The sequence below is a fragment of the Notamacropus eugenii genome, chromosome 4 (assembly GCF_028372415.1).
Source record: "Notamacropus eugenii isolate mMacEug1 chromosome 4, mMacEug1.pri_v2, whole genome shotgun sequence".
Classification (NCBI taxonomy): domain Eukaryota; kingdom Metazoa; phylum Chordata; class Mammalia; order Diprotodontia; family Macropodidae; genus Notamacropus; species Notamacropus eugenii.
Window position 1 is genome coordinate 71,377,369 of NC_092875.1, and position 121,560 is coordinate 71,498,928.

At 45.9% G+C, this 121,560-nt stretch overlaps 6 protein-coding genes across 19 annotated transcripts; 5 read left to right on the forward strand and 1 right to left on the reverse strand.

Annotated features, from left to right (window-relative positions):
• The first annotated feature begins 1,468 nt into the window (after positions 1–1,468).
• CREB3L3 (cAMP responsive element binding protein 3 like 3) lies at positions 1,469–15,764 on the forward strand. 7 transcript variants are annotated; one of them, XM_072601803.1, is made up of 10 exons: positions 1,469–1,661; positions 2,659–2,793; positions 3,058–3,349; positions 3,770–3,882; positions 4,547–4,678; positions 5,856–5,962; positions 7,809–7,877; positions 9,556–9,667; positions 11,141–11,237; positions 15,267–15,764. In XM_072601803.1, exons 1-10 carry the CDS (start codon positions 1,554–1,556, stop codon positions 15,314–15,316), a joined length of 1,215 nt encoding a protein of 404 aa, XP_072457904.1. In that variant the 5' UTR covers positions 1,469–1,553; the 3' UTR covers positions 15,317–15,764. The 7 variants fall into 7 exon arrangements, with proteins under 7 accessions (XP_072457904.1, XP_072457900.1, XP_072457897.1 ...); XM_072601799.1 differs by lacking the exon at positions 15,267–15,764 and adding an exon at positions 12,650–13,624 and having other exon boundaries at positions 1,473–1,661; positions 3,061–3,349; XM_072601796.1 differs by lacking the exon at positions 15,267–15,764 and adding an exon at positions 12,650–13,624 and having other exon boundaries at positions 1,474–1,661.
• A 792-nt stretch (positions 15,765–16,556) lies between these two features.
• SIRT6 (sirtuin 6) lies at positions 16,557–29,272 on the reverse strand. 2 transcript variants are annotated; one of them, XM_072601807.1, is made up of 9 exons: positions 29,060–29,272; positions 23,649–23,776; positions 23,210–23,354; positions 22,351–22,533; positions 21,273–21,332; positions 19,920–20,015; positions 18,653–18,733; positions 17,332–17,455; positions 16,557–17,214 (listed from the first exon to the last, which is right to left on the reverse strand). In XM_072601807.1, the coding sequence occupies exons 3-9, from the start codon at positions 23,329–23,331 to the stop codon at positions 16,918–16,920; spliced, it is 963 nt and encodes a 320-aa protein (XP_072457908.1). In that variant the 5' UTR covers positions 23,332–23,354; positions 23,649–23,776; positions 29,060–29,272; the 3' UTR covers positions 16,557–16,917. The 2 variants fall into 2 exon arrangements, with proteins under 2 accessions (XP_072457908.1, XP_072457907.1); XM_072601806.1 differs by lacking the exon at positions 23,210–23,354.
• Positions 29,273–47,926: 18,654 nt separating this feature from the next.
• On the forward strand, positions 47,927–70,482 carry ANKRD24 (ankyrin repeat domain 24). Of its 7 annotated transcripts, none has more exons than XM_072601813.1 (20): positions 47,927–48,173; positions 48,743–48,829; positions 49,117–49,247; positions 56,949–57,037; positions 57,518–57,582; positions 57,855–57,912; positions 59,733–59,803; positions 60,023–60,129; positions 61,838–62,025; positions 62,526–62,554; positions 63,188–63,268; positions 63,429–63,536; positions 63,755–63,799; positions 64,009–64,107; positions 64,483–64,555; positions 66,171–66,289; positions 66,871–68,346; positions 69,194–69,316; positions 69,430–69,495; positions 69,947–70,482. In XM_072601813.1, exons 1-20 carry the CDS (start codon positions 48,003–48,005, stop codon positions 69,953–69,955), a joined length of 3,195 nt encoding a protein of 1,064 aa, XP_072457914.1. In that variant the 5' UTR covers positions 47,927–48,002; the 3' UTR covers positions 69,956–70,482. The 7 variants fall into 7 exon arrangements, 6 of the variants coding, with proteins under 6 accessions (XP_072457914.1, XP_072457911.1, XP_072457912.1 ...); XM_072601810.1 differs by having other exon boundaries at positions 47,928–48,173; positions 66,871–68,418; XR_011965571.1 differs by having other exon boundaries at positions 47,929–48,173; positions 66,871–68,418; positions 69,430–69,776.
• A 3,600-nt stretch (positions 70,483–74,082) lies between these two features.
• Positions 74,083–78,756, forward strand: EBI3 (Epstein-Barr virus induced 3). The gene is made up of 5 exons (XM_072601815.1): positions 74,083–74,615; positions 76,394–76,520; positions 77,540–77,718; positions 77,926–78,083; positions 78,514–78,756. Exons 1-5 carry the CDS (start codon positions 74,510–74,512, stop codon positions 78,661–78,663), a joined length of 720 nt encoding a protein of 239 aa, XP_072457916.1. The 5' UTR covers positions 74,083–74,509; the 3' UTR covers positions 78,664–78,756.
• A 3,977-nt stretch (positions 78,757–82,733) lies between these two features.
• YJU2 (YJU2 splicing factor homolog) lies at positions 82,734–94,725 on the forward strand. The gene is made up of 8 exons (XM_072601816.1): positions 82,734–82,893; positions 85,066–85,166; positions 85,509–85,653; positions 88,691–88,825; positions 89,784–89,965; positions 91,581–91,701; positions 92,718–92,877; positions 93,676–94,725. The coding sequence occupies exons 1-8, from the start codon at positions 82,870–82,872 to the stop codon at positions 93,783–93,785; spliced, it is 978 nt and encodes a 325-aa protein (XP_072457917.1). The 5' UTR covers positions 82,734–82,869; the 3' UTR covers positions 93,786–94,725.
• Positions 94,726–109,448: 14,723 nt separating this feature from the next.
• Positions 109,449–120,077, forward strand: SHD (Src homology 2 domain containing transforming protein D). The gene is made up of 6 exons (XM_072601817.1): positions 109,449–110,872; positions 112,011–112,137; positions 116,485–116,652; positions 117,109–117,274; positions 117,889–118,008; positions 118,858–120,077. The coding sequence occupies exons 1-6, from the start codon at positions 110,564–110,566 to the stop codon at positions 119,042–119,044; spliced, it is 1,077 nt and encodes a 358-aa protein (XP_072457918.1). The 5' UTR covers positions 109,449–110,563; the 3' UTR covers positions 119,045–120,077.
• The last annotated feature ends 1,483 nt before the right edge of the window (positions 120,078–121,560 follow it).

The window sequence follows — 121,560 nt, forward strand, 5'->3', positions numbered from 1 at the left end:
TATCATCATTTCTCTGATGGCATGGTCTTCTTCAGCAACGAAGGATGAACACAGACATTTGGGTGAAAGGCACCAACATACTTTCAGTGTCTTGAGTTTCTAATCTAGGTATTATTCCTTAACTCCTCACTTGCCCTCATCTTGAATTTTCCCATTTCTACCTTCACAACTTTCCTCTTATTTAATTGCTTTTCTTTATTCCCACACCTACCACCTTAGGCTTTCCTTGAGCAGTTTATTACACCCTGACTGGTCCCTTTGCCCCAAGTCTCTGCTGCTAATCAATTCCAGGGGCTTCCTATGGCCTTGAGGAGCAGATTCTCTCATCTTTCCAGTCTCCTTGGATATTATTCCCCTCCCCAAATTCTGTGATCCAGTTAAACTGACCTCTCTGTTCTCAGAGTTTTCCCTTAAGGAATTTAAGATCTACTTCTCTCAGGACCTTATTTATAAAATGAGGAAATTTGTATTAGAAGGTCTTCTAGTCCTGACAGTCTATATCTTCTCAGGTCCCTTTCAGTCAGAGGAGTCCACATTAGGCAGCTAGGTGGTGCAGTGGTTAGCACTGGACCTGAACTTCCCATGACCTGAGTTCAAGTCTGGCCTCAGATACTTCCTAGCTGTGTGATCCTCGGCAAGCCACTTAACTCTGTTTGCCTCAGTTTTCTCATCTGTAAAATGAACTAGAGAAGGAAATGACAAGCCACTCTAGTACCTCTGCCAAGAAAACATCAAATGGGGTCACAAAAAGTCCAAAACGACTGAACAACATTATTATTACAGGATTACGTTCTAATGTTCCTCAAAGCATTGACATTCTATGCTGTGAAGATCTTTAAGTTCTAACAATTTATGTCCTATAGGCCCAGCAGGGAAAGTTAAGACATGTACACAAAGAACTGCATTATGAGGCAGTGTGTTAGGATGTGTGCTTAAGAAGTGTCCAAAGTATTACAGAGGCTCTGAGAAGACAAAATGCTATGAGGTTTCTTTGTGAGATGAGAACCACAAGGGATCAGGGAAGACTTCCTGGAAGAGAAGGGCATGTGAGCTGGCTGGTGAAATATCAGTAAGATTCATACAGGCTGACACTGATGGGGGCTTTGGGGGTGGTGGTCATCCTCCAGCAATGAACAACAGGTGTCTGGAGGGAGTGGGAAGAGCTCAACTCCTGGAAGCTGGAGGTGGGGAGGGCTGAGTTTCAGGGTGCCAAGGCTATGCAATGGAAAGGAAGTATTCTTGGTAAGTAGGGAAAAGGTCATAGTAGACCTGAGGAGCTAGACTTTGAGCTTTGCCCACTCTGGACTGGAAAAGCACAAAACATTTAGATAACAGTCACCCCGCCTCCTCTAAACACACCTGGGAGGAGGGGAAAGCTTGTTTGATTGGTCCTGTCTACTGCCACTCACCCCACTGTTCCCACCCCCACCAATTGGTCCCAAGGGGTGGGATTTCAGCTCTTTCTTGGTATTTTTTTAGCCATCACTGAACTGGAAATGTTGTCATAAAGTTGAGACAGCTGGCATTTGGCAAGCAGTTTAGGGGAGGGATCAATGCCTGGTGGTTCAGGGAGTTGCGATCCAAAATTGCCCCCAGGGTGGGGAAAAGAAGAAACCGGTCCTGAACATCCCCTCCTGAATGGGGACTTAACCTCCGAAAAGGTGAGGAGGGGTGGGAGATGCAAGGGACTGGGGGAGTGGGAACACTTGAAAGTCACAACCAATCTAGGCCTCAGTCTTCACATCTGTATGAGGCAGGTAGACTAAATCATCTCTAGGGATCCTTTGGGCTTTAGAGACAATAATCTAAATTTGAATGAGAGATCTTCAGAATTTAGGGCCAGGAAGCAGCTGTCACAGTACAGGAGGCACCATGGAGGAAGGGGTCTTGAATCGGTTTTAGAGCTGGAAAGGAACTTCGGATACCAAAAAAGTTGGAGTTGGGAGGGACCTTCGAACAAAAGATATCAGAGCTGGTAGGGCATTTGAAAATCTCTTATGCTGACCTCCTTCTCATTTTATAGATGGGGAAACTCAAGCTTAGCAACTAGCCCAAAGTTGGATAGTGAGTTTCTGGCAAGGGTGAAAATAGAATGAATGTCCGTCCATCCTTCCCTTACGCCATGCCCTCCCTGGCCACCTGCTCACTCAATCTCTTATCCCCTATGGCTAAAGTCCCTCCCCTCCCTGGGAGCTCAGGACACCATGCTTGGCAAAATATGCAGTCAGGCTTGTGGAAAAGGCCAAGGAATTCCTACCCACAGTGCCTTCATTCAACAAGGAGAGAGACAAAGACAGAACAGAGAGAATCAGGACTGATATTTCTATAGCCTTCCATATACATGATCTCTGTTGAGTCTTATTAACTTCTCGTGAGAAAGGTACTAGAGGTATTAACATCCTTATTTTACGAAAGGAGACTTGCAGGATCATGCAGTTTACTAGGTACCAGAAATGGGATCTGAACACAGACCTTCCAGGCTCTAAGTTCTGTACTCTGTTCAGACTGCCTTTCTCTAATACTGTGACTGGGAACTAAAAGTGGGAGCTCAGGTTGGCAGTGGAGGCAAAGGGTTTTCTGTGCTGGGGGGTCTCCTCTCTGAGGAGAGTTGGGTCTGTACCCTGAGGGGAGGTGCATTAATGCCCCTTTCCCTCTCAGTTGCAGATGGCCTCTTCTTGCCCCATGGGGTCTGCTGATAGCCTGGAGCTTCTGGACCTTCTCTTTGACCCGCAGGATGGGGTCTTGTGGCTCATGGAGCAGGGAGACTCTGATTGCGCTCATGCTGAGGACCAAGTGAGTTCCTTTCTACACCACAAGCCTTTGGAAGGAAGACCTCCCAGTCCCCCAAGCTGAATCAGTGGCAGAGTCAGTCCTCCTGACTCCCAAACATTGATCTAGGACTAAAACTACCTTGGAGGGCTCTTCTTACTATCCTACCCAAGTCCCTTGGCAATTTTTCCATCCTGGACCAGTTCTAGGGGGGAAACTGGAGTTTCTATTTTTCACCCTCCCAGCTCCAAGCCCTCTTTACTTATGTTTTCCTTCTTCGGTCCCCAGCAGACCCAGCCAGCTCCAGAACCAGACAAGTTCCTTAGCACCATCTTAGGATGTGGAGACTCTACCCCCAGCTCCCCACTCTGGTCACCAGCTGACAGTGACAGTGGGATCTCTGAGGACCTGCCCTCTGACCCCCAGGACAGCCCACAGTGTTTTCTGGCTGGGACCAGCCCAGATGGCCATCAAAAGGCTTCTCAACCTTCCTACTGTCATCCTGGCTCCTGTCTTGGCCCCATTGGGCCTGAAGGGCCCAGAGCCCCAGTGCTAGAGTCATCCGTGTCCATAGATCTGGGTGAGTGTTGGGATTGACCTAGGCCCTTTATCCCTCTGCCTGGATGTTTCTGACTAGATTAATTGAAAAGGATTAGGAACAGGGAATGGAGGACCCTAACATTAAATTCAAGGAAATCCATATTTGCTATTGTGGGGAAACAAGGAAATAAAAGCTTAAAGGAGGAGATTTTGAGTATGTGGAGAAGGAAAGATATTTGGTTAGGAGAGAATGGTGTGAGAGTGGGCAGCTTCCAGAGGCCTAGGAACAAATCCAAAATGAAGGGGTCCCTTCGCCTTGGCATGTTAAGGGTCCAAGCACTAGAAGGGCTTGGGAGAGTGGGCTCTGAGAGGTGATCCCTAGGTCTGATCAGGGATGAAGAGACTCTGGAGCAGATAAGAGCACTGAGAGGTCTCTTTTCTTGCTCTGTTTACCCTGGAGAAGAAATGTGGAGCCCCAAAGGCATCTTCCAGGACAGGCCAGAGCTGACAGGCTCAACCCCATCCTGTACCCTCACAGTCAAGGACCTGCTCCTATCCAGTAATGCAGACATGGTGAGCTCCTTCTTCATGTTCCTGATCCATCCCCCACTTCTCCCCTACATCCTTTGTCTCCTGAGAACTTCTTTCACAGGACCCCCCAGTTCCCATCCCTGAATCTTGCTCCCAGATTGGCCTACTTGTCCTGGCTGCCACCCACAGCGATAGTAGCCCTTCAAATATTCTTGCCTACATATAGGCCTCAATGAGTCACAGACAGTTAGAGCTAGAGGGACCTTAAAGATCATGGAAAGAACTGGAAATGACGTTAGAGATTAGATGCACCCTCTCATCTGCCAGATAGGAAGTCAAGGTCCAGAGGAGGGGAGCAAGGAGCCATTGGTGGAGGAAGGCCTTAAACCCAGCATTCTTTCCACTACAACAAGGCTGCCTCTTGCTAGACGAGCCAACTGAGGCTCAGAAGCGACAGTTATACATCAGGATGTCAGTGGCAGAGATGGGACTTGAGTGGGGTCTCCTGCCTTCTAGCCAGGGCTCTATCCACCATGCTCTGCCACTCCTTTTGACCCTGAACCTTCATCCTCACTGGCATTAAGCCCATTTGCTCCCTCCCTCCGCCCCCTCCATCTCCCTTGCCAGCTCGGGCTCTGCATACGCATCTTTGGGGGATGGTCCTGCACCCTGAGGGCACTCTCTGGGAATTTGGGTCTATCTGCAGCAACAGCAGGGATCTTCAGCTGTGCAGAGGCCAAGCATTGGGCACATCCAGGAACTGGTGCTGACTGAGGATGAAAAGAAGCTCCTTGCCAAGGAGGGCATCACTCTGCCCACACAGTTGCCCCTCACCAAGGTGAGCCCCTTCCATCATTTGACTCTCTCTCAGAGGCTCCATTCTGGACACTTTTCGGAAGCTCTTCCCCTCCCCCCACCAGATCCAGGCCCATCTACCCACCAGGACCAGGGGTAACAATTCACCTATCTATATACAGCCCTTGAAAGTTTACATATGGCTTTCCTCACAAGTCTATGAGACACTTGACGTGAACATCATCGCTCCCACTGTAAACGAGGAGCCTTAGTCAGAGGTGGAGTGACTTGATCCAAGTCACATGGCTAGTGATTGTGGGGCCTGCGACTAAAATCCTGGGCTCCACATTCTCAGTCTAGTTCTCAGTCTATTTAATTCATTTTCACCACATTCCATTACATGGAGGACAACTGTACGGGTTATCTGTTATGTGGAGTCACAGGACCTGGATGGTTCTGAACTCCAGTTTTAATACTTTTTAGTATATATACATATAGGCCTCAATGAACCCTGAACAAGTTTTGTTACTGGTCACCGCTTTATTTCTTTCATCTGTAAAATAGGGACAGCACTATGAATCTCACAGGATGTCATAAAGAAAAATACGTGTAAACTTTGAGGTAGTACAGAAATGTAAGTTATTCCCTCAGTGTTATCTTGGTGTGCTCAAAGGAAAAATCAGTGTCACAAACTATGGCACACTACAGTTAGGTGCTTACTGTTACCCCTTCCAGGAATACTGTTTAACATGGGAAATAAATTGGCAAATGGTGGGATTTCAGGTGAGCCTGGGGGAGACAGTTTGATGGAGTCTTCAGTGGTCCCTCATCACATACCAGTTATTCCCTTGTACTACCAGAGAGCCAACTGTTCCTTGTAGGCAGGTGGCTAGCTCTTATCACCTTGGTTATACCCAGCCCTTTGGAGGCCAGGCAACAGGTACAGCAGGTGGGATTCCCAGACACAGCAAATCAACAAACAGACAGAAAACTAGTCTTGTACACAGTTGTTCCCAACCAGAGATAAACTAAAGGAGATAAAAAATAATTAGACCTGAAATCAAAGGGCTGGAAAACTAGGAGATTCCAGGAGCCTCCTGATAGGCATATGGGAAGCAGGGAGGCTGGGATTCTGAGCATCAGGAGAATTTGGGATAGTGGGGGCTTGGGTTGTCAGGACCACAGACTGCCCCCTTGACTCCTCCATTCCCATCTGACAGTATGAAGAACGGGTACTCAAGAAGATCCGGAGGAAAATAAGAAACAAGCAGTCAGCGCAAGAGAGCCGGAAAAAGAAGAAAGAATACATCGATGGGCTAGAGCTCTGGTAATGAACTTCCCTGACATCTGGTCTGTCTAGGAGTAAACCTATATCTCAGGGCATTTGTTCCATGCTAGGAATAAACTCATTTCTCACAACATCTCTGATGAGAGGGCATGCCAGGGATTGTTACCCCCATCTGACAGATGAGGACACTGATGCCCAGGGAAGGGAAGGGCTTGCCCATGATCATAGGACAATGAATGAGTAGCATAGCTATTTGTTCTGGGTGGGATCGCAGAATTCATCCAGTGCAACCCTTTCCTTTGCTAGAGAGGGACACTGAGATCCAGAGAAGGCAAATGCTTTGTCCAAGGCCACAAAAGGTTTTAGTGGAAGAACCAGGACTGGAACCCAGATCCTCTGACTCATAGGTTTTATTTCACCACATTAGAACCTGTCTCCATATTCCCATGACCATCTTTCATTCATCTTAATTCCCAAGGAAGTTTGAATCATGCAAGACAACAGATCCTTTGGGAGCTAGAAAGGAGCGAGAGACAGGGAGGAGAATGTTTAGCCTAACGCAGAGCAGATTTAGGAGGACATGATCATTTACCTACCAGCCCCTAACTGACCAAGAGTGTCCCTCAAGGCTCGTTCCTAGGACAGTCCTCTTCCCTCTTTTGGAAATGGCATGAGTTTTAATTATGTCTGCTCAGATGACTCTCAAATCCACAGTGAGCCCTAGTCCAGTGCCACGTCATCAAAAGTCCACCAGACATCTCGACCTATATGTTCCATAGGCATCTCAAATTCACTGCATCTAAAACAGATTTCCTCATCTGCCTTCCATGTTTCCAATCAGCTGCCATGTCTAGTTCTACCTCTACCACATCTCCTACCTCCATCCTCTTCTCTCTATTCACAGGGTCAGCCACCACTCTGCTTTAGACTCCCATTATCTGGGATCTTACCTACTGCAATGGTCTCCTAACTGGTCTCCCCATCCCAAATGTCTTGACTGTCCTCCACACTGCTACCAAAGTGATTTTCCTAAAGCACAGCTCTGACTGTATTACTTCACTACTCAAAAACTCACGTGGCTTCCTGCTATCTCTAAGAGCAAACACAACTCGCTCTTCATGGCCTGGCCCTATTTTCCAGTCTTCCATTTGATTCCCCTCCATGTACTTTAACCTCACCATGTCACCAGAAGCTTCAATGACTTCTCATTGCCACACGGATAAAATACAAACCCCTCCACTTGATAGCTAAAGCCTTTACCATTTGACTCCAGACTCCCTTTATGACATGTTATTCTTTTCCACATATCCCCACCCCTAACCTCACTGGCCTGTTTGCTGTCTCCAAAACTCAGCATTCTTCTGCCCCCATCCATGCCTTCCACTGGCTCTTCCCTATGCCTGGAAGGCACTCCCTCCTCATGTTTGTCCCTATTAAAATTCTTTGCTTCTTTCAGAGCAAAGCTAGGACTCCTACTGCTTGGCACCAAAGGTCAAGAATAGGACCAATAAGAAGATTTTGTCCTAGATGGCATGAGTTTAATTACCTTGGTTAAGTCGTTTTAAATCTCCGAGCCTCAATTTTCTCATTCATAAAATGTTCTTTATGGGCATTTTCAAGGACCTTGTAGTCTCAAAGAAGATGGGATGTCTCAGCAGTAAGGGCTTCCAAGGCTAGAAGATTCATTGAGGCTTTTGTAAAGGGACTCCCACTCAGGTGTGAGCCACAACAGTTGCCCTCACAGGTCCCTTTTGACTTGAAGTAAGGGTGGGAAAGATCTCATCTCTCTCCAGGTCTCATTACCTGGCATGTGAGCTGAGCTGTCTTGGGCTTGCCTGTTCAAGGGCTGGGGCTGAGTGATATCTTCCACTCCCTATTCTTGTAGCATGTCGGAGTGCACAGCCCAGAACCAGGAGCTCCAAAGGAAGGTCTTGCACTTGGAGAAACAAAACCTGTAAGTTTGAATACTCCCTCTTCCCCACCCCCTGCCCACACCACCAGGTGCAGGGAGGGAAGTAGGGTTAACCCAGCCCAATCAGAGTCCCCAAATGAGTAAGGCTCTTCACAGTCCCTACTCTGGTCCTGGTGTCACTTTACAGCCACATTTCCCCCTGTTCTCTAGTCTCCCTATTCTCTCTGCCCCAACCAGTTTAGACTCTTACTTGCATCCACCAAGCTCCTTCCTGTCTCCTCTCCTCAGGAATGCCCTCCTTTCCTCATTTCTCAAGGTTCAGCTCAAGTTCCATTTTCTTCAGAAAGTCTTCCCAGAACCCCTCTTCCCCAACTCTCTTCTCTAATCTTGCCTTCATTTGGCACTGAGTACACCCAACCATGATGTCTGGAACTCTTTTCTTCTATTTCTTTTAAACTTTTGGTGTATTTGTGTTTTAACTCACCAGCTAGATTGTAAGGTCTTTGAGGGCCAGGCCAGGCCTGGGTTGGCTCCTAAAACACACCCCTGGGAGAAGTGGATAGTCAGTAAAGGATCAGTGAACTAACTGCTCCCTCTCAGGCTTCAAATACAATTCAAAGAGTTGCCTGAAGCATACTACGTACTGAGGACTGTGGCAGATAAAGGGAGTTCACGGTTGGCTGGAAGCTGGCAGCTGGCCCCTGCCACCAAGGAGTTAAGAGTCTAGCTGGAGAGACAAGACTCACCCATGAAATAAGGAGAGGGCTACAGCTCACATGTATAATCTACTGGGTGTCTGCAGTCCCAGAACCAGGCTAGTGGACCTTAAAAAGGCTCTTCAGCACAAGGATGGCTACCATGTGATAAATGTCCTAGTCAGGGCAATTCATGGTGACTCATACTCTGATACAAAAGGATTGCAATCCGTGTCCATGGGAGGAACTCCCACACAAACAGAATCATAGACCTTCTGATGGCAGGTAAATTTGCCATCATGGTTTGGAAGCAAGAACCCTGGATTCTAGATCTAGCTCTGCCACCTCTTTGTCAAGGATCCCTTCCCATCTTGGGCCTTGGTTTTTCTTTCTACAAAGTAGAGGGAAGCGAAGGGTTAGACTTGATTTCTAAGAGCTCTTCAGTTCTAAAAGTCTATGAAGTATTTTGTGAGATTCAGGCCTTTGAGAGGGACTTTGCACTTTCCTTATGATAACCCAGGAAGGTAGGTAGTGCATAGATTCTTGCCTTATTTTATACAAAAAAAATTGGAGATTCAGAGAAAATGACTTGCCCAGGGTCATGCAGTTTGAAAGGGCTGTAGCCAAGACTTGAATTCAGGTCTTCTGTGTGTAATATCAATGCTCTTTTCATGGTATAACATGGTACCACAGAATTAAGCCAGAGCAGAAAGAACAGAGAGAGACAGAGAGACAGAGACAGAGAGAGACACACAGAGAAAGATAGAGACAGAGAAAGACAGAGAGAGAGACAGAGAGACAGAGAGAGAGAGCTTGAGTGGAGGGAGAGGGAGGTGACTTGGAAAGATTTCTTGGAAGAAGTAGAAATTGAACTGGGCCCTGAAAGATGGAAGTGGATTTAAAAAGATAGAGGAAGGGGGAAAATTTGGGAAAGGTGGGGAAGAAGGAAATTGATCCAAGTACAGGAGGCAGAAATAAAAATTGCCTAGGCCTGAGATGCCTAAGTCTGTGCCTGTCTTCACTAGGTTTTCCCTTAAATCCTCTCCATGCAGATCTCTCATGGAGCAGCTGAGGAAACTCCAGGCGGTCATGGTACAGTCTACCAGCAAATCAGCCCAGACAGGCACCTGTATAGTGGTATGTTCCCTCTCTCTTCCCAAACTATTTTTTTTTTTGGTTACTTCTTTCTGGGGCCCCTAATCTAAACAGTGGAAATGCCAGAAAAGCTACCCCCTAACTGATGAATGCCTGAAGAGGCAGAGGAAGAGGATACAGAGGGCACAGCCTTTCTATTTCAGACTTTAGTCCCAGCCCCAAACCAATCCAACAAACATTTGTTAACCTGCCTCCTACCAGCAGGCATTTTGCCAAGTGCTGGGGGTACAAAGGCAAAAAGAAAAACAATCCTTGACCTCAAGGTACTTATTTCTACCTGAAAGGACAGAAAAGTAATTCCCACAGAACTTTACAGGCCCATTGGAGACTCTACAGCTCAAGATGAAAAAAGTGAAGGGAAGATCTGATTAACCACTTCTGGGTTCATAAGCCAGGGATGAAGATTAGAGACCATAGAAAATAAAATGTCAGAGCTGAGAGGAACCTTAGAATATAAAATGACCAAAGCCGGAAGGCATTTTAGAACAGAAAACAGAATGTCAGAGCTGGAAAGGACCTGAGACTCCAGAACAAGGACCTCAGGGCCTAAAACAGGTAGTGCTGGAAAATGCTTGAAAAGCTCTTAGAAGACAGAATGTCAAAGCTGGGACCTTAGAGGTCATTGGTTCAACTCAACAAGCATCTATGGTTGCCTTGAATGTGCCAGGCATACTTAATATTAGGCACTGAGAATGCAAACAAAAAAATGAGCCATCCACCTTCAAGATGGCCCACTGGATGACAAGAAGTCAAGATAACCTGAGTTTAAATCCTTTCTCAAGCTGTGTGACCTTGGGCAAGTCACTGAACCTCTGTCTGTCTCAACTTCCTCATCTGGAGAATGGGGATCATAATAGCCCTTAACTTACAAGGCTGTTGGATCAGATGAGATAACGGGTAAATTGCTTTGTATGCCCCAAAGTATGGAACAAATACTAACTATTATGATTGCTTTGAAGGAGTTCACAATTGACTGGGACCTTGAGATACAGAAATGTCAGCTCTGGGGAGACCATGGAACATCGGGGCTGGATAGGTTCCTAGAACATAAAGTCTTGCCCATAGAAAACAGTGAATAAATGCTTGCTGAATTGAATTTAATGTAGTTAGAGCTAGAAGGGACCTTAGAAATCATCTAGTTGTCACATTGAAGAGGAAGAGACCCAGGCTCAGAGATGTGGGCTTACTTGCCCAAGGCCACAGAAGATATTGATGGCAGAGAACCAAATCCAGAGGTCTTTCCACTACACAGATTAGTTGGAATTAGAGACCAGGAACTGGGGACCTCCACCCTCAGCCCCGCCTGCCTCCCTGCCTTCCTGCCCAGGATCACCACTGTTATCACCCATCATCGAGAGGAGGGCTGGAGTTCCCTATCTGGTGGTCAGTTATGGAGACATGGAATGAGAGCTAGGGGAGCCATGGTGCCTGTGACCCCTGTTTTTCACACTCCAGGTCCTGTTGCTGTCCTTTGCCCTAATCATCTTCCCTTCTATCAGTCCCTTCGCTCTCAACAAAACTGAGGCACCTGGAGACTTTTTGCCAGTCAGAGGTAGGTCCTGTCCCCCACCTCACCCCTTAGAGTTCTCAGTGCATCTCCCTTTTCCCTCCCTGATTTCCCTTTGAGCACCTGGGGCCCCCTCCAACACGATCCTACAGAGGGTGAAGACTGGCAGGAGCTATTAGAGCTAAAGGGCTATATTTTTTTAAACACATAGACTGTATTTAGAGTTAGAAATGATTTTAAGATCATCTAGTTCAGCTCTCATTCGACAAATGAAGAAACCGGGAGATTAAATGACTTTCCTAATAGGAAGAGAAGGGAATAAGCATTTATAGAGCACTTAATATGTGCCAGGCACTTCACTAAGTACTTTATAAATACTCTCTCTCATTTGATCCTCACAATCATCCTGAGAGGTAGGTGCTGTTATTATTCCCATTTTCCAGTCAAAGGAAACTGAGGTTAAGTGACTTGTCCAAGGTCAAACAACTAGAAAGAGCCTGAGGCGAGATTTTAATTCAGGTCTTTATGACATTCTCTCTACTGTGCCATCTAGTTAAATTATTAAAAACTAAAAGTATTAGGGGGAAAAAAATCTTAAAAGCTTATGTCTCTATAGAACTTAATGTGTGTCAAGTATCTTGCAAAATCACACAGCAACTCTGGGAGGACAGTATTAGCCCCATTCTACAGATAAGGATACTGATGGTCATCAAGGTCAAGGTGAGAGGTCAAGGTGAGAACAGGATTCCAAAACTGAGATCTCCTGACTCAAGTGCCAATGATCTTTCTACTACCCCAAGTTGTCTAAGCAGGTAGTAAGGGGACTTGAGTAGTTGATATTTAAGCCAAGGCCCTTCAGTCCAAAGCCACTCCTCTGTTAATTTCAATGCAACAATGATCTATGTGTTCATCAAAGCAGGTACACACTCCACCAATATGTACCATATGTACCTTTCCACACCTTCCCCCAAAAAGGTCTTCAGCCCTTGGGCTGTGGGCCTCTCACCACCTGACAGTGCTGGGCATTTGATGGCATGCTGTAACTGAACCCTTGCTAGCCTGATGGCACCTGCCAAAGCTTGCCCTTCTTGTCCTAATTTTTGAGACTCTGGGTTCCCTCCCCTCCTCAGGAAGGTGCTGGAGGACTGTAATGGACAAACACAAATCCATACTGAGAGATCCCTACTGTGATGAAATGAAACAAACCAAAGCAGCAAAAGCAAGTAACAACCCCATTTACAGGCTGAGCACTTTCCTCACCCCTCATAGAGACAGGCAGGGCAGGTTTTATTAGCCTCGTGTTGCAAATGAGTAAAAAGGCTCCTAGCAGAGCCAGGATGAGCACCTAGGGCTTTGCACTGGGTCCTCTGGGGTCTTGGGGATTGAGCAGTTTCCCTTCTCTGCGTCTCACCTCTTCCAACTCTTTTCCCTGACTGCCATCTCCCTCCTCCATCCAGTATTTTCCAGATCACTGAACACTGATGCCGCCTCTCGGGTGTTCCACGAACCAGTCCCAGGTGGGGAGGAGCTAGGTTCCCAAGCTCCTAGCCACTGGAGTCAGTATCCCCAGGAGCCTAGTACCCCAGGTCCCCTGTCCGATGCTGCCACTCTGGGCAACGGTACACCAGCTGAGACACCAGAGCCTACATCAGTGGCTCTATTGGCCAGGATGGTGGCAGGCCACACCAAGGCTGGAGGAATGCCAGAGGCCGAGGAGGAGCTCTGAGAGGCCCATCCCCGAGAGATCCCGCTCCACCCAGAAAGGCTAGGCAGTACTATTCCAGTGTTGTGGGGGAGTTTTACCAGCTCCCTCAGCATTAAGTGGAGTGGTCCAACATGGGGCGGGTCCCTGTTCTTCTCTTGAAATTAAGCTACATCCTACCCCCTGGGCTGGACCCAGGCCAAATGTCATCCCCTAGCCCCTTCACCTCTCCTGTGCTTCTGCCTGAGAAGCTACTACAAAAAGACGGAAACATACACAGAATTACACAGGAAATAAAACATGGAAAGTGCCTTAAAGATCAATTTAGCCCCCTGATTCTGCCTGAGAAAATTGATGCCCAGAGGTGGGACAGGAACTTGCTTAAGGTCATCCAGAGTCTGGGACCTGGCCAGGACCAGAACCAGAACCAGGTCTCCTGATTCCCAGTCCAGAACTCCTTCATAAAGACATATATTGCTACCAACAACATATCCCCAGGAACAAATCTGTCCATATGACCAGGCAAAGGTACATGTCCTGGCATCCCAGAAAAAGATAATTCCAGAGCTCCCAAAAGTGAATAGGGGCAAATCTTGGAGGCTACCCTCATCTCCCAAGTTCTGCCTTTTAGAGGATCCCATGGGCTCTACCCCTTCCCTCCTCTCCCAATTTCCTGGAGGTAGGATTTTGTAAGTTGAAGTGACCCCTTAATAAAGTATTTTGGAAGAAAGTGCCTGGAATGTTTCTGGGTTTGAGGGGAAATGAGCAGCATGATACATGAACTGTAGAATGGGATCTCAAGGCAATGATGCTACTGGGGGAGATTTACCCTATGGATCCAAGGCAGAATCTCTCCCTTTCCTCACAACCCCAGTAAGGTTTGCTTGGCTATGGTAACACCTACTCTCTGTGGACAGGGTCTGTCTGGCCATCTTGGCACATTCTCATTCTCTTCTCCTCTGTGTAACCCACTCCCCTTACTTGCCACAGGCAATCCAAAAACAATACCTACCAAGGTTGAGTGGAGGGGAGACTGCAGGAGTTCCAGACTGAAAATACCCATGTAGAGAATGTTTCAGGACCTTGGAGAGCAACAGTGTTCTAGTTTGCAACCAGGCTCTATCAAATTGGAAGCTTAGGGTTTTCTGCTCTAATTCTAGAATTTTAAATTGATAGCCTTGAGAGGTTGGATTATTTCCCCATATCACACATCATGTTTGTGACTAAAAGGACAGATAAGCTGGGACCAGATCTAAATCCTATGGTTGTAAGTGGATGGGGGGGCGGGGTGAAGAACAGTACTGCCAGTTCAAGGGAAAGAAGGATCTCCCAGGTCTCTTCATTTTAGAGGAGAAAAAGAGGTTCAAAGAGATTAATAGTCTTTCCCAAGGTCACAGAACCTGAATTCCCTAACTCTAGTCTAATGCTGTTCACACCACAACCTTGTTGGCTCCAGTCTCTCCCTCCTCCAATCCAAACCTCCTCTCCTTTTTCGCTTAGGCTCAGAGTCATGGGAAGAATTCCAGAGGGCCAAATGTCCTCTGCCTGGTCCCTAGCCAGGGCAGTATGTTTGACCAAGGTTTAAAGGCTTCAACGTAGAGTCCTTAAACAGTCATTTCCCTATCAGGTATTCAGGCTTCCCTATTGTTGTGAAAAATCTGGAGCACTGGAAGGAGAATGTGAAGAGAGGAAAGAGATGACAAACAGAATAAAGGCAGAGGATCCTTAGAGCTTTCTGAATGGGGCCCTGTGGATCACAGTATCTGAATAGCTGGAATAGACCACAAGAGGTCATACAATATTTAGTTCAACCCCCACATTTCATGGATAAGGAAACTGAAGCCACAAGAGGAACAATGACTTTTCCAAAGCAATACAAGCAGTAGGTGACACGGAAGGATTTTAACCTGGGCCCTGTGGCTCCTTTAACATGTTCCATGATGGGGCAGGGGAACCATTCACGTAGTGAAGTGGTCCATGGCCCGCACCCTCTCCAGGACTGACTTTCCTGCTGTTTCTTACACTCAATACTCTCTCTCACCTCAGGGCCTTTTCAAAGGCTGGCTATCCCTACTGCCCTCCTCACTGCCACCTTGGAGTCCCTTCTTTTCTTCAAAATTCAGCTCAAACACCAAAGAAAGAGAAAGACAGAGAGAGAGAGAGAGAGAGAGAGAGAAAGAAAGAGAGAGAGAGACAAAGAGAGAGAAACAGAGAAAGGAAGGGGGGGAAGAGAGAGAGAAAGAATTGACTGGCTAGTGTTTTTACCCACATCCTGGCTTCTCTCTCAAACTCTCAAGGACACCACCTCTCACCTGGTTGAGGGTAAAGTACAGGTCCAACTTAACTTTCTGTTATGCTGTTTCTTTTCTCAGATCTCTCAGTCCTGGGGTTCACTGGACAGGGACTACATACAGAATGCTAGATGCAGCCCCAGTGGATGAGCCCAACCGTTTCTGCAGAAAGACCTATGAGTCAGGCTGTCCTACCTTCCCCTTCTCTGCCTTGACAAATGTCTACTTATCCAGTCCAGGACCAGGATAGACTTACTGACTCAATTACCTCTACAAACCAAATCAACTCAGGTGGATGAGATTTGGAGAAGCCTCCAAAGCAGAAGCCTTAGGCCCTGACTTAGGATAGGATGGGATAATGACTACACTGAAAGCCTCCCCACCCCCTTGGTCCATAAGCCCACCCTCAGTAGACCCTCTCACAAAAGCAAAAAGATCACAAGAAGTTCAGCTGGAAAAGACCTCAAAAACCACTTAGTCCACCCTTCTTTTTTTACAGGTGGAGAAGCAGGTCCAAGAATGGGAAAGGACTTGCCCAAGGTCACACAACTAGTATCCAATAAAGAACTGGAACCTCAATGGGGCTTTGGGACTTGTCTCTTCCTTGTCTCAGCTGCCACTGACAACTTTCTTACCAACTATGGCTATTATCCTTGTGCTGAAGGAGGTAGATGTTCATGCCCAGGTGAAAGAGAGGGAGGGAAGGCAAAAAGACCCATTTATGCCCGAGAATCAAGAATTACCAATGATTTGGCAATGGGGAAGCTGCAGCATAAGAGAAGCACCTAGAGGTAACAAAACCCTCCCCATCTGCCTGAGGGTAGCTGGTTCTCTACCTCCAGTCTCTAACATGTCTCAGAAGACAAAGTAGAGAGAGGAGATGGTAGAAAGAGATGAAAACAGAGAGGTTATCACAAAGAGAGACTCAGCAGGGGCCACTCCATGGAACACAGAATCAGCCCCAAGTCAAAGTCTGCCCAGTTCTCATTCCTTCAAACCTCAGTAGGGCCAGCAGATGTAAGAGTGCTGATGCTATTAGCACCAGATACCCCAACAGAGTCTAACTAAGAAGACGAGGGACGAAAAGCATGACAGAATCAGAAGATTTAGGGTAGAAAAGACTTCAGGTTTACAGAAAGGGAAAATGAGGTTGAGAGAGAAGGAAATCAGTCAAGGTCACACAAGGCCCCACAGACTCCAGTGACCTGCTTACTGGGCTTGATGTGGAGAGAACAGGTCCTGGCTACAGAAAGAGAGAATGGCAGAGGACTGCAGACAAAGTCTTTAGAGGGGACCAGAAGGCCTGGAAATGTTGTTTCACAAATAACATAAGGGGAATAAATTTTTATAATATATATTTAAAAAATCTAGTATGAAAAAGGAAATCAAATTTATTTAAAAGTAAAAAACCCACCCATACTTGCCCATTCCCATATAGGATCATAGTTTATGGGAACTGAAAAGATCCCTCAAGATCAGCTAGTTCAAATGTATTTTACAGATAATGAAACTATAAGGCCCAGAGGACTGCAGCAACTTTTCCAAAGTCACACAGGTTGGGATCTGAACCCAAGTCCTCTGACTCTAAGTGTAGTGCTCCTTCTATCAGGCCACACTGTCACCAGGACTGAGGGTTGGACAGGCCTGTAGATATAACTTGAATGTGTTCCCCCTTTGTACAGTGAGGGAGACTGCGGCTCAGAAAGGAGTCCACACACCATTTCAAGCCAATTCAGCTTGGCATAGGCTCCACCTTCACCCTCTTGGGCACCCGGGAGGCAGGGGGCTGCTCCCGTTTGCCACCTTGTGGTCTGTGGCGCTGGGCAGGAGGCTCTGCCTTGGGTGTTGCGGGCAGGGCTGGCAGGATAGGGGGCTCAGCCTTCACCTGTATTGGGAGGGATAGCAGGGGTGGGGCCCGTTCCACCACAAGGGGCCCCTGCCATTCAGGGATCTCCAAGCATAGGTGCTTCATGAGCTTGGCCATGACATCATCGACGTAGCCATGAATTCGAAGGTCAGCCTGGCGGTCCTGGGAGGAAAGGGGAGGCAGACCTAAGTGAAGGGCACCTGGACAGGTGAGAGCCCAGAAGGCTGCTGAGGTCAGGGACCAGACCCTCTTGTGGAATGGCTGGGGCTGAGTACTCACATGCTTGGTGGCTTGCAGATTAACTATGACCAAGCGGCCTCCTTTTCGTTTAGTGAGCAGAGGCAGGTTGCCACTGGGTCGGATCTGCAGTGATGTACCCAGAGTGATAGAGAGATCCGCATTCCTGAAAATTAAATGGGACCACCTCAATACACTCAGCTCTCTGGATCCCCTTGGATTCTTTCCTCCTTTTCCTCACAATGGTAAGACCACAGGGCTAAGGTCAGCACTACCATGTTCCCCAGGATGAAAAACAGGCCTATCGTTGCATTCTCTCTCTCCTTTCTTCCCCAAATCCAACATGGTGGAGGGAAAGAATGTCAGAACTTGGGAGTCGGAACACTGGGATTCAATGCTGACTCCCATACCAGCTAGTTTTTGTGTTTTTTCTGTTCCTTGGGTTTTTGAGCCTGAGCTACTGCATTTGTTAAATAGGAGAATAACACCGACTGGCCCTTTCAAACTCTTTTGAGGAAAGTACTCTGTGAATTTTTAATGGTCACAGAGACCTCAGTCCTGCCAATTCTAGCTCCAATCAGTCAGCTAGCATTTTTTAAGTACCTACCAAGTGCCAAGCACTGTGCTAAGTGCTACAGGTACAAAAAAAGGTAAAAGATGGTCCCTGCCCTCAGAGGAACTGAGAGTCTAACCAGGGAGACAACATGACAAACAAACTGCAGACAGGATAGATTGGAATTAATCACAGAGGGGAGCAACTAACATTGAGGGGTGCTAGGAAAGGCTCCAGGAAAGCCCAGAGGCAGGGCTGAGGACAGAGACAATTGCAGGCATGAGACACAGTCAGTGAAAATGCCTGGGAAAGGGAGGAGAGTCTAGCTCTAGAAGCAGAAAGGAGGCCAGTGTCACAGCAGTGTGTAAAAGAGGGAGGACACGGAATAAGACAACTAAAAAAGGAGGAAGGGTTCAGGTTAGAAAGGGCTCTAAAAGTCAAAAAGAGGACTCTCTATTTGATCTAGGAGGAAACAGAGTCACAAGAGTTAAATGAATAAAGTTATGTGGTCAAACTTGAATTTTAGGAAGATCCATTTGACAGCTGAGTGGAAGAATGGCTGGAGGGGGGAAACCACTCAGCAGCTATTGCAACAGTGCAGGCATGAGATGATGAGGGCCTGCCCTGGCTTGACCCTCAGAGAGAAAGGAGCCACATAGCTTATGCCTTATCCAGAAGCCTCCCAACACCTCTCTGGCTCTAGACTTTCTCCTTCTCCATTCATTCCCAAAGGTCAGAAGTACTCCCCACTACCAGTAAGTCCAGAAGAAGGAAGGACAGAGAAAGGAGATGAAAGAGGAGCAGTCAGACCTGCAGGCTTCATCAGCAAGGTTGAGGTCTCTCTCAGGCAGGGCATCTTCCCAGTCCAGAATGGTGTCCCTCAGTTCTCCCCTACAATAGACAAAGAGGAATCCCTAAGTTACTGATCACCTTAGAACAGTTGCCCATCACCCTCAAGAAAAGCCAGAATGAACTGCTTGACCTTAAGCAATCAATAGAGCATCCAGGATGAAGTCAAGTAGAACAACTGTTGGAAAGAGGGTTCTACCAACTGGACTGAGACACTTGTCCGTACAGGAGTGGCTCCGGTTAATGATAAGGCAAGCAGAATGGAAAAAATCTGAAGTCAGAAGACTTGAGTTTGGGTCTCACCTGGGCCATTTGTCCTCTGCAACTGTCGGTTGGCATGCTTTACCACTGCCTGGCTTCATGACCTTGATTAAGTCACTTCTCCTGAATCAGATGATCTTCAAAGACCCTTTCATTGCTAAACTACTATGATCCTATCCTAGGATGGCTATTCTGGCATATACAATTAGCATTATTATGTAGTTAGATCAACAAATAAGAGGGGTCTCTCCTGATATTGCTCAACAGCAGAGGTATGGAAGGGAGTATGCATTAAAAGGTAATTGGAAATGTTAACAAAATAAATAAAAATACAACATAATGTTAATTTGTGGTTTTCAAAGTCAATATGCAGCTACAGAGATCTGGTTCTATTTGAGTTTGACCAACTTATTAGAAACATACTGTAAGACTTCAGAGTATTATTCTCCTACTACAATTCTCTGAAGTGGCAAGGAGTACAAGTAGAACATAAGGTCCTGTTGCCTTTGCCTTACCAGAACCACAAATAGTGCCTGCTTAGCACATGGTAGCACTTAGTAAATGCTTGCTGATGAAATGGAGGAGACCCTGGCAGAGCTCCAGATCCAGCCCATGCTAGAAAGGCTCTGACAAGTGACCCCTGGGAGCAGACTCTGGGCCTGCCTAACAGCTGCCCTTTCCAGGCTGACCACTTCGTTACCAAACCCTCATGAGGTCAGGGAGTATAAGGACAACGAATTCTCTTTTACATATGAGGAGACTGAAACACAGAAAAGTGCTATGCCACAGCTGAGCTGACGTAAGCAGTGAATCACAGACTCAGGAGCTTAGATCTCGCACCAGAAGAACCTCAGAGGCAGCTCATCCAACCCCTCATTTTACAGATTGGAAACTGAGGAGAAGGAAGCAGAAAAGACTAGAACAGATGTTCTCTAACTTTGGTTTCCCAAGGTCACGAGTCACTCACCTGCAGGCCCGGAGACCTCGGGCCTTTGCCACGGTGCACAGGCGTCCCGTTGCCTTGAGGCCCATGCTGCCTACCACCACATCACGTACATACTGCCTAAAGAGGAGAGTCCGAGAATGAGAAAGGAGAAAGAGGAGACCAAGAGAGGGCGGGTGGATCTGGATGTGAATGTGGTGGATTTCCTTCAGATACACTCATCCCTATAGCAATAGCCCCTGACAGATCTCTCCATGATATCAAGTTTACTACCTGAGCAGCTGACACGTAAAGCCTTATCCCTCTTCCATCACTAGGTCCCACAGGGGTTGGCAGAGCTCCTCTCGCAAGGATGGCTTCAATAAATCAAATTTTATGTGATAAAACTATAGTTTCCCATTACTCTCATTAATATAATCCTTACTTTTAAAATTAACTTTATATTATAAACTTAACCACCAACAAAACTTATTTTCCTATCTTTTTGAGTAAACTGCAATCTTATCCAGAAAGTTGGGCATTTCCCCCTACAGGATGCATCCTACAACTCATCTGTGCCCTCTAAAATTATAAATAAGCCTGGTATATTGTCAAACGCCTTGAGGGTTAGGCTGAGCTCAGGAATTCTGAGTTGCACTGAGTGGTCCGTCCTGAGTGGCCCAGGACAGGAGAGCCACCAAGATGCCTAAGGAGGGGTGAACCAACTAGGTCAGAAATGACACAGGTTTAAGTGTCTGGGCCAATCAGGATTGGCATCAGGCCTATGAGTGACCTGGGCAAGATAGGGAAAGCTAGCTTCTAAATAAATAAACAGATAAAGAAATAAATAAAATAACAAATAAAACCATAAACTCCAAACTATTTGTAGAGTCTTAACCTCTCTGGGTTTCCATTTCTTTCTCTGTAAAATGAAGAAGTTGGACTGCCTGATCCCTGAGGCACCTCCTCTGATCCTACCATCTTATTTGCTGTTCTGTCTCCTTCCAACTTTTGTTAATGTGTACATTATCAGATATTAACGCTGTTATTCCTAATTCACACTGTAGAAAGTTTTATGCAGGATAGTACTGGGGCAAATTACGTTAACCAATTAAAGATGTCCCTTCACCAGGAGCTCTATTAGACACTTCCTCCTTAGGAAAATCCAATCTGCCTTACATAGCTTTAATATGTAGTCCCTTCTTTAGCTCAGAATCCTTCAGCAGGTTCCGGCTTGCCTGTGTTCATGGCTTAGGGAAGGGGTAGGCCCAACACAGCTGAGAGGCCCTTGGGCTCTGCTCATGGAACTTGACTATCCTCCTCCCCCAGAGCTTCTTCACCAATCCCTGCCCGCTCCCCATCTCCCACCTTCCATCCCCAGATATATGGAGTACTCACGTCTTACACTTGGCACATTCTTCCACAAACATGTTCCCGTGGAGCTCAGCCAGTTTGTCCCTGCAGAAAGGATGAAGGGTGGTGGATCTGACCTTAAAGATAATCCTTTCCTGGCCTTCATGGTTCAGGGTACTCTACTACTGAGAGTCCAAAGACCTTAGTTAGAGTCTGGGCCTTGCCTGTGACCTTGGGTAAGTCACTTTCCCTCAGTTTCAGTTTCCCGGTCCACAAAATAGGAGTTCTATATAACTCTTGCTCCTTCTTCTCCCAGGGATTTAGAAAATGGATATGGAAAGCTACAAGTGTTATAACAATATAAAAGCTTATTACTAGAATTATTCCAAAGGGTGGGAGGCCCCTCAGATGTACAAAAGGATTGAGAACTATTATGTTATAGGTGGTTCTAAGGAGAGAGCTCCTTCATCATACCAGCCTTTTAAGGAAGTCTGGGGCAGTTGACCCTCTCAGGCAGGCCCACTGTCCATAGAAATCATGTGACTAACTTTTAAGCTGGCTCTGACATAGTAAGAATTTTCCCCCAGATTCACTCTATTTTGCTTTTCATAGGTCTTCTCACACACCAAACACAAAGCCCTCTCCTTCCTCCATAGAAAGCTTTTAGCTATTTCAAACTCCAGTTTAACAGAAGTATAGCATTAATTCCTGTTCAATGGAAAAAGAATCCCCTCAGGCCAGACTGTGTTTGAGGAGGTTATAACTGACAGTAATAGTGCCTTAAACAAAAAAAGTGTCCCTCAAACTCCAGCCAAAAGACATGAGCTGAAAGAGGCAATCTGAAGTCCTGTCCCAGGCTGGAAGAATGATGAAGGGGTCCTTATTCTCCTAAAGGCCCCAGCATTAGAAAAGAGTGAGGCTACAAAGTGTCAGAGAGATGCCAGAGGGTCCCTGGCAAAATGAGGAAATGGAGGTAGATAGGAGAGGGATCTGGACCCTGGACTTGCCTTGGCACTGGATTCCAAAGAGAATATTCTTGTTTGCAGGGTTCAAAGATGGGATGATGTAGGGAGGATAGGTTGAAAGTATGGGGGAAATCTATGGACAGAGGAAAAAAAAGTACCTGGGGAAGCCGGAGCGCACATGCAATCCATCTACATTCTGGCTCACCAGGAACTTCAAGATACCCACTCGCTCCAGTTGTAGCAGGGCCATGTGGGTCTTAGAAGGCCGGGCACTCTCAAACGTTATGTCAAACTTGGGTGCCAGGCCCTGTTCCTCCATGGTCCACACACCCTGGGGGCCCCTGGAGTGAAAAAAAGGAAGGACAGAAGACGCTCAGCTGAGGGATCGCTTGTCACTTGCACCTTTCCTTAATTCCTGGTTGTGAATCTAGCTTCCCTGACTCCACTATGAGCTCCTAGAAGAGAGAAATTTGGCTGATCCTTCACTCCTCACATCTTATGCAAAAAACATTTCTTTAGCATTTTCTACAGGTTTTTCTTTTGTAACAAAAATTATAGTCTGGAAAAATAAATTCCTTAGTGTCCATATCCAAAAACTTTCTATAGATGTAGAATGTGAATTCCTCACAACAACCCTATGAAGTAGACAGTGCAAGAATTATTATCCACATTTTACACATTAGAAAACTAAAGCTAAGTGATTTGCCCAGTATCCCACAGACAGTGAGTGTCAGAGGAGGACTCAAATCTAGATATGCTAATGCCCAAACCAGTCCACTCCCTCCTATACGTAGCTGCCATCAAGGAGCAGTAAGTCAGAAAGCTTGAGTTTAAGTCCCAACTCTGATACTTATAGGTGTATTATCTGGAGAATCAGAAAACCACAGACATGGAAGGGAGCTAAGAAGCCATATCATCTAAATTCCCACACTGTGCAGAATTCTCCTCTTTAAGATTCCCAAATGGCCATTATACAACTTTTGCTCAAACGATTTTCAGTGATGGGCAGTTTGTTACCTTTGAAGACAGCCCAGTCTGCTATTCCTCATTAGGAAGTTTTTCCTTATATTGAAACACAATCTAGCTACTAGTCCTTGCATGGCACCTTCTGCCCAGTCTGGCCACCCTCTGCTAGACATACTTCAGCTTGTCAATGTCCTTCCTAAAATATAGTACACAGAAGCAAGCATATACTTAAGAGCAAAACAGTATTTAGACTGATTTGGGAAGAAACAAACAAAAACCAAGAAAGACTGACTTTTCAGTCTGCTGTCTCATCAGTCTCCTTCCCACCCGGAGCTCTTTGCATAGAGTCAATTCAATGATCACTCATGGAGGAACACCCAACAAGGACCACTTAGAAGGATGAATTTGGAAGGGGCAAAGGGTTCAGATCTTATCCTAGGCAGCAAGTCCCAGGTTACTGTGACCAGCTGGCAGTGCTGGCCCCCCTCACCTGAAGTCTGGGATGCCTGAGGACGTGCTGATACCTGCACCTGTGTGAAACACCACGTTGGAAGATCTCTGAATCATCTGGGCCAGCTCCCATACTTTCCTGTCTAGCTCTTCAGGGGGGTCGAAGATCTATGGACAAAAAAAGGACCAGGAAGCTATTAGAGTATCTTCAAGGGAAAAGAAATGCCAATCAATCTGCTTTCAGGAAGGGTTTCACCCACATGCCCAGATTATGGCAGGCCATTGGCTAGGAAGTATACACTTACTCAAGTGTATCTTGAGTAAGCATTGCTAAAGAACTGAATTGGGCCCAGGATTGACTAGCAGAAAGAGAGTGGACTGGATTGCATTTGTGTGGTTCCTCAATGATGCCAACATGTTCCATGTCACAAATGTCCATTTCTAAACCTAACATTTTCCCTGTGAAGCTATAAGCCTTCAGACAACATGAACCGCAACCTTGGAAAAAAATTAGGATTACAGGTGACCCCAAAGTCAATGGAAACATAGTGGGTTTAAATAAAGAGTAACACATTACCAAGAATGAATGACATTTACGAGCAGAAACAGCAGTGGGGTAGTTATTTAGAAAGACTAAGGGATGGTGAACCTGAGACATCAGTATCCACAAGATATTCAAAGAACCAGAGAAAATATCCATATAGGAAATGTGTTTTGCCTGACTACAGATGTATAACCTAGGTCAAATTGCTTTGCTTGCCTTCTTAGTTGGGGGAGGGGGGGAGGGAGAGGAGGGATGAATGGATAGAATTTGGAACTCAAAATTTAAAAAATCACGTTAAAATTGTTTTTACATGTAATTGAGGTAAAAGTAAAATATATTAAGTTTTAAAAAAAGAAAATATCCATATATCAAGCTGGACAGATCCACTATGGAGGATTTATGAAAAGACCAGGACCTATAGCCCAAAATAAAAAAGGCCCAAGGAGTTGTGAGATACACTGACAAAAGAAATATCTACATTAAGGAGATAACAGCTTTACTTCCTATCCTTTTCCTATCTCCAGAGAGGCTGACCACCTGCTCCCACCCACCACACTTCCTTTGGTAAAAGGCTCCAGCAGTTCACAATCAGGTTAGTGCAACAGCTAATCCTATGGTTTCCCCAAGGCACTTGTTTCATTTTCTGTCTTAGCTGAGCTGGTCAGGCCTTCTCCATTTTATACATACAGAGACTACTTTTGTACTTGAAGTGACTGACCCTCAAATCCAGATTTGTTTCTTTTTTCAACCTGGATTTCAGAAAGCATATCTCCTGGAATTCTCCTACCAGACTATAAGCTTCTGGAAGGCAGGAATAACAACTGATTTATTTTGTATCTTCCTCAGGGTCAAGCACAGAGCTTTGTACATAGCAAATGGTGACAGGTTAAATAAATGAATCTTTTGGGAATTTGGAAAAGGTGTGGTTTAAAGAATCGGTGATTTAAAGCTGGAACGGACCTTAAAGGCCACTGAGTCCAATCTCCTCATTTTTACAGGTAAGGAGGCTGGGGCAAAGAAAGGTTAACTAACTTGCCCAGGGTTGCACAGCAAGTGAGTGTCTGAGGCATAATTTGAACTCTGGTCTTCCTGATCCCAGATCTATTACTCCACTCTCAGATTTCATGGAATCTGTTCCATCTCTCCGGAGTCAAGCTCAGGGAGCTCCATAAATATGAGTGGAACAACGATGGCTCACATTTACATAGCAATTGATGTTTACAAAGTACTATCCCCACAAAAAGCCTATGAAACAGGTAGTACTAGAATGATCATCTCCATTTTACAGAGGAATAAACTGAGGCTGAGAGGGTTAAGGGCCTTACTTATCCCCAAACACAACTCACAAAAGTCGGTTTACCCCTTTGAGCTTGAGGTTCCTCAACTGAGGAGGAAGGCTAATAAGAGTGTGATGAAGCACACACACACACACTCCAGTCATCCTTCCACTCTACCACATTTATTCCTGAAAGAAAAGTGAAATTGGCATCCTTCTTTCAAATATTTATTAAACCCCTACCATTTGCAAGACGCTGTGCTCCACAAAGGGAACATAAACAAATGTACTTCCAGTACATTTTATTTTAATGTTTTGTGTTCAGGGTGTTTTCTCCTTTCAGTTACTACCTAGCTGGTTTGTTTCCATCCAGAAGGCTGTGATGGTGATGTCTGTGTCAGAGAGAGAGGAGCATCTTCCTTGAGGAGAAAAGTATATGAGCTCAGGACTCCAGGAGAGAGAAGACAAGAGGAGATGGAAGAGTGATTAACATCAAACTAGTGGGATCCTAACTGGAGTTCATCTAAGTCATGGAAGTAATCATTCATTAGCCTTTCTCTGCTCCCACAGGGTTGGCTGCCATCACATCTTGAATCTAGTTCCAGAGTTGACATTTTTTGTAAAGCTAGAACTTGAAGGGAAGATGAACCGCACATCTGCCTAGAATATATAGAATATACAAATAGTTCATGTGAAACAGTCCTGGGAATGTTTGGGGACTAAAAGCTCAAAAGATCTCTCCTCCCACCACCATGTACGCATCCTACGTCACAGTGTCCAAAACAAGGTAAGAGTCCCCCTGTTCCCTACCCTAGTCAAGTCACAACTAGAATATCGTGTTCACTTCTGGACATCAGATTTTAGGAAGAAAAGTAGGCTAAACAAGATCCAGTGGAGGATAACCAGAAAATGAAGGGCCTCGAGATCTTGTGATGGGAGGATCGGATGAAGTGGGATGGTTAGACTGGAGAAGACCTAACGGAGGAGGCCATGATAGCTAACTTCAAATATCTGAAGGGACTGCATGTGGAAGAGAAATTAAATTTGTTCTGCTTAAAACCATTAGACCAGTATAAGAACAAGAAATCCGAGATGCAGAAGGGCAGGTTTTAATTCTAGTTAACAACTTCTTTCTTACAGATTTTGTTTGAATCTACCCATTCCACTGGGGGGAAGTCTTCACGTACTTGGGGCAGATACTCCCCTAACTCACCAACAGTTTGAGGCCTGTCAGTTACCCTTAGCCTGGTTCAGCCCATCTGCTGGGGTGTGGCTACTAATGCTACATACAGCTCCTTGGAGCTGCAGGTCAGAGTTGAGTGAGACGTAGACACCAAAGGAAAATGAGCAGGCCTGAAAAGGGCTCAGCAAACCCTCACACCAGTGGTGTTGGTTCCCCATGAACACCCCATACAAATAAGATAAAATACTTAGCACAGTGCCTGGCACAAAGCAGACCCTTTATAAATATTAGCTATTATTATTATTAGAAGGTAGGGTTCAACTTTACCAGAAGTCTTCAATTAAAGACTAAGTGATTACTTGGTGAAGGTGTGTTTTTCAGGATTCTTAGCCACGTACAGATGGATTAGATGGCCTACAAGACCTCTTACAACTAAGAAATACTGGGATTCTGGGAAGGTAACATTTTGATAGGCACAGGATCTGAACCTGCATCTTTTCCAAACTCCTTAATTTGAAGCAAAGGAAAATAAGGTCCTGAGAGGATAAATGACTTGTTTTAGGTAGCAAAAAAGGCAGTAAAAAGCAGAACTGAGATTAAAATTCAGGTCCTTTGACTATCTAGTGGGCTCTCAAGACTATCCTAACTCCTGGGCTTTAAAAGAGAAGTAAAAATCCAGCCAGAGAATTACTGGGACACTGTCTCATTTTACACAGGAGGCCTTCTAAATTCTTTGGTTCATTCCATGTTTTAGGTTCTCTACAGCACTTACTTGCTTTACATCTCCTTTCAACTCTGACATTCTGTGTTCTAGTGTGCTGTTATCTCCAGCAAATGATGGGCACTCATATCTGTCTTGTCCCACAAAATGCCTCTCTTCGTATTCTGATGTAGATATTATAAACATATATACATTCATACACACAAATATTCACACATACACACAAAGGTGAGATATGAGATATATGTATATGTATACACACACACACACATATGTACATCTACATCTATCTCTTTAAAGGCCAACCTCAAGTTCTATTTAAGATCTTTCCAAACCAGCCAGTTCTCACTCATCAACAAATACTAAGCACCATCTTTGTACAGGGCCGCATGTGTGCTTAGTTTAGTTTAGACATGTTGTCTCTTGCCTCATTCCCCTGCCCCCAAACAGAATGTAAGATCTTTGACTGTCATGCCTGGAACATAGAAGGCACTTGATAAATGCTTACGGATTGGTTGAAATAATAATGAAACAAAGTCTGATAGAATGAGATGGCTTCCTGCTGAAGAAACACATAAAAGAGTCTAAAACCTTCAGCATTTTGTCTTAGGGAAAAGAACAAAAATACAAACATATTCCTGTTACCTCTTTCAGGTTTCCCAAATGCCCTCCTCGCAACAATGCTATAAAACAGTAGCAGTCCATTTTACCAAAGAGGAGATTAAGACTTTGAGAGATTAAGTTGGGAAACACATCTGGATAAGAGCATGCTGAACTTGGAGTGAGAAGACTTGAATTCAAATCCACCCTCAGCCTCTTCCTAACTGCATGACTAGGCAAATTACTTAACCTCTGTCTGCCTAAGCTTTGCCAGCTCCAAAAATGGGGATAATAATAGCACAGACAAATAATAGCAGCTATCTCCCAGAGTCGCTGGGAGGATAAAATAACATAGGCACAGCACTTTGCCAACTTTAAAGTGCTACACAAATGCTGGTTGTCATTGAGCGCCCTGAGCAGGGTCCTGGCTTCCCTCAAGACCCAGCTGATTCTCCAGCTTCTGGGAGAAGTCTTTCTGATCCCCGTTAAAACGAAGGCCTTCCTTCTATTGATCATCTCCAATTATACATATACATAGATATGGATATACACACATATAGCTATACACACATATATACACACATAATACATACATGCACACACATCATCTACACGTATATAGACATATATCTCCTTTCTCATTGCTTTTCCTGGCATCTCCCCTATTGCAATGGGCGCATCTTGGGAGCGGGTGGGAACAGTCTTTTGCTCTGTGCACAGCGCCTGGCACACAGCAGGCGCTTAATAAATACGTTCTGACTGACCCAGGCATCCGAGCTGGATTCAAACCAGGTTCTCCCCCGCCCCCTTCTAATTCCAGCAGTTTGGGTTTTTTAGGGGGGAGGGGGAGGGACCATTCATGCCCACCCCCCTACACACACAAAGCAATGCACGGCGAGAGAACACGGGGTGCCCCCACCCCCAGTCTCCTTCCCCCAAGGACACGGATGGAGGGGGCCTCTAGGCTGGGCAAAGGGTGGGAGCCCCGGGGTCGGTCCATCCCGAGGGCAGCAATGGGGGAAGGGCCCCAGGGCAGGAGGCCCGGCCCCAGGCGGCGCCCTGAAGGGCCGCCCCCAGCCGGTCCGCATGCCGGGGGAGGGATGGCGGGGACCCCGGCCCGGTCTCACCTCGGGGAGCCCGCACTTGCCCTTATCCGCATAAGGCGAGAGCCCGGCCGCGTAGTTCACCGACATCGTCGCCCAGGCCGCGGCCCGGCCCGGCCCGGAGGCCCCCTGCCCCCAGGCCCTGCAGGTTCAATAAAGTTTTGCTTGTTGAGGATGCTTTCTCGGGAAACTCTCCAGCTGGGGCGCAGCCGCGAGCCGGGAGAAAGGCTGGGAGAAGCGTCGGCGCCTGGAGGCGGGGGTTTTAAGTGTCCGCACCTGCGCAGTAACGGGAGTGGGAACGACCCGCCTACGGCCATCTTAACTCCTGGCAAGCCCGGCCCTTTGAGAGCTGAACTATGGGCGAGGGAGGGGGAGGGGAGCCCAAGGGAGTAGTGAGCATGCGTGGCCGAGTGCCTCTCCTTCTCCTGGGATCAGATGTCACCCTTAACTCTTAAAAGAGCACCATCTATGTAGCGCTTTAAGATCGGCAAAGCCGGCGTCCCCACTCCCTTCCCCTATTTAATTTTCCTTAGGGGACTGCTATAATGTTGCTAAATTTGGAGTCAGGAGAATCGGATTGGTCAATTTTCTGAACCTTAGTTTCCACCTCTGAAAAATGGATCTCGCACTAAAGTGGAGGTGGTTTCCATTGGATCACGTGTGCAGCTTGGGGTTCGGCTTCCTTATCTGTAAAGTAGAGAGGGTGACGGAAATGCCTGCTGTGGTGCAAGGGCAGGAACCACCGTCCTCCCTGACACACCCAGACTGGGTGCTCCTGGCCAAGTCACCTACCTCTCAGCGCATCCAGCAAGGCTCTGAGTTATACTTGTGTACAGCACCGAGTGTTATTATGAATAATGGAGCAGCTGCCCCATGGCACAGCACTTTATACATCATTTCTGACCCCCTCCTCACCCCCAAATTCAAGGCAATAAATTCCAGAAGCCAGGAGACATTTAATCTAACCCATAACTGCCTAAGAATCTATGATATTGCTAACAAGGGGTCACCTTTGTAGCAACACTTTCTGGGCAATTGCTAAAAATCAACCTCTCTGACTTCCGCCCATTTGTCAACCTTAAACAGAGGTTTGGTCTAAAATAAACAAACAGAATCAGATTGTACACATGCTATTTATTCTCTTTAAGACAAAGAACCATACCTGTGTGAGAAGTCAGAGTAATTCTGAACTCAAAGAAATGGTATTTTGAAGGGGACTTTTATGCACTCAGAGCAAGTCCCCTTTCCCTCCTGACTCAGGATGCCTGTGTCAGTTAAAATTGTATTCTCTATATGTGTCAGCCATAATGGAAAAAACAGGAATGTCTTCATAGAACCATAGGTCCATAAAGCAATAAGAGAGGTCCCGTAGGGTCAATTGAAATTATCACTCCAGGAGGAGGCCAGGATGTCTGGGTTCTTGTCATAAACAAGGAAAGACGGGTGCTGTTATTCAAGATAGTGTCTTTAACAAGGGACAGTCATAAAATAATAAGATAAAGGAAATGGCTAGTAGGCCTGGTCCTTGTTGGAAGAATGTTCCCCGGCAGCTAAATCCAGAAGGTTCACTCAGAGAGCACCCAAAGCATGTCTGTTGTGCCAACCAGAGTGACTTTTTTGATTGGTTAGTCCATGTTTTGGCCCTCTTTGTGTGGTTTGGGAAGGAGGGGGGCCTCAGATGAGCCTCACATTGTAAGTTGACTCCTACACATGAAAGCCCTTCCAACTTGAAGATAAGGAGCACCTATGTTCCACCCCTTTCCAAAGTCTCTTTCTACAGACTAACAGAAGCTCAGTTTTAAAAGGTATTCTCAAGTTATCAGAGTGGGCCCTCTATAGATAGAGTCAACATCTGCTCTCCTCTTATCCCCAATCCCTTCCTTCAGTCGGGAGATTGGATTGGAGCTGTTTCTAAACCTCAATTTCCACATCTGCAAAAAGTCTCTTCACTAAAGTCCTCAGTCTTACGTGCAGATGTAAGGACTTCATTTTAATTTCCATTAAAGGCCTCTTTATGGCATGGAGTTGTCCCTGAGCTCTCGAGTCCTGTGCCTGCATAGTCCAAGCTCTGGAAGGTTTTGATCATTGAGAAGTCTACAAGTGCAGACTGGTGACAGATGATGTGAAGAGGCTCAGAAGTAGGTCATTTTCTTTTTATCCACAACACCTCAAGACACTATTTACTGAGGCAGAGGTTCTCAAATTTGTTTTGCCCCTGGCACAGTATTATTTGCTAGGTAGAGTTGTGGCACATTAAATTTAAGTTTGTAACACTATGAAAAAGTCAGAAGACTTATACATGCATGGTCTTCTTTCAACTTAGTATTTGTTTCTTGGGGTGTTTTTGAGACTGGGTCTCCTTTTCTTGCCCAGGTTGGAAGTGCATTGGTCGCTCACGCATCTGATCCCCAAAATGATTGGTCCAGAACCTTTAACTGCCCTCTTTTTCCAATATGAGGTAGTTTGTCCTTCCTTGGGCATCCTGGTGGATCTCTGCTCCAAGGCACTCACCACACTGGTACCTGGCCTAGCATGGGCACCTGATTAACCTAAACTACTGCAGCTCAGAACTCCTGAGCTCAAGCAATCTACCAGTCTCAGCCTCCCTGGTAGCAGGAATGACAGGTGTGTTGGCACACATCTTAGTCTTTTGCAAGGTCAAAGTCTGATGTGTTTTGAGATTAGTAATAGGCAAATATTGCTTATTTTGTGAATAAACTATTCTGCTAGATAAGAATAATCTATAACAAACAAGATAATTTATTGTCTTTTATCTGCAGTAAAGTACCATTCAAACTTTCTCAGCATACCTGTACTGAGGTGTGAAGGCAGGTGAATAGTAGTGCTAAAGGATCACTGAAACCTTTTATTATTTTTAAAGATTTTATTTAATTTTATTTTTCCACTTGATAGTATTTTATTTTTTTCCAATTACATGTAAACATAGTTTTCAATATTCACTTTTTTAAGACTTTGAGTTCCAAATTTTTTCTCCGTCCTTTCACCCCTTACCCCTCCCCAAGGCAGCAAGCAGTCTGATATAAGTTCTACATGTACAATCATATCAAACATATTTTCACATCAGTCACGTTGTGAAGGAAAAATCAGAACAAAAGGGGAAAACAACAAGAAAGAAAAAACAAAAGACTGAAAATAATATGGTTTGATCTGCATTCAGTCAGACTCAACAGTTCTTTCTGTGGATGTGGATAACATTTTCCATCATGAGTCTTTTGGAATTGTCTTAGATCATTGTATTACTGAGAAGAGCTAAGTCTATCATAGTGGATCATTTCACACAATGTTGCTGTTAATGTGTACAATGTTCTCCTGGTTCTACTTACTTCACTCAGCATCAGTTCATGCTACCCAAACCTTTTAAGTCAAGGATCCTTGAGATGTTAGAGTATAAGATAAGCAACTTCCTCATGGGGACATTTCAAGAAAAGTGATTTCTAACCCACAAAGTGGTAGAGAGACTGGAAATATTAGTAATGTTATTTGCTCAGTATCCATAGCCATAGACAAGGATGAAGATAAGTGAGAGATTTTTGCTTGTACCCCAATAAGCTCATTTTTTTTTCTTTTCCCCCAGTCTAAGTTCACTGATATCACCTGGAGAAAGACATGTGGATCCCTCGTTCTATGTGAGTTCCTTCCTAGAGCTGGGAAAGGAAAGGTTCAGGTGTGATTCTATGTCATCCTTTCCATGCAGGGGCTAGAAGACTTTTGAGAGGCTAGGAACTAAGAGATTCCCACTGGAGCTTGAGCAGGTCCAGAGCAGAGGATGACTGATCTAGAACAGGGGTGGGGAACCTGAGGCCCTCTAGGTCCTCAAGTGCAGTTCTTTGACCAAATCTACACTTCACAGAACAAAAGGTTCCCCAGCCCTGATCAAAGACAAATCCTGGAAAGCTCTGGTGACTGGGGTTTGGGATCTGAAGTTGGCACCAGCAGAATGGGAGTCAACAGACAGAGGTAGGCTTAAATGAGAGGAGATGGATAGCAATGGCAGCTTCTATGAAACCTCCCAGACCCCAGGGAGACCAGCAGAATGTAGTGCCAATCTCCAATGCTTCTCCTCCTCTGTTTCTATGACTAATTCCTAAGACAAATCCAGCAGATTTCAAACCTATAATCTGATCTCTCTCCCCTTTACTTAGATCATTTCCTAGAGTCAGGAAGACTTGAGTTCAAATGTAGCCTCAGATACTACTAGCTGTGTGACCCTGGGTAAGTTATTTAATTTCTGCCTACTTCCATTTCCTCAACTGTAAAGTGGAGATAATAATAGCACCCACTTCCTATAGCTGTTGTGAAGATCAAATGAAATCATATTTGTAATGTGTTTAGCACAGAGCTTGGTATACAGCAGGTGCTTAATAAATGCTTGTTCCTTTCCCCTCCTCTTTGGCTGAGAAGTAATGGAGGTCAGGAAGGTCCGCAAGTAATCCAAGACTTTTCTGCTGAATGAGTCATATGGTCATTAAAATGTAAACTGTCTAAGTCCTGTGAATGAAGTGTATTAGTCAAGGGAGGTTTCCCTAAGGCAGAGCAGGGTCTCAGAACTAAGAGGAAAGATTCTTAACTATTGTAATTTTTCAGCATCCTCCATGTCATATAATAATAATAACAATAAATAGTAATAGATTGTTAACATTTAAATAGCACTTACTATGTGCCACACACTATGCTAAGCATTTTACAGGTATTATTTGTAAGTATTTGCAAATGGGGAAACTGAGGCAAGCAGAGGTTAAAGTGACTTTCCTATGATCCGACTGCTATTAAGTGTCTGAGACTTTTTAAACTACGCTCTTTCCCAGATCTGAGTTTGTCTGAGGCAACACCCATTCAATGATTAAGGTCTAGGTAAGAATTGAGACAAAAGATGACCTGGTTAGCCATCACAAAAGAATCAACAAAAATGGAGAAGTTCAGAATAGGGGAGGTTTTAGGTCAGAGAAAGAGAATTAATTCATTTTTTGAATTGTTGAATTTAAAATTTCTCCAGGACATCCAGTTTGAAATATCCAACCAGCAATTAATATTAATGGGAATATATAGCTCAGAGTAGAGATAGGGGCTGATTATATTGATCTGGGAGCCATAACTATCATAGAGATGATTGTTAAACCTATGGGATCTGATTAGATTACTGAGGATAGAGGAAGAATAATCTATAATCCAAGAATCCATAAGCACCATGGCTTCTAGTACTTTCCTCATCTTTCAACCAAGATGGTAAAGATGTGGCGTATTGTAGAATATTGATTATGAAAATCTGCCTGATACCTACTATTACTCACATTGAACATATCACCATGTCATGTGCAGATGAACCCCATAAAGATTTTGAAGAGATGGGAAAGCAGCCCTATAGGTCAGTAGTAGATATTCTTTTGGTCATTATTTTGTTTCTAATTTTTTTCAATTTTGAAAAGAATTGAAATTTTTCCTTTGCCTTTGACATCTTCTTTTTCACAAGCTATCACAAGATGGCTCATGGATCACTCTCTCAATGCTCTCACAATTGTTTCAGCTTCAGCTTCCTTTCCCCATCTTTGTTTGCTTTAGTCCCACTTCTAACTCTTCAATGAGCACATCTGGAACTATGATGATAGAAACCCAGTATGGCGGCTCTGTTGTCCTTGGCCGTGGAAACAGCTTGCTATAAACATCTTTGCAGCTATTTTCGATTTTCCTCAGGGATTTTTATTTCTTGCTCCCTCCATCTTCCAAATGTGCTCAGGATGACTTTGCTTACTTGAATCTTTGATATCCCCTGAGGCTTCTTTTTGCTTCATGAGACAATACTCCTAATCAGCCATCAGTCTTCATAAGATTTTTACAAACCAGAGTTGCCTTTGGCTATCCTCCCTTACCACCTGGAAAGTAAGTCAAGTGTTTGCTGACTAAAGGGCTTTTTACAATGTTTTAGTCTCCTTGTTAATGGGGATTGATTTACATGTATTAAATTTGTGTTTAAAATAATGATGATTGTTGATGAAGTCATTTCTGCAGTCCTTACCCACTTTTTCAGTTTCAGTTTCAATTGCTTCTTCAAATGTCTTAGGATTGAGTTGTTTCAATTGCTTGCCTCTCTTTTTCTCATCATTCTTCCAGATTTTGGCTTATTCTGACCCTAGGTTTGATAATGAGTGTTCTGACTATACACAGACAAATTCAGTGTTCAAATTCCACCTCAGTAATGAGTCTCTTATTCACTAACAAAATATAAACAATTTCATTTTTTTGTGATATCACTTGGATCTCAATCCATAGTTATCAACCAATTCTTTTATCAAATAAAGTGATCATGACTTAAAGGCCTGAGGCTTCTGGTCTCCAAATCTTTGGCCTCTCTTATTCCGTCTTCCTCGCCCATGCTTTCTGACATTTCTCAGTGTACTCACCTATATTCCCTGCCATGTACTACGCACTTAATAAATGCTTGTTGGTGGATTGAAATCCAGGCTCTAGAGTTACTTTTCTGTGTTTCAGAACTTTCTGCCTAGGTGAACTTGGACAAATCACTTGACTTTTTTGTGTGTGTAATGAGGTAGTTGGACACAATGATATCTCAGGCTCCCTCCAGCTCTAAATCATATGCTCCCATAATTCTCTGACATAAGTCTGGGTGATAGAAATGGAGTACAGTGACACCAGATGCCTTTCCCGCCAAAGGCCTGTCTCTGTCTCCAAGAGGAGGCACTGGACCAGAAACAGCCACATATGCCCCCCACCCCCATACACATGCCCACATCCAATCTCCTCACCAACAGGCTGGGCTGAGGCCACCTGTGTGGAGTCAGGTGTCAGACCAGGCTAAAGTAAGGAGACACTGGAGGAGAGCTGCAGCCCAGAGCTTGGTGCTGTAACAGGAGCCAGGAGGCCCTGCTCGGAGCTCAGCAGCAGAGCAGGTAGGAAAGGAAAAGAAAGAGGAGGATGGTGTGGGCATTGAGGCCCATTTCTGTTGGGACCATGGGGGTTTGGTCACCTTATCGGGCCTCAGTCTTTTATCTCCTAAATGGGGTAGACACTGGTACCTAGTTAGGTCAGATGCTCTGATGCTCACAGAATGCCCTGGGTTGGGGGTTTATGGTGGAGAGTTATTGCCTCCTGGGTTCGTGGCTTGGGACCTGGGGCGGAATTATGGAGATAGATCATATTTTTTTTTGCATTAAACACATAATGCCAAGTCATCTTGATAGATGGCTTGGGGGGAAGCCTTTAATACCTGGAAGAGGGGTGGAGTAGAAACAATGATGGACCTCAGAGACTATTTATCAGCAGGAAAGGACACCCAAGGAAGGGTCCTGCTTTGGAGCCAGGAAAAATGGGTATTCAGATCCCTTTTCTTTCTCAGATCTCTCCCCCAAAACCACAGAAACAAATACTCAGAAGCAGACAAAGACAGACAGAAGAAGATGCCTACATGCATATGCATGTATACACACACATTTGCATGTATGTGCATGTGTGTGTTCTCAGGAAACACCTGTATAGTTCACAGGACCCCCACCTTTGCTGTCCAATCCATTCCTGTCTCTAATGATAAAAAATTCAGGGCAGATGGGAGGGGGAGGTGGTCCCTTGGAAAAGAGGAGATATATTTGAGGACCTAATAGAACCCTCATGTACCTCTATGGAGGCAGCTCTTGGCTTTGCCTACAATCCCAGCTCATAGGAATATTTATCCTAAATATTGCATCTCTTCTGTTATCCACAATCTGTATTCCCATAAGTCTCATCCTTACAGGTCCCTCTGCATAGGCAGTGGTCTGTCTTACTTTGGGTATGGAGGCAAGTGTGTATGTTCAAGGCTCATGCAGTGGTAGAAGACCGAAAGTCAGTTTCAAGCATGTTTCTCCCTAGGGGGAGATCAGGTTGGACAACAATCCCATTGGGTTGCTAAGCACTGGCCTTAGCTACAAGGCTACATAATGAGCATTTCCTAGAGAAGAAGATGTCCTAATGAGAGTGACCAGGGCAGACAAGCTGGAGGTGACTCAAGCAGAGACTGGAACCTAAGAGCATGGGGCTTGGGAAGACAGAGAATGAACCTCAGACAGGGAATAAAGACACCTGGATCGTAGTCTGAGCTCTGCCCTTGACTTGCAATTTTACTCTAGCCAAGTCACTTTCCCTCTCTGGGTCTCAGTTTTCCCATCTGTTTGATGTGACTAATAGTCCTCGCCATGCCTCATTCAAATGGAGTCGGGATATGGAAGCACAGCATGCAGAACCAGAAGGGACCTTAGGGTCCAGTCTCTTCATTTTACATATAGGGACACTGAGACTCAAGAGAAGTGACTTGTCCAAGATTACACAGGGTACCCAGGTCTTCTGATTTTGAGACTTTTCCACTATGTTAGGGGAGGGATATCGCCTCTCTGAGTTCGTGTGATGGGTACCTGCTGCCAAATATATATTTACTAAAACTCAGAAATTATAAAGGTAAAAATCTAGGAATTATTTACTATTATGCTCAGCCCTCAGAGAAAGCCTGAACAATTATTAGGATTCTAACAAGATTACTCATGGGAAAAATTATGTCAGAGTGACAGAGAAAATCATGCATTTACATATGGCATATTGTACATTCCTCTTAGGCTATAAAAATTAAAGGGAAGATAGAGTCATAATCCTGGACTAACTTTGGTGCAATAAGAGTTAAAGCAATTTAGTTAAACAGAGTCATAATCTCAAACATCCCCTATAGAAACAAACCTCATCAAATAGTACGTGAGCTAAATCAGGTTACAGATTAAACTATATTTAGAGTATTCACAAAAAAAAAAAAAATGAGGAAGAGAATCTATGGGTTGCTGAGAAGTCAGACAGCTGAGATTCTTCCAAGGCTTCTTATCTAGTTGATGCAGTAGATAGAGCACCACTGCAGGAGTCAGGAGGACCTGAGTTCAAATCTCACCTCAGACAGTTGACACTTATTGACCTTAAGCAAGTCACTTAACTCCAATTGCCTCATCCTGGGTCATCTCCAGTCATCCTGATGAATATCTGGTCACTGGATTCAGATGGCTCTGGAGGAGAAGTGAGGCTGGTGACCTGCACAGCCCTCCCTCACTCAAAACAAAGTCAAGTGCAAGTCATGTCATTATTTCTCTAATGACATGGTCTTCTTCAGCAACAAAGGACAAACACACACACAAGGAATGCTTAAGGCTCTAAGTAAATTTTTGTATCCCATGGAACAGGTTTTGGTCAGATGAAGTTAATATTTACCAAAAGATGCAGGAAAAAAGAAAATTTTTAAATTCCCATAACAACTTTATGGTACAAACCTTGAAAATAATAATAGTGATTATAAATAGTGTTATAAATAACATTTATAGAGTGTTTGCTATGTGCTATATGCCAGGCACTGTGTTGAGCCCTGGGAGGTAGGTGCTATTATTACCCTCATTTTATAGAGGAGGAAACTAAGGCTTAAACTAAGAGATTAAGTGACTTGCCCAAGGTCACACAATTAGTAAGTGTCTGGGGCCAAATTTGAACTCATGTCTTCCTGATTTCAGACCCAGGGCTCTCCCATGCAGCTGCCCTTGCAAATCCTGAAAAATATAATAACAATAAGAATATATCAATCATATATTGTTTTAAGGTTTGTAAAGTGCTTTTGCATAGGTTAATGCATCTAATCAGCAGGATAGCACATTAAAGAAACACAAGAGGTTCTTCTCATTTCCAGACCACACGATGAGGCAAACATCCTCATTATGGGATCAGGAATTTCCCTAAATAGGAATTTATATTTTCCTGTCATTGTCATATATTTACAAATATTTGCATAATGGGATCCCTTACTCTCAAATAAGTTTCTGAATTGTTGAGGTATGGCAGAAAGAGTCCTGGAGGAGCAGAAGCCAGGGGACCTCCCTGTAGGTGTCTGCTCTGCGTCTGACTGGATCCTCAGCCTCCAACATATCACTTCCCCTCTCGAGGTCTCAGTTTCCCCTTTTGTAAGTGGAAGTGATTAGACTCAGTGATATCCTCAGGCAGTCCTTTCCTTTCTAGTTCTCTGACTCTATCTTTGACCAAGAGTTTGGAGTGAGAGGTGGAGGGGTATTAGGCCGAACTGAAACCCTTCACCCATTTGGAAAACAAGTTAGGATTGTTTCCTTCCTTTGTATCTCTAGTGTCTAGTAAAGTGTCTGGCATATAGTAGGTACTTAATAAATGTTTATTGATTTATTGTTTGACCAATGGGTCCAGAGTCCACCCCAGCACCTTGCCTAACTCCCCTCATACTCTCATCTCTCCCAGGTTCCCCTGGTAAAGTCAGAAGGGTCTGGCAGTAGCTATGAAGAGCCTTCGGGCCCGATTTAAGAAGACAGAGGTGAGTCCTAAGGGCTGGGATAGGAGCCCAGGAGATACTCACCAACAGCAGGTGATGCTCCTCCCCAAGGAGTCTTTTACCTGAAGCATATCTGGAATTTCATCTCTCTCTTGACCATCCTGGGTCCCTGTTCCCAGAGAAAAGAACCCTATTAAGGCTTGGGCAAGGCAGGCACCCACCAGTGTCAGGGTCCCTACTCTGGGGAATTTGCAGCCTGGTTAGGGAAACAAAACTCACATGCATGAACACAGAGAGAAAGGATGGCTTTGGAGAATTGATTGCCTAGATCAGGGTTGGGAAACCTGCAGCCTTGAGGCCACATGTGTTCTTCTAGGTCCTTGGGCACAGTCCAAGTTTCACAGAACAAATCCTTTTATTAAGGGGATTTGTTCTGTGAAGTTTGGATTCAGTCAAAGAGCCACAGTTGAGGACTTAGAGAGCCACATGTGGCCTCGAAGCTCCAGGTTTCCCATTCCTGGCCTAGACGAATGGTACAGAAAGTGGGTGGCAGAAGAACTCAGGGCAGAGACAGAGTGCTAGGCTTTGGGGGGATTTCTTGGAGAAGGGCTGGCCTCTTGGAGAAGCCAGGCCTTGATTTCCAATAGGATAAGAAGAGGAGGAGGTATGCAAGGCAGTGAAGGGCAGTGGAAAGAACACTGAATTCACTTTGGTTTCAACCCCCGTTCTGTCATTTACTAGCTGTCTCCCCCTGCCCTACTCTCAGTTTTGGTCTCCCCATTGTAAAATAAGGATACTTGCATTATTTCATGGGAGGGTCCCAAGGAAACTGCCTTATAAACCTTAACATGCAACAGAAATAGGAGGGAGTCATTACAATATTAAGGATGCAGTAAATGTCATTGCATCACAGAGAAAACAACGTGAACAAAAACATGGAAGCCTGGGGTGTTTGGAGAAGAGTAAGCAGATGAGTCTGGAGGAAGCAGAGCATCCATGTTGGGGAGAAGGCAAAGAGGTCGCTAGAGAAGCTTCTCCTGCCTGAGAACCCCCTCAATCCATGGAGGGCCCCTCTCAGCCTCTCCTGATCGCTTACAGTGGTTGTCTTTTACAAATATATACATGTACATATACATATATACACACTCACATATATAGTAGGTGTATATGCATACATACACATACTTACATGGGATGTCCCAAAAATCTTAGCTCAGACAGTTTAGGATTGCACTAAGACTTTCGGGGACAACCTGTACAATATATCTACTTATCTATGTACCTGTTATCTCCAAGTAGAAAGTAGATTCCTTGAGGGAACCATGGTCATTTTTATCTCTGCAGATCCAGTGCTCAGAACAATATGAAACCACTAGGTAGCACAGTGGGTAGAGCACTGGATTTGGAGTACAGAAGACCTGAGTTCAATCATGACTCCAGTACTTACTAGCTATATGACCCTGGGCAAATAATTTAATGTCTACCTCAGTTTTCTCAATTGTAAAGCTCCCAGGATTGATGTGAGTCTCGAATGAGATAATAATATTTGTAAAGCACTTCGCAAATCTTAAAATAGTATAGAAGAGTTAGCTATTATTATCTATTATATATAGTAGGTGCTTAATAAATGATTATTTAATGGAAAGTCAGGTTAGGGTCAGATCCTGGAGATCCTGGCATGCTGGGTTTCAGAATTTAGACTTTGCCCTAGAGACAGTGGAGAGTCACTTGACAGAACAGGAACAAGGAAGAGCTATGACTGGATATATGATAGAAGGAGATGAATCTGGTTACCTGTGCAGGCTGGGTTGAAGGAGAAGACAGAGAGGCTGCCTGACACATCACTCCCACCCCCTGTCTAAGCAGGAGATGGGGACTGGCATAGGAGAAGAATGACCAGGAAAAATCTATATGACTATGTGACTGACTGGCCTAGGCAGTGAGTAGTATTCTGGGGTTACCTGAGATTTCAGGTGCTGGAGTCATTAACAGGGAAATTAGAAGGAGAAACAGGTCGGGAGGATCAGTTCCATTTTGGATATGTTGCGTCAGAAGGGGCTGATGGGACATCCTGGAAACAGGAGCTCACCACGGAGACTGAGGTTGAGGTTGAGGTTGGAGTCACAATTTTGAAAGTCATTCACAGAGAGGTAGAGTCAGGGGTATGCTAGAAGTTCTGATTGTTAATTTGTCAGGGTGAGCATTTACATGTAGGAAATTGTCAAATGTTATAAATCAGGCATTGATTTATTGTTTTGCTGATTGTCTAGATTTAAGAAAATAATGAAGAAAATGTTAATGTATCCTGCATACATTTTTTCCCCCCAGAGGGCCAGTTAAACATTTACCAGCATGCTCCTGGTGTACGGAAGTTATGCTGTGAAAGAGGATAAGCTCTCTAAAAGGCTAGGAATGAAAAACTCCACCCCATTTCTCAGGTCAGACCTGTGGTCCATAGAGCCCAGAGTTCTCTCCCTGAGAAAGCTAGTCAATGGCAAATCTGAAATAGAGTGAGGGTAGGGGCCCATGGTGAGACAACAAGACGTAGGCAAAATATTGCTGTTCAATCGTTTTCAGTCACATCCAACTCATTGTGATTCCATTTGGGGTATTCTTGGCAAAGGTACTAAAGTGCTTTGCCATTTCCTACTCCAGATCATTTTACAGATGAGAAAACCAAGGCAAACAAGGTGAAGTGACTTGCCCAGCTAGTAAGTGTCTGAGGCCAGATTAAAACTCAGAAAGGTGAGTCTTCCTGATTCCAGGCCTGGCACTGTATCCAATGTACCACCTAGTACCTCAGACAATAGAGCATGGTATATATTAGAAAAAGCATTGAACTTCGAATCAGACAGATAGGGGCCCCTGTCCTGCCTCTTTGAATTCCTAGTTTTGCAACCTTGAGCAAGTCACTTAACATTTCTGAGCCTCGACTTCCTCAGCTGTAAAATGAGAGAGCTGCCCCAAATGTTAGCTCAGGTCCCTTCCTGCTCCGACATTCTTTTCCTATTCTATTTGACCTTTGAGTTAAGGAAACAGAAATGTGTTTAGGGAGTAGATGACCTCAGCGGGACAGAGAAGAAAAATGAGGGAGTTTAGTCAGTCCATAAACAAGCGTTTATTAGGTGTCTGCTATTTGCCAAGTACTGTGCTAAGTGCTATGGATACAAAAAAGGGCAAAAAAATTCAATAAATATTTGTTGAAAACCCATCCTGTATAGAACATTGCTCTGAGTGCCATGAGAGATACAAAATTTAGTTCCAATCCAAGTCTATTCTCATTGAGCTTGAAGTCTAGTAGAGAGCATAAGACAAGTACATATAACTGGAGTACATAATATTATGTTATAATTTAATTTAACAAGTATTTAGCCAATGCCATCTACTGGACTAGTATCCCTGGGGATACAAAGACAAAAATCAAACATTCCCTCCACTCCAGGAGTGTATATTTGACTGGGGGAAAATAACATGTAATCAAGTAAACCAATGTAAAGTACACACAAAGTTATACATGGTGCAGAGGAAAGAACACAGGATTAGGAGTCAGAGGACTTGAGTTCAAATCCTGTGTAACCTTGGGCAAGTTACCTAACCTTCCTTGGCTTCCATTTCTTTGTTAAAAAGTGAATGGGATGACTTGGACAGACTCAAAGGCCCTTCCAAAGTCTCTATCTGTGACTGGAATTGAGAATAATTTCAAAAGAGAAAGAATGCTAATTAATGGGGGAAATCAGGAAAGGTCTCACTAGGAGGGGGCACCTAAATCATGTTCTGAAGGAATTTAGGGATTCTGCGAGGCAGAGGTGAGGAGGAAATGCATTATAGATATGGGGGACCATTTGGCTGGGACATTACGTACTAAGCACAGCTAGCAGGCCGAGAAAGGGACAAATATGAAAGAGAAATGCAAATGACTGTGTGAGATCTGAGTGGGAAGATCATTCCACCTGGGAGCATCTGGGAATCCTTCCTGGAAAAAGTAGCCTTTTGAGTTGGACTTTAAAGGAAGAGTAGATATCCAATAGGTAGAGAGAGGGAGTGAGAGCATTATAGGTATAGGGACCAATAGGAGCAAAGATGGCAAACCTAGAGGGGCTTGGAAGAACTGACCAGATCCTAATGTGTGTGGAGAGAAGGAAGAGAAGAACACTTCTTACCTGTCTGTCGTCTTAGTTCTGACCTCATCACTCAACTGAAACAGCTGTCTCCAAAAGAATGATCTCCTAACTGCCCAATCTAATGACCTGTTCTCAGTCCTCATCCCCCCTGATCACTCAGCAGCCTTTGGTGGAGTTCATCATCCTCCCTCTCTTGACATTCTCTTCTCTCTAGGGTTTAGGAATGCTCTCTCTCCTGGTTCTTTTGCTACCTATCTGACCCCTCCTCAGTCTTCTTTGATGGATGCTCACCAGTCATGCTGGTTAATGGTAGATGGTTCCTAGTTCTCTGTCCTAGGCTCTCTTCTTTCTCTATACTATTTCACTTGGTGTGGTCTCATCAGCTCCCATAGATTCAATGATTATTTTTTATGCTGATGATTCTCAAACTCCTTATCCACTAGATACTACATCTCTACCAACCTCTAGTCTCACATCTCCAACTATCTAAACTAGATGTTTAAACTTAAACTCAATGTGTCCAAAACTGAACTCGTGATCTTTCCCTCAACCTTTCCCTGCCTCCACCTTCCAAACTTCCCTAGTACTGTTGAGGGCACCAGCATTTTCCCAGTCGCCCAAGAGTCATCTTTGATTCCTCACTCTCTCTCTCAGTCTGCCATCACTGACCTGTTGCCAAGGCCTATCAATTTTGTTTTCATGACATCTTTCAAGTACCTTCCTCTTCTTTCCTATGACACTGCCACCATCCTACTACCCCCATCACTTCACACCTTCAATAGCTGATCTGCCTGCCACAAGTGTCTGCCAGCTCCAATCCATCCTCCACCCAGCTGTCAAAGTGACCTTCTTAAAGAGCAAGTCTGACCATGTCTCTTCTCCTACTCAATAAACTTCAATGGCTCCCTATCACTTCCAGGGTCAAATAAAAAACCTTATGTTTGTCATTCAAAGTACTTCATGATCTGCTCCCCATTTTTCTAGTCATCTTATACCTTACTATATCCTTCCCCCTAAACATGCTCTTGCAAAGTGACCTTGGCTTGCTCACTGTTCCTTACACAATCCTCCTCTGGGCATTTTTACTAGTCATTCTTGGAATTTTCTCTCTCCTTATCTCCTCCTCCAGACTTCCCTGGTTTCCTTCAAGTCCCAGTTAAAACCCCACCTTCTATGAAATCTATTTTGATTCCTTGTAATTCTAGTGCCTTCTCTCTGTTGAATATTTCCTATTTATTCCGAGTATAGATTGCACATAGTTGTTTGCGTTCTCTTCCCCATTAAATGGTGAACTATTCAAGAACAGGAACTTTCTTTTACCCTTTTTGGTATACCTAGGGCTTAGTATGGTGCCTGATCCATAGTAGGTGCTTCATAACTTTTTATTGATTGATTGAAAGGTTGTATGGGGGAGAGCAGGGAAGAGTATGGAAAAGGGGTTAGAAGAAAAAACTAGGGCTGTGTTAGAACCAGGGAGGCTGGGTTCAGAGGCATCAGGCTTACCAGCTGGGGTGCCCTGTGCTTAAGGGGCCCAGTGGAAGGAGGCTGGCTCCTTCAGACACCACCATAGGCTGAGATCCCACCTCATCCCTACCCTCTGTGCACCTGCTCCCCTGCCTCTCTTATTTCTGTGACAAAGGGAGTCAGGTTTGCCCTGCATTAAGCATCCCAGAGGAGGGAACCAGACACCAGACAGTACGGATGACTGCAGCTGCTCGAGCGGTGAGAGCTTGGGGCAAGGGGTTTGGTGTCCTATCTCATTATCCTTATCAGACAGCGTTTATCCTACGACTAATTGCCCAGGTGCTGGGTTAGGAGCCGGCTGGTGGGCATCTCTCCCCTGGGAAGACTAGGGTCTCCTTTTCATCTGCACCAACCTGGCTTTTCCTATTATTCCCTGCATCGACTAAGTTCATCTTGTTCTTCTTGCCCTTGATCATGTCCTCTCTCTCAGTTACAGAATATCATCCCTCTTTATAATTCTGCACCACTTAATTTTTATCTTTTCATTTTTTCTGTGTATTGTTTTTCTGGTTCTGATAGCTTTGCTTTGTATCAGTTCATGTAAGTCTATCCATGCCTCTCCATTCAGCAGACTCGTCATTTCTTAAAGCAAAACAATCCATTTCATTCATGTATCACAATTCATTTAGTCATGAGGAAACACTTGTTAATAACAAACTGAGCTCCCTTCCTTGGCAACAACAATGGCCCTCAGACAAATTAGTCATTCCCTTTTCTGTGCCTTTCAGCCCTACTGACAGAATGTTCTCCCTGAAAACCAAATACTCTGCATTTTTCCTGTCCTTGCCACCATTTTCTTCCATTCTTACAAGTCCCTTCTCCCTCAGAATGACTTTACTTTCTTTGAGCTCAATGTTGAGTTAAGGATACACCATAAGAAAGACAGTGATAAAGAAGTCAGAGTCCTTGACCTTCAGTAACTCATAGTCAAGATGGAGAAACAAATGTCATATTCATAGGTCATTCTAAGTATAGATAAGTACTAAGTTTAGATGACAGAGACTTGAAGTACAATAGGAATTTGGGAGATGGATTAGACAGACTTGGGGTAACCGGGGAAGTTTCCCTGAAGGAGGTGCAGTTTGAAAGGACCCCAGATGGCTGAAGAGGATTTGGAAAGATTGGAAGGAGGGAACAGTATATTCTAGGCAAGGGGGATCACTGCTGCATGTGCAGTCCAAAGAAGACTGGGAGGAGATGGACAAGATTGAAAGAAAAAGGGCATAAGATGAAGGAGTGGGAGAGGAGAACATGACCCTTGGCTTCCGTTTCCTCATCTGTGAAATGGGGTTAATGTTACTTGCCCTGGCTCACACACTAGGTTATTGTGATGATCAAATGAGATAATGAATATACAATGATTTCTAGAAAGGCAGCAGAGAAGTAAAGAGAGAATTGACCTCCGAGTCAGGAAGAGCTGGGTCCAAGTCTTACCTCTGACACATTGGACTTAGTGCTCTAGCTTCTGAGTTACAAAGAAGGTGCTGACTTATGTTCGTGGATTCAGAAGGACAACCAGCAATGTACCTACACCACTGAAATCACGAATCTAGCCTCTGTTCCTAGAGAAATGCGACCTATAATTACCATTAAAAAAATTGCAAGTATATAATAGATGAGGAGGAACACTTTGGAGCCCTCAAATAGGCAGAAAAGTTGGGATTAAGGCCAGATATTGTCATTATCTTCAGGTATTTGAAAGGTCGACAGGTAGAGGAGAGATTAGATTTATTTTGCTTCAGTCAGAGGGCAGCGCATCTACTCTAGCAGATGGAAGGTGCAAAAAAGGAGATTTCGACTTCCTAAAAATTACAGCTCTGCAAAAGGGAAAGAGGGTATCTTGGGAGGCCCTGAGTCCCCCAGCACTGGAGGCATCAAATGAGATCATGTGTAAAGAACTCCGCATGCTCATGGCAATGACATCAGTGGTGGTGGTAACGAAGAAGGTGTGGTGAGGGCGATGGCTGGGGATGGCAGTGCTGATGAGAGTGATGCTCTTGATGAGGACAGCAATAATGATGGTTGAACGACAACAGAGGGAATTCTTATTCAAGGAGGGTTGGACTATGATCTCTGAAGCCTTTCCAGCTCTGAGATTCTGAGTTTCTGTGAACATCAGAGCTTGAAGAGCCGGAAGCGACTTTAGAAAAAAAAAAATGTCACAGCTGGGAAAAGCCTTCAGATATAGACCATTAACCCTGGAAGGGACCTCAGAGATCAGCGAGTTTAAATTTAGAGACAGGAAGACACTTGATGGTTACCAAACATTTTCTCATAAGGACATGAAACAAAACTTAGTCCAGCACACCCAACAAGCTCTGAAACATATGCTTTAGTTTTATTCTAGGGGTGAGAAAGAGGAGGTGAAAGAGGGGCAAGGGGGGAATGGAGGAGGGAGATGGCACAAAGAGAGTGGGATGGAAGGGAGGTCAGGAGGTGGTAGGCGCACGCCCTTCACCCAGGTGAAGTGTCATAAACTACTTGCCCAGTTTATGTCCAGGAACCTTCAGACTTCAAAAAAAATAAGTTGGGGGAGCTCTGCCCTGTTCTTTTCTCCTTTGAGACATTTCCCTGAGGAAAATGGGTGTTTGGGGTTCAATGGGCCCCTTCCCTGGATCCCTCTACCTTTCTCACCCCACTAGGAAGGGCCTGGCCAGGGGTAGGAGTGAGGGAGGGGTAGGGGTAAGGGCAGAGATGGGGGACAGGAGGGGAGGAAAGGGAGTGGGGGAGGCGGAGGAAAAAAGAAGCTTAAGGAGAGAAGAGGACTGACCGGGTGGAGATTAAGGGGGAGATACTGGGAAAAGGGCTGGGGGAGATACTGGGAAAGGGACTGGAGAAGAAAGGGTGGGGGACGAGGCTGGCTTGGGTATTGGGGGGAAGGGGGGAAGATGAGGCGGAGTTGTGGGAGGCTGGGAGGCTAGGGAGCTGCAGTGTGACCGGCGGGAGGCAAGGAGGGGCGGGAGAAGCAAGAGGAGGAGCAGGGACCCGCGGGTCCCGGGGGATGAGGCTGGCTGGGCTCCCGTCCCGTATTCGGGCAGCACCGCCCAGAGCCCAGAGCCCCAAGCCCCGGGCCCCAGGCTTCTCCAGCCCCAAGCCCCGAATGGCCGCAGCCCCGGAGCTCGCCTTGGACGTGATGAAGCAGATCTGTCTCTGCGCCACCGCCTCCTTCTCGGTAGGAGCGGGGCAGGGGCAGGGAAGGATGGGACAGAGGTGGCAGTGGTTGGGGGGCTGCTGGCTCCCCCCTCCTCGCCCCTGGACTTAGCCCTTACCTGGGTTCTGGCCCCGCCTGGGATCTTCTCAGACCCTTAGAATAGTTGGGGTTGTTTTCTTGTGGTTGGTGGGGGTGGGTGTCGGAGTTTGAAAGAATCTCCTCGGATGGGGGTGAAGTTTATAGGGGATAGAGTTGGGTGGGAATTTAGGGGGCAGAGGATTTCAGAGGGATAGAGTGGGTGGGCATACACTGGAGTGAGCTGAGATTGGAAGAAGGGGATTTGGGGTTGATGGGGTTTTAGGTTGTGGAAGGTTAGGGATGGAGCTGGGGAGAGGCTGCAGAACACAATGTAGGAAGTGGGGCAGGGGAAGAAGAGTTTAGAGAGATGGAATTGATGAAAATGGGTTGGGGGACTGAATTGGGGGGGATAGATTTTGAGAGATGGGCTTCAAGAGAATGTGCTGGCAGACAGGCCAGGGGCCCTGCCCCAGCCCAGGACTGCCCTTCCCAAACCCCACCCCTGCTCACAGCTATGGCTGAGCCCATCCGACCTTGGCACCTGCCCCCCCTGTGGCCGATGCCTGATCCCGAGGCCCACAGCGAGAGGTTGGCACCAGGCAAGTTGGCAGGCACAACATGATGGGTGGACAGGGAAGGGAGAGAGCTGAGCCAGCTGGGGGCTTCAGGTGCCCTGCCGAAGACTACCCTCTTCCATACCTGCCCATTAGGCAAGGACAAAAATGACGGGCAGAGGGGAAGCAACTGTGCTTTGAGTAGTGTTTGGAGATCCCAGCCTGATCTGCTTTCAAGGTCCAGGCTGAGACAGGAACCTAGCTGGGAGCTAGCTGGGGAGGAAGGGGAGCCAGTGAGCACACACTAACCCCATCTCCTGGCTGCCCAGCAGAGCCAGGACTGGGGAAGGAGTGATGAGAAGCTGATGCAGGCTGTGGAGAGTAACGACGCCACTCGAGTCTCTGCCCTGATTACCCGAAAAGGGTTGGTTCCTACAAAGTTGGATCCGGAGGGCAAGTCCTCGTAAGTGCCCCACCTAGCCCCAGGGGACCACCAATGCAGCACGCCAGGAGAGTGGGTCTTTGGTATCCTTGGGAAGGATAATGCCTTGGGATGAGGGCCCTCAGTTCCTTTGCTCACTCATTAATTCATTCAAGCATAGGGCTCCCCTTCATTCGTCCTTCAATCCAGATGGACTGGCTCCCTCGTACCCTTTAAAAAATGTTTGACACTTAAAGCTTTTCATAACCTCCTCCCATGCCAGTCTTCTTATCTATTCCACACCCTCTGTAGTCCAGCCACACTGGCCAACTCGAAATTCCTTGAAGAGGATGATTCCCCTCCCATCTTCATACCTTTGCCCTCTGTCCCCCTTGCCTGGAAGGCACTCTCTTCTCACTCCAGCCTCTCAGAAACCTTCTCTTCTATTGAGAGCTCTAGTATCCTGTTCTACACAAAACATTTCTGGATCCCTTCAACCTCCAGGGCCCGCCCCTGCCCACCTTGGATCTAGCTACTTTCTATTTATTTGCATACATTCTCTTTATACTTATTTTGTATTGATACATGTGTATGTAGATATATGTGTACTTTTATTGTCTCTCCTGTTAAAAAGTAAGGCCCTTGACATTGGGGACTATTTCATTTCTTATCTTTGTAGCTCAGTGCCCAGGGAATCTAATAATAATTGATAATAATAGCTAACATTTATGCCAGGCAGTGTGCTAAGTGCTTAATCATTATTATGTCATTTGATCCTCACAACAACCCTGCAAGGTGGATGCTATTATTATTCCCATTTTACAGATGAGGAAACTGAGGTATAAAGAGGTTAAGTGAGTTGTCCAGAATCATACAACTAGTAAGTGTCTAAGGTCAGACTTGAACTAAGATTTTCCTGACTCCAGACCCAACTCTTATCTCCTGAGGCCTCCACAAATAAATATTTGATTGACTGATTCATTCAACAACTGCATCTTAAGAGTCAACTTTGTGCAGAACAATGCACTGGGCACTGGTAAGACAAACAAAATTTGGATAAACTCCTGCCTTCCTGGAACTTGTAGCTTAGTGCACAGGAAGGTGCTGACTCTGCTAACTGTCACAAAATGTTATGTGTGTTTTAGAGAGGAGGGGAGGCCAGAGCTGTAAATTCATCAGTGTGGGAAACTCCCAGTTGGAAAATTCTTCAACCAATGGAGTTCTGGAACATCGTTTTAGTGTTTCCTGGGGCATTGAGAGGTCAAGAGACTTATTTGTGGACACGGGATATGTTGGAAACAGGCCTCAGTGCCCTAGTCCTCTTGATTCCAAGGTCAGCCTCTATCCACTATGCCATCCTGCCTCTCATAAGTTCATTAGAGAGAGACACAGTGATAATCATGATGGACATTAATGGCATGCTTTTAAGTCAGCAAAGCATTTTACAATACATTATCTCCCATGAGCCTCGAGACAACCCTGTGAGAATGGTATGGCACGGGAAGAGACTAGGCTTTGAGAGGTTAACTACCTCGTGTTGCCCATAGTCACACAGCTAGCAAGTGGCTGAGGTGGGATTTGAATCCAGATCTTTCTGACTCTAAGGTTAACATACTACCCATTATGCCATGTTGCCTCTGAAAATTAAGTGCTACATGAGATCCAAGAGGGAAGGGCTTTACTGACCAGAGAGATCAAAGAAAGCTTTCTGGAGGAAGTGGTTGACAGGGGAAAGGGAGATGGATGCCATTTTAGGTATAGGGAAAAGGATAAGGATTGGACTAGATGAACTTAAGGTCCCTTCCAATCCAGAGATTTGATGATTTTGGTTGGACAAAAGCACAGAGATAGGAAAATTCAAGGCATGTGCCAGGATGGCATATGTTTTTCAGGAGCAAAGAGTGCTTGAATTAGAACAATGGGAGATGAAGCTTGGAAAAGTGAGGGAGCACCAGATTAGGGAGGGACTCCAATACTTGGAAAAGGAAGATGAACTTCAACCACCAGGTAATAAGGAGTCAGTTTTAAAATGGCTAAAATTTATATAGAACCTACTATGTGCCAAGCACTGGGCTAAGCTCTTTACAAATATTGTCTTAGTTGAAGCCACTGAAGATTTTTTGAGCAGAGCAATAACAGGACCAGATCTATGCATAAGGAAGATTGATCCTAAAGCAGTGTGAGGGACAGACTGGAGGAGACAGAGAATGAAGCCCACTGCAATAATCTAGATTCTAGAGGACTAGGGAGGAAGGCTGGTAATAGAGTGTTAGCAATGAGAACAAGGAGGAGATAGATATGTGGGAAACACTGGAAAGGTAGAATCAAGAGGACCCAAGAGATTAGGCATTAGGTGTGAAGCTCCCCCTGATCTAAGGGACCTCAATTCAAGGTAATGAGTCCTGACTTTCCACGGTCTTTGAGTGTGCTTGACTCTCTGGGCACAGGGATCAGACCCCTAACAACCTTCCCCATCTCTTTTATGGCTGCCACCAGCTGCCTATTCATTTTCGCTGCCTCTTCTATACACTCCAAGTGATAAAAATAAAAACTAGTAGTAATATCTCATTTTATCTTCTTAACAGCTCTGGGAGGTAGGTGTTATTATCACTCCCATTTTACAGATGAGGAAACTGAGACAGAGAGATTAAGTGATTTGCTCAGGGTCACACAGCTAGGAAGAATACGAGGCAGGATGTGAACTCGGATCTTCCAGATTCCAGGTCCAGCACTTGATTCACTTTGACACCTAGCTGCCTTTAGACAAGATAGAAAGTTGTGCATTGGTAGGGACTGAGGAGAAGAAGAGCAGGTATACAATTATATATAAGGAAAAAGAAGGTGGTACATTCTAAATCAGGGGTGGGGAACCTGTAGCCTTAAGGTCACCTCTTGACTAAGCAATACCTTACTATAGAATCTTAGACAGGAAGTAACTGGCTGAACCTGTGTTTGAACTCAGTTCTGATGTCAAAGGCAGGGCTCCTTCCATTATACTTCGATATTTACTAAATTAATCTTTAACTAAAGTTCTCAAGGTCCAGCTTATTATTATTTCAAAATGCTTTCCTTAAAACAACTCCATGACGCAGGTAGTACAGTTTTTATCCCCATTTTATTGAAGATAAAAACTGAGGTTAGGAAAATTAAGAGACTTTGATCACAATTATTGAGTGTGAGAGTTAGGAAATGAACACAGGTCTTATGCCTCTGAATCTAGTGTGCTTTCCACCATCCCTCCTTGCCACTTGTGGTCCCAATTCTCCTAGGCCTTGGAGATAGGCCACTTTGCCCCATGCCCACCCAGGAATGGAGCCTCAAAGACTAGAACTGTCCCCACACCAAGTTGTGGTTCACTTCTCTGGTGCCTAGCCTGAATGAATTCATAGGATGAGAAGCCTGAGCTTGCTTTCAGTCAATCAAAAAGCCTTCTGTGCTATCACTGGTTACCTAGATATCTGCCCTCCCCCTTCCTGAGGAAGGGGGGAAAATATGCTGTAAAAGTAAAACAATAGTGCGCTGTCATGCAGAATAAGAGATTAAATTCAACTCAATACCAATTTTATTCCCAAAGTCATCCCAAAGATACCCCTTTTTCAAGGCCCAAATTTTTCTATTCTGCATCACCCAAGATGTTCATGATGGTCAAGATGGCAGCTCTAGCTTATCTGGGTTGATGCACTCCTGGGAAAGGGCTAGAAGTTCCTCCACCCTCACCCCCAACTCCCACGCAATATCTGTTCATTTTCACTGGGGGCCTTCCAGAGAACCCTCCCCTAACTTTTTAGGCTAAACCATTCATGACTCTAACGGTGGGGATTGGAGGTCCCCTGCCCTCTTCCCCCTCACCTCCAGCAGTTCAACAAACATCTCAACAGCCTAAAGTTTTGAAAAGAAATCTGAGTTTAGGTGTGGCCAACAATGCTACTTAATTCCTCCGGGATGTTATGAGGATGAAATGAGATAATCTATGTATGGCAGCACTAGTTGTCATTTTTTATTCATTCCATTGCTGAAGGCATGAGTTGGATCATAATGCAAGACTTTCTAGGGTGTAGCTAGATAAAGGTGTGTATTAGGGTGGGAGTGGACTGGGGAAGAAGGGGTAGAGTGGAGAGAGAATTCGAGAGCAAGAGGTCTGCGAAGAATCACTGGGTCTCTAGAACTGTGGTAATATAGGAAGATGTTGGGTAGTTGGGCAGTGGGCAGTTGCCAGCCAGCTTCGGTCCTGAGTTCTCCTGTCAGTAATGCTCAGTAGCTCCCCCTTCCCTACAGGATAAAATCCAGGCTCTCCATACTGGCATTCAAGTTCCCCTCCCAAACTGGCTTCAGATTCTCTCTTTCGAGTCACCTCCTCCTGGTTCAACTTTCATCGAGACAGATGGGATGACTCTTTCCTGAGAACAGCTTGTGCTCGCCTCTTTCTTGCTCTCTACTTTTCTGTTCCTTGCTCTATAGCTAGAATCCCTCCTCTCTATTACTCCACCCCTAAAGGCTTTCACTGAGCTAAGCTTGGCCCTGAGAAGAAGGAAAGATCAATATGTACAGCTCAAAGGTCAGCCGGTGCCAGGGACACATCCCTCCCATTAACTCTGTTCCCTTAGGGGTGGGTGGGGAGAGGTAGCTAAAACACAGTGCTCCTTCTCACCCCACTCCCGGGACCCCAGAATATTAAAGTCAAAAGGGACCTCAGCAGCCCTCTACTCCAACCCATACTAGAAAGGACTCCCCACTAAAATATAATTTATATTATAATATAAAGGAACCCCGACTAAAATATAATTTATAATATAAAGGATTCCCCACTAAATATAATTTATATTATAACACAAAGGAATCCCTACTATGATATAATATAAAGAAGTCCCCACCAAACAAAGTTGTCATCCAGCCTTTACTTGAAGACTTTTATCCATCTGGTGAGGGCAGAGGAGAGAGGGCACCTACCACCCCCTCAGGGCCCCAGTGCCTTCTCTCTCTTTAATAGGGGAGGGGAGGATACATCTGGGAGTGTCTCTACAATTCTAAGCCAAGTCCCGAAGCTCCTCCTAAGCAGAGTGGAGTGGTGGAGAGAGTGGGGCCTGGAGTTTAGGGGCATAGATCTGCCAGACTTGTATGATCCTGAGCCAGTCTCTCTAAACCTCAGTTTCTTCATCTGTCATAAGATCATTGAACCAAATGTTAGCACTAGAAGAGAATCTTAGAGGAGCTTATCAGTTCTAAACCCCTCTTTTTATAGATGAAGAAAGAGTGGCCCAGAGGGGTTAACCTCTCTGTTGTCAGTGACTTGTATCAGGCCACATGGGGAAATAGCAAGGGTAGTATTTGACTCCAAGTCCTGAGTCCCCAAATCCAAAGCTCTTTCCACTAGATTTGGAATGGAATCCTGTCAAAGGAGGGGATTGGACTGAATGATGGTATAATGATAAGATGTGGAGTCAGAGGAACTTGGCTTGAGTTCCAGCTCTGCTCCTTTTTTGTGTGCCTGACCACCGACAGTCATCTAGCATGCCTGGGGCTCATTTTCCTCTTCTGCAAAATGGATTCAAATTTAAGGACCTCTACATTTTCTTCTAACTCTAAATCCTCTGACCTCTCATCACTAAGTTCCTTCTAACAGTCTGTGATCCCTTGAGGATCTGCTCCAAGGTGACCTCCTCCAGAAGACTTCCATGGGCTTTTGAAGCTGAAAGCATCCCCTCCTTCCTCTTTTCCCCGTGACTCTTTGTAACTTTCCTAGGGCACCTTCATATTTTACATTGGGGCATTGTTTTCTTGATGTACTTTATGCTCCCTAAAAACTATGGACTCCCAGAGAACAGGGACTCTGGCCAGTCAGTCAGTTAATAAGGATTAACCAATGTATTATTAAGCATTTTTTCATGTGCCAGGCTATGTGGTAAGCAAAGGGGATATGAAGGTAAAACATTGGGGATGAATGATGCAAATAACTATGTAGGTACAAGGTATACCATAGTCAGAATGAAGACACTAGCACCAAGGTTTGGGGATAGGGCTTAGAAAGTCCCCTGCAGAAGGTGCAAGTCTTAAATGAAGCCAGGAAAGCCAGGAGGTAGAGGCAGAGGTGAGGAAGGCTTAGGCACTGGGTGGGGGGCACACAGAATGAGTGTCTTGTGCCAGGCACCGAAAGTAGGTCACTGGAGTCGAATCACAGAGTACATAGAAGTGGGAAAAGCCTGGAAAGGAGGGGAGGGACCAGATGGTCAAGGGTTTTAAATACTAAAGGGAGGATTAGGACTTTGCATAGAGTGTTGAAGGTGGGAGGGTTTAAGATGCCAGACTTCAGCGGTTTGCCAACATTAGGGATTTTAGGACCCGCAGGAGGGTGGGAGATATTTGGGAGGTGGCCTTTCGTAGGTACCCACTCTTTCTGCTTAGGTTTAGGGCCTCCCTCATCAGGGAGAGGCCCTGGGGAATGGGAAAGTGGGAAAGGAGCTCTTTCAGCCTTTGATATTGGTAGGTAGGGAGGGTGCCCTCAGATGTCCCTGGCTACTTCCTTACTACAGACCATCCTTACTACCCATGTAACCAGACCACGGCAATAGCACCTGGCCATTCTTCCTGCCTCTGCTGTCTCCCCTTTCATCCTTCATAGTGCTATCACACTAGTCTTTCTTAGCTGAAATCTGGCCAACCCAGTCCTCTGCTCAAAAATCTTGAGTGGCTCAACCTCTTAAGTAAAATTCAGACTTCTTGCTTTGCAGTTTAGACCCCCCCCCATAGTTTGCCAGCTCTTCCCTTTCCAACCTTGGCTCCTGTTCCTTCGGCCAAAATGCCCTCATGTTTCTTTCATTTGTTCTTCACCTTTTGAATTCCTATGTATCCTTCAAAGGTCAATTCATATTCCACTTTCTCCAGGCTGCAGTCAGTAAAGATCTTGCCTCTCAGCCCTCACACAGCCCTTTCTTTTGTTCTTCAATGATGCACTTATGTAATACCTGGCAGGATAACTGTGTCAGTGATTTATCTTCAGAGACTGTAAACTCCTTTCGGGTAGAGAATGTATTCTTTCTATGTCCTCAGCACTGGACTCTGGACCCATTAGGTACTCAATTCAACAAGCATTTATTTGGGTCCCACTGTTTGCAAAGCCCTGTGCTAGTTTCTGGGAATGCAGAGACAAACCTCTGGCATAGGAGAGCTTCCACTCTGTTGATTTGGGGGTGAGGAGAAAGAATTAATGGGGAGGGGTTCAAGGAAAAGCTTCCTGTAAAAGAGAGAATGAATTTCAGACATGGGGACTACCTGGACAAAGCAGAAAATGGAATGCTGATTTCAGCAAGTAAGCCAGTTTAGATGGAATATAGAGGATGTGGGAAAGGGAATAATGTGAAATAAGGCTGAAAAAAGGAGGTGGGAGTCAAGTGTGGAGCACCATAAATGCCATCCTGAGGAGTTCGGATTTTATCTTTGAGAAAAGCAATGTGGTTCTATGAAAACAAAGCTCCATTTGGAGTAAGAGGACCTGAGCTCAAATGGTTCAAATGACTCTTGAGCAAGTCATTTAGACTTTCTCCACCTCAGTTTCTTCATTTGTAAATGGAAGAGGTTGGGCTAGAGTCCTCAGAAGTGTCTTTCAACTCTACATCTTTGATCCTGTAAAATGGGGAATCATTGAAACTTCTGAGCAGAAAGGTGACCCCTGATTTAGGAAGATTTGGAGGCTGTGTCCAGGGTGGATGTTGCATTGTATTGTGTTTGTTGTGTTGTATCACATCCAAGGTTCCATTTGGCTGCGATGCGAGGAGCAGCGGCCTGCCTAGAGGTGATGCTGGCCCATGGTGCCAATGTCATGAGCACCGATGGCTCAGGTAAACACCCTTCTCTCATGCTGGGACTATAGTTTGAAGATTAGGAAAAAGCAAAGGGAGGGCCCAACATTGGTGGTTTTTAACCCTTGCCCTGTCATGAACCAGAGGCCAGAATGGGGACTTATGATCCCACTGATATTGAGGCAACATGGTATAGTAGATAGGTAATGAATTCAGTACTGTGCTGAGCCCTGGTGTCTGTGACTCCCTGGATGACTGGGTAAGTCCCTTCCCCTTGTGAAGCCTCCATTATTTCCTATCAAATAGAAGATTTGAACTAGAAGATCTCTAAGGTCCCTTTCCAGTTCAAACTTTCTGGTTCTGGGAGTCAGGTTTACTCAGGCCTCAGCTAATCCAGGGTGGGTAGTGGGATTGCCCTTTTTGTAACCAGATTAATTTGGGCTGGCCCATTCTAGTTTAGGAAATGTTATTCCCCAAGTGCCTCCAGGTATGTGACCCAATGGATTTTCTGTCTTTCAGGTTACAATGCCCTCCATCTTGCAGCAAAGTATGGACACCCTCAGTGTTTGAAACAACTGCTGCAGGTTCACCTTTCTTTGGGTCTCCGTTTTCCAACAGCATTAGATAGTTTCTAAGGTCCCTCTCAGCTCTCTATGTTCCAAGGTGCATTCTACTCTGACATTCTCTTGTTACAGTAGGGATTCTCCATGCTGTCCATGCTGTCCCCCAAGGAAGCAAGGAGTCTCTGGGCCTACCAGGGAATTAGGAGCACTGAGAGAAGAGGTGGGAGGGAATAACCATGAACCTATTGGCCCTTCCTGGTCTGGCCTCCCAACACTTTTCACCTCTACTTTAGGCATCCTGTGTGGTGGACACTGTGGACAGCAGCGGCTGGACAGCGCTCCATCATGCAGGTGAGTACTGAATCCTGACCTCCCTTTCCTCCTCTCAGGCACTGCATTTTTTCAGGAGGGAACTCTGGAGCCAACATTGCCTCCTTGCTTGGGACCCCCCTATTCAGCAAGTGTCATGCTTCAATCTGCACCATAATATAGTGAGAAGCCAGCCACATGAATCCTAACTCTGCCTGCTATGATATGGACATGGGGAAGTACTTCTTAGAGGCTGTTTAATAGATAATACAATAAAAACAACTTACAATATTATGTGGGGAAAGTACTTTGTAAACTATAAAGCATTATAGAAATGTATATTATTAATGGGTGACATTGAGTCCCTGAGAATGAAACTTTGAGGGCCAGGATAGTTTAGCCTTTTGGAGAAAGTCTTAGACTGATCTGGATTCTAGTTTGGCTCTGCTACTGACTTCAGCAAGTTGCTGTCCTTCTCTTGACCTCAGTTTCTCCATTTGTACTTCAGCACTTTGAAGGATACATGATAACTGTGGGTATAACCTCTACCACATACAGATTGTAGCCATCCCTCTCCTTGGTAGATAGCTTAATGCAATGCTGTGGCTAAAATTAAAAAAAAAAAATGATCCACTTGTCCACATTCTAGTAAATTGACTTAGACAAGAGACACACATGGCCTGTAGTTGAAGGCTTTTCCAAAAGATAGGAACTGCATCCTAATACTCGCTTGATTGCTATTGTGTTATTATAACCTGTCAAACTTTGCAGTCTGCTTCCATAACCTTTGAGGAGGCAACCGGACACAGTGGAGAGTTTGGAGTCAAGAGATATGAACTTGAATTCCGGTTCTGCCACATATTGCCTAAGTGACCCTGGGCAAAAGATAGCTCCCCTAAGTCTCAGCTTCCTCATTTGCAAATGGTGGGGGTGGTTGGATTGGATGGCTCTAAGGTTCCTTCTGGCCCCAGGTCAATAACTCTGTGAGAGCCCAGGCTCCACTCCATGTCACAAGACTTGTTTCATCAGAGGAGGGCTTCATTGCAGGCTGCTCATCTGCAAAATGGGCCCATTACCTACATTTCCTTCCTCATAGGGTTTGAGAAAATGGATATGAAATTGCTTTTGAAAAATCTTAAGCACATATACAAATATAAGGATAAGTAAATTTAGAGGCTGATGGTGCTAGGCACAAGATTTTAAAGAGTGAAGAAGACTCTATTGAGGCTGCCATCTTTGACATAGCCAATGCTTGAAGTATAAATGTAGAGGGTGTGACTATGAGGCACCTAGTCAATGTGATAATAAATACATAATGAAAGCTAATATTTCTATCATACTTTAAGGTATGCAAAGTGTTTTACATATATAATATCATTTGAGCCTCAGTAACTCTGTGAAGTAGGTGCTATTGTCATCCCCATTTTACAAATGAGGAAACTAAAGCTGGGGTAGGTTAAATGACTTACCCAAGGTAATACAACTAGCAAGTGTCTAAGGCAGGATTTAAACTTCAGTCTTCCTGTCTCCATACACTACTCTACCTAGCTCTCTCTGGGTGATGTCTTTGTCCTGACCTTGAGGTTGTCTCTTCATAGCAGTTCATCTTTAGGATTACATCTCAGTATTTCATCCCTCAGCCAGGACGAGGTTACTCTTTATAGAGCTGAAAGGTATCTCAGAAGTCATTTAGTACAACTTCCTCCTTTTATGAATGGGGAAACTGAGGCTTTTAAAGGGAAAAAATTAATTATCAAGCAGGGAAGAATCCAGGTCTTCTGATTCCAAAGCTTTTTCTGGATTGAGTCTTCTCCTCCCTTATCTGATGGCTCCCTTCCTTTCCTCTTCTGTCCCTCCCACAGCGGCTGGTGGCTGCCTGGCCTGCTCTGAATTGCTTTGCTCCTTCAAAGCCCATCTGAACCCCCGAGATCGGGTGAGCCTTCTCCTTTGCCCTGGATAAGGTGTGAGCATGCCTTATACCCAGCCTGAGTTGGGCAACGTCCTTCTCTTCCTGATCTTCACTTTTGGGTTGGGGATGCTGTAGTGGGAGAGCCTCGACTCACCTGGAGTCCCCCTACCCCCACCTGCACTCCTCTACCCTCAAGGCATCTTGTTTCATGCTTTCTCCTTCTCTCCTCACCCGCCCTCCCAGTCAGGTGCCACTCCACTTATCCTGGCAGCGCAGATGTGTCATCCAGAGCTCTGCCGTCTCCTCCTGCAGCGTGGAGCTTCTGTGGATGACCGGGACCAACAGGGTAGGTGAGTATGCTCATCCATGGAAACAGTTCCTGGGCTTTGGCTGAACTGAATGAACTGCTGGAATTGGTCCAGAGGACCTGGCCCTTGCCCCAAAGATTTCCTCTTTTTCATCTTTCTTACACCTTCACTAATCATCTAATACAAACTCATGTCTTCACACCTTCTAGTTTGGGGATAAGAACTCAATTGCCCTAATGTTCTTTTTCCCTTTTCCTGTGGCCACTCATATCTTAGGGTTCAGTTCTAGCATCTGCTCTCTCCCATCTCCTTTCTGTGTTGGCCCCCTGGGTCATTTTCTGTTGTTTCCTCATGAGGGTGTAGAAAATACAGACATGGTAAAACTAAAGTTGTGTTTGGAAAGAGGTGAGAGTCCTAGGATCCAGTGAGAGCACAGAATGGGACTGAGCCCCGGCTTTCTCTTCTGTCAGATAAGGCACAACCCACCTCCAAATTCAATCAAATAATTATCGTCAGGCACTGTGCTAAGAACCAGGGATATAAGACCTTCCCTTCTGCTCGAACAATCCAACACACAAGCAGAGAAGTATCTATGTGAGCTATAGGACAGGAGGGTAGCACTCATACCCAAGAGGATCAGGGAAGGTTTTCCAAAGATGTAGGCACACAAGATGAGCTTTAATACATGTTTAGTGATGTTAAAAAAAAAAAAAAAGCTAGAGATTCTAAGAGGAGGTGGGAATGTATTCCAGGTCTAGGGGACAGGCTGCGGGAGGAGATTGGTCCTTGGGGAGTAGACATCGGCTGGTTGGTCTGGAACATAGATTGCAAGAAGGAGAACACAGCACAGATTATTGCTGCACAGAATGCTCTTTGTAAACACTCAAGTGCTATAGAAACATGACTATTACCTGTCCAACTGAATACTGCCTAAGCCTCTCTCATGGTCCTCTCCTGGCCAGAAACTGGCCCCCTTGTGATTAACATCTTCCTCAAAAGAACATTGAATTTGGGAATCTACTCACTCCAGGGTTCACTCAGATAAGAGGACTGAAAGCTCAAAGGGACCTTAGAGACAATCTTCCAACCCCCATATTTTACAAATAAGCAGACTTAGGCCCAGAAGGATGAAGACTTGTCCATGGCAGTGAGTGGTATAGCTAAGATATCAAGGTTCCCCGATGTAAGATCCAGAATCCTTCTGGCCACACCACACTTGCTGCCTGCAGCTCTGCCCTACAGACAAAAGCAGATCTTACTTGAATGAGTAGGAGGCAAGGTTTTGCCACAAGTCCTACAAATCTCTCTCTCCTTTAGCTACCTAGTAGTGATGGTAGGGGAGGGTCCCTCTCCCTTCCCATCTGGCACAATTTGAAATGCACATGTCAGTTGAAAGTTGGAGAGCCTAGCTTCCTTCTATTCCCACAGGTGACTGGATGAATTAGTTGTCACCCTGGGTATCACCTGACATCAGCTGGGATAGGTGCAGGAATCACTTTCTGTGGGGGCCACATTTGGGTCTCATTTTCAGCCTGGACAAACAATGGGACATCTGGGTTCTTTGACTGCAAGCAAATTGCTTCTCCTTTAGGGCTACTTCACAATTTGGTTCTTTCTGTGCCAGGGCTGGGGCTGTGTGTGTGTGTGAGAAGTTCAAAACAGGCACAACAGAACTGAAGATGCTAACCCAGGTGAGGAGGATTATCTCAGGCCCCTTCCAACTCCCATTCCACACCCTTTTCTGTCACAGGACAGCTCTGATGTTGGCATGTGAGGCGGCCAGCCCAGAGACAGTGGAAGCGCTTCTACAAGGTGGTGCTCAGCCTGGGCTCACAGATGCCTTGGGCCAGGATGCTGCACATTATGGAGCCACAGCAGGGGATGCTCTGATCCTGCACCTGCTACAGGAAGCCACACAAAACCAGGTTCTGACTAGTGGTATGTGCAGATCGAGGTGATGTGTGAGGTGGGCACAACCCACCTTCGTTGGGATTTCCTACTTGCATTTCCCAACCCTGCTCCATCTTAAGGTAGTTCTACTACTCTTACTACTACTACTTCCCCCCAACTCCCTTAGAGGGCTTCTCTCCTCCCCTGAGGGGACCACTGTCAAGAAGCTTCTCCACTTGGGCATTTCATGATCTGCATATTCCCCTGCTCCTTTGACAATCTGAGTGCACCTCCACCACCAGCCCAACTCACTGTAGGGTTTTTGAATGATCTTCCTCCACCAAACATGCCGAAATTAAATGCATCTGGGGGTAGGAATTATACTGCGACCAACCCTGGGTCCTATCAAAGCAAATTCCCATTGGATTTGGTGTCAAGTCCCCAGCCCCTCCCGGTACCTTCTCTGCGGCTTGGGGGTGACAGGAGGCAGAGAACCAGGGTCCCTAAGCTGGGACATTAACTACTGCTTTTATCTCCACCTACTACAGAAGAGGAGTCAGCAGAAGTGTCTTCTCAGGTATCAGTCACCAAGTCTTTACTGAGGTCACATGCAGCCTAGTGTGACCAGCCCCTGTGTGCTAGGTTGAGGGGGTAAGAGGAGCAGCCCTGCCTTTGGAAACTTCCCAGTCTTGGGTGACAGAGGAACAAATCTGGCCCTGCCCTTTGGTGGGACTCTCAGTCTGGTGGGAGACAAAACTCAGGCGGAGGAGGGGAGAGACAGCAGTATAGGACAGTTTAAAATCAGCTGTGGAACTGCATGGCTTAGACTCAGATCTGGGCTGTTGGAACTCAGAGATCAGCATAAGCTAGAGAAGTTAGGGAAGGCATCCCAGGGGAGATGCGACTCATATCGTGTTTGGAAATTAAATATTTGAAGAAAAACCCCTTTCTTCCGCTCCTCTTTTCAGCCACTTGTACTCTGGGTGGGTGGAGATAGCAGGCTAAAAGCTGGGGTGGTGCACAGCTCTATCCACTCCCTCATCAATGAAATTCTGACATCTCCACTGCACTGTATTACGGAGGGCCAGGGAAAAGGGACATCCAAGCAAGCTAATGACAGAATCAGAACTTTAGAACCCAGGCAAACGGGAAGGGGGTGTGGTAGTGCTGGAAGGATGATTCCCCTACATTCATCTGTTTCCCTCTATAGACATCTCAGTCCAGTCGGGAAAGGGCAGCAGCCCCCAAGAAGAGGAAAGCCCCTCCCCCTCCCGCTAGCCTCCCGGTCCCGGTAGGGAGAGGCCCTGAGGATGGGGTTGGGGGAGGGAGAGAGCTCACATGGAAGGTCCAGGCTTGTGGGGGCACCCCACCTTGTGCATTTCTCTCTCCCAATCTGGAGGTGTGAGGGACAAATCTGATGGTCCAGGGCCTAAAACCATCGACTACCCTAGGATGACAGGGAGGCTTATGAAGAGATTGTTCGGCTGAGACAGGAGCGGGGTCAGCTTCTCCAGAAGATTCGAGGCCTGGAACAGCGGAAAGAGAAGAAGAGGCAGGAGGCGAGAGCTGGGGGAAGGGGCATTACATTACTTGTGTGTGCTGGGGGGTAGGGGTGGGGAGGGAACAGGCCCAATCTGAAGGGAGGTAGAGAGATATGGAACACAGAAGAGAGACAAAACCTTGTGAGAGAAGGAATGGAACATGGGGAAGGCTGGTAAGGGGGTTCTAAGGCCACACAGGCTCTGACCAATCCATTTCCTCTCGTCCCCTCTCATAGCACCTGGAAGCAGAAGACAGCTCTCTGCAGAGCCTGGAAAGACAGGTTGGCCTGCGGGGTGGGAGAAAGGGACTGATAGGAGACAGGGAAGAGACACAGGATGCTGGTGTCAGGCCAGGCCTGTGGGGCCCACTAGGGGATCCCCACCGATGGCGTTTCCTCCCAAGCAGCCTTTGCACTCTGCTATCTGTGGTTGACAAAAGCCACCTCGAGGGAGGCAGGTCATGCAAACTGCTCCCACCCATCCACCCTAGGTGCAAGAGTTACAGCAGCTGTTGGCTGAGAAAGAGGAAGAGAAGGAGAGTCTGGGCCGTGAGGTGGAGAGTCTGCAGAGCCGCTTGTCCCTTCTGGAGGTGGGGAGCAAGAGGAGGAGGCACCCACAGACACACATGAACACATACAGACACAGAGGGACACACCTGTACACAGGTTTACAGATACATAAACATGAATACACACAGACACACTGATTCACATATTTGCCTTTGAAAAGTTCAGAGAGGAAATCTTTGCAGGGGCTCTAGCAGGGGACAAGGGGGTAGTGTTTAGAAGAGTGATAAGGGACCCCAAAAAGTTACAAACCCCTTTCTGCATCGACTGAACAGACCAAGCAATCCATCAGTTTTCTCCAGTACCCCAGCTGGGCAAGGTGGGAGAATGGGGAGCTCCAGTTATGACCACTCGCAGGCTAAGAGGGGGCCCCTGACCCAGGCTCTGCCTCCTCTCAGAATGACAAGGAGAACACCAGCTATGACGTGGCCACATTGCAGGATGAAGAAGGGGAACTGCTAGACTACCCAGGTTTGCAGCCAGCCCGGGGGAAAGGGTGGGTGGGGAGTCATGGGTGGGCTTGGGTTTTGTCATGCGGCTTCACTTCTCACAGAGCTAGAGTCTTATTCCCCCTAACCTTCCAATCCCTGCCCCCACCAAACTAGACCTGTGAACTGCACAGCAGTTCAGAGCTGAGAGAGACTGTAGATACACATACTGTCAAATCTGGGAGGGGGACCTGAAAGTCCGACTTCATTCTCTAGGTGAGTAAACAGATCTAGAAAGGGGATGAGATTTACCCAAGATAACACAGTGAACCAGTGAAATAGCTGGGACTAGAACCTAGGCCTCCTGACTCCAACCCTAGCTAGGAGTGTCTCCCATCCCCTACAAGGTTTTCTACCATCTTAATAGGAGGGAATCTCATTTCCATTCTATACAAGAGGACTCCTTCATTCTAACCAAGGCCCCAACTCAAAGGATAGACTAGGCTTTAGATCAAAGGTTTTAAAACTAAGGGTTTGAAGTTCAGGCCCTGAACGGAATCCAGGAGTCTGCCAGCCTCTTCCTTCCCAGCACAAGATAAGGGATCTCCAGCCTAAACCTGGATAGTAGACCAATTGGCTCCTCTGGCCAAATTCTCTATTTTTTTTGGCTGCACCATCATCTTCCTCATCACCTAGAGTTGAATGGTAATTGGACTTTTCTTCCTATAGTTTTGATGTATTTCTAAGAGGACTAAATTTGGAGTCAGAAGAGCTGAGTTAAGCTCACTGCCATGGTACCTGCATGCCTCTGGGCTTCCAGTCTTATTGATGATCCTTCTAAAGCAGAGGTTAACTTTTTTGTGTCAGGAAGCCCTCTGGCAGTCTGATGAAGCCAGGACCCCTTCTCGGGATTTTTTTTTTTATTCTTTAAACTGGAAGAAATGCTAAATTTTAGCTAGAGGTTAAAGTAAAAATAAAGATGTAATTTTTTTTTTCCCATCCAAGTTCAGAAACCCCCTGAAATCTTTCTATGGGCCTCAGGTTAAAAATCTGTTGTAAATCCCATCTCTTTACTTTCCCTCACATTCCCTGCCACTCCCTCCCTTCCACCTCTCTCACCTGAGTTATTGTAACAGCTTCCTTAAAGGTCTCCTTGCCTGCGGCCTTTTCTTTTTTCAATCCATCTTTGATGTGCGGCTTGCTCTCACTAAGGCATGGGTCTGACCATGGCAATCTCCTGCTGAAAACCCTTCAGTGCCACCTATTGCTTGCATTCAAGATGCTCCAACATCTGGACCCAAACCCACACTCCCCACACCCACAGCCTACCAAACTGGACCACTTACAGTTCCCTGATCTTGACATGGCACTCCTCTTCCTACCTATGCAAGTCATCCGGAAACTGACAATTCACTTCCTCTTTTCTGTCTTTTGAAGTCTTTCTTTAAGACTGAGCACATGTCTTTTTCTCTAGGAGGTCCCGGTTTCTATTATCCCCCACCAGCTTCCCTTCCCCTTCATGTTTTCCTAAAATATTTTGTCTAGACTTTTCCTTGGCTCTCATTCCACCTTGTGTTAGTTGGGACATTTTAGGACCCCCAAATTCTTCACTTCATGGACTCCTAGGAAATGTGATTTCTAAAAACATGCTTCTGCAGGAGTCGATGGGCTGCTGTCCAAGGGGCTGAGCCCTGCTGCCCAAGAATTGCTAGCCTCCCTACAGGACCAGGTGGCATCACTTACTAAGCAAAACCAGGAACTGATGGAAAAAGTCCAGGTACAACCCAACCTTATCCTGCTCTGTTTCAAAGCCTTTTCACTTTCCAACCTCTTTCTTCCACCACCCCTCTTCTTCCCAGGCCCCCTCCCCTAGGGAGAGGGGGATTTTAAAGATGAGGACTCACTCCACTATGGTCACCAGGTGTGCAACAGAACATTATAGTGGAAAGAATCTTTAGAAATAATTTAGGCAAAACTTCAAAAAAAGTGAGACTGATAATAGCTCACTTCTATAGTGGGTTAAGATTCAGCTTTGTCTTTTCTTCAAACCCTTTAAAGAAGATGTCATACCTATTTTACAAATGAGGAAAAAGAAATTCAGTGACTAAATGGGGGGGGACTGGGATTTGAAGACCAGGGTTCCCAGTCCATTTATCTTCGTGCTCTTTGGTCTCATGTGGAGGAGGATGCTGAAGGTCCATGGGAGGGACGCCTTTGTCTCCACCAGCCCTTTCACACCCCACCTCTCCTCTGATTCTGGCTAGTCCCTTCACTTCCCTCAGTGTCTTCAGCTACAAAGTGGAGATGGGCTGGATGGGCCAGGATATTCCCTCTAACTCCTCCTTCCTCCTTTCTTAGGTCCTGGAGAACTTTGAGAAAGACCAGATGGACTTGGAGGCCTCCGCGGCCTTCATCCCCGTCCTCCTCTACGACACTCTGAAGGCTGAACTGGAGCAGGTCCGGAGGCAGCACGAAGAGGCGCTGCGGGCCCTGGAGCAGCGGGGAGTGGAAGAAGCGCTGGGAGCGCTGGAGAAGGAGGGGAAAGAGGAAGGGAAGGAGAAGGAGCCCGGGGGGAAGGAGGAGAATGAAAGGGACAGGGACGAAATAGAAGGTGAAAATGACAGGGGAAAAGAGAGAGTGAAGGAGAAAAGGAAGGATGAGCCTGAAGTGAAAGAGACAGAAAAAAATGAGAATGGACCGAATGGGAAAGAGGAGGAAAAGGACAAGATGGAAGTGAGGGGGAACGATAAGGGGGAGACAGAAGCTGCCGCCGGCGCAGCAGGTGAGGACCGGAATGGAGAGGCCGACCCACGGGAGTCGGGGCCGTCGGGGCCTCCAGGGCCTGCGGCTGAGGACACGGCCCAGGCCAGCCCCGCAGAGGCCTCTGAGCAGCTGCAGGAAGAGCTGGAATCCCGGATCCGTGCCCTGGAAGAGACCCTGCGGCAGCGGGAGCGGGAGGCTGCGGCAGAGCTGGAGGCGGCCAGGGGCAAGTTCGAGGCCGCTGAAGCTGAGGCCGGCCGACTGCGAGAGCGAGTGCGGGAGGCCGAGGGGCCGGCCACGGGTCCTGTCACCGGTGGGGGCAGCGGCGACTCGGCGCAGCTGAGGGCGGCCCTGGAGCAGGCCCGAGAAGACCTCCGGGCCCGCGACGAGAGGCTTCGGAGGCTGGAAGCCCGGGCAGAGGAGGCTGCGGCCCTGGAGGCTGAGAGGGACCAGCTGCGGGGGCAGATGGAGACGGCCCGAGGGGCGCAGCAGCGGCTGGAGGAGGAGGCCCGGGAGCTGCGGCAGGCGCTGGAGCGCGGCGCCCACGAGCAGCGGGAGGCGGAGAAGCAGCTGGAGGCCCTTCGCGAGCAGTTGGCCTCCACCTGTGTGCCCCGGCGCCAGCACGTGGAGGCCGTGGAGGAGTTGGGCCGGGCGCGGGAGGAGGCCGAGAGCCGGGCGCACGAGCTGGAGCGCGTGTGCGAGGAGGCCCGGCGGGGCCTGGCCGAACTGCGCGAGGCGTCCGAGGCGGCGGCCCGGGAGCTGCGCGCCAGGGCGCAGGAGCTGGAGCAGGAGCTCGTGGTCAAGGGCAAGGAGGCGGCGCGGCTGCAGGCCGAGCTGGAGCGCGAGCGGGCCGGGAGCGTGGCGCGGGCCGAGCACGAGCGCGTGGCGGGCGCCCTGCGCGCCGAGGCCGAGCAGCTGGCGGCGCGCCTGGACGAGCTGGGCCGGCGGCACGAGAAGACGAGCGCCGAGGTGTTCCAGGTGCAGCGCGAGGCGCTCTTCATGAAGAGCGAGCGGCACGCGGCCGAGGCGCAGCTGGCCACCGCCGAGCAGCAGCTGCGCGGCCTCCGAGCCGAGGTAGAGCGCGCGCGCCAGGCTCAGGGCCGAGCGCAGGAGGCCATGGACAAGGCCAAGGAGAAGGACAGGAAGGTGTGGGGGTGGGGTCGGCAGAGGGGCGGGAGGAGGGCAGGGAGGCGGGCGCAGGTGGAGCATCTCCTTGTTGGTGGATGGACGGGGATGCGTCCGGGGGTAGAGGGAAGGCTGCTGGACACTGGCTGGAGGGGTGGGGTGGGACGGACGGCGGGCCCACCGAGGGGGTGGCGCGTGAAGTGGAAGTACTGTGGGAGGCAGAGAGGTGGGGGGTGAAAGTGAGGGCAGGTGGTGCAGGGATAGAGGGGTGGGAAGGAGGCTGGCATGGTGGGCACGTGGGAAATGATGGGATGGGACGAACTGGGCAGAAGGGCAGTGGGGGACAGAGACCGGTATGGGGACGGAAGCAGGAACCATGGGGATAATGGACGTTAGGGGCAGTAGAACTGGTGGAAGGTGGCCAGGGCGAGGGAACAGCCTTAGGGACTGGACTTGGCCCTTTCTGAGCTGAGGTAACCTTGTGCCAGGGCGTTTTATTAGGAAGGTATAGAGACTGGAGAACAGCAGCATTTCTCCCGAGACCCCTCAAAAGGCCATCTTGGAGAATTATCACTGTCTCTGAGCATCTCCTTGTTGATTGATGGACAGGGATGCCGCTGGGGTGAAGACTTGGGAAGTGGCTGAAGGAGTGGGGTGGGACTGAAGGGTCTTTGCACTGCCTCCTTTCCTACCTAGATGTGGCCTGGGGGGGATGGGGAAAAGGGGGCGTGTTTCTTTAATTTGGGCTGTTCAAAGATGGGACTTTGCAGTTACTAGTGCCTCCAATCCTCCACAGATCACAGAGCTGTCCAAAGAAGTCTTTAACCTCAAGGAGGCCCTCAAGGGCCAGCCTGTTGCCCCTTCACCAGAGGTGGCCACTCTCCAGGGCCAGGTGAAGACACTACAGCAGCAGCTGGAGGTGAATGGAGATTCTGGGTGTGGGAATTGCCTGGCTTGGGCTCTGCATGGGGAGGATGAGGAAGCCCAGCATGACTTCCTCCATCGTTTCTCTTCCTTGTGCCTCCTACACAGGACACACAGAGATGTCACAGCACAGTGGTGGCTTTGTATCGGAGCCACTTGCTTTATGCCATCCAGGTCAGTTTCCTCTCTGCCAGTTGGGACATAGGAGGAGGTGGGTCACTGGGCCTGAACTGGTAGCAAGCAGAATTGGGTTAATGTCAGAGGTATGGAGTTACGGGGCCAGAAAGGTGGAGGACTCTGAGGGGAGAAACTTGCCAGCTAGGACTGGCTTGATGGTCTCACATGGAGAGAGACCATTTGGATTGCTTGGGGCATCTGGGTCGTAAAAGAAGCCTCAGAGGATCCTCAAAAGCCAAGTGGAGCCTGTAGTCCAGTAATCACAGGACAGCACTAAGGTGAGTTAATTTCCCAGACTAAGCCCATTACCTCAGCCACTATTTTCAGAAATGCCCTGGATTATAAAGGGGAAATAGGCAAAAGAATAGGGATGGCTCACTGTGGCCCATCCTGAATGTTCCTTTCACTTGGAGGTTAATTCTCCTGTGTTCGTTCTCTCTCTCACCAGCATGTATGAGAAGGAAGGTTTTGCCCTAGGGTGACACCCTCCTCCCATCCCAGCAGTAACATCTCCTCCACTCCAGGGTCAGATGGATGAAGATGTCCAGCGAATCCTGAATCAGATCTTACAGATGCAGCGGCTCCAGGCACAGGGCCGATGAGAGGACTTGGGCCCTGGCCTCACCCTCTGGCACTGCCCAGGGCACACCTTCTGAACCTGGGCATCACTCCAGGAACACTATCCAAACATGGGCATACCTTTTGGACCCAAAGCACACCCAGTAGAGCCTGGCACCACCCTAGGACAACCTCCAAACCCAGACACGGTCTCTGAACTTTGGGCCCCCTCCCCTTTTTCCTTTATAGCTCATCCCACAAATGCCCCCTTTCCCCAAGCTTACCTGAACACTCATAGAAAGGGGGGAAGTAGGGAGGTATTGAGATAGTGGCATACGGCCTCAGAACCTGAGATCCTGTGATAATCATTTAGCCCATGGCCTCCCATCCCAAGACACACCAATAAACTTATTTATGTTCACAGAATGGAATGTGATGTGGCTGGTCTCTATCAAGGGAGAGGGAGAGGAGAGCTCCTCCCTAGCTCTTACCTTGGTCACATGCTATTTCTCTTAGTCCATTTCCCCATCTGTAAAATGAGAAGTTTGAAGAGCTCCCATTACAAACTGAAGAAACATTATGGGCATTCTCATGAAAAATGGGTAACAAGCAAGGTTCTCAACCATTACCAGTCTTATTTGACAAAATCTTTAAAATGACACCTGTTGATTCTCTGACAGTCCTGTGGTCTCATCCATGTGAGTATTCTCTCTCAGAAGGCAGATCACCATTCATTCATCCTTTCTCATCCTACACCACTCTTATCCATGTCCTCCCATGACACCCTCACCTGTAGGTAAGGCAGGAAAAATAAATTAAGGAAAAGAGTATTGACAATGAAGAGATTTTTAGAGGCTACTGATAGGGTAGATAGAGTGTTGGACTTGAGTTCAAATCCTACCCTTAGACACTTACTAGCTGTGGGACCCTGGATGAGTCATTTAATCTTTCTCTGCCTCATCTTCCTTATCTGTAAGATGAGGATAAAAGCTCCTACTTCACAGGATTGTTGTGAAAGTCAAAGTCACATGAAGAGAACTTTGCAAACTTTTAATTATTATGTAAATACTCATGCTGATATTATTATAGCACAAGCTTTTCCTCAGCTGGAAGGGCTTGAAGGCCCAGTGATGGATTGAAGATCTGGCTAGATAAGAAAGTCTTGTTGCCATGATGGTGAATTTGGGGGTAGGCAGCTCTCAAAGGCCAGCTAGTAACTCATGGTAATAATGATATTAGCTGATTATTATGATGGATAATTTTGCAGAGTATGACATCCATTTGGAGGGAAAACTGGTAGAGCTTGTCGTTCGGGCTGTAGCTCTCTAAGAGATAGTTCAAATGGACAGTGAATTAGGCTTGAAATTAAACAAGAAGAAAGGTTGAGTCTCCTGGGAAGTGACCAAGCACTTTTCAAGGCCCACCCAGCTTTTTAATCTCCGTTTTTCACCACCCTGGTGGATGACTGAGATGTGGAACATCACTGTGTGAGGAGTGTCACCTTTAGAGGCTGGAGGTGAGTGGGAGCAGGCAGCCACATAAAATGAGGAAGAAACTTGCAAAAAGGAAAGGAGTCAGTGATGTCATCTGAGAAATGCATGAAACTGAACTCATTTTCTTTTCCCCCAAACTTGCCCCTCTTCCTAATTTCCCTGTTACTATAAAGGGAACCACCAACTTCCCAGTTACCCAGTTCGACATCTCTGATCTTTCACCCCTGTTCTCAGATCCTGCCTTCCCTCTGGTGCTAGCCCTTATCACCTTACACCCAGACCACCTGCCATTTGATTTCCCTGTCTTAAGGCTCTCCCAATGCCAGTCTGCCAAAATTAGCTTCCTAAAGTATAGGCTCGAATGCGTCCAAAAGGGTAGCTAGGTGATACAGTGGATAGAGCACTGGACTGGGATCAGGAAGACCTGAGTTCAAATGTGACCTCAGACACTTATTAGCTTTGTGACCCTGGGCAAGTCACTTAACCTCTGTGCACCTCAGTTTCCTCAACTGTAAAACAGGAATATTAATAACGCCAACCTCCCAGGGCTACTGTGGGGATCCCATGAGATAGCATTTTCATAGCATTTGCTTAACACAGTGCCTGGCACGTAATTAGTGCTATAGAAAGGCTTGTTCCATTCCCTTCCTTCCCAAAGGGTTGTCATTGCCAGCAGAGGGAGTACCAATCAATACTGATGAAATCCCTGTTGTTCGGCCATTTTTCAGTTGTATCTGACTCTTGATGACCCCATGTGGGTTTTTCTAGGCAAAGATAGCAGTTTGCTATTTCCTTCTCCAGCTGATTTTACAGATGAGGAAACTGGGGCAAACAGGGTTAAAACTGACTTGCCCATGGTCACTCAGCTACTAAGTGGCTGAGGCCATTTTTGACCGCAGGAAAATGAGTCTTCCTGATTCCAGGCATGCCATTCTATCCCCTGCGTCACCTAGCGGCCCCCTGATGAAATACAGAATCGTTACTGAAGAAGAAATAAGGCAATTAAAGTATTTCTATTAGCAGATAACATATTGGTACATCTAGGAAACTCAAGGCAAAGCAATCAAGGCAGTAATTACCTAAGTAATTTATCTGTTGTAAGATACAAACACAAAAGTCATCTGCATTCTTTTTTTGTCTTGCAGTTAGGTGTTACAGTGGATAGAGAGGTCTTAGACCTGAGTTTGAATCCTGCTCTAATCATTTAATCTCTGTGTGGCTCTGGGCAATTCACTTCTCCCAAACTGTTTCCTCAGCTGTAAAATGGGAATGATAATAGCATGAACCTCAAGGCATTATGAGGATCAAATGCAATAATGTTGTGGTTATTATCACCCCTAACAGAAACCAGAAGTTGGTTGAAATAGCATGAATAGTATTGACAAAATATGTTAAGTGTTTGGGCCTTAACATGCCGGGACCAATGAGACCTTTGTAAAAAACAACTTAAAATTTTTTTGACTGGAATAAAAGAAGCACTAAATTGAGAGAAGGGATTTCTTCTCCATGTGGGTAGGTCTGGTCATGGTAAAAATGCCAGTGCTTCTCAAACTGTCATCATGCCAGTGTGGTAAAGATGGAAATATAAGTGATCCACTTTAGAGGAAGTTCCTTCCATCCTGTGTTCTAAGGCTCATGTCCTGCTTGGATAGTCTTCGGTTTATCATTTTTCCCTGTCCATCTGGGTCCCTTCAGCCATGCCCATCTTGCCCATGAGATTACCTGATTCAGATCCCTCTGAGGGGTTCCAGCTCCCCAGCCTCTGGGCCCAGCTGGCAATAGCCCTAAAAGCCCCAGGGGTTTTTCTTAGATCTTCCCAGTTAAGTGAGGGAAGTGATGTACTCACTGTGCAGATTTCTCTCTGGCTTTATCTGCACGTATATCTTAGTTTTATTCGATTCCACTAGGATTGAGTTGTATGACTATATTTAGATAGTGGAGGAGACTGAGTTGCGACTAAAGTCTCTTCCAACTCTCAGCTTCTATGATTCTTAGCCTTCTTCTGTACTCAGCCTCCAGCCTGGGTGCAGATGTTTCCCTGAGGAAGTAAAAAAAAAGGTCAGTCCACAACCTAACTCAGCTGCCCTTGGTCTCCCTGACTAGAACACTGGAGTTGATAGGCCTTCTGGCCCCTGACTCAGTGGGGAGAGGACTGGGTCACTCCAAATGGTTCTAGTTAACAAAATGAAGTCTGGAAGGTTAACACCTCAAGGTTATGTTTAGACAGTAGCTACCAGTTTTTCTTACAGCTAAAAATTATCTAAGTGACTTCCCTAAGATCACAGTTAGTAAGTAACAAAGTTGGAATTTTGAAACTTGGATCCTCCCTCTAAAAAAGTGTTTTTTGCAGGACATCACATTGCTTCTCCACATGACCCTAGGCAAGTCCCTTACCTTCCCTGAGTTTTGGTTTCCATATCTATAAAATGCAAATGAGGGACTATGTGATTTCCAAGATCTATGTTCTATGTTCAATGATTCATTCTCATTTTTCAACACTCCCTGGATTCCCCTGAAGGGAACCAGAATCTACTGTTTTTCAGAGTCTCCTGATGGAGCAAGAGATCAGAGGCCTCAGGTATTCCCTGCCTAGGCCCGTAGCCTCTCCAAACACCTAGGGTCCAGTACCAAGAGCATGAGGTACCACAGAGAAGCAGACTGACTGGCAAATGGATAATTTCTAATCCATGCCTCTCCTTTTGTCCTTGCTCTTAGCCCACAGTGAAACCTCTTCTGTGACGTGCCCTGAGGTCAGCCGATTGAGCTATTTCTGACACCCTTTGGAAAGCGAAAGGCAGGAGGGACAGGAAGGAGGGTTTCCCAGGGGGGTATGGTCAGGGGATTTTGGAGAAGTTGGAGTTTCTTAGGTATAGTCAGAAACAGCCCAAAGCAGCTGGTAAGTGGACAGGCAGAAGCTACTTTGCTGCTCTCTCTTGGTCTCCTATAGCAGCTCCAGGTCTATGGGATCTCCTGCCACCTGGCCCATCTCCGCCATGATCTGGAAGCTGGTCCTGGCTCTGAGCTGGGCCTCCTGTGGATACCAAAGAGTCTGGACAAAAGTGGAAGGTACATGCGGCAAGGGGCGGCGGGGAACAGGAAGGGATCTCAGAGGTGGTTTGTAAAAAGTGGCCTGCAGAAGAGAAGCCTGCTTTAATTGGTAGGGAATAGAATAGGGGAGCAGGGGGTAACCCTGGGACCCAGGGAACATGTTCCCACTTATCCTTGCCACCCAATCCTTATACCTTAAAGCATGGATGAGCAAAGACATGGAGTCAAGGAAAGCAAGGCTGTTTCTCTCACCTTTCCCCTTTTCCCTTCTCCCACCTTTCCCCTTTTCCCTTCTCCCACCTACCTCCCCTGCACATCCTCTTTGTACACAGCATGGAAGCTAGTGTCACAGGATTTTGGAGTACCTGGGAAGGAATTAGGTATGAGAAGACTGCAAAGGGGAAAGGAAGGGCTAGAAATGCCTAACAGAAGATTTCATATTTGATCCTGGAGGTGATAGAGAACCACTACAGTTTATTCAATAATGCAGTTATGTGGTCAGACCTACAATTTAGGAAGATCAGTTAGATGGTGGAATGGAAGATGGAATAGAGAGAGACCTGAGGTAAGGAGACCAAGCAACAGGCTATTGCAATAATCCAAGTGTGAGGATGCAGCAAGGAGGTGTCTGTGGCAGAGGAGAGAAGGGAGCAAGAGGAGAGATGTTATAAAGGTAGAAACAACAGGACTTAGCCAGTAATTGGACATGGAGGACAAAAGAAACTAAGGAGGCAAAGATGACCACTAAATTGTGATCAGGAATGACTGGTTGGATGGTGGTTTCTTCTCCGGTAACAGAGAAGCTAGGAAAAAGGGAGTGTTTGGGGAGAAAGAGAATGAATTCAGTTTTGAACATGTTGAGTTTAATATGTCCACAAGATATCCATTTTGAGATGGCCAGTATGCAGATGGAGATTCAAGACTGGAGGTCAGGACAGACATTAGGACTGAACAAACAGATATGAGAATCATCTGCCTGGAAATGACAAATGAATACATGGGAGTTAATGAGATAATGAAACAAAATAGTAAGAAGGAGAAGGAAAAAAAAAGGGGGCCAGGACAAAGCCATGGCAAGCTAGTTAGTGGGCTCCAGTTGGATGTAGATCCAACAAATGAGACTGAGGAGTGACCAGATAGGTAGGAGGAAAACCAGGAGAGATTAGTGTCATGAAAACTTAGAAAGAAGAGACTGTCCAGAAGAATAGGATGATTGGCAGTGTCTCTGCTCTCAAATGATTCACATTCTACTAGTCTAATAAAGATAATAAATGTATATGATAATATATAAATGTATGCTATTTTATATATTTACACAGACCTGGGCATCTGTGAATTTGTTCTAGAAATATTTTGATAACTATTTCCTTTATAATCCTACAATTTTATTTTGTGCCTTTGAAAACACTACTCTAAGAAGGGATTCGTAATCTTCACCAGACTCCAAAAGAAACATATGGACACAGACAAGGCTAAGAACTCCCACAGTAGAGAGATACATTAGATAAGTACCTGTGGTCATTCAAGGAGGAAGAAAATATTAATAACTAGGACGTCAGGAAAGTATGCTGATCTTTGAAAGATGCTAAGGATTCTAAAGAATAGATGTGAGGAAGGAGCACATTCCCTACAAGGGCCCCAGCCTGGTCCAAGGTATGGAGGCCAGAGACAGAATGCTAGATTTGATCTCCAGCAGGAGGTCCAGTTTGGCTGGAAGAGAGAGTAGAGATATAGCATGAAGAACTTTAATGGTTTCAGTCCCTATCTTCCTCCTCCCTTTCTCTCTCATCCTTCAGGCCTCCTGTCTGTGCAGTGCTGGGCTGTGCGGTATCCCGAGGCCATAGACTGTTCCTGGACCACTGACAGACGGGCAGAGACGCATCCTGAGCCAGACCTGCAAGCCTCCTTTATTGCCACCTATAGGTCAGAGGTTACAGAATTCTAAAGATTGAGAAGCTAGATGGGACGTCAGAGGGGTGTATCCCAATTCTCCCCACACACACAAATATCCCTTATAGAAAGTTATGTAGCCCTAGACTAGACACTTCTAAGTAGAGAAAGCTCCACGTGGGCAGTCCATTCCCTTGTGGGTTGTTTACCTCTGATCATTAGAAAGTTCTTCCTTATATTAAAATGAAATCTACCTGCCTGGACCTAATCCACCTCTGTCTCCCCAGTTGTTCCTGGTTCTGTCCTCTGGGGCCGAGGAAGGACAAGTCTACCTTCTCTTCCACATGACAGGCCTTCAGAATTACAAAAATCTCGGTCATGTTCCTCCCTCCCCCCAAGTTTTTCTCCTAGGCTAAACATCTCTAATTACTTCAGTGGCTCCTCACACTTGGTGCTCCCCAGGCTACTCCCCATCATGACTCCTCTCCTTTGGATGGACTGTCAATCACAGAAAGTAGAACTTTGCAGCTAGAAGAGTTCTTAGTTCACTTTTCAGAAGAGGAAGATGAGGCGACAGTAGGGAGAAGACAGCTAGGTGGCATGGTGGGTAGAGTACTGGGCTAGGAATCAGGAAGACGTGAGTACAGATCTGGTCTCAGACACTTTGTGGGTTTGCTTCAGCTGTAAAGTGGGGATAGTAAGAGCACCTACTTCACAGGGTTGTTGTGAGAATTAAACAAGATAGTATTAATAAAGCGTTCAGCACAGTGCCTGGCACAGCTAGCTTCGTCATTATTGTTTTTTGTGATGTGACACCAGTTAGCGGCAGAGGTAGGGCTTAAAAAGAGATCCTTTGACTCCCAGTCCAGGATTCTTTCTACTTTACTACCCGAGTCCATCTTAAAATATGGCACCTAGCTGGGGGAAAGGGAGGGCTATGGGGAATGATATGAACTTTGCGGTCTCTCCCTTCCAGGGCAGGCTGGGGGATGTCCCTGAATTTGACAAGGTGAGGGGGTTACTGAGATCAGAGTCATGTCTTTCTACATCAGGTTAGGGATGATCACCCAAGGGGAGACGCATCCCTGCCTCCAGCTGTCCCCTGAATCCCAGAGCTGTGTCATCCCTGACATCCAGATGTTCTCCATGATTCCCTACATCCTCAATGTCACAGTTATCACTCAGCAGGGAACCAGAAGTAGCTTGCTCCACTTCATTGCAGAGCATATAAGTGAGTCCAGTTCAAATAATGTATTAAGAAATGAGAGCTGAGTATGGGGGAGGGATGCCTAATAGAATGTCAGATATTCAGGGTCTAGCTGTGGGGCAAAAGTAGGAGCTTGGGGGGAGTCCTTCAAGAGGGGTGCTAGGTAGACATGAGAAATAATGATGTTCTAGGACCTTTTCACCCCATAACCAATGTATCTATGGCCGGCAGTTAAACCCGACCCACCAGAAGCTATGAGTGTGAGCCCTGTCCCTGGCAAGCAACTCCAAGTGCAGTGGGAGCCCCCCCATTCTTGGCCCTTCCCCAAGTATTTTCCACTCAAGTACCTGATCCGTTACCAGCGACGGGGGGCCACCAGATTCCGACAGGTAAGGCCTTGACTGGGACAAGAACAGGGGGGCGTTTGGAGCCCAGTATCTCAGAGGGGCAGTTAGGCTGGTCAGAGAATTGCCAGACAGCAAAGCTTCAGAACTCTGAATGCTACAGAAGTCTAGAATGTTAAAACATAACATGTCAGGGTGAAAAGGGTCCTTTTAGAGACAATCTAGCCCAATTCCCTCATCCTATCAGTGGGGGAATTAAAGTGCAGAGACAGGAAGAGATTGTACATCACTGTGGCAGGGACGATGGAGACCAGAATTCAACTGTCCTGATTCCTAATCCCAGGCTCTGTCACTGAGTCTTATAGCTTCCCTTCATCAACACCTCCATTTTAAAGAAACCTACCTACCTGTTTCCAATACTTTTCTGGAGATGAGGCCTCTTTCTGGGCACTGACCTCCCATATTTTGCTCTCAGGTGGGGCCAATTGAGGAAACATCCTTCATCCTGCAAGGCCTGCGCCCCAGGACCCAATACCTAGTGCAGGTTGCAGCCGGTGACTTTATGGACTATGGGGAACTAAGCACATGGAGCACTGTGGTGGCCAGCATCCCTGATAGCAAGTAGCATGATTTGGGGTATCCCCAAACTCTCAGCCTCTATCATGAGGCAATGCCTTGGATACTTGAATGTGATAAACCAGTCCCATGCCTACTTGCAGAGTCGTGTCATCTCTGGATCTAGGCCACCCACCAGTGGCTTCTGCCTTCCCTCCCAGGCCTTCTCTAGTGCTGTGTAAGCACTTTTTGGATCAGACCCACCCCCAGAATTGCCAGCTCCTGTCTCCTATTCAGATTCCACAGGCTGTACCTTTGCCTATTTCTGCCTGTTGGGCCTCACAGGACACCACCTGAAGGCTGGACCTCTAGCAAAAGCCTTGAAGAAAGAGTCTAATATCCTACATTCCTCAAAGGACCTCTCTCTAGCCACTGATACTCTGCATCAATTCATTCCTTAATGGTTCCCGACTCACAATACTCTCATCAGAATCAATGATTCTGAAACCCACTATCTGTACAAAAAACCCCCACAACCTGCTCCCTTACTCCCCTCCTCCTCAACTCCATCTCTCAAATGTTTGACTCCAGTTATATGCTCCTCTTCTACTATGCTCTCTGAAATTTCTCCTCCGTAGTCAACATATTTGCTGTCATCTTAGACCTTTTCATGTCTCATTCCCTCCATCTTCTGACTGTCATTGAGACCTGGTTCCCTCCTAGGATGACATGGCAATTCTAGTCACTCTTTCCAGTGTTGGTTTCACTTTCACACAAACTCGCTGACTCACTGGTTGCAGTCAGGGGTGGTGATGATGGTAGTGAGCATACTCTTGGCTCCCCATTTTCACTCTTTCTCTACCATAATCTTTCCAAAACTTCGCCTTTGAGATTCATTCAATCCAAATTTATCACCCAAACAAGATTCTAGAATCTATTATCTACAAACCCCCAGGATACATTTTCCTTCCTCAGTGAATACAATGACTGATTCATAGTCTTTCCACCTCAACTTCTGTCCTTACACCAGGGGAATTCAATGTAGTCCCCTTGATAATTCAGTATTCCTTATCCATCAGCCTACTCATTTGTCATGACCTCCTCCTTCATGACACTTCCACTACACAGAGATAGTCACATGTCCCTTTCCAGGTACATGAACTCTGAAATTCCTATAACTGATCATAAACTTTTATCATCTCTTTCCTTCTGCCTTATGACCTTAACCCTGATCTCCATTTTCACTGTGATTGCCACTTCCTACACCCCTCAGTTTTGTTCCCCCTACTCTCAGGACATCACTCTACACTGTCTAGACTCTGCTCCCTTCCCTATATTGACTCCTTGGTGAACCACTTCATCTCTACATTGTCAGCTTTTCTCTAGTCCCATGTCCCTTAGCCTACTCTAATCATGCCTTTGCTCGACTTCAGCTTTATATTAGTCCTATCATCAGCTGCCTCTGTTCCTGTTCGGGTGCTGGGGAAGAAGCCTCAAAATCGTGTTGACTATATCCACTACAAATCTGTCATGTGATTTTTAAAAGTTTATTTTAGTTTTCAATATTCACTTCCATAAAATTTTCTTCTTTTCCCCCCTCCCCAAGATGACAAGCAATCCGATATAGGCTCTACAGATACATTCATATTAAATATATTTTCACATTAGACATGTTGTATAGAAGAATTAAAAGAAATGGGAATGAAAAAAAAAACAACACAAAACCAAACAAAAAAAGGAAACAGTCTGCTTCACTCTGCTTTCAGACTCCTTAGTTTTTTTCTCTGGATATGGATGATATTTTCCACCATAAGTCCTTTGGAATTGTTTGAGGCCCTTGCATTATTGAGAAGGGCTAAGTCTATCAAAGTTAGTCATCAATGTATCACATAATCTTAAGTGGAACTCACTGCAGTTAGTCAATCCTTTTCCTAACTGGTACACTCTGCCACTCACCACAATGGCCATTCCAAACCTTTTTTATCCTTTCTCAAGCCTCCCATGACATCCTTTTCCTAACACTCTGTCAGCTAAGGACTTCATGGGCAAAGTTGAGGTCATTTGCTGAGATCTGCCTCTCCTCACCTCCTCATCTCACATCAGTCAAATGTCTTTCCCTCACTAATTCTTCCTTCACCCCTGTCTTATAAGAAGAGGTGGCCCTTTCCCCTGCCAAGACAAATCCTACATGCGTCCTTGATCGCATTCCATCTCATCTTCTCCAGCGGATTGTTTCTCTATCATTCTTACTCTCTAATGTTCAATCTCTGCTTCCTTGCTATCTACAGACATGCCCATCTCTCCCTCATCCTTAAAAAAAAAAGACACACAAAAAAACCCCTCTTATTTGATCCAACTACTCCATATAACTATGGTCCTATATCTCTCCTCCAATAGTTATTTTTCTATATCTCTTCTCCCTTTCTTGGCTAAACTTTGTGAGAAACCCCTTTACAACTGGTGCCTCCACTTGTTTTTCTCTTCCTTTCTTCTAAGCCTTCTATAGTCTGGCTTCTAACTTCATCATTCAACTATTTATTGAGCCTTAACTTCCATCTAGAATCTCCAGCTACCAGACATCATCCTACTGGCCGTACCACAGACATCTGAAAGTCGGTATGTCCAAAGAAGAGTTCATAACCTTTTTCCCCAAAACCCTCCACATATCCTAACTTTTCTATTACTGTATTTCTATTTTCTATTACTGTAGAGAACACCACTACTCTTCCAGTCATCTAGGTTCACAGAATAGGTGTTATCCTCAACTCCTCATCGCCCCAAATCCAATCACTTTCCAGGTCATGTAGTTTCCATCTTCATAACATCTCTTGTATATACTTCCTTTACTCCCCTAACACCGCTCGCACCCTGATCCAGGCCCTCATCACCTCACCGCTGGACTAGAATAGTCCACTACTTTGTTTCCCTGCTTTAAATTCACTCCCTCTATCCCCCCGCTACTCACTCCAGATCATCCATTCAGTCATTACATCAATCTTCCTAAGGGCCAGGTTTGACCATCAACCCACTCTGCTCAATAAACTTGTCTCCCGAATGTTGGCTCTAGAATCAAAGACACAACCTTCTGTTTGGTTTTCTGATCCCCTCAGCACCTGGCCGGCCTCTTCTCACCGTCTGGCACCATGCCTTTGCACCCAATGTCCCCCTTGCCCAGAATTCTCTCTCCTTGATTGACCTCCCGGCTTCCTTCAAGACTCGGCTTTTCTGCTTCTACAAGAGGACATTTCCCAGTCCCCCTCCCTGGAGACACCCTCCGTCTATGTTGTTTATATCCTGTAAATACACGTGTGTGTGTGTGTGTGTGTGTGTGTGGTCACCCAACTAGACTATGACCTCCCTGAATTCAGGGAGCTTGGTTCTGGATTCTTATTTCTCCTTCTGTTGTATCCCCAGTGCCTGGAATCAGGTAGGAAGCCTTAGTAAATGCTTGTTGGCTGACTGACTCCTGGCCCAGGTTACATCTTCATCCCTATGAGTATGGAAGCTATTGATTATCCGTGCTCTGCTGGGCCACATGTTCCTTGCAGGATGTGGGGAGGGAGAGGACACAGGGAGGGAGACAGAGAAGGATCCTAGCACAGACAGTGTCAGAGCTGGAAGGGACCTCAGGGATCCCAAATGTAACCCACCCATTTTACTGATGGGTAAACTGAGGCCAAGAGGGGGGAGCGACCTTGCCCAAGGTCAGTGACGCAGTGAGTTGGCGCCTCTCTCGAACCCAGATCTCCAGACTGATTTCCAGCCCCAGACTTTTTCCTCAGATTGTCCAGAGAGAGCTTTGGAAGACCAACCAGAAGAAAAGGTAAATAAATGGAGGAAGGCATACACGCATGCACATAAAGTAAGCAAGACAGCGCTAGTGACTGGCACTAGGCAGTGCAGAGGACCCCGAACTTCCCCTCTTCTCTTTCCTCCCCGGGGCCCCAAGTTTTAAAAGGTTCTCGACCGTGGCTCCAGGGAGGAATGTTCCCTGAGTCGGCGGAACCTTTGCAGCAGCGGGGCCCGAGGCGCCGTCGGACCCTTTAACGAGACGAACCACACGTAAAGAGCGTGTGGGGGAGGGAGGAAGAACGGAGGTGTACGTCACAGGAAAGGGGGCGGGCCATCGCGCCCTCGACCAATGAACGCGGTGGACCCGGTCAGTATTTCCCGGAAGTGGGCTGTACAGGTTGGGAGAGCTACAGTGCAGCGGCTAGTGCCGGGACCTGTTGGTGAATCCGTGACTGCGCATTGGGGCTCGTGAAGGGGTGCCAAGATGTCTGAAAGAAAAGTCTTAAATGTGAGTAACGCGCGGGCAGCGAGAGCCCCAAGGCCTCGGGTCCTCTCCGTAGACCAGGCTTCCCATGGCTTCTCTCCAGGGTGGGGCTCCCCAAGTTCCTGCCCTCCTGGTGACGAGGCCTGAGGCCCCACCCTCAAGGGGCGGGGCTTCCCCAGGCACCTCTCTGTATGGATGGGGCTTGGGGCGGGGCCCGGAGTTGTCGGGGCGGTCTTTGCTTCGGCCTTGGGGAAAGTGTGGACCCACTCAAAGGCCGACACCGACTGTCATCTCCCCGAGGGCCCGGGAATGTCAGCTCAGTCTATCCATTCGCTGTTAATTCATTCAGTAAACGTCAGGCGCCCCTGTTCCAGGCACCGCGCTCAGCGCTGCGAATACAAAAAGACCTTCCCTCCCCGGGCGGGGAGGGGGGAGGGGGCTGGAATGGAGAGGGGTTTGGGGAAAGCTTCTTGTAGGAGAGCGGAGCTTAAAGCCGAAGTGGAGGATCCCCTGAGATCTCGGGGAGGTGTATCTGCCCTCTTTCAAGAGCAGACCCAGATCCGAGATAGTCCCTGGGGCTCTAGCGTGGTGTCGGCGAGCCAGCAAGTACCCTGGGTCCCACTCAACAGGGAGACCTTACCGCCTGTCCCAGAGGTGGTGGGCGCTGGTAAGCCCACACTTTCCAGGGGAAGGTGCATTGGACTGGATGACATCCTTTAATTTTTGTCAAAGTGTTCAGGTGTTTTCTGGTCATACCTTCAATGTTCTAGGGTGGAAGGAGCCTTCGTATGTCCTGCCCCTGCCCCTCCCCCTTCCCCTTCTTAATGGCCTTCTTTGGGGCCAGAGGAGAGGTTGCCCTCCCCCGAGTTCCTTTTTCTTCTCTCTTTCAACCCCACTTCCTCCCTAGGAAGTTCCTGAGATGGTCATGGGCCACAGGTTTCTTAATGTTTTCTCATTTAGATTCTAGCTCTTCTCAGTTTTCCTCTCTCACCCTTGACTGGACTCCCCAGTGTTCTTCCTTTTCATTCTTCTCTTGTGTAAAATGAGAGATTGGAGTAGATGGGCTTTAAGGCTTCTTCCTGCTCTAAATCCTTTGATCGCATCTTCTTTTGGCTTTTCCCCCTTTAAAGTCTTCTCTATAGTCTCTTGCGGGCGCGCGCCTTTTCCCTTTCTTTCTCTTATCTTCTCTTATGTCTTATCCTCAAACAACACTGCCTTTCAGTCCTCATGATATATCTCCTCCTTAACTCGTCTTTATCTGTAATCCTCCCCACCCTGTAAATACCCCTTTGTGACATTTTCCTCCTATAATACCACATACATATATGTCTATGTGTGTGTGTACACACATATCCTCTGTAGGCTTTTTTCTTCTTTTTTATCTGTTATGTTCCTTGGCTTGAGAATGGGAGTCAAAGCTAGCCTTTTGTTTTTTCCAGTTTTTGAAAGGGAGATTTATTTAGCAAGTTTCACTTAGCACAGTACACCTAAAAGGAAATCACAATACAATGAAAGATTTAAATCAAGGCCTCAGGATTTAACACAAACATTAAGACCAAATCCTAAAGTGTCTGTATTGTGTCTCAAAATTGTCCCCATTAACTTAAAAAAAAAGCTTAAACACACATGCCTTATAGGATAACGAATGAAATAAGCTAGAATAAACATGCCAAATGTTTAATTCACTTTTGAATTGAAGACAGCTCCTATATTTGTTTTACAAAAAAGCATATCTCCCAACATGCATCTCAGTGTTCCATGTGATGTGATATAAGAGCAACATTGAACATAATTGAAACTGCTTTAACCTAAGTATACTTACAGTTTAAGTATACTCCTACAACATGAGTACCTTGAGAAAAGCTGAAATTGTTTGACAGTTATAGTCTTTATTCAGCTTGGTTTACATCCTAGATAAGTGTTTTCTGTGTTCAAAAATACTGAACCTGAAAGTTTTTAAACCAATCCTGATTTCACTTACAGTAAACATAAATCACAAGCTTGTATTACAAAACTGTTAGACTTCGTTTCTGTTTTGTTCTTTAAAAAAAAGTTGGTCAAGAGTCAGTGGTCAGGATTACATTCCCTACCCACCACTCATACTGGACATGCCAGACATCCCTCCCATTCTGTTCACTCCCATAGATAAAAGCTAGCCTTCTTTGTGATCATCACCTGACTTTATCTTCTCCACAGAAATACTATCCCCCAGATTTTGATCCATCGAAAATCCCTAAACTCAAGCTTCCCAAAGATCGGCAATATGTGGTGAGACTGATGGCCCCATTCAACATGAGGTGAGAATATATGTTGGAATCCTCTCCTGCCATATACAGAAAAGGGCTAATAGCTGAGCCTAAGGAATCCTATCAAGCCAACTCTGTCTTTGAGGGTCAGAATATTTTAATATAGGGGAATCACATACTACCTCTCAGAAATCCTCAAAAACAGAACTTCATTATCTGGGTCTGAGTTTGTTTTTTAAAACATTTTGCTAACTGTAAAGAAATGCTTTCTCCCAGCATGGGTCAGTTTGTGGGGAAGGAGATAGAGAAGACAGTTTTATTTCCTATCAGGTAGAGGTACTTCGTAACTGACTTGAGGAGTCATTCCCTACTCCCACTTTTTTCTCCTTCCAGGTGTAAGACATGTGGCGAGTATATTTATAAAGGCAAGAAATTTAATGCCCGAAAGGAGACAGTGCAGAATGAGCTATATCTGGGACTCCCAATTTTTCGTTTCTATATCAAGTGTACCCGATGTCTAGCTGAAATCACCTTCAAAGTAAGTTACTAAGTCTTTTAAATATATGTGTGTGTGTGTATACATATGTACCTATGCATGTATTTTTTTTTAGAAATTTAACATTAAACAATACAGACAACTAAACTTCTTTAACTACTATTTAGAGTAAATTGAATAGTTTCAGTGCATAAAATAGCATATCACTTTTTTCAGTCATTCCTTCTATGGCTCTGTCAGGGTTTTTTATCATTCTCATTCACTTTTCCTCTTTTATAGGAGTAGTTAATATATCTCTCTAATTCTTCTGGTTCTGCTCTAGTTTCATTCTGTTTCTAAGAAGATATTAGAACTTTGTAAAAAGCAATATTTGTTTGTTAAATTGTATCCCCAGGTCTTTGAAAGTTTGAAAGAACGAATGCTAACTGCCAAATTTATTTATGAACTGTGCCACATACACTTTTTTTCCCAAGTAAAAAGGATAATGTATAACTTCCTCAAGTCACTAGATTTTAGATTCTGCACTTCACCAAACACAGTTCAGTAGATTTGCTGAAGACAGAAAGTTAAACCTGAGGGGAGACTGTTTGTGTGTGTGGGGAGGAGTTGTTTGAAACACTCAATCCTGTTCTGCCCTTAAAGCAACTAATAAGAATACTCTAATAATACTCTAATCCTGATATTTTTGTCAGGTGAGAACACCTCTCTCGATTCAGTCAGTCAAGGGCATTGAACTAAATATGAACAACCTAGTCAATCAGGATGCAGGAGGAATGGAATGCTTTTAGCCAGTGATCAAATAAAGGAATACTTTACAGGAAGTGTGTTGGGACTGACTGAAGAAACTTGGCTATATCTGTAGATTTTGTACAAAAGAGCAAGCCACTTTAGCACCCAATTTTTAGTGTTTATTCTGCTCTAGCCTAATTTCCTAGAGGAAATCTTTTTGAAGAATGGTGGGGTGGAGGGAGGAGAGCCTCTGTTTCCTCTCCTCCCCACTAGATGATGGCCATCAAAAGGATGGAAGATTTGGACTTGCGTAAGCTCCCTAAGATTCCAGATCCCTGGAACAGCTGATGTCAGTGTCTACATTGGGAACGGAGGATAAAATAGACACTGACATGCTCAGGTTGATCATGTAACCTCCCCTGCCCCCTGTAAGCCCATTGAGCTCCAGTGGTTCCTTATTACCTTCAGGATCAAATGTAAACTCTTCTGTCTGGCATTTAAGACTCCATCCTGGCCCCTTCCCATGCTTCCACTCTTTTACTTTACTCCCCTCCATACCTTCTACAGTCCAGTTATTTGGTCTCCTTAAAGATGACCTCTCATCTCCATCTCCTTGCCTTTGCACTAGCTGTTTCCCCTGTCTGGAATGCTCTGTCCCTCACCTCCTACTCTTGGTTTCTTTGACTTCCTTCAAGACTCTCATCTTCTGCAGAAGGCCTTGTTTAGCCCTCCATCACTCCCATCCCCACCCCCAACTACTAGTGCCTTCCCTTCTGAAACTACCTTCTAGCTACTCTGTCTGTATTTTGTAAATACTTATTCTCATGTTGTCTTCCACGTTAAAATATATGCAACTTGAAGGTAGATGCTATTGTTCTGACTTTCTTTGTATCGATTGTACTTTATCCCTTAGTGTGAAGTAAGTACTTAGTGGCTTTCACATAGTAGGCCCTTATTAAATGCTCATTGGTTGATTGACTGAGTAAATGTTTACTGACTTTCCATATTTCTTTATATTCCTCATTTGCACGTATTTCTTGAATTCTAGCATTCTGTTATGACACAGTTCATTTATTCAAGTCTAGTCAAGTTAACAAGCTTCTATTAAGTGCTTACTGTGTACCAAGTACTATGATTAGCTCTGGGGATAAAAATCCAAGCAAAAAGAAAAATGGTCCCTGCCTTCAAGGAGAGGCAAGACAGCACCCTAAAGGGAGCTGAAAAGAGAGGGTGCTAGTAGGGAAAAGGTATGTGGAGGTGTCATGGAGGCAAAGTCCAGAGTCAGGGTGAAGCCATGAGGCAAATCAAGGACAGCGTTCCTTTCCTTAGAATGGAGGTTTTACCCTGCTGTTGGACATTTAGGTTGCTTCTAGTTTTTAAAAATAGTGTAACATGCTGCTATAAAAATCTTTGAACCTGTTTTGTTTTTGGTAACATTTTCAAGGTATATTCCCAAGATCCTGAGTCTTAACCAAACATTATAGGCCCCCTACAAGCTACTTCAACCAGTCTCCTGGACCTTCTGGAAGTTTCCAAGCTGGTAAAGGCAGGACTAACCCTGAGAAAAAGGATGAAAGTAGCTGAGTACAGTCCTTTGACCCTCAGGTATCTCAGGAGGGCTGGGACAGACAGACACTTTGTGTACATACCTGCCCTGCTCTGTGAATGGTTTAGAACCTCCTTACAAAGGCTTTCACTTGCCTTCTGACTGCCTAGCCTGTGTTTTTTCTCATAGAATGAGCTGATCAACTGATACTTTTTGAGCACCTGCTGTTTGCAGGTCCCAGGGCCACAAGCTGTGGGAAATACAGTGGGCTATGAGACAATTCTTGCTATCGTGGAATTTATTGTTACTGATAATAGCTCATACTCATGGTATTTTAAGGTTTATAAAGTGCTTTCTTTGCAAGAAGTCTGTGAGCTCAGTGTATGCAAGTATTATTCCCATTTTACAGATGAGAAAACTGAAGCTGAGAGGGCTTGTAACTTAACAATTTCCCAGCAAAGAAATATAACAGCCCTTTGGCTCAATGTCTAGTGTTTTTTTCTACTGTCTCATAAGATGAGAAATGAGGAAGCTGTGCAATCAGATCCAGTTAGGCATGTCCTGAGATAACCGTTTGCATCATTATTTTCTCCTCTAACTCATTCTGAAATGGATTTGTTCCTGGCCATCAGCCTCACTGGGTCAGGTTCCAGACCACCACCTCAATTGCTGCTCAGGTTGACCAATTGAATTTTGTTATGGCTTTTTCTCTTTCATTTGACAGCTACACTTTAGCAGTTTCTAAGCCAGACCACTTTTAGCGCATGGCCTGGTTTCATATAAAACTGATTTCTTTACCCCCAGACAGATCCTGAGAACACAGATTATACCATGGAGCATGGAGCCACCAGGAACTTCCAGGCTGAGAAACTATTGGAAGAGGAAGAGAAAAGGGTACAGAAGGAAAGAGAAGATGAAGAATTAAATAATCCTATGAAGGTAGTATACATTTCCTTCTGTCTTAAGGTTTATAGAACACTTTCCTCACACTGGCCCTGAGAAATAAATAGTGTAGATATTATTAATCCAGTTTTACAGATGAGGAAACTGACACTCAGGGAGAAGTGATTTGCCAGAAGTCATATATGTAGCTAATAAATGTTAGTACCAAGACTTGAAACTCTGCCTCCACACCCAGGCCTCTTTTTCCCTTGCTCTCTGAACTGGCCATTCCCCAGGGTTCTGTACTGAAGGTGGCAATTTCCTGTGCAGTCCCTAACACTTGGCAGCTGACCTCCACTGCTGAGTATGTTGTGCCAAAGCCAAATGCAGGAGACTGGCCTGCCTGCAACTGAGGCCCCGATAGTGTATTCTAAGGTCTGTTCCACCTCTAACATTCTAGATTCTGTGACCCAGTGTCCCTTGCTGCTTTCATGGTATAATCCTGGGAAATACTGAGAGGTGAGGTTAGATAGAGAATAACGATAATGATGCATCTGGCATTTGTAAAACTCTGAATTATACACAATGCTTTCAACACATTTTCTCATTACATTTTTTCATTAAACAAACCTTGAAATGAGTATTTTGTGAATTTTCTAAATGAGGAAACTGAAGCCCAGAGGTGTTTAATGACTTACCCAAGGTGACATAGCTGTCAGGTGTCAAAGGAAGGATTGGAACCCCTGTCCTGACTCTTAAGTCTAGGCTTAGGGTGGAGACATGATACCAAGGGCTCTGACTCCTGGGCACTTGACAAGACAAGACGTAGTCACATAGAACATAACTGTACAATATGGCATTTCATCCTCACTACAACACTGTGAGGCTGGTGATGCAAGTATCATCATCCCAACTTTCCAGATGAGAAAACTGAGGCTCCCACGTTTGGGTGCTGTACCAAAAGCTTAGCTGGCCCTGTGTTCATTGCTGTGTCCATCCTCCCCCTCCTCCCCAGGTGCTGGAGAATCGAACCAAGGACTCTAAGCTGGAGATGGAGGTCCTGGAGAACCTGCAGGAGCTGAAGGAACTCAATCAGCGCCAGGCTAATGTGGACTTTGAGGCCATGTTACAGCAGCACCGAGTGTCCGAGGAGGAGAAGCGCCAGCAAGAGCAGGAGGAAGACCAGAGGGAAATGGAGTAAGCTTAACGAGAAAAAAGGGAGGAGGATTGATTTCACTTGGGAGAGGGGAGCACGGCATATTTTGGGGAAGACATTGACAATCTATGAGGGGCCAGAGGAAGGGGATGTGGACACAATAGATGCCTTATCATTGGAGGTCCTAAATCAGAGGCTTGATGTCCTTTTGTGAGGAATGTTGTAAGAAAGATGTTTATTCACATTTCTGTAATATTTTAAGGTTTACAAAGTGTACAGCCAAGATGTGGGTAGTGTAAGTGTTATTATGCCCATTTTAGAGATGAGGAAGCTGGAGCTATGACTGTTTAAGTGCCTTGCCCATGGTTGCACAGCTGGTAGGTGTAAAGGGACTTAAACACAGATGTCCTTTTTTCCAGGTCCACTGCTCTTCTCCAACCAGGATTCCTGCTCAGGTTGCTCAGATAACTGCTAGGGTCTTTGCCAGCTTTGAGATTCTAGTTTTCCGTGAGACATTGAATAGGCTAGGAGTAGCTTCCTGACCACATGAGGGGTCTAGGATAGAGGTGACTCTGGGAGCCCTAGAGGCTCTTATCCCTTCCAAGTAGAGAGTGGTTAGCAGGGGGAGAGGCAGAGCTGTCCCTGAGGTTAGAATCAGGGTGAGGAGAGGAACCATCCTACCCCAGGCAGCCAGCCAGGAGCACGTGGCTCCCACATTGGGTAAGCTGTAAATGACCCTGAAGATCAGCCCATACATCATGAGCAGGGCTTGTCTCCTCTTTGTTTGCTTCTTGCCACCAAGTAGCTAAAAAAGTTGCTTTTTGTTGTCTTTAGTATTTGTATCCTGAGCTTTAACATTCCTGACATTTTATGGGGCCACACCACTTTTTTGTATTCATTTGCTTGCCCTTTCTTTCATTTTCTGTATGTGTTTTTAAAAATCTGATTCTTGATGCATGCACAATCCATCTCATTAGACAGTTTCCCCTTTTCTTCCTCGTTGGAATAGCTTGTGTTCATTCTTGAGGGAATGAACTGAGAGCCTCTCAGTCATCTTGAGTGACCTTTGTCTGTAGGATCCTTATGCCCTAGGATTCTACCTCTTTTTTATCTAAACTCTTTGAAATTGGGCTGTCTCAGTCTGTGGTGACCCTAGGCCTCAGTTTCCCCATCTCTTTGCCCTATGAGTGTTGAGAGAAATAGATGTCAAATGGGTGTTTCCTCTTTCACCCTCTTTCTCTCTCCCCACACCCCGTACCTCTTAGTATTCTGACAAGGTCATAAAATGAAAATGACTGGGGAACCTCGCTCAAATTCCAACCTCCAGGGCAGACCCCATGGCATACTCTACCCTGCATCCTTTCTTCAGTAGGGTTGGCACAGAAAGAGCCAAGGAGAGTAAGGGGTGTTAGGAAACCCTACCTCAGGATGTGCCAGGGTGTCATGGTGATGTATTGGTTGGGAAGCAGCTCTGGAGGGAGCTCTGGACCCATTCCTTTCCAGAGGAAATTGAAGGGTAATAGCTTTGAGGTCATTGAGGGAGAGAAGATGCACTGCCCATGGGATGATGATTAGCTGGAGGCTACCTATGAAGTCACAGCTGTGACTCCTTCGAAGAAGCCACCTGGCCCTAATGGACAATTGTCTATCCCCCAGGGCCATGATGGAGCAGGCCAGGAGACGGCGACTAATTGAAGACTCTGACTCTGATGAAGAGCCTGCCCGTGCACCTTCCCAGCTGCCCATACGGGCCAACCCCACAGCCATCTTAGAAGAGGTAAGCACAAGAACACCTCCCTGCCCCTCCACTGGGTAACTGTGGTGGTGGGTTGCAGTTTAGGAAAGGGGGAATGACAGTATTGCCACTGGGCTACCCAGACCTTTTATGACACAGGACCAGTAAGTAATTTAAGCTGTGAGGTTGGTCACCAGCCAGAGGATCAAAAGACCCTTGTGTTTTGATCAGTCAGTAAACATTTATTAAGCACCTACTGTGTTCCAGACACAGTTGTTGGGGATACAAAGACAAGGAAGAACAGATAGGCCAGTATGACAGGGCCCTACAGGGCATGGAGGGAAGGAGCGTGTCAGAAGACAGAGCCAGTAGGAGAGGGCCAGAACCACAAACACCAGGCAGGAGTTTGTACCTGATCCTGGAAGTAATTAGGAGCCCTGGCACTCACTGCGCAGGGCTAGGGTAGGAGAGAGGCAAAGTGCTCTTGCCTGTCTCCTCCCTACCCCCCCACCCCCCATGCTCTCCAGACAATGAGCCTTTCAACTGACATTTTATTTTAAAGTCCCTCCTAGCCCTGATGTCCTCTGCTTCTAAATAGTGATAGTAGCTGCTCGTGGAGGTGCCTGCTGTTCTCTCCAGCTCTCCCACCTGCATCACTTCTGTCCTGGGGCTTTGAGGAACGTGCTTCCTGGGTGCCCAGCCTTGTGAAGGTTTCCCAGCAAGTGCTCTGGGAGAATTTGCCCCCTTCCATCCCTCTGGGTATGGAGTCATTGAAAACTAACCAGAAGGGACTGTCATCTCCATAGGCAGGAAGCTCCCTGTAGGCAGGAAGCTTTGCTCAGAAAGAATGGCCTTGTTTTAAGTGACCCCACCAAAGGTTTGGGATAATCAAGTCTAGCTTCATAGAGCACTTAAAAGTTTGCAAAGGCCCCTGTGCGTGTTACCTCAATCAAGAAAGAGCTGAGCACAAGTGAATCCCGAATGAAAGGGCAGCTTTTGAATTCCTAGGAATGATTTCTGAGAACAAATCGTCTCATTGCCCTCCTCTTCCCCCGCAGGTCCCTCAGCTAAAGAAGCAGAAGTTGGAGAGCTGGGAACGGAGTGTGGGTGCCCTGGGCAGGAAGTCAAAGCTGGCGGGCCTGGTGGTGACAAAGAAGGCACCTGCCCAGAGGACCAGCAGCAGCAATGGGCACATGGGCTTGCCCTCCCCAAGCACAGGTAATGGGCTCCTGCCTCCCAAGAGTCCCTCAGCCACTAGAGACAAGGGCATCATTGGGAGGCGGAGCCAGAGGATCATCTGAGGTCAGCCAGCTCTGCTGCTTCCTAGCTGTGTGACCTTTACTTTACTTATCAGAGCCTCAGTTTTCTCATCTGTGCACTGAAGGATCTGGGCTAAATCAGGGATTCTTAACTTTTTGTGTGTCCTGGATCCCTTTGGAATATGTCCAGTGAAGCCTGTGGGCCCACCCCCCTTCTCAAGATAATAATGTTTTTAAATAATTGAAGAAAATGCTAAATTTCATGTAGAGGTTAGGGAAAATAAATAATTGTTTTTTAGGTACAAGTTCATGGATTCCCTGAAAATCTGTGAATCCCAGGGTAACACCCACCCCCACCCTCCAGGTCTAGATGGTCTCTAAAGTTCTCTGAATTGTATATGATTTTCAAATTCTTGGTCTGTGCCCTTTTTGCTGAAGAATTATCTTTCCGGCAGCCACTAGGGGGCAAAGGGCGCCCACGCAGGTGCCAAGAATAGCTTTGTTTCTGATCCTTGCTTCCCTTTGTACCCAAGATGACTGTGATATGGATTGATGATAGAAGCTAACTCTGGAGGGAGGGGGCAGGGGTGGCCTTCGGGTGGGGGCTGGGCCAACACAGGGCAGGAAGGGAAGGGGGGAGGAAGGAGACATTTAATTTTTCCTAATGTCCTGCTCTGCTGAACCATGACATTGTGGAGCCCTGGGGGCCCAGTGTTGGGGAGGGCTCAACAAAGCTGACCCCAGCCTGTCTTTGTAGGCATACCACAGAGTCTGAAGGATGCCGATGCATTGCCCCGGATACCCGGAGCCTCATCCCTGAGCCAGCTGGGGGCGTACTCAGACAGTGAAGATAGCAACAGCAGCTGAAGCATCAGCCCCTCCCCTTGGAGGGAGGCCCCAGACCCTTAAGGCCCCTCCCCAGTGGGGCCTGACCATGGAGCCAGGCTGGAGTGGGTTTATTTCTTTGTTCAGTGAGCTGAGCAGTGTGAAGAGGAGGGTTGAGGTGGGAGCAACACTGCCATGGCCTCTGTCTAGTGAGTTCACTGTGCTCTCCCCACATCTTAGCTGCCCAGGGACTGATTGCTCTTCTCCTTTCCTCTCCAGGCCCATAGGCCTTGGAAGGATTCCATGTTGTGGCACTATCCCTCTGTACAGAAGGACAACTGAAGATCTGCCAGCCATTCCTAGCCTTGTTTCCCCACCCCACCCCCACCCCATAAGAGCAAGAATGACCCTACAGAGGATATTGGGACTGAACCCTGCTTCCTTTGGACCCCTGCCCCTCATGCTTATCAAGCCCAGGCAGCCTGAGCAGATTCACTGGGGAGGCATGGAGTTACCTCTTGCCATCCTTGGAACTTGAGGACCTTTTTCTCCCTGACAGGACCAGAATTCATTTATTTCTGTTGCTGGTATGTCATTGATCACATGCCACAGAGAATGGCACTTTTCATCAGTGCCTAGTGCTAAGCCACCATGTGTGCTAGGTTTGCCTTCCCCTAGCCCCACACCAAAGTGAGCTGAAGGCACTTGAACCTTTGGTAATTGAATTATGGGATATATGATGCCCTATCACAATAGGCATCTTTTTCCCTTTACCTTCTGCCCAAGTCTGAGCACCAGTTGGGGCAGATTCCAAGACCAACAGTACTGTAAGTGGCCAAATCAGGCCAACCCAAAGGTCACATCCCTGTTCTCCCCTCTCCCCCCATCCCCCCCCAGTCCTACCAGCCCCACCTGATTTGTATCTAGAAGTCATATGTTAAGCCAAATAAAGAAAACCAAAAAGACTTGTGATTATACTGACGCTGAGCTGTAAATCTTTTGATTGTCTCTGAGGGTGGGAGGCAACATCGGATGGGTAGATGACTTCCTGTTTGGGGTTGTTATACAGGGGATTGCTGTTCTGGTGGGCACTGGAGCAGATGCACAGAGGTCCCAGTTATCTCAGAGCGTCTGTGGTTCTATCATAGACCTTCAGTCCTTATCCTCTGGCCTAGGAGGAAGACCTGGATTCTGGTGCCATTTCTGCTACTGATAGACCATTGACCTTGAGTAAATCTGTTTTTCCTTAACTAGAAAATGAAAAGATTTTATTGGATGATCTCCAACGTCTCTTCCAGCCTTTAAAGACTCTGATAATATGAAGGAGTAAGGTGTTCATCCAGTGAGTTTACCAAGAGCCCTGAAACCTGCCCTTAGGCCCCTGCAGTAGCAGTGTGAGAGAGTGGCCTCCCAGCCCCATTAACTCAGCTGGTAGCTCTGCAGTCCCACACTCAGTCAACCATCCTATAGGGTGAATAAACTGGTGAATGGTGGTCAGTCTCCCCTCTTCTCAGTGGGGTCCTTTTTCTTTCACAGCAGGACTCAGCAGAGTAGTCTAGCTTCATCCATCAGAGGGCTACAGTCTGTGCCCTCCATGTGGGCTTTGCGTGCAAGGGGACATTGCTGACAGCTGGGATGTGAGAAGCTTTAGATGGAAGGATCAGATTTGGCACAACAAGGGCATGGGGTGGAGTTGGGGCCTGCCCAGTCTCATCTCTTCCTTTTTTGTGTCTTCTACCCCCATCCCCACATTCATATCTTCTTATTTCACTGAAGAATGTTCTAGTTCATTGGTCTCATTTTACTCATTTGGTTGGTTGGTTATAAGACAAGAATAGTACTTGTGCAACTTTTTTCACAGAAGCATTAGAAATTTCAAAATATCAGATGAGCAAGGTACCTTTGGAAATGCAAACAGTTCTTGTTTTATGTAAATTTGCATTGTGCAAATTTGACTTTACGTAAATAATTATGACAAATCTGCTTTCCAGAAAAACGTGGAACATATTACCTATAAGACCTATGGGTAGGAGAAGAATTTATGAATAAACAAGAGATGGAGAACATTATGAGATGTAAAATGGATGATTTTGATTAAATTTAAAAGGTTTTGTACAAAGATTAGAAGGAAAGCAGAAAATTGGGGAAAAAACTTTATAGACAGTTTCTCAGATTAAAGTCATCTCAAATATACAGAGGATTTTGTCAAATTTGTAAGAATATGAGTCATTCCCCAATTGATAAATGGTCAAAGAATGTGGATAGGCATTTTCCCAGGGAAATCAAAGCTATACATAGTCATGAAACAATGCTCTAAATCATTGATTAGAGAAATGCAAATTAAAACAGTTTTGAGATGTCATCTCACACCTATCAGATTGGCTAAAATGATAGAAGTGTTGGAGGGGTTGTGGAAAAATTGGGATACTAATGCAGCTGGTGGAACTGTCATTTTGGAGAGCAATCCGGAATTATACCCAAAGAGCTATAAAACTATGTATACCCTTTGGACCCAAAAATACCATTATTAGGCCTTTTCCCCAAGGTGATCAGGGAAAAAGGAAAAGAACCTATGTGTTCTAAAATATTTATAGCAGTTCTCTTTGTGGTGGCAAAGAAATTGAAGTGATGCCCATCAACTGGGGAATGGCTGCACAAGTTGTGATATATGATTACTATGGAATACTACTGTGCTATAAGAAACTGAGCAGGTTGATTTTAGAAAAACATGGAAAGACTTCCATGAAATAATAAAGAGTAAAAGTGAGCAGAACCTAGAGAACATTGTATACAATAATAGCTATGTTGTTTGAAGAATAACTGTGAACGACTAAGTTATTCTGAGTATTATAAATACTCAAATCAACTACAAAGGATCTGTGAAGGAAGAACTACCTCCCTCCAGAGAAAGAATTAATAAATAGAAGTATGCATAGTATGGTTTTACATATACAGATAGACAGACAGACAGATGGATGGATGGATAGATAGGTAGATAGATGTATATGCATATGTATTTGTCATATGCATAATATGTATATCTGTATGTGTATGGGGTGGTGAGGGGGGAAACAGTTCAGAACTTTAAATGTAACAAAATTAATAAATAAAATTAAAATTTTAAAAAGAGAAATGCACATTTCAAAAAAATACCTGTGTACTGTGTTTTCAGCTCCTGCCTCTTAGCTTTGTACCCAGCTGCTTCCCATTCCCCCTCCCCCAACCACCACCACCAAAAGACCCCCACAAAAACCTCTGGAAGTGAAAGCAGAATAACCAAAATGGGGAGAGACATGCATGCAACCTAAGGGTAAAGGGCTCACCTGGACAGCTCCTGCTCTGAGAAAGGAGATCTTTGCTCCGTATTTCTCTTCTTTCTCTTCCTACTCTGACCTTATGTGTCTTTTCGTTTTTCTTATTTTATTTTTCCCCAGTTACATGTAAAAGCAATTTTTAATATTTGTTTTTAAAACTTTGAGTTCTAAATTCTCTCCCTTCTTCCCATGTGTGGACATGTAAAATATTTCCGTATTAGTCATGTTGTGAAAGGAAACAGACCAAAAAAAAAAAAGCCTCGAAAAATAAAGTAAAAAAGGATATTTCAATCTATGTTCAGACATCATCAGTTCTTTCTCTGAGGATAGATATCATTTTCATCATAAGTCCTTCAGAGTTGTCTTGGACCATTATATCGTTGAAGTAGCTAAGTCATTTGCAGTCAATCATCTTACAATATTGCTGTTACTTTGTATTCAACACATTTCACTATGCATCAGCTCATGTAAGTCTTTCCAGGTTTTTCTGAGAGCATCCCTGCTCATCATTTCTCATAGTACACTAGTGTTCCCTCATACTCACATAGCACAATTCATTCAGCCATCCCCTCAATTTCCAATTCTTTACCGCCAGAAAAGAGCTGCTATAGACGTTTTTGTACATGTAAATTTTCCTTTTTGTTTTTTATTGCTAAGTCAAAGGATATACATGGTTTTATAGCCCTTTGGGCACAGTTCCAAATTGTTCTACAGAATGGTTGAATCAGTTCACAACTCCACCAACAGTGCATTAATGTCTCATTTTTTTTTCCCACATCCTCTCCAACATTAGTCATTTTCCTTTCCTGTCCTAGTAGTCAATCTAATAGTCGTGAGGTAGTACCTCAGAATTGTTTTAATTTGCATTTCTCCAATCAATAGTGAGTTAGAGTATTGTTTTATATGGCTATAAATAGCTTTGATTACTTCATTTGAAAACTGATCATTTTTTTTTTATCATTTATCATTTGGGGAATAGCTCCTATTTTTATAAATTTGTCTCAGTTCTCTATATGTTCAGGTAATGAGGCCTTTATCAGAGAAACTTGCTTCAATTTTTTTTTCACAGTTACTATTGCTAACTGTATTTCCCTCCATCCTATTCCTCCCTGCTTCCATTTATTCTGTTTTCTCTCTTCTTTCACCCTGTCTCTCCTCAAAAGTGTTTTGCTTCTGACTACTCCCTCCCCAATCTGTCCTCACTTCCATTGCCCCCTTGATCTTTCTCCCCTTCCCCTCCTACTTTCCTGTAGGGTAAGTAAGGTAGAGTCTATACCCAATTGAATGTGTATGTTATTTCCCTCTTTGAGCCAATTCTGATGAGAATAAGGTTCACTCACTCCCCCTCAGCTCCCCCCTCCCTGTTCCCTTGACTACAAAAAGCTTTTACTTGCTCTTTTACGTGAGATAATTTACCCTCATTCTACCTCTCCCTTTCTGCCAGTACATTACTCTCTTGCCCCTTGATTTTATTTTTTTAGATATGATGCCTTCATACCTGTGCCTCTGTCTATATATACTCCTAATTGTTCTATTAATGACAAAGTTTTTATGAGTTAAAAGTATCATCTTCGTTTGTAGAAATGGAAGCAGTTTAAATTTAAGTCCCTTATGATTTTCCTTTCCTGTTTACCTTTTTATGCTTCTCTTGAGTCTTGTATTTGAAAGTCAAATTTTCTATTCAGCTCTATTATTTTTATCAAGAATGCTTGTAAGTCCTCTATTTCACTGAATGTTGATTTTTTTTCCCCTGAAGGATTATCTGAGTTTTGCTGGGTAGGTGATTCTTGGTTGTAATTCTAGCTCCTTTGCTCTCTGGAATATCATATTCCAAGCCCTCTGATTCTATAATGTAGAAGCTGCTAAATCTTGTGTTTTCCTGAGTGTGGCTCCACAATACTTGAATTGTTTCTTTCTGGATGTTTTCAATATTTTCTCCTTGACCTGGAAGTTCTGGAATTTAACTGTAATATTCCTGAGAGTTTTCATTTTGTGACCTCCTTCAGGAGGTAATTAATGGATTTCTCCAATTTCTATTTTATCCCCTGGGTCTAGAATATCAGGGCAGTTTTCCTTGATAACTTCTTTATAATTTATTTATTTATATTCATTCATTCATTCATTTGTTTATTTATTTATAGTTTTAAACATTCACTTCCATAAAATTTTGAGTTTTGAATTTTCTCCCTCTCTCCTCCTCCCTCTCCAAGATGATGTGCAATCTAATATAGTCTTTATACATTATATTAAACATATTTTCACATTAGTCATAATGTAAAGAAGAGAACTTTTAGGAAGAACCACAAGAAAGAAGTAATAAAACAAAACAACAAAATAAAAGTAGGGCAAATAGCATGCTTCCATCTGCATTCAGATCCCAAAGCTCTTTTCCTGAATGTGGAGAGCATTTACCATCATTAGTCTTTTGGAGTTGTCTTAAATCCTTGAGTTACTGAGAAGGGCTAAATCTGTCAAGGTTGGTCATTGAACAATGTGGCTGTTACTGTGTAAAATGTTCTCCTGGTTCTGCTCACTTCACTCAGCATCAGTTCATATAAGTCTTTCCAGATTTTTTTGAAGTCTGCCTGCTCATCATTTCTTATAGTGTAATAGTATTCCATTACATTCATATATCACAACTGGTTCAGCCATTCCCCAATTGATGGGCATCCCCTTGATTTCCAATTCTTAGCCATCACAAAAAGACCTGCTATAAATATTTTTGTATAGGTGGGTCCTTTTCCCATTTTTATGATCTCTTTGGGATTCAGCCCTAGAAGCTGGGTTAAAGGGTATGCACATTTTTATAACCCTGTAGACCTAGTTCCAAATTGCTCTCCAGAATGGTTGGATCAGCTCACAAGTCCATCAATAATGAATTAGTATTCCAACTTTCCCACATCTTCTCCAACATTTATCATCTTCCTGTTTTGTCTGTTAGCCACTCTGATAGGTGTGATATAGTACCTCAGAGTTGTTTTGATTTGCATCTCTCTAATCAATAATGATTTAGGGCATTTTTTTATATCACTAGAAATAGCTTTAATTTCTTCCTCTGAAAACTGCCTGTTCATATCTTTTGACCATTTATCAATTAGGGAATAACTTGTATTTTTGTAAATTTGACTCAGTTCTCTACATATTTTAGAAATGAGTCCTTTATCACACATACTAGTTGTAAAAATTCTTTCTCAGTGTTCTACTTCCCTCCTAATCTTGGTTGCATTGGCTTTGTTTGTGCAATAACTTTTTAATTTAATGTAATCAAAATTATCCATTTTGCATTTCATAATGTTCTCTATCTCCTATTTGGTCATAAATTTCTCTATTCTCCATAAATCTGACAAATAAACTATTCCTTGTTCCCCTAATTTGTTTATAATAGGAGCCTTTATACCCAAATAATGTACCCATTAGGACTTTATTCTAGAAGATGGTATCAGGCATTGGTCTATGCCCAGTTTCCACCACACTATTTTCTTGTTTTTCTAGTAGTTTTTGTCAAACAGTTCTTAACTCAGAAGCTGGGCTCCTTGGGTATAGTCCAATAACTTTTAAATTACCTCTCCTGGATTGGTTTTTCAGGCCAGTTGTTTTTTCAATGAGCTATTTCACATTGCCTTCCATTTTTCATTCTTTTGTTTTTATTTTATTATTTCTTGATTTCTCATTAGCTTTTATTTGCTCCATTCTAATTTTAAAGGAATTATTTTCTTGAGTGAGCTTTTGGACCCCCTTTTCTATTAAGCCAATTCTACTTTTTGGGGAGTTTTTTTCCATCAGTGAATATCTGTGCCTCTTTTTACATTTGGCCAATTCTGCTTTTAAAGTTATTCTTTTCCTCATCTCTTTTTTCTACCTCTTTTACCATTTGGCCTAGTCTGTTTTTTAAGGTGTTTGGGGTTTTTTTTTTTTTTTTGTATCTCATTTACAAAGCTGTTGACTCTTTTTAAAATGCTTATCTTGCATCGTTCTCATTTCTCAATTATTCATCCACCTCTCTTACTTGATTTTCAAAGTGCTTTTGAGCTGTTCCATGACCTGAGACCAATTCATATTTTTCTTGGAGGTTCTGGATGCAGGAGCTTTGACTTTATTATCTTCTGGTCTGTAGTTTGATCTTCCTTGTCACCATAGTAACTTTCTATGGTCAGAATTTTTTTTCTGTTGTTTGCTCATTTTCCTAACCTATTACTTGATGTTTAAACTCTGTTAAAATGAGGCTGTGCTTCTAGGATGGAGGGCACACTGTTCCAAGCTTCAGGGGTTTTGTACAACTATTTTCAGAGATACTTTTAGGGACCTATAAGTTTTCAGTTCTCCCAGAGAGGTATGATCTAAGGGGAGGTATGTATACTATTCTCTTGGTCTAAGCTCTGGTCTATGAATGACCATAAGCATTTTTTTCTGCCCTGTATCTGTTGAGGAGGTTCTCCACTCCACTTCAACCTCAAGCTCTTCTATGCTGGTGTTCCTCCTTGTCACTCAGGACTGTGACACGGATCCAAGTATGGGTAAAGCAACAGAGTTCTGCCTCTGTGTTAGCAAAGAAATCCCTATAATCTCCTGACCAGTTGTCCAACCCCTTTACATCTAGGGCTGAGCTCCAGAAGCAGCTGCTTCTGTTACTAATTCAGTAGTTCCTAAGGCCTGTTCCTGGTTTGCTGGGATCAGTGCTGTGCTGGTGTGCCCTGTTCTGGGCTGCACACCTCTCACACCCAGGTGCAAAAGACCTTTCCTGCCAATCTTCTAAGATGTCTTAGGCTAGAAAATTGTTTTACTCCATCTTTTTGTGGGTTCTGCTGCTTTAGAATTTGTTTAGAATCCTTATTTTGAGGTATCTGGAGGGGCATGGGGGAGAGCTCAGGTTAGTCCTTGCCTTTACTCTGCCATCTTCCACACACATCTTTGAACATGTGCCAGTCTCCTCCTATTGCATAGGTCTTCCTTCTTGCCTCCCTCCCTTTCCCAGGGCAAATTTGTATTATCGCTTTTCCACTAAATTCAGAACTATCTGTAATGGTATCTTAAGGTTTGCAAGGATTTTCCAGGCATCGTTGACCCCAGTTTACAAATGAGGAATGCGAGGTACAGAGAAGTTATTTGCTCAGTGCCACACAACTAGTAAGTGTCATGGATGGGTTTGAGTACATTGCTATTTTCTTACTATACCATGCTGCTTTAGTACCTAAGCATTTTTAAAATGTTTATTGGATTGAATTGAACTAATATTATTAACAATGATAAAAGTCTGGACCCTGAAGGGATTTGTCAGAACTTTTAGAGATATTGATTTCCCCACCCTCCAATCCCTTTGCACATTTTTTAGCTTTATAAAGAATAAGGTCCTCCAGTTAGATGCCCCAGTCTCCACCCCCATCCGAGGGGTAGGGCCAGAGGCCACTTCCCTGAGGCAAAGGAGGCAAAGGACAGCTGCCAAGTCCAGGAGTGTGCTGGTGCCCCTTCCTTTCTTTCTGTGCTTCTTCCTTCTGAGAAATCAGAAGACTTGGATTCTGGTCCCATTTCTATCATAAACTTGCTTTATGACTATCAGTGAGTCACTTCTGTGGGCTTCATTTTCCCATTTGTAAACATAAACAGTTATTAGCCGTACAATACACTGGAGATGCATAGATAACTGCTCTTGAAGCACTTACTAATTGAGGGTGATGGGTATGATCACAGATGAGTTGGACTCAACCTCTAAAGCTCCTTCTAAGTCTGGCTTTATCTGTTTTAATGGCCCTCCCTTAGGTTCTGTGTTCCGAGGCCCTCCTACCTCTGACATTCTGTGTTCTAAAGGTCCTCCCATTTCTGGCCTTCCCAGCTCTGACATTCTGTGTTCTAAGAGCCCTCCTAGCTCTGACATCCTGTTTTCTAATGGCACTCTCAGCTCTGACATTCTGTGTTCTTAGGGGCTCTCCCATCTCTGACAATGTGTTCTAAGGCCTCCCCCCACCCCCACCCCCACCCCAGCTCTGACATTCCCTGTTCTAAGACGCCTCCCAGCCCTGACAGCCTGTATCCTAAAAGGCCCTTCCAGCCTTGCTGTTCTGTTTTAATGGCCTTCCCATATGTTCTGTGTTCTGAGGTCCCTCCCACCTCTGACAGTCTGTGCTCTAAAGGCCCTCCCATTTCTGACATTCCCTGTTCTAAGGACCTTCCCAGCTCTGACATTGTGTTCTAAGGCCTCCTCCCTCCGCCCCCCCCCACCTCTGACATTCCCTGTTCTAAGATGCCTCCCAGCCCTGACAGTCTGTATCCTAAAAGGCCCTTCCAGCCTTGCTATTCTGTTTTAAGGGCCCTCTCAATTCTAGCCTTCTATGTATTAAGGGACATTCCATGTTCATTTCTATGAACTTCGGCCAGTCACTTCCCTCTTTGAGTCTCAGTTTTCCCATCTATAAAACAGAAGGAATAGCAGCTGCTTTCCCTGTCTCCCAGGGTTTCCATGAAGAAAGCCTTTTGTAAACCTTGAACCATTTATAGGAAGGTAAAATTGTCTTTCTTCTTGAAGCTTCCTTCCAACTCTTAGATTTCACAAAAGCTCCTTTCCACTTCATTTGATAGTCTGTGTCCTGACATGGCATGTGCCTCTCAGCTAGAAGGCTGTAACTGTCCTCGCCCTCTCTTGCCTACACCCCTCTTCATCCCCCAGTCCCCTTCCTCTCGTTTCTCACATCCACCCCCTGATGATGGCAGCACTGCCTCCCCTCCCCTCCTTGGTTCCAAGGTTTGTTTACAAGGTGCTTGTAGGTATGTGTGTTTTGTCAGTGTTTCAAGGATAGATGACGATGGGCCCCTATTTTTAGACACTTGTCTGTAATTATTCTCAAGCCCAGCAGCAACAAGGAGGCAGGTTCTGGTCTCCAGAGCCATTGGGTGGGGATGGCTTTGTGAAGTTGCAATCAACACATCCACAGAAGAGGAAAAGGAGTAGGATAGGGAGGGAACGTTCTAGCTCCCATCTAGTCAGGGCTCTTTCCCTTAGCCTGGGTCTGGCTCTAGTGAGGGAGGGATGGGGAATTCTTGGCATCTGGGAGAGATCTTAGGCAGCTCTGCCTCCCAGGGCTCAGCCAGAAAGAGGACTTAGCAGTTTCCAGCCACTTTCCATCTGATGTCAAGATGCCTTGGGTAGCTTCCTCCAACTTCCCTATGGCCCCAGAACCCATCCCCTACCTCCATCCAAATCTCCCACCCTCCTCCAGGAAGCCTTCCCTGACTGCTCCAGCCCAACTCCCCTCCCCTTCTCTCATTTCTTTATCTTCCTACAGTGCTTAGAGCTTGCACATATTATCTGGTACTTTGCGTGGGATCCTTTGTTAGATATAATGGGAAGATCCGTGATCTGGGAACCAAGAAGACTATTTTTTTGGTTTGCTTTCTGTACTCCTAACACTTAAACACAGTGCCTGACACACAGTAAGCTCATAAATTCTTGTTGATTGCCTATTCCTTGTTAGAGGCAGAGTGGCCAAAAAAGGATAGAGAAGTGGACTTAAGGTCAGGAAGACCCGAATTCAAATATGATCTCAGACATTGCTAGCTTTGGGACTCTGACCCTGGGTGAGTCCACTCACTTCTATCTACCTCAGTTTTTTTTTTCTCAACTGTAAAATGTAGATAGTTGACAATTCCAAAGGACTCATGATAAAAAATGCCATACACCTCCAGAGAAACATCTGATGGAGTCTGAATGTAGATCAAAGGATACTATTTTTCACTTTATTTTTTTCATTTTTTTGTCTGTTTTCTTTCACAATATGGTTTTGTTGTTGTCTAGTAGATTAATCCTATCCTACTCTTTGTGACCCCATTTGGGGTTTTCTTGGCAAAGATCCTGGAGTGGTTTGTCATTTCCTTTTCCAGCTCATTTTACAGATGAGGAAACTGAGTCAAACAGGATTTAGTGACTTGCCTAGGGTCACCCAGCTAGTGAGTGTCTGAGGCCAGACTTGAACTCAGGTCTTCCTGACTGCAGAGTTAACTCTATCCACTGAACCACCTATCTTACCCTTCACAATATGACTAATATGGAAATGTAAAAAATGATAAAAAATAAAATGAACGCAGTAATAATGCATATCTCCCAGGGTTCTTGGCAGGAGCAAATGCGCTAATATTTATAATATTTGTAAAGTGGTTAGCACAGTGTCTGTCACATAGTAGGCACTTAATAAATGCTGGTTTTCTTCCTGTTTTGCTGCCTTGGAGAGGTTGTCAAGAAAGGTGGCAGCCCTAGGAGAACTAGAAGAAGGAAGGAACAGGAAAGGAAGAAATCTAGAATTAAGGGAAATTTGTAAATAGTAGAGGAGGGAACCAGAGGGTACAATAGAGAGGATGACTATGTAAACAGAAGAAGCAGTGGAAAGGGAGGCAATCAGCCCTAGGAGGGAGTCCAAGCATGGATGGATTGGTTATAATCTTCGGGGGAGAAGAGGATGCTGGCCCCTCCTTTCCTTCTTCCTCTTACCTTTGCCACTTATGTTCCATCACCTCCCCCAGCTTCCTTTCCCCAAAATCCTAGGGCAGCAGTGCCTGACAGGGGACAATGAGGCTTCAGGTAGGGAGATTGCAGTCTCTAGATGGCCGCATGGAGCTGTAGAACCCCCTGCAGAAGCCAGCACCTGGACAAGTCCCCAATTGCCCTACCCTAGTTACCCTAGTGGAAAATTAGACTATATACCCTGCCTACTTCCTGATGCACTGGAATCGATCCTGAGAGTGCAGAATGAGCTCTGATGAGAGTGCCCAGGAGGATGAATCTTAAATCAGTCGTAGAAAGGGCATTCCAGCGGGGAAAAGATCATTCCTCTCAGGCCAACTAGAGAGTTGAATGCCCTGGGTCTGGACAAGATCATGGGAATCATAAGTCCCAGGAGTTGTGGGGAGTGAAAGTCTATATAGTGAATCTTGCTCTTGTCCAGCCCTAAGTCAAGTGTTAGGGTCTGGGGATGGGGGAAATGAGAAGAGAAAGATACCTGGAGCTCTAAAATGTAACACAGCAAAGCAGGACTACATCTGGCAGTCTGCAACTGGATCTGGCCCTTAACAAATCAGCTTGTTCAAGGTCAGCTGTTCCCTCACTGAGCAGCTCTGAAGATGGCTCTGAACTCAACATACCTGACTTTTCTTCCTGTACTTCTAGTCAAGGATTCCTCTCATCCATTGAACTTTCTGCCTTTTTCACTGGGAATGGGAGTGGCTGGAAGTTGTTGAGAGGAAGGTTTTTGCCTTAATATAAGAAAAATTTTCTAACAAGGAGAACTGTCCAAATGCAGAATGAGTTGCCTCAGGAGACCCTTCACTGGAGGTTTTCAAGTAGAGACTGCATTAGTCCTTGATTAGAATGTTGTAAAGGAGAATTCTTGTTCTGCTAGGGATGGGAATGAGGTGCCTGTGAGGTCCCTTCTAGCCCTGAGGTTTGGGGATTCTTTGAAAGAAGCCCAGGATCCCTCCTGCATCACCCTAAAAGCAGAAGTCACAGCCCAGAAAGCAGGCTTGTTTCAAGATCATGAGACTTCTGGTTGCCATTCCTTGCACATAAAAATGCAATTAGCCATCCCTCATCCAATATTTATACAGCAGATACCTGAGGGGTGACAACTTGATCAGATTTGTCAACAAACATTCCCTGTGTCACCGAGCAGCCTCCTAGCAGCTCTGGGTAGGAAATGGGACTATATCCTGCCTTTTCCTCAAATTATATGGACCCTTGATTTGCAGACTCAGGCTCCCTGAGCAACTGAGATGGTTGAATTTGATTCTTTAAGGAATACACACACACACAATCACACATATAGATATACACACATACATGTCTCATAACACAATCAAAGTGCTTTGCAAACAAAATAGTATAAAAACAAAAATTTGTCAGGTTTCTTTTTTATCCCTACAGAAATTTCCAGATTGGGGACCAGTTGTGAGTACTGGTTCACCCAGATTTGCTATGAGACTTTGGCCAGATCCCTTCCCCTGTCTGAGCTTCAATCATCCCATCAATAGAATGAGGGGGGTTGGACAAGATGACCTTGAAGGTCTGTTTCATCTCTCCATCTGTGATCTTGGAATGACTAAGGTCTCTTCCAGATCTCCTATTATCTACCTTCCTGGAAGAAGACTTTAAGGGAGATGGGTTGTGGGGTAGGAATTAGACTAATCCCAGTGTTCTAGTTCCTAGTATAGGGAGATGGGCTGTGGGGGAGGAATAAGACTGAAATCCTGTGTTCCTAGTTCCTAGGATAGAAGGGATTGAGCAGTGAATTTGGAGCCGGGAGACCAAAATTTGTCCAGCTCTGCACTAATTCACTGGACTAATTTCTGGACTAGTCACTTTTCCCTCTGTGGGCCCCGATTTTTTCACCTGTAAAATAAGGAAATTGGAGTGTAAATCTTACAGCAGTAACTTTAGTTCTTAAGTTCTAGGTTCCTTCAAGATGAAGAGGAGTCTGGCAGGGTTGGAGGAGGGTAGAAAGATAGACTAAAGACTAGGATCTGGAAATTAGGGAGTCTGAGGTGCCATCCTAGAACAAGTGACTGTCACCCTGGGGCTGTCATTCCCCAGGGGCATCAAGAGTGACAGAATCCTTCTTCCAGGTTGGGAGCACAGTCAGTCAGAGAAGCCCCCAATAAGGCAGATGGTAAACTGGGTAGGTGGGAGAATCCAGAGTTTAGCCCAGTCTGTAAGGGGGTGGACATCAGTGAAACTGGATACCATGACAGACAAGGGATCAGGGATCAAAACCGAAGGGTGCCTGGAATGACTTACACAACAGACTTACTGTTCCAGAATAATGAAAAGTTTATGTCTTACACAGGAGCACGGGTCAAATAACAACCTTTCACTCACCCTGAGAGAAGCAGCTCAGGATCCTGGAGGGCAACCTTTTCTGTTCTGAGGGCCTATGCTAGACAACTCAGGGTCACCCGGTTTTGAGGTGTTTGTTTGACAGACCTGTGGAATCAGCTGGGAATGAAAGTGGGAGTGGGTACTTTACTCTAACAATGTGACCTGAAGAAAGGGAAGCTATTATGCCTTTTGGAAGCTAATGGGAAAAGTACCTGCAATGCTGAGTTGTTTTGGCTTCCCTCACTAAGGTCAATTCCCACTGGGTCGAGAAGTATAAGGGGACTTTATACTTCTTATAATTTATACCCATCTGGGGGCTTTCTCATCATTCCAAAATGAAATGTTCTCTAACTGAGCCTGGCACAGGATATCCTTAAGAAAGAAACTGAGGCTAGTGGAAGGTGATTTCTTGGAAATAAAACACTAATCAGAAAAGTGAAATTTAAGGTGGGACTACCATACTTGCTGGAGAGGAGAAGGCAGCGGAGGGGAAGAGGATTCTGGGACCTTGCATACTGGTGGGAGGCCGGATTTAGACCTCTCTAGACAATTGATTGGCTGACAACCTGCTGGTAGCTACACCACAGCTGCCCGGACACTAATTTGGTTTATCAAAGCCAGAGGCTTGGGCTAATGGGGGAGGGGGGAAGAAAGAGAGAAAGAGCTGACCAGGGGCATCTCTGATATCTTAAACATACTCTTAGCTCCTTTGTGGTCTCAGCAGAGCAAGATCGGTCACATGGGGTCTCCAGCAGTCTGTGCCTTCCACTGGGGCAAGGGGGGTGGGGGGTGGGGGGGGCACTCTGGGTCTCCAAAGAGCAGCAGATGGGCCAGGCTGGCCCGCGTGTCTGAGAAGTGATAGCATCGTCTGCCTGGGTTTCCCTCTGCAGCTGCTCCTAAACCTCCCCCTTGACAATAACATCCCCCAGGAGAGGGAGGAGGGGATAGAAAAGCTACAAAACGACCTCCTGGGATGTAAGAGGAGGGAATAATAGCCAATGACCTCTGCTCCTCATCCCCCACAGCTGTCACCTTTGTCAGCCCCAAATCCGCCAGGCAATTCATTCCAGTCTCTCCTCTATTTTCCGCAGCCTCAACATCTGCCCAGGGAGCCTGGCCCTTCACTGACCCGCTCCCCGTCCCTATCTCTCTCTCTCTCTTCATCTTCCTCCCCCCACCCCCCAAGGGGCTTTAGGTACTTCTTATGGCTCCAGTGCAGCTGAAGGTCTAGGTCACCTCAAAGCTGGAGCCAGGGAGACCAGAGGACAAGGGAGGGGAAGAGGAGGGGGGCGAGAAAGGAAGGGAAATGATAAAGCGGGGAGGAGGCAAAGAGAAGGAGGCAGAGTGAGGGCTCTAGGGACAGGGAAGGGGAAGAGGCTGGGGATGGAGAGGAGGAAGGGGGAGAAATAAGGGGATAGGAGCTGGAGGATAGGGACAAATAGGGAGAAGGGGGAGGAGTAAGGGGGGTTAGGGCAGCAAGATGAGGATGGAGAGGGGGAAAGGGGAGGAGGAGAGGAAAGAGGGGGATGGAGGAGACAGGGAGGGGAGGACAAGAAGGAAAAGGAGGAGGAGGAGGAGGACAGAGCCCGAAGGAGTCCCGTAGGGAGCAGGAGGAGGAGAGGAGGGAGAGGGGCGAGTAGAAGGGCGGGCGCTTTGACGCTTTGCTCCAGCCCCCCGCCCTCGCCTCTACATCTGAGTTAAAAGCTCGACTGGTCTATTCGCCGCCGCCCCCCTGCAGGACCAGAAGCGGGGCCGCCTCGGGCTGGGACTCGCTCCTCCCGCCTCCGGTGCGCGGTGCCCTCCTCCAGTGCCCAGCAGGACGCTCGTTCCTTCTGCGGCAGCGGCATTCGGGGCTGGCCTCCCGTGGCACTGTCTGGGCGGCTATCACCGAGCCAGAGCGGGTCCAGCGGGGATACCGAGTTCCCGCGGGGATAAGGAGCTCCCCCGGAGCTCCCGGGACGAGCTCCCTGCAGCCCAAGTTTGCGCTCCTGCTGCCGCCGCCACTGCCAAAGCCCACCTTCTCTTCTTCACCCTAGAGGTTCCGACACCCTGAGAAGCTGGCCCCTACCTGTGCGGGGTTCGGGGAAGAGGACACTAGCTTCCCCCCCAGCCGCTGTCCCATTCCCTCGAGATCTGGGGTCCCGGAGAAGATCTGAGCTTTGAACGCCAAGGTAGATGATCTGGGGTCCACACACTCACACCTGAAGGTGATCCGCTGTGACCTAAGAAATTCCTTGGCTGTTGCCCCAGAAATATCAGGGGAAGATTGGTCACGATTTCCGAGCCTATTGAGGTTCCTGCTGGGTTGGGGATCGGCCGTTTGAGTCTAGAGCTGACCAGGCTAAGGTGGTCACCTGACCTTCCACCTCCGCGGAAGCCTGGAAGCTTTGTCCCTGGGACCCTCCACTAGCCTGGTTAGGATGGGATCAATAGCCTTCCCTTCCCTAAGCCCTGAACCCGTCTCCTCCTCTCTGACTTCTGAATCTATTCCTCAGTTTCCCCACCTGGTTCCAGGAGAGTGCTGATGAGCCCCCAGAGGCAGGAGGCAAGGGTCGAATCTAAGAACATTCCTAAGTAATCCATCCTAGTCTCCCTTACCTGCCTGATTCTCAAAGGCTAGGCTCCCTGCTAGGGAGTAATTAGGAAAAGGATACATGGCCAAGTGGCTGAGGGACTACTTGAGCTTTGGTGGTCGAAGGCCCCCCCCACAGCCCCCCAAACCCGATTATACAGAGAGTGACATCTTCCGGGCCTATCGGGTTCAGAAGAGTCTGGACTTTGAAGATCCTTATGAGGATGGAGATGGGCAGGAGGAGCCAGAATCGCCTTGCCCCAGTTGCCCCAGCAAGCTTTCCTGTCCTGGGGATCACCAATACGGTTCCCCCAAACACAGGCTCATCAAGGTGGAGTCAGGCGACCTGAACCGCAGTAAGATGTTGCTGGGAGCTTCTAGGGAGGACAAGGTAAGTACCCAGGGTTTGAGGGAAATGGGAGTGGGGAGGAGGAATTTAGCCCTTAGGTGCTCAGCCCTACTCCAGGAAGAATGACCACATTCAAAAATGGCCACTGTATGCTTTTGTGACCTCAGGAAAATCACTGTCTTTGTATTCTGGCCAAGGTCAAAGGTATTGGGTTGAAGAGCAACCCAGAAAATACAGATAACAATAACTTACATTCCTCTAGCCAAAGCCCTTTCCAAGAAACAACCTTCTGGATTAGGTAGTATAAATGGTATTAAACGCATTTTACAGGTAAAGGAACAGGCTCAGGCTTGTCCATTATCTTACAACTATTAAGGACATGAGCTGGAATTTGAATCCAGTTCTTTTAACTCTAAATTCTGCATTTTCACATATATGTGTATGTATACACATAGACACATACATATATGTGTGTGCATATACATATATGTATGCATATATAGACAGATATAAAATTCTGTTTAAAAAAGGAAGTCAAAGAGCTGCCTGGTGGTGCATCCAGGAGCTGGGAAAGGCTGCCTAGTAGTGGGTTAAAAGGAGGAAGCCCCAGGAGAGCCAGTGTCAGATCTGTGAGGGCCAGGAAAGGGTGTCTGTCATGGGAGCATGAGAGGGGCTGAAGAGGCTCAGAGGAGATGAACTGGGTGATAGGTGTGCCAGATGGTGATTAAATAGGGCTGGATGGAGAGAACGAGGGAGAGACTGACTGCTGGCAGAAAGGAAAGAGCAGAAGAATCAATCTGAGATAAAGGAACAAACATCAGGGCTGGAATGGCAATAGACCACAGAATGCCAGTATTTGGGCTTCGGAATACAGAATATTTGAGTCAGAAGGGACCTTAGAGCAGAGAACGTCAGAGCTGGGAGGGATCATAGAACACAGAATGTCCGAAATGGAAGGTCAGTGAAATAGAATGAAAGGATTGGAAAAGACTAAAACAAAGAATGTCCAAGTTGAAAGAGACCTTAAAACACAGAAATACTAGAAAGACCCATGGACCACAGAACATGAATAATGAAAGAGACCCTAGAGACAGAGCAAGGCGGAAGGGCTGAGAGTGGGGAGGGGCAGTATTTGGGAGAGGTGTCAGAGAATCACTCTGAATTCTTTGCCCTCACCTAGACAGCAGATGACAGTGAGTATTCAGATCCCTTTGATGCCCAGCCTGAAGCCCAGTCAGGTGCCCCAGAACAGCTGTCCGCTGACAACAGCTACATGGAGCCGTATGATGCCCAGTGTGTGGTAACAGGTGAGTGTTATTACATTGGAGTGGTGGGTAACGTTTGCTTCTGCTTGGCTCTGGAGGGGCCCTCTTCAAGTAATCCATTTGTCCTTGAAGTCAGGTCCCTACTGACATTCCTAATACCCACCCCTCACCTGGAAACAGGAAGGGAAGCCCTCACCACTGACTCACACACTTGGCTTTCTATTCTCTCTCTACCACAGAGGTGGGGAACCTGCAGCTTCAAGGCCACATGTGGCCCTCTAGGTCTTCAAGTGCAGCCCATGACTGAATCCAAACTTCACAGAACAAATTCCCTTAATGAAAGGATTTGTTCCATAAAACTTGGACTCAGTCGAAAAGCCACATCCAAGGACCAAGAAGGCTACATATGGCCTTGAGGCCATATGTAGGTTCCCCACCCCTGCTCTACAACTTCTCCCTTCAAGATCCCATCTACTTCAGTGGCTTTAATTATCTCCTCTATGTGAGTGACCCCCAAATCTTGATCTCTAGGTCAACCTGATCTGCCTCCTGAGCACCAGTTCCATATTTTCCAGAAGTACTGAATTTCAGTTAGAAGGCACCTCTGAGGTGATCCAGCCCAAAACATACAGCAGCAAAAAAACCTCTTTATGACTTACCTGGAATGTCTTTGCTGGAGGGTCGCTAGAGAAGGGGAACCCGCTGCCTCCTGGGGCAGCCCATTCTACTTTTGCTGGAAAGCTTTTCTTGGCAATAAACTTCATTCAGTTTCTTTGAATCTCCCACCCGTGGCTCCTAATTCTATCTCCTGGGGCAAGGAAAACAAATTCAATCCTCTTTCACAGAAAGGCCTTTCAAATACTTGAAGTTATCAGCTTCACCTCCTCTCCACTCCAATCAGATGTACCCTGGAAATGTTCCTTCAAGCGATTTATCAAACAAGGCAACTGGGTGGCAAAGTGGATCAAGCATTGGACTTTGAGTCAGGAAGACCTAAGTTCAAATCCTGTCTCAAATACCAGCTCTGAGAGCCTAGGGAAGTCACTTACCCTTTTCTCTCAGTTTCTTCCCCTGTCAAATGGGAATAAGAATAGCCCCTACCTCACAGGGGAGTTGTGTGAGGATCAAACGACATAAAACATGTAAAACAATTTGCAGACCCCAAAGCATACATAAATGTGAGATCCTTCAACATCCTTCCTCCCAAATTGCTTCAGTTGATGAATATGTTTTTTCAAATATGGTACCCAGAACTGAATAGAGTATTCCAGAGGAGGGTCTGTCATCCCCTAATCCTGGACACTGCACCTCTCTTAAGGTAGCCTAAGACTAGAGCTCTTGTGGCCCTCTGAAGCTCTCAGATCTTTTTCAGATAATCTGCTGCTTAACTCTGCCTCCTCTGTCTTATATTATGAAATCGATTGTTTGATCTCAAGTCTAAGACTTAATATCTATCTTTATTAACTCCTACCTCCATTAGACAGAGCCCACCACTGAAGCTTTTTGAATTCTGTTTGAATCTGTCGTCCATGTTAGCTATCTTTTCCCAATTTAGTTCCACCTGCAAATCTGATAAATGTGCTGTTTCTATGTGTTAAACAGTACAAGACCAAGCTCAGATCTCCAAGGGTGTTCTACTTGAGTTTTCCTTCTATATCATCAAACTGTCTTAAGTCCACCTGCTCATCATTTCTTATGGCACAATAGTACTCCATTACATTTATATACCATAATTTATTCAGCCATTCCCCAATTGATGGACATCCCCTTGACTTCCAGTTTTTGGCAACTACATAGAGTGCTGCTATAAATATTTTTGTACATGTGGGACCCTTTCCCATTTTTATGATCTCTTGGGGATATAGTCCTAGTAGCGATATTGCTGGGTCAAAGGGTATGCACATTTTTGTAGCCCTTTGGGCATAGTTCCAAATTGCTCTCCAGAATGGTTGGATGCGCTCGCAGCTCCACCAACAAAGAATTAGTGTTCCAACTTTCCCACATCCTCTCCAGCATTTATCATTTTCTTGTTCTGTCATGTTTGCCAATCTTATAGGTGTGATGTGGTACCTCAGAGTTGTTTTGATTTGCATCTCTCTAACCAATAGTGATTTAGAGCATTTTTTCATATGATTATAGATAGCTTTAATTTCTTCCTCTGAAAATTGCCTGTTCATATCCTTTGACCATTTATCAATTGGGGAATGACTTGTATGATTATACATTTGGATCAGTTCTCTATATATTCTAGAAATGAGGCCTTTATCCCCGAGCTTAGCTGTAAAAATTCTTTCCCAATTTACTACATCCCTCCGGATTTTGGTTGCATTGGGTTTGGTTGTGCAAAAACTTCTCAGTTTAATGTAATCAAAGTTATCCATTTTGCATTTCATAATGCATTCTATCTCTCCTTTAGTAAAGAATTCTTCCCTTCTCCATAGATCTGATAAATATACTATTCCTTGCTTCTCCAGTTTATTCATGGTATCAATCTTTATACCTAAATCATGTACCCATTTGGACTTTATTCTTGTGTACGGTGTAAGGTATGGGTCTATGCCTCAGTTGTTTTTCATATGAGATCCCCTACATTTTCAGATTTTTTTAGTCTTTCAATTTTTAGTATTACTTGTCTCATGAAGCTTTTAACTTCTGTTTGATTCTTTCTTATTTCAAGGAATCTGTTGCTTGGGTAAAATTTTGTGCTTTTCATGTTAAACTGTTAATTCTCTTTCCAGGTCTTTCCTCCAAAGCTCTCATTTCTTTCCCAATCTTTCCCTTATTGTTCTCATTTATCACATAATTTTAAACTTTTAAAAACATTTGTTTCATTTCTTCTGGGAATCCTAACTGATCTTGTGGTCACACTTTTTCTTTGAGGGTTTATTGATATTTTGAATTTATTCTTTTCTGGGTTTGTATCCTGGGCATCGCTGGCATCAATAATAGTTCTTTATCTTTGTTTGCTCATTCTTCCAGTCTTACTTCTTGGATTGACACTTTGTGTTATGACAAAGCTCTATGAACATCTGGCAGGATGATGTTGGCTTTGTATAGTGCAGGTCTTATGTGGAGTCCTGCTACTATATTCTTTGGGAGTTTAAGGCCATGTTCTTCAAGGATCACAGAGGAGGCTTGAACCAAGAAGCTGCAGACTTCCAGTAGACCCTATGGGATCATGTCATGGGTGTGGTCTGATTGCTGCCCTCCTGGGCTTTCCAGGTTCCAGATTTGGGTTGAATCTAGGCCACACAGCTGTAAAGTTGTTCCTACATGGTACTCCAGTAGACTGTAGTCCAGCTCCTATCCACTAGCTAAAAGGTTCATCAGGTACAGAGTGTTTCTGCCACTGCCTAGCCTTGTTCTGGTTCTGCTCTGGGAGACATGGGTTGCTACCTAGTTTATAGCCCTGGGAACAGAATACTCCATCAGGCCCCTCTGGGAGACCCCAACCATGCCTTTGGTCCAGGGATGTCTTCAACCTGCTCTGAATCCAAAAACTGCCCTGTGCTGTTCCCCTAGTTCACTTAAGTCTAAGGTTGAGACCAGGATCACAATTCACTCTGAGAGGTCATGCCCTGGTGCCTGAGCTCCAGAGGTCTGAGGCCAAGGTTCTGGCCTTTCTGGGTGACCCCACACTGCTGGCCTGGGCCTGGGATGAGTCTGTGATTTGTTCTGTTGTTGACCTGAGGCTGAACCCTGAAATCTGCTCTGAGTGACTCTATAGTACTGCCTTTTCAGAGTCCTGGGGTATCTGTAATCCAGGGCTACCTCTATAGGTCATTTGCCTATGGGTTCAATTTGTGACTTTGGACTGAAAGGATGCTCCATTGTGGTTGCTTCTTAGATTTATTGATCACTCCTAGAGCTGGGGGTCTTCTTAGGTCTTTGTTGGAGTAGGTGAGGGGGAAGTGGGGCTGTCTTGCTTCCTTCTCCTCTGCCATCTTAACTAGTCTCTCCCAAAACCCTATATCTAGAACTCTCCCTTACCCTTGTCACTCACTACCTTACCAACGTGGCATATCCCTACAATTAGACTGTAAGGTCCTTGAGGTCAGGGACTGTATTATTTTTCATCCTTGTGTCACCCAGCACATTAAGTGTAGAGGGACAGAGATAGGGACCAGACCTGTAATTTCACAGGAAACTTCAAAGTGAGGAAATCCCTTCTACCCATTTGGTCAGCACCTTTTGCGTAAGTCTTAAGAGTGTTGCTTAGAGCAAGTTGAATGATCTGCCCAGGGTCACACGGCCAGTATTAGGGGGTGAAATCTGAACTCAAGTCTTTCTGACTTTATGGCAGTTCTCTATCCACTGGGTCACACTGCCTCTCAAATGTGTAGTATAGATTAATGTATGGCTTAATAAATGTTGAATTAAACCCATCAGACCTACAGCTCTATGATACACCCTATGAGGAGCAGGTGGCAGGGGGCAGCCCAGAGGTTGAGGAGATGCCCCGGCAGAGCCGCCTGCCCCAGGATGATGAACGGCCTGCTGAAGAGTATGACCAGCCCTGGGAGTGGAAGAAAAACCACATCTCCAGGGCTTTTGCAGGTATCAGCCCCTGGTTCCCCCGAGGTTTCTGACCAATTCTGGCCTTATTGGCCGTTCCACTTTTGATCTCTTCTCCTAGTCTCCTTTTCCCCCACCCCCAACATACACACCCTGCCAACCCCATTCCTTGCTTAATGCTAGAGAAGTATGTCAACCCTTCCCCTGCAGACCTTTCCCTCTGTCAATTCTCACATGTGCTAACTCTGCCCCATCTTCCATTCTGATATCTGTCCAGGATGAATCTTCTCCCACTCTAGGCTGTGATTAGTCACTCATCATACTATTTTCATTTTGAATATATGGAAACTCTAAGCCCTAAAAGCATCCCCTAATTCCCATTTCTCCTCTCCCCTAAGCTCCCCTCTGTGAATCCAATGGCCAGTCCCTGTTTTTTGTCTTCAGAAAGACCAATTGGTTAAGTAAAAGCATCCTTTGCTTTCTCTCTGCCTGATGCAGTGCAGTTTGAGAATCCTGAATGGGAGCGAGTCCCAGGCCTGGCTAAGGAGCTCCGGAGGCCCCCGGCTAAGACCTCAGGCTGGATGGGGAAGGGACCCAACCCAGAGGAGCCTAGCCCCCAGCCAGCTGAGCATGTGGACCCAGCCTTGCCCCTGGAGAAGCAGCCGTGAGTGATGAGACCTAGCGAGCGCAAGGTGGGGAAGGGGTGGAGCATTCAAGGCTTACTTCAAATATAGCACCTTTCAGGAATTCCTTCCTGATTTCTCTCCCCTAGTAGCACTTGACTTTGATGGTCCCTTTCCAGAGTAACAATCTCTCACTGCTGTAAGGGCCCTTAGAGATCAAATCCATCTCCCCTGGGTCTTTTGCTGGCACAGGAGGGGAAGGTACATGCCTAAGGTCACATGCCAAATTAGAAACAGCTGGGATAAGGATTCATAGTCTAGTGCCTTGAATCTCAAAATACAAGCTTGGGCAAGTCACTTAACCCCAACTGCCTCCTCCTGGGTCATCTCTAGTCATTCTGATGAATATCTGCTCGCTGGATTCAGATGGCTCTGGAGGAGAAGTGAGGCTGGTGACTTTGCACAGCCCTCCCTCACTCTGAACAAAGTCAAGTGCAAATCATGTCATCATTTCTCTAATGGCATGGTCTTCTTTAGCAATGAAGGATGAACACACAAGTAAGGGAGGGGAGGTGCAGAGCCCAGTCCATCTCTGAGGGTATGGCCCTGGCCACCTCCCTTCCCTCCCTGTTTCTTTCTGTCTCCCTGATGTCAGGTGGTTCCATGGCTCCCTGAGCCGGGCTGAGGCTGAGAGCCTCCTGTCTCTCTGCAGAGAAGGCAGCTACCTTGTCAGGCAGAGTGAGACCAGTCATCCAGATTTCTCTCTGTCCCTCAGGTGAGCCCTGGGAACTAGTATACTGGCCACATCGGAGAGCAGCCTCAAGGGTCAGACTCCAGTGGGGAGGGAGAGCTGGAAGAGGTCACAATGCCCTCCTGGGAACTAGGGAGGAGGCTTTGGGTTGAGGGCAAGGGACTCCATTTGAGTCACCATCATCCAAAAGTGGGCCCCACACAGGTAAGGCATCTGTCTGCCCTTCGGCAGGCTGATGCTTGGCTGGCAGACATGGTCTGTCCCTAGGTCCCTACTCTAAGCCTTTCCAGCCTGATAGGAGGTTCCAGGAGCCCCACAAGGCGGCAGAGAGAGTAATGATAATGTCTGCTACAATTCTTCTGCTTAGTGTATTTCTCTGTAGAATGCAGATGGTAGTAGGTGCTTTTGAGATCAGGCCATGGGGGCCTTCTGGGTTTTTGTACACAAGCCCCCAAAGGGGAGAGAGATGGCTGCATCCTTGAACCAGGAGTCACAAGGCTTGTGTCAGAGCAGGCTGGGAAACCTCTGGCCTCAAGACCACACAAGGCCCTCTAAGTCCTCAAGTGTGGACCTTTGACTGAATCCAAACTTCACAGAATGAATCCCCTTAATAAAAGGATTTGTTCTGTGAAATGTGCATTGAGTCAAAGGACAGCACTTGAGGACTTAGAGGTCCACAAGTTCCCCTCTGCTGATCAGAGTCTTGCCCTGACTCCCTGTGATTAAGTCTCAATGACTAACTGACTGATATTAGCTAAGTCCCTTTCCCTCTCTGGGCCCTTCCAGAGCTTGGATTCTCTGCTTTTTCTCCTTTGCTCTAGTCCCCCACCCTGGGACTTCCCCCTGACCCCAGGGCCTCCTCTTCATTCCTAGGAGCAGCCAGGGTTACATGCATATGAAATTCACCCGGACAAAGGAGAACAAGTTTGTGCTGGGTCAGCACAGTGGGGTCTTCTCCAGTGTGCCAGAGGTTGTACATCATTACAGCATCCACCCGCTACCTATGCAAGGGACTGAACACCTGGCCTTGCTCCACCCCATCACCGTGCAGATCCCCTGACTGCCTTTGCATAGTGCCTGGGGCATATGGCACCTAAGGGTCACCCTGGCAGCCTGATGACCAATTGTCCTTCCTGGGCTGCTGCTGGCCTCTGGCCCACCCTAGGCAGAATCTTCAAGCTAGAAGAGACCTCAGACCATCTGGTCCAAACTCTTCTCAGCAATTTCTCTGACCAGTGGCCAGCCACTCCCTGAAAACCTTCAGTGATGGGAAGCTGACAACCTCCTGAGGTGGCCTATTTCACTTCTGGATGGCTTTTGTTGTTGTCTAATTGAAATTTGCCTCTTGGGACTTTCTCTCCATCACTCCTAGTTCTGTCCTAGGAGACCAATAGAGAACCAGTCTCATCTCTGTCTCATATGCCAGGCCTTCAGATGTTTGGACAATGCCTCTGCCAGTTCTGTTGTCCAAGTTCATGTCCTTCATGTCCTACATGTCCTTCAACTGACCGTCCCATGTCAAGGCTCATCTCTGTACTGGTCACTACTGTGGACTAGCTCCAGTTTGTCACTGTCCTCCCTCTAATGGGGCCCCAAACCTGAGGTCAATACTACTGGTAAGATCTGACTGGGACACACACTTCCCCAGCTCTGAACTTGTGCTGCTCAATAAAGGCCAAAGGTCAACTTGGCTACAAGGTTACACTGTCCTGTTGACTTATATTGAGTTCCCCCAGGATTCATTGAGTCCTCATTTCAGTTCCTGGGCCAGCTCCCTGGAAAATAAAAGGTGGCTAAAACAAAGACACAGGCCCTTAACTCAGTCCTGTGGTTGCCCTCAGACACAATGCCTCATCCAAGACACAGACCTGGGCTCTGCCCTTGGACACAGAAGAGTCCACCATAGGCTGGACGCAATTTACCTGGAGAAGTTACAAAGGGTGAGTGGAAACACAGGCTTGCCCCTTATGGCTTCCCATCCCAGGCTGCAGGAAACAAATGGTGCAGATGGACAGCTCTGTTCCCCAGGACTGAGTCTTCAGACCCCAAGGGTTTTTCCACTCTCTCACACCCAATAAATAAGTTATATCTGACTCTTGCATATTGTCATGGGGGAGGGGTGGAAGACAAGAACCTCTGTTTCGTGGGAGCAGGGTTGGCCCTCCCGACTGGCTTGTGGGAGCCTTTTCAATTGTCCCCTGCCTTGGCTGCTAGCATAGACAAGGCACTTGGTGGGCAGGATGATGGGGGATAGTGTGGATCTGTCTGGCCAAAGTTGGAATGTGCATGGCTCAACCCCTGTGTCCTTAATTTTCCATCCATTATGTGGGAGGGTGTCCCACAGTTTACTCTTATTGGAGGATGGAGGAACTGGTGACAGTCTGGAGCAAGGAAATTGCCTGGTAGGAGGGCAGAGACGTGGGTAAGGCAAGTCCCCTCCCTGTTCTAGACTCTAATCTCCTCATTTGTAAAATAGAAATACTAACAAAATGGTTTTATTTTAGAGATGCAGAGCATAGCACGTTAAGTACAAGAAAGTCTGTAGAGATCTTCTAGTCTGATTCTCTCATTTTACAGATAGAGAAACTGAGGTGGAGGAAAGGGAAGGAATTTCTCCAAAGTCACACAGGGACTCGGGAGCAAAAAGCCAAGACTTAGGGTCTCTTGGGTTGGGGTGGGGAGACAAGAGGGGTCTGAAGAATTGGGGTCTAAAGGCCTGAAAGTTTGTGGAAGGTTTCTGGTGCCCATTCACCTTCCCCAGGCCTGTTGATCTGCTCTTTAGTCCCGTTCAGGTCCCCTTGGTTCTGCCAACCTTTCTGTACGTCTGTGTCTCTGACAGCATTGGAGAGGACATCTGTCTCCATGGAAACAGGAGGGGGAATGCTGCTCTCAGCTGGTGACACTTCAAGGTGACAGGCAGAGGCTGGAGGCAGAAAGGGCCCCATCCTGTGGGAATTTTCAGACCAAGCTGGAGGCAGAAAGGGAACAGGTAGAAGTGGGTTATTCTGGCCAGCTGCCCATGCCTTTCTGCTTTCCGTTCTTCTTCCATCTGTGCTCCAAGGGAGGGGTTAAGAAACAGCTGCAGTGTGTGTGTGTGTGTGTGTGTGTGTGTGTGTGTGTGTGTGTGTGTGTGTGTGTGTGTGTGTGTGTGTGTTCATGCTGCATACATGGGATGGGAGCTCTGGGTTGCAGGCCAAGTCTAGACAAAATCCTTAGTACTATGATCCTAGAATGCAGGCTGGGGAATACCAGGCTGACCTCAGACCTATAAGCTTCTCCTGATGGGGCCAAAGGAAGCCCAGTGTGTATGAGGAGTGAAGAGTGAAGAGGTCAGCCTTTAAGTCCTTTGAGGACTGGGATAACAAGGAACTGTCTCTGCTCCCCCGGTGTCAGGAAGGTCCCCAAGAATGGTTACTTCTTTCTGCATCCCCCATCCAACCTACTCAGCTATTCCCCTAGGAATCCTTGAGGGATGTGGGGATGGTGACCCCCATTCAGTCTTTCTCCCATCCTAACCTCAAGATCTCAGTTCCCCAGATCCCAGTTTTCCTCCAATAAAAACCAAGATCCCAGACT

Excerpts from the sequence above, each read along its gene's own strand:
- SHD (XM_072601817.1), top strand. The coding sequence starts at position 110,564 with ATGGCCAAGTGGCTGAGGGACTACTTGAGCTTTGGTGGTCGAAGGCCC. Across the intron at positions 116,653-117,108 it reads CATCTCCAGGGCTTTTGCAG|TGCAGTTTGAGAATCCTGAA; the intron begins GTATCAGCCCCT and ends TGCCTGATGCAG. Across the intron at positions 118,009-118,857 it reads GATTTCTCTCTGTCCCTCAG|GAGCAGCCAGGGTTACATGC; the intron begins GTGAGCCCTGGG and ends CTTCATTCCTAG.
- CREB3L3 (XM_072601796.1), top strand. The coding sequence starts at position 1,554 with ATGCCTGGTGGTTCAGGGAGTTGCGATCCAAAATTGCCCCCAGGGTGG. Across the intron at positions 4,679-5,855 it reads CACAGTTGCCCCTCACCAAG|TATGAAGAACGGGTACTCAA; the intron begins GTGAGCCCCTTC and ends CCCATCTGACAG. Across the intron at positions 5,963-7,808 it reads ATCGATGGGCTAGAGCTCTG|CATGTCGGAGTGCACAGCCC; the intron begins GTAATGAACTTC and ends CTATTCTTGTAG.
- EBI3 (XM_072601815.1), top strand. The coding sequence starts at position 74,510 with ATGGGATCTCCTGCCACCTGGCCCATCTCCGCCATGATCTGGAAGCTG. Across the intron at positions 74,616-76,393 it reads AGTCTGGACAAAAGTGGAAG|GCCTCCTGTCTGTGCAGTGC; the intron begins GTACATGCGGCA and ends CTCATCCTTCAG. Across the intron at positions 76,521-77,539 it reads TCCTTTATTGCCACCTATAG|GTTAGGGATGATCACCCAAG; the intron begins GTCAGAGGTTAC and ends TTTCTACATCAG.
- YJU2 (XM_072601816.1), top strand. The coding sequence starts at position 82,870 with ATGTCTGAAAGAAAAGTCTTAAAT. Across the intron at positions 85,167-85,508 it reads ATGGCCCCATTCAACATGAG|GTGTAAGACATGTGGCGAGT; the intron begins GTGAGAATATAT and ends TTCTCCTTCCAG. Across the intron at positions 88,826-89,783 it reads AATTAAATAATCCTATGAAG|GTGCTGGAGAATCGAACCAA; the intron begins GTAGTATACATT and ends CCTCCTCCCCAG.
- SIRT6 (XM_072601806.1), bottom strand. The coding sequence starts at position 29,125 with ATGTCGGTGAACTACGCGGCCGGGCTCTCGCCTTATGCGGATAAGGGC. Across the intron at positions 22,534-23,648 it reads TCAGGCATCCCAGACTTCAG|GGGCCCCCAGGGTGTGTGGA; the intron begins GTGAGGGGGGCC and ends TTTTCACTCCAG. Across the intron at positions 17,456-18,652 it reads CTTGCTGATGAAGCCTGCAG|GAATGCGGATCTCTCTATCA; the intron begins GTCTGACTGCTC and ends TTTAATTTTCAG.
- ANKRD24 (XM_072601809.1), top strand. The coding sequence starts at position 48,003 with ATGAGGCTGGCTGGGCTCCCGTCCCGTATTCGGGCAGCACCGCCCAGA. Across the intron at positions 49,248-56,948 it reads GATCCGGAGGGCAAGTCCTC|GTTCCATTTGGCTGCGATGC; the intron begins GTAAGTGCCCCA and ends ATCACATCCAAG. Across the intron at positions 57,583-57,854 it reads GTTTGAAACAACTGCTGCAG|GCATCCTGTGTGGTGGACAC; the intron begins GTTCACCTTTCT and ends CCTCTACTTTAG.